General features: G+C 40.5%; 9 protein-coding genes and 4 long non-coding RNA genes across 20 annotated transcripts; 6 read left to right on the top strand and 7 right to left on the bottom strand.

Moving 5' to 3' along the window:
• Nucleotides 1–687: 687 nt before the first annotated feature.
• Nucleotides 688–4,055, bottom strand: LOC145459060 (solute carrier family 35 member G1-like). 2 transcript variants are annotated; one of them, XM_080337650.1, is made up of 4 exons: nt 3,886–4,055; nt 3,767–3,823; nt 2,847–3,691; nt 688–2,461 (listed from the first exon to the last, which is right to left on the bottom strand). In XM_080337650.1, the coding sequence occupies exons 3-4, from the start codon at nt 3,675–3,677 to the stop codon at nt 2,303–2,305; spliced, it is 990 nt and encodes a 329-aa protein (XP_080193776.1). In that variant the 5' UTR covers nt 3,678–3,691; nt 3,767–3,823; nt 3,886–4,055; the 3' UTR covers nt 688–2,302. The 2 variants fall into 2 exon arrangements, with proteins under 2 accessions (XP_080193776.1, XP_080193775.1); XM_080337649.1 differs by having other exon boundaries at nt 2,847–4,033.
• A 34,283-nt stretch (nt 4,056–38,338) lies between these two features.
• LOC145458646 (uncharacterized) lies at nt 38,339–59,038 on the top strand. Its single transcript, XM_080337082.1, has 6 exons — nt 38,339–38,472; nt 53,561–53,789; nt 55,113–55,232; nt 55,300–55,390; nt 58,489–58,656; nt 58,982–59,038. The coding sequence occupies exons 1-6, from the start codon at nt 38,349–38,351 to the stop codon at nt 59,036–59,038; spliced, it is 789 nt and encodes a 262-aa protein (XP_080193208.1). The 5' UTR covers nt 38,339–38,348.
• Nucleotides 59,039–59,410: 372 nt separating this feature from the next.
• Nucleotides 59,411–62,653, top strand: LOC145458224 (uncharacterized). The gene is made up of 2 exons (XR_013921090.1): nt 59,411–59,852; nt 62,159–62,653. It is a non-coding gene; the product is annotated as an uncharacterized LOC145458224 (long non-coding RNA).
• An 11,778-nt stretch (nt 62,654–74,431) lies between these two features.
• Nucleotides 74,432–89,059, bottom strand: LOC145458815 (uncharacterized). 2 transcript variants are annotated; one of them, XM_080337309.1, is made up of 7 exons: nt 85,546–87,564; nt 82,997–85,123; nt 82,373–82,706; nt 79,842–80,848; nt 78,284–78,600; nt 76,762–77,109; nt 74,432–74,950 (listed from the first exon to the last, which is right to left on the bottom strand). In XM_080337309.1, exons 2-7 carry the CDS (start codon nt 83,038–83,040, stop codon nt 74,934–74,936), a joined length of 2,067 nt encoding a protein of 688 aa, XP_080193435.1. In that variant the 5' UTR covers nt 83,041–85,123; nt 85,546–87,564; the 3' UTR covers nt 74,432–74,933. The 2 variants fall into 2 exon arrangements, with proteins under 2 accessions (XP_080193435.1, XP_080193438.1); XM_080337312.1 differs by lacking the exons at nt 82,997–85,123; nt 85,546–87,564 and adding an exon at nt 88,907–89,059.
• A 507-nt stretch (nt 89,060–89,566) lies between these two features.
• Nucleotides 89,567–95,222, top strand: LOC145458817 (tRNA-specific adenosine deaminase 1-like). Of its 2 annotated transcripts, none has more exons than XM_080337314.1 (3): nt 89,567–89,741; nt 92,547–92,680; nt 94,133–95,222. In XM_080337314.1, the coding sequence occupies exons 2-3, from the start codon at nt 92,547–92,549 to the stop codon at nt 95,148–95,150; spliced, it is 1,152 nt and encodes a 383-aa protein (XP_080193440.1). In that variant the 5' UTR covers nt 89,567–89,741; the 3' UTR covers nt 95,151–95,222. The 2 variants fall into 2 exon arrangements, with proteins under 2 accessions (XP_080193440.1, XP_080193439.1); XM_080337313.1 differs by having other exon boundaries at nt 89,568–89,797.
• A 2,294-nt stretch (nt 95,223–97,516) lies between these two features.
• Nucleotides 97,517–98,487, bottom strand: LOC145458822 (uncharacterized). 3 transcript variants are annotated; one of them, XR_013921196.1, is made up of 3 exons: nt 98,264–98,487; nt 97,845–97,923; nt 97,517–97,800 (listed from the first exon to the last, which is right to left on the bottom strand). It is a non-coding gene; the product is annotated as an uncharacterized LOC145458822 (long non-coding RNA). The 3 variants fall into 3 exon arrangements; XR_013921197.1 differs by having other exon boundaries at nt 97,517–97,923; nt 98,122–98,487; XR_013921195.1 differs by having other exon boundaries at nt 97,517–97,923.
• A 269-nt stretch (nt 98,488–98,756) lies between these two features.
• LOC145458821 (RIIa domain-containing protein 1-like) lies at nt 98,757–99,779 on the top strand. Its single transcript, XM_080337318.1, has 3 exons — nt 98,757–98,941; nt 99,402–99,478; nt 99,550–99,779. Exons 1-3 carry the CDS (start codon nt 98,846–98,848, stop codon nt 99,689–99,691), a joined length of 315 nt encoding a protein of 104 aa, XP_080193444.1. The 5' UTR covers nt 98,757–98,845; the 3' UTR covers nt 99,692–99,779.
• A 256-nt stretch (nt 99,780–100,035) lies between these two features.
• LOC145458814 (poly(ADP-ribose) glycohydrolase-like) lies at nt 100,036–114,002 on the bottom strand. The gene is made up of 13 exons (XM_080337308.1): nt 113,704–114,002; nt 111,576–111,734; nt 111,413–111,509; nt 107,304–107,429; nt 106,598–106,789; nt 105,706–105,867; nt 104,572–104,732; nt 104,418–104,512; nt 103,023–103,307; nt 101,769–101,907; nt 101,553–101,704; nt 100,881–101,009; nt 100,036–100,275 (listed from the first exon to the last, which is right to left on the bottom strand). Exons 1-13 carry the CDS (start codon nt 114,000–114,002, stop codon nt 100,127–100,129), a joined length of 2,145 nt encoding a protein of 714 aa, XP_080193434.1. The 3' UTR covers nt 100,036–100,126.
• LOC145458826 (uncharacterized) lies at nt 107,425–111,766 on the top strand. The gene is made up of 2 exons (XR_013921201.1): nt 107,425–107,686; nt 111,307–111,766. It is a non-coding gene; the product is annotated as an uncharacterized LOC145458826 (long non-coding RNA).
• A 46-nt stretch (nt 114,003–114,048) lies between the features above and the next one.
• LOC145458820 (oligoribonuclease, mitochondrial-like) lies at nt 114,049–115,915 on the bottom strand. Its single transcript, XM_080337317.1, has one exon. The coding sequence runs from the start codon at nt 115,779–115,781 to the stop codon at nt 114,897–114,899; it is 885 nt and encodes a 294-aa protein (XP_080193443.1). The 5' UTR covers nt 115,782–115,915; the 3' UTR covers nt 114,049–114,896.
• Nucleotides 115,916–116,310: 395 nt separating this feature from the next.
• On the top strand, nt 116,311–124,013 carry LOC145458818 (T-cell activation inhibitor, mitochondrial-like). The gene is made up of 10 exons (XM_080337315.1): nt 116,311–118,852; nt 118,912–119,041; nt 120,382–120,508; nt 120,566–120,803; nt 121,646–121,802; nt 121,858–122,013; nt 122,342–122,434; nt 122,628–122,812; nt 123,222–123,350; nt 123,626–124,013. The coding sequence occupies exons 1-10, from the start codon at nt 118,818–118,820 to the stop codon at nt 123,858–123,860; spliced, it is 1,485 nt and encodes a 494-aa protein (XP_080193441.1). The 5' UTR covers nt 116,311–118,817; the 3' UTR covers nt 123,861–124,013.
• Nucleotides 124,014–124,706: 693 nt separating this feature from the next.
• Nucleotides 124,707–143,573, bottom strand: LOC145458578 (uncharacterized). Of its 3 annotated transcripts, XR_013921163.1 has the most exons (26): nt 143,413–143,573; nt 143,178–143,331; nt 143,023–143,112; nt 142,033–142,125; nt 141,759–141,966; nt 141,180–141,252; nt 140,735–140,898; nt 140,251–140,338; nt 139,369–139,512; nt 137,394–137,470; nt 135,809–135,963; nt 133,289–133,500; nt 132,416–132,597; nt 131,206–131,293; nt 130,514–130,661; nt 130,122–130,289; nt 129,581–129,707; nt 129,468–129,516; nt 128,716–128,790; nt 128,270–128,404; nt 127,429–127,593; nt 127,280–127,366; nt 126,873–126,980; nt 126,388–126,560; nt 125,109–125,743; nt 124,707–125,077 (listed from the first exon to the last, which is right to left on the bottom strand). XR_013921163.1 is itself a non-coding variant. In XM_080336988.1 (25 exons), the coding sequence occupies exons 1-25, from the start codon at nt 143,431–143,433 to the stop codon at nt 125,629–125,631; spliced, it is 3,099 nt and encodes a 1,032-aa protein (XP_080193114.1). In that variant the 5' UTR covers nt 143,434–143,573; the 3' UTR covers nt 124,707–125,628. The 3 variants fall into 3 exon arrangements, 2 of the variants coding, with proteins under 2 accessions (XP_080193114.1, XP_080193115.1); XM_080336988.1 differs by having other exon boundaries at nt 124,707–125,743; XM_080336989.1 differs by lacking the exon at nt 128,270–128,404 and having other exon boundaries at nt 124,707–125,743.
• Nucleotides 136,668–137,330, bottom strand: LOC145458579 (uncharacterized). Its single transcript, XR_013921164.1, has 2 exons — nt 137,280–137,330; nt 136,668–137,241 (listed from the first exon to the last, which is right to left on the bottom strand). It is a non-coding gene; the product is annotated as an uncharacterized LOC145458579 (long non-coding RNA).
• Nucleotides 143,574–144,179: the final 606 nt, after the last annotated feature.

Below are 144,179 nucleotides of genomic sequence, written 5' to 3'. Positions count from 1 at the left end.
TGTGTGATTTATCACCGTTTGGAACATCAAACCTTGTTCTGGGGCGTTTTCTGAGGGGGTTTGTTAATTGTGGTCACGCTTCGGTGATTTTCAAGAACATAGCCAAGTTCAAGACGGAAAATGAGTCATAAACTGGTTTACTATGCCTGCAAATAGTGGCATATGACAAGAGAAAGTATACCACGTTGTTTCATGCCATTAACTGGGTGGTAGGGGTCCGATTCGGTATTGATCTTGAACTTGACCATTATGACCACTCACTGACCACCCCCATATGTAAATTCTTCGTGTAATATTGATTTTTCGATATCTGGCGAGCCGCGCGGTTTACGGTCATGGTTGACGGCTTGTTTGAAACCAGGCAACGGTGGCTACGCACTGAGGCATCATTTTCGGCTCTCTGACGCTATCTTGGGGGTCAGTCGGGGAGAAATGAGGGAGAGAAAGAGATTTTTCAGAGAAAATATTTGTATATTTAGTCGTATAAAGAACCCTAGACATGGCATGGGGTGTCGATCGAGGATGGAAACGGTAGGCGGCTATACTCCGGCCACTTTTAAGCTGGAGCAGCTCAGATTAAGGTCTTGGTGAGGTCACGGTATGAATTTGAAAAGTGATGGTCAGTCCTGCAAAATCTGACCCCCCATTAAAAGGGTTAATACTTCACGTGTAATCGAATCAGCCAGGTTCTCGATTTTGCCAATACTTTATGACATCTTCTCATATTACTTATTGGTTGGAATCAAAAGCGCACGACTACAACACACGCGCGTCCTCGAAGAACAGCTACCATAATACGAGCAGTACAAAATACAAGAAAATGCATCGCTCAATCAAGTATATGCCGGACCTGTAGTGCGGAACAGCATCTCGCCGGCTATTCGAGAGTAGTCGAGAATGTCCACATTCAAATCGAAATACAAGCAAATTTTACTGAATCGATACTAGTCAGTCCTCAAGATTACCGGACCATAATCTGACATACAGACCTCGCCTATACCGACATATGCAGCATTCATTTTCGTCGCTTCCTTTTATGTTATCGAGTGTGCATTAGGGCTCTTCAAAAATGACTTTTTTTCTCAAATCTTACCGGCTACTTGATAAAATTGTTAGGTTACCTAATTTAAGCCTACACACAAAATTTGGTTCAATTCCAGCCAGTAACTTTGAAACAGGAGAAGAAAGTTTCTATATATCATATAAAAAATAAATTATGAAAAATTTGAAAATTTTCTGTTCACCCTATGAAAGTGTTAGGCTGTCTATAGAAACGATGCTCACCAAATTTGGTTCAATTCCAACCAGTGGAAGCGGAGTTATTGCCGTCGAAAAATTCGGATTTGAATAAAATAGTATTTACGGTGACTGATTCTTTGTTTATTTATTATAGTTGTGCTCACCGTAAATACTATTTTATTCAAATCCAAATTTTTCGACGGCAATAACTCCGCTTCCACTGGTTGGAATTGAACCAAATTTGGTGAGGATCGTTTCTATAGACAGCCTAACACTTTCATGGGGTGAACAGAAAATTTTCAAATTTTTTATTATTTATTTTTATTTAATAAATATAAACTATCTTCTCCTGTAGCAAAGCGGTTACTGGCTGGAATTGAACCAAATTTTGTGTGTAGGCTTAAATTAGGTAACCTAACAATTTTATCAAGTAGCCAGTACGATTTGAGAAAAAAAAGTCATTTTTGAAGAGCCCTAGTGTGCATGCCTTTTACTTACATGCTGTTGAAGGCCAAGGTGGGTTTCTGATTAAAATTAAAATTCATCATTCCAAAGCGCCTCAGCCTGTCGCACTATATTTACGAGGAAATTTCTATCGGACGGGCAATATCAACTGAAGTATGTGGCATCTGTGACATCGATAATAAGTCGAAATCTTCCCGTACATCATTTATGTTTGGCGTAGAGGTCGTCTCAGCTACAGCATTAGCATGATTGAGCAATGAGCATTGGGCATGATTCTTGAATGAGCGCGTTGTGTGCTAATGCAATTGAAGTGATTTTATGCATTATCGTACCAAGTCGAAAAGGTTCTCTGTGCGCGAGATTGCCGCGTACAAGCCAGTTATACATACCAGTTAGAACGGTTATCAGAAGCTATCATTCAAAACCGCATTTGCCAGCAATAATGCTATCACTCATGTTGATTTGATTAGACATAGCCGATTTCACTCAATTCGACTTCGAATCAGTGATTCGTTTTGCATATCCATACTCGTCATTGTGACTAAATATAATGTATCACAGATGAACGCGCAAATTCGTGTCATTGTAAATCCGTAGGTCAAAGTACAGGCGCCTTCACACTGTCTGTGGGCGTATTCTGGGCTCGCGATCTTCTCTCATTCACAATCTTCCGGATACCGAGACAGATGCTGGTGGAGAATATGAGGCATGATCCGACTATGCTCAGTTTTGGTGGCATGTCGTGAAGAAATAAGATCTGAAAACATAAAATCATGGGATAATAAGACTGCAGCAGTGCTTAGTTGATAAGAAGTATAGTAACTGCAACAGTCAAAGGCGTCTATCTGGAGAAGCACGCTTGTCATTGAAATACAATTATAACCCCACAACAAGCGTCAAAGTTATCTGTTGTGTGGTATACCTGCCTTATAATGGGATGGAAATGCACATACTGCATATATAATGTACAACTTACGCGACGCAGTTATGTAATAACGCAACTATTCCAAATGGGAGGGATCACATTACTATGCTAAACGACAGATGCGATAAATGCGACACATAGGAACTGATTTACTTCTGGAATGTTTTCTAAGGCAATAAATCTCAAAATTGGTACAGGGCGCGTGTTTTTGACTCACCTGCACTAATAACACGATAACAATTTGTAGTGTGTTGATCACAGATATTGTGGATGGTCTTTCGGTGTGCAATGCTATCGTCAGGAAGATCATTCCGAAAAAACCGCACAAGGCAATCAAACATAAATAACCGACTTGCGTCAAACATGGAAATTCGAATTCTCCAGTAACCACGATGATTGCAGAATACAATACAAGAGAGACTGACGTGAAATAAAATGTTGGCACCAACGGGTTCACACAATTTCCTATTTTCCGAAGCAAAAGATATGAGAACGATCCCAGGACCGCACTGGCTATTGCGTACAAAATTCCCGTCAAGTTTTCGGTATCACCTTCCGCCGATGGAAATAAAAATGGGGGCCTTGCAATAAGCACAACACCAGAAAAAGTTACTCCCGCGAATACGATATCGAGCGGAGTTAAAGCTTCTTTCAGTATGATACGCCCAAAGATAGGCACAAGTACGACATCCAAAAACGCAATACTTGTGGCGAGACCAGGAGATGCATGTTTTACTGCGAGATAAAACGTCAGACCTGACAAAGAGCCGGAGAAGCCTCTCAATATTAAAATCTTCCTAATATGTGTTGGACCTAACACATCGTCAACACCATGCACGCCATGCCTTAGTAAAACGGGTATCACAAACAGATACATAACACAAACGCGGAATAAACCTATTTGGGCAGCTCCAACCACAATCACTTTAGCTAATATCGAATTTGCTGAGTAGCACACACAAGTCAATAGCATAAAAAATATTCCTATGTGCTGATATTTCGACGGCTTCTGCGACTTAGTCGACTTGGAAACTTTTTCAGACAACATCTTCCTTCTTTCAGCTGTAGCAAAGTACAATGATTATATAGTTAGTGTTATATATAATATTTCGATTGCCTGTCGTAATTTATAGTTACCTTCCGCAAGCTCTCACAAAATCTTCAACTTCGTGAACTTGGTATGGACACGGTTTCCTGGGATATCAGAATTATAGCAACATTGAAAAATGCTATAGATACTAAGTGGTGATACTCACCATAATGCATTCGCGAAGCATTGCGAATTTGCACTAAAATTTACCAAAGCCGAGGTGCAATTTAGTCTACAAAACGTGTGCCTGTTATATAACATGTAAAGGCCTCTATCCTCATCGGGGTGATAGCGCGTTATAACATGCGAAATATATGGTTTTTACACACTTTGTCTGTGCATTTTGAAGTTTTTTGCTTCTAAATCAGTGATTCTCAACCTGGGGGCGCGCCCATTTTGGGGGGGGGGGTGCGTGAAAGCATCTGAAGGGGGGCGCGAAGAAGCGGTCAACTGAATTTTTTTCGCGCTCTGCGCGATTTACCTCCAATTCACGCGTGTTTCTCAATATATAGACCGCATTTTTGAATTCTCTCATCAACAGTCATAACCTTCCATTCCATCAAACAATCTGTTGGGGTTGCTATCATCCCGGCTGGATTTTGTGATATGACGATAAGGGGGGCGCGAAATTTTTCAGTGTCATAAAGGGGGGCATTTCTAAAAAAAGGTCGAGAACCACTGTTCTAAATAGTGTTAACCAGCGAGTGAATAACTTGAGTGTTTCCGGGGCAGACAAAACATAGCCACTGTTGCCTTCACGAGAAACGATAGTATTTTGCAAACGGATTCTTACAATACGTCTAGATGAGGCGCATTTTCTCGTGCCACGATGTGGAATATATTTGCTCTTTTCTGGCGACAATTCCTATCAACTTTCACCAATCATTGTTACGATTCAAAGAAATTGAATTCAATAGAAAAGTGAATAGAATATATACCGTCCGACATGATGCGAAAGTCACCGAGCTGGCCTTCGCGTTAAATCAACCGCCCTTGATCATATTAACAAATACGCTCACACCTCAGCAAACAAACGATAGCGTAAGTAAAATTGGCTGGGAGCATAGGCTGTTGTAGTTGCAATTAGGCGATATAGAGCTATTTCGACTGTGATAATTGAAGGAAAACTACCAGCTGAAACAACCATTACCCTCTCTATTCATTTATCATGCCATATTTACGTCATAACTACTCCCAAATTGCCGAGTCTTGCTTGCCTATAAAGTCTTTTTCATAGTAATCGACTGGTGCTTATCACAGCAGTAAGCAATCTTAATATTATATTTAGGGAGAAAAGTGACGAAAATGGTAAAGAAAAAGCATTGTGACGCATACAGTGCGTATGTCGTCCAACAAATAACAATGATACAAGACTCCCATGTTCACTATCATGCTCGCCGTGTAACATAATTACTGAAGACGGGGTCTATATTGAATTCTGTAACTGGCCATACCAAAATCCAATCGACAGTAAACTAAGATACCTAAACATATTAGTCCTGCTGTAAGATTGGTAATTTTGATACCACCCCATAGGTTCGAAGTAAAGAGCTGCCCAAATAATGACGAGATTCAACTCCTGGCTGTAATTCTGTCCGGAATGCTACTCTTGATTAGTCCTGCCGACTGACCAAGACTGTTATTATTATGGGACCACAATTCTGTAGCACTATTCTAAGAATTTATTGGGGCAAGACAGTTTTTCATCCATTGTACTTTACAATCACTCGAGTCACAACTAAAAATCAATCAACGTCTATCTAAAGCGACGAAAGAGAACTGACCCTCGCATCTGCTGGATAGTACATCAGGAATCACCTATACATTACTATCGACGATGACGCAATGATACGGAGACAAAGAAATAGGGAAAGCAGCAAATGCAGATCAATGGGAAGTCAATATTCCATTCCAACGAATAGGAGCAACACTAGCAAACAGTATGACGATTAAAATACCGGCCTTTCCGAAATCGTGCCCTAACGCCTATGACACAGACGCTAGTCTGACACGTCTGAATACAAATCCCAAATCGACCGAGTGATTACATAGCCTTTCCGATGGTCAGTGTCAGCATCAGGTCAAGTAATAGGTTTCAGTTGATCCGAATTATTGAACGTCAAACGTGCAATGGTTGAAAGATAATACATGTTGTCGACCGGCAAAGCAAACTTCGCAATGTCCGCAATCCGCATGTTTCTGAACTTTGGACCCAGCTCAAATCTAGTACGATGACATGAGTAGGCCTATTCCTTCGCTGGAGACAACGGGAGGATACACACGAGGTTAATAAATGGCTTCTTGCTCGGTGAATACAAGTGGGACAACAGCATAACGTGTTGATTGCTATATAGATAGAAATTCATGGATATCGACCACGATACAGCGTGCACAGTGCACACTGAATGCATAATCTTCCAATCTCCTACTGAAGTTGAGGAAACGAGACAATAGTCGCAGTATCCACCGCGTGATGTGAAAATAAGGATTAAAGTTCGATTTATACGAGGATCATTATGCTCTGTAGAATTCTGTGAAATATGGCAATTCAAATTTTGTTGTGAAGTTTGATATTAACTAATAAATAATAGAACATGACTGACTTCCCGAATATTTTGTAGAAATAGGAATTTCTCAAACTATGGTTCTAGACCGCGCCGAACGCGGCAGCAAAATATTTATGATGCCAATATTCGTCAATACCAACAAGTCTATATCAGGAATTTGCATTATTCGGTAACTTTAGCCTACATTTTCTTTCGATTGACTCCATCGAGTAAACGGCTGTATCAGCCTTGGTTTTGTATTTGTATAAATAACACGTATACACTATGCGCAGTGCGCACCCCACATGAATAGGCAGGGACCTCAATTTTTTGATAAATCATAGACAGTTTCTTGAGTTATGATGACTTGGTCGAACCAGTAAACAGAAAGGAAAACAAACGAATGTGACAAACATCATTCACTGTTGCAATACTAGTCAACCCTTAAGTTTACCTGACCACGACTTGACATGTCGATCTCGCCTTCCGTCCTCTTTACATCGCCTATATAGGCCAAGGTGTGTGTCTGATTTCAATGACTACTCCAAGTCGTTTCGACACCTGCCTGTCTTTTCATTGTGTCGCAGTCTTGTGGTCTTTCGAAATGATGAAATTGGTAATAAATTAATACTGGTGATATATGTGTAGTATGTCGCTACGATCATAACAATCTTCGGGCGACGCCTGTTTGATATATGAGCCCAAATCAAAACACTGGGTTAGATTTGCTGGTGAAGAAAGATTAGAGTCCCGATAGATGCGGTTAGTCCTATATATTAAGAGGGTTTGAAGCAAGTTTGAAAATATCCATGCTAATCCCCATAAATATCCATCGCATTAACGAGGATGATTCTTTAACCAATCCACGACAATTTCAGCCATGAAATCTCGATATTTTCACGCAGTGGTGGCCCTGCGATAGGGGGGGTGCGCGAGACTTCCGGGGGATATAAGTATGTAATCGCAGCTTCTGGGGGGCTCCGCCCCCCAGATCCCCTTCCGCATCTGTTGTTACCAACATAATATTAGTGCGCCTTATGAAACGGGATTACGTGATGTGTATATGACTTCGTAATACGACTTTGAAGCAAGCCGGAATGGCGAATTTCTCTAGCTCCTGAGCCTTCTTTTATCAAATTGTCAAATTATAAAACAAGTCAACCAGTTAACTATAGCTCAATATAATAGAATAGCGATACAACTGCTACAGGCTAAATAGACCCACACTAACCTAGAAAACTATCGGCTAGCATTAGTTATGAGCCAGAACACCACGTCAAGGTTTGAGCCAGTCGTCAGATTAGGTCACATCTATTATTGCATGGTTGCAAGGATAGACTACATCAAAACTAAGTACCTCTACCACAACCAGAGACTTGGTGATTATCGGGATATGGGACTTTTCCATCAAATGCAGAGATTTGATGATTGACGAAAGAGGGGGGCCCTTCGACCAGGGGTGGACAGGCGACCGCCCACCTCCCCCACCCCAAAAGCCACCACTGTATTCACCGGTAATAACAATTTCGCGCTGTGTCTTCCTGCAATAATGCAAGGAATATAGTGCGACATTTTAGATTTAAAGCTTCGAAATTCTGTCTTACTCGTACAAGTAACCCTGAGTACAACTTGATCGTAATTTCATTCGAATTGCGGGGATCGTTCCGCGTTGACTCGATTCAAATTTTCCGCAATGGAAGCGATCGAAATATTATTTAAGCTGGCTCAAACAAAGGTATATTATCTAAACTGGCTCAAACAAAGGTCTGACTATTCATATAACACTTAATTGGAATCTATATTTTCTATTTTAAACCAATCCAACACTATCATCGCAACGTATCGTCACATGGTTTCCTGATCTGTGTATATCAACTCGTTTGAATAGAGGCTGAGCTCTGAGCTGTCATTGAGGTATTAGTTGCAGCATCAATAGTTTTACGTGTACCACTGTATGTACGTACACTTGTATAGTATATTGGGTGAAAATTTCAAATCCAACGGAGAACTTTGAGAAATGAGTGAGAACTAAATTACACCTATAACCAATGACCATGAACTTTCATAAAACGATAGCAGTACTCTGCTCAGAGCGATAGTAATCGCATAAATCCATGTACTTCATCCCTGCTGAGAGTAATGATAACAGCGAAACGTAGCCATTGGTATCACCTACTGTAATGGCTGGCAATAGGAGATCAATTTCCTTGATCTCGTACACAGCTGTGCCATCAATTACCTTCTAATACTTTGTAAAATTGATTGTTATCCGATGAGCTGCATTTTGGTGCAATCTATGCTTCATTTATTGTGAGCCAGGAAATGCTATTTCCAAATGCATGTATTTTAAAATCACTAACGGATAGAAATACATGAGGATGTGCAATTTGCATATGTGATTGGTTACGTTGCGATTTGATGGCTCGTTTATGCCAAGTTAGTTGTTGTTTGTGGTATCATAGTGCCCTATATGGTGTGGACCAGAGTTGGATCAATTGTAAATTGTAATTGAGCTGAATGTAATTAATTACCTTTTTTCATGTAATTGTAATTGTAATTATAATTGAAGCATTTCTATTTTGTGTAATTGTTATTGTAATTTGATCAAAATTTTGCTCAATTACAATCTCAATTACATTTTCATGGAAACCTGACAATCACAACATAAAATAATCAATTAATCAATCATTTATTCGTCACACCAGTGAAAATCCGGTACGAACCAGGATGACGACGAGGGACCTTAAAGGCCTCAGTAGACCAGTGTTGGGATCAAGTCACTACCTTCGAGTCAATTCGAGTCATTGCACATTTTGACTCGAGTCAAGTCAATCGATTTTCGAAGCTGGCTCGAGTCAAGTCAAGTCAGTCGATTTTCGGAGTTGACTCGAGTCAAGTCGAGTCAAGTCAAGTCAAGTCACGGGTCAAGTCACAATTCAAGTCAAATTGCCTTTTCGAGGTATGAGGCATGATTACGTCATTGTATTTTTCTAGCTGTCTGAAATACAGATTGAGTGGTCATTGATTTTGAACCGATGAACGAATATAGAGTTAAATATACACGCAAGTAAGGCGCTGTTTCGCTCACGTATAAGTAGAACTAATAAACTACGTAGGTAATTTCACAGCCTCAGTTTATAGTTACCAGCCAAAATAGAGAAAGAGAAACGAATTGATAAGATGCAATACATTACCCTTTTGTGCAAATTCATATGATACAATTCGAGCCTGCGCCAATGGTTCAGGACTATATAAACTATTTGCGAATTCAATTTCAATAAAACATCATTGAATGATTGGTCGCTCTCACGGGTTACACCAGCGTTGCGCGAACAATCCGAACATATGTAAGATACAGTGATTTTTATCGACACCGATTACTTGATGACTTGAAATTGACTCGTGAATTTTGCTCCGAGTCACGAGTCAATCCACATTTCTGATACGCAGAGTCAAGTCAAGTCATTTTAGCAAAGTGACTCGAATCAAGTCAAGTCACACGAAAAAATGACTTGAGTGTGACTCGAATCAAGTCATGACTCGAGTCATCCCAACACTATAGTAAACAGTTGCCACATGTAATAATTCGCCTATTTACATCGGTGTTCTATGCGTGCTGCGTTATAACTAAATAATTCAGTCACGCTCAACTGTTTCCCATACTTCAGTAGCAACAGAAAACTTTGTGAATTACAATATAGGCTTAACCAGTGATTCTCAAACTGGGGGCGTGCCCCCTTGGGCGGCGTGAAAGCATCTGAACGGGGCGCGACGCTCCAGTGAACTGAAATATTTTCCGCGCTTGGCCCGATTCACCTCCGTTTTATGGTTATTGCTCGGTGTGTAGTCTGAATTTCGTATTGGAGAATTCTCTCATCAACAGTCATTCATAACCTTCCATACCATCAAACTATATGTAAGGATTGCTAACTTTCTGGTTTCATTGTGTGATATGACGATAAGGAGGACACGAAATATTCACTGTCATAAAGGGGGGCGTGTCTAAAAAAGTTAGAGGACTAGTGGGCTAAACTAAATCTTAATATTTCAAAAATGGTTGAACAGCAAATAAACTCTTCTGAAACCTGTGCTGAACCATTTCCCACACCACGGTCAAAGTTTTTTTAATCTCTGACCAGTACCGAGGCTTGTTGCAACAATAGCAAAAAAAATTTTCAAGTTTCCAACCAATTAAGGCTTCATCAAACTTGATCACGCATTTGTAGAGATGTTATCCCAATCTTACCTCCAAACTTGGCCAAATTTACTGGGGCCAGAAACTTTTCGCACACTAATGTTCATCAAATGCAATATAACAGTTTCCGAGCAAGTGAAAATGTAAATGCGAACCAAAATATTGTAATTCTTAGTTATCAGGAGGTTCTTTCCTTTTGCATTTATTTTAATTTTACGCATCTTATCGGTATCATCCTTATCGCTGACGCCTTACCAATTACATTTCATTATCCTGTCTCAGCTCTGAGTAGCCTAATCGTTTGATTGCATTTCATTGACTGTCCTGTAGCCTATTCGCTGTTAGTCGCTCAAACCTTTGGTTCTTAACAGTCGCTTAAAACATTTTTCTGTGCTTGTAGTTTTTAGTACTCATGATTAGGAATAGCTCGAATACGTTCGAGTTTTTTTTAATTAAAGGGTATTCTACATATCAGGAATGAAACATGAATAGCTTGAGATTGCTGCCAATTACGTCGCTACGGTTGTCAAAGAACACCTCTTTACTGAATCAATTACCTGTTTAAAAGTATTTGTAATTGTAATTGTAATTTGATATTTTTAGCATTGAGTAATTATAATTGTAATGTAATTTAAACATGCAAGGAAGTAATTGTAATTGTAATTGTAATTATATTAAAATATTGTAATTGATCCAACTCTGGTGTGGACCCAAGCAAATCTCACGGCTCAGTGAAATTGATTCAAGTCACACTTTCCATTTGGTCAAAGGCAACGTTACGGCCATTTTTGACCGGGTTGTCGAGCGCTAAATTCGATAAAACGGGTATCAATGAAAAGCTACTGCTGTACTGATTACGGAAATATAAATTTTATTTTGCTCATGGTCCTGGAACCCCCAAAATCTGCTTCGAATTTTGCATCGTGATCGAGTTTTGACATTGCGAGGCAACAATTCTGTCTGGCGAAACGAGAGTGAAGCTAAGAAGAAAGAGCCAGACATCATTGTTGCGTCACAATTCAAAACTCGATCACAATCCAAAATGCGAGGTTGGTTTTAGGGGGTTCGCTATTTTCAGTTTGTCAAGTAGAAGTAGTTCAATCCCCCAATACTAAAGACAGCCTGAGGAATTTCGGGGCTGTTTTCACGGAGTACCAACATTTAATATTCATAAAGCCCAGAAATTTCGTTGCGCTTTGCGCACAGTAGTTATGGAGTGACAAGTATGTTTTCACGAAAGTATCAGTGAATATAATTTGGGTACCGGATTGCTTGGTTCCGCTCACACCGCATTGTCGCCCATATAAAATATTTCATCACAGTAAATATGGTCCACCATAACGTTTGAAACTACCGTTTTGCGATCTAGCATTTACCTATCATATCGTAATCTAGCAGCCCATTACGTATCTTGCTAATCTGGAAAATCCAGCCTTTTTGAACGTTACACCTGTTTTAACAGATCACCTTTGAAGCTTTACGGACAAAAGACATGAAATATATTTTCCGCTTTTTGGAAGTGGTATTTGTATTTCACTTTCAATTGCGAGTATCATACTTTGAGTTCTTATTACTTTCAGTTCATTTGTCTGCAGAACATACTTTTTGAAGCATAAAAGCAAGTGTAGTAATGCCTCTATTTTCCGAAAATAAAGCTACACTAAATATAACTTTTACGATCCACAATATTTGTTATTAACGTATACTAATCGCGCAAAGTGATGACACCGTATCCGATACAACTTCTACATATTGCTCTTCGCCTAAACTTGATGCCTTATAATATGGGGTAGGGCGCCATGCCATGATATTCTCTAAAACGGGGTCTTCTAGTAAGCAAAAGGTTAGTATCGCATTTTCATATCAATACTATAATTTGCATCCCATGAGGCGAAAAAATGCTTATTCTGTCGAAAATTGATACCTTCTGGGATGCATCAATACGAATCAAGCTTTCTGCACCTTCTGCATTGCTCAGTTCGCAGCTTTTGACAGTCCACGCGAATGAATTAAGACTGTTTTCAAAACTACTTACTTACTTGAGTAGATTTAAAGTCAGTCAATTCTACTTCTCCTTCAAGTAGTTTTAGGTGGCTTGTTGAAGAAGTACTTCTACTCGTACTTGAGTAGATTTTTTCGTCGCTACTTCTACTTCTACTTGAGTAGTTTTCCTGACTACTTTGACCACCTCTGGCGACCACAGATATTCGAATGATATTTTTGTGTAACTTCGCCATTTAAACTGCATATAACAGTTATGCATTGGCGTTTTCGCTTCTGTGAATAACTATATTATTCCATTTTCCCAGAAAACTCAGAATTCAATGTGTTCTTTATGTCTTCTCGAATTAAGTGTCAATGTGTCCGACTTGTTCCTAGTGGTAATTAGAAATAGACTGAAACCACAACACCAAAGTCGGGTGGATATAATGTGGCCTATGAACATACTTAACATTTCCTTTCTTAAGGGGTTATTCAATGGAACTGTTTCCTTCAAAACATCCCAACATTTGTTACAAATGTGCTGGATATGATAAGCATTTTTCAATCTACTCAGAATTGCTTCGCGGGCCGTATGCGGCCCGTGGGCCGTATGTTTGACACTCCTGGTTTAGTAGTAGAAAGTAGAGTTGGGATGAATTTGTATCTCTTTTATTAGTGATATTGTCAAAAACACGCGGGTAATAAAAGCCTTGCATCGTGTAATGATAATATAACCCCCGCAATTGCATTTGTCATCCTGGCATTCCGCACCAATCGCGTATATGCGTATGAGCGCATCGTGCGATTTTGAATACTAACGGCGTCGACTAGCAAGCACGCGTAGGCTAAGCTAAGATGTGTGAGTAATTTTCACCCTTCCTATCACTGGCGTAGCAGCATGTGCTGCCGCCCCTGGCTCTCGCTTAAAATGCTGCCCCCCCTATAAGTAGACCGCAGCAAATTTCGACAAATATTCATGTTCAAGCAGTCTTTTCAATTAAAATTATTACAAATAATATGCCGAGCCTCAGTCTCACCGTCTCAACGGTAATAAGGCCAAAAATAATAGAGACAAGAAATCAGTGTTGGGATGACTCGAGTCAACTTTTTCGAATGACTTGACTTGACTCGAGTCACTTTGCAAAAATGACTTGACTTGACTTGACTCGGCGCTTCAAAAATGTGGATTGACTCGTGACTCGGAGCAAAGTTTACGAGTCAATTTCAAGTCATCAAGTAAACGGTGTCGACTAAATCAATGTTTTTTGTACATGTTCGCATTATTCACGATACGCCGTTGTAACTTGTGAGAGCGACCAGTCATTTACTCGTTGTACGTTTCACTGATCCTACATTGTTACATCACAAATACACTGACCTCAAACGAAATGATCACACTCTGCGTTGTCGTAGTAGCAGTAATTTAATAGCAACGTATCGCTGTTTATTTGGACGGCTCTGTCCTTACATTACACCAGAGGTCTCAAACACGCGGCCCGCCAGAGCATTTTGTGCGGCCCGCGACGACATTTTAGATTTTTAATAATTTGACAATATATAAGTGTCACATATATCTTTTCAGGTTATAAAGTCAAAATTATTTCTTAAATTCCTCCGAAAACCTGAAACTATTCATCAAACTTCACTATCACATCTATTGCAAACGCTACCATGCAGGGGAAGATTCACTATTTCGCCAAATTTCCAATTCATGATGACAAAACCTGACCCTTAGACGATTCGTGACGGAAATGTGTGAGTTGGACTTGGACGCGACCTTTCTGAGAATTACTCAGACTCGGGCTAACTCGATGGCAAAATGAAAATGACTCGAGTGGACTCGGAGTGACTCGGAATGCCGTGGATTTGTTAGAACCAATGGACACAACAAACTAATCGTGTATCAGGGGAATAGTTATAGATCGACCTAAGCAAGTAGTTATGGCAACCATTGGAAATCTGTTAGTTACATCCAAGAGCGTAGCCAGAAAAAATATTTGGGGGGGGCGAAAAATTCGATGACGTAAATGAGCCCCTCGCACCTTAAGATAAGGAAAAATGGGCTAAAACGATGGTCTTGGGCCCTTATTGGATGACTAACACAACATCTGAGGCGATCTTTATGCATATATTCCGCTCATATAAAGTGATGTGTGATTGTAGAAAACTCTGACGTCAACACTTTCGCGCGAAGCGCGAAAATTTTTTGGTTAGAGAATGAAAATTGTTCATTATATTCTTACTTGCATATTGCAAATACGTTTTCATTATCAGATTTACCGGCAAAGCTGATAGAAGTGGTGTCATCGAACATTCAGGGCTGGTACACTTGAACTATGTACTATGTTCATAACACACGGCAAGACTATTTAGAGCAGTGGTTCTCAACCGGTGGTCCGCAAAGCCTTTTCAAGAGATCCACGAAACTCCAAATTTGCAAAATGGTTGATAACCTAATAATAATAAACTATTTTTGGTTTGTTTTAAATTAGAGAGATGATGAAGCACTTTCGCTTCATAACTGCTGAAAGTTCAGGACTCACATAAACGGAGAATGGCCGTCTGAGATGAAATATTCCACCGTGCAAAGTCATTTTAATTGCCAATAGCCTGCTGGGGTTTTGGAAATAATTGTATGCAGAGATCCATTTTCTCCTATGAAATACACCGACCGCTATTCCAGAATAACTTCACGATAAGCAGCTAGATAGAAATGACTAATAGGCTGGAGGATATATTGATCCATGTGTGTTGCCATCATAGCCAAATGTGTCGTCGGACGCGTTACGTGTTATTATTACATTCGCCAACACCTATCTCTGTGGAAATGGATTCTCGGCACTCGTTCATATCAAATCGACGACGTGGATTTTCAAGAAATGCAGCTACAGAATTCGCTTTAAAATAATAAAAAGTCGATGTTATTTTCAAGAAAGGTCATTTCGCTGTTGTTTATCACTAGCCTACAGATAATAATTGCACAAGGCAGATGAAGGTTGCATGATAATAGAGGCAAATTTGAAATAAGAACTGGAGGTCCGCCGGGGTACGTGAAGGTGCAAAGAGGGTCCGCGACGACAAAAAGGTTGATAACCACTGATTTAGAGATATTATAGGGTGGACGCTGGACGGGACAGTTGTCATTTATTGCTGTTACTTCATGACTTGTGAAGAAAGCTGTCACCTCTCAAGAGATCGCTCACACACAAGGTCGTAGCCAGAATTACATTTTTTTGCGGGGGGGGGGGATTTTTATGAGTTTAGGGAAGCTCTCCCGTGGGAACACCTCGCAGAGCCGTACATCCTGCCATGGGCAATTTCATCACTACCCTTTATTCAGACGCTTCTTAGACGCACGCACACACATACCCTATGGAAGCTTCCAGTTGAAAAGCAGTGTGCATTTCGGACCTAGTCGCGCGGAGCGTACATATTTTTGAATAAATGAAAGTATTTGATTAATAATATTGGTGCGTGTATATGAGCAAGTGGATTCCATTCCAAATAATTACTTCGTTGAAGCACGGTTATTTAGTGACCTCTGGTAAAGATTGATTCTAGTTTAGAGATTGGAATTGCTGATATATATACCAGACCAAATTTTAAAAAAAACTCTTTTGATCAGACTCGTGCGATTTCAAATTAGCACTTTTTAAAGGGAGATGGCGATATTTTCCTGTGCCAGTCGCATTCATGTCGGAGAAGTCTGATTGCAGGGACAGGATCATTAGGCGCCAGCCATTTAAGTACCCGAAAATCTATATCGAATACATGCGTCGGTTTTATGGCCGTCAATCAATTTGGGAGCGCACTTTGCGGAGTCGCATGTAACCTACTTTATATGTCTTCGTGTGTCCCGTAACGGGAATTGTCGGAGCTAACAGTCCCCAATCCCCATACTGAACTGACAGCCCTAAACTCAATCAACCCAACGACCTTGAGTTACTCTCGTCTATCTACCGGTACTGTTGTATTCTCATAACTAAGAATGCAGCTAAAATCAATTGTGGGTATTTGCGGAAGATTTTTTTCGGGACACCGATAATAAAATCAAGACAGTTATGATCATGGACACTAAATCGCGCGAAGCGCGAAGAGATTTTTTAGGTTGCATTCATCTGCCCTAAAATAATGTCATATTTATTGATTTTACGAAAAATTTTCCAAAAATTTGGGGGGGGGGCGATCGCCCCTTTCGCCCCTCGCTGGCTACGCCAGTGGTTACATCTTTGGTCGCTAAACCATGTTATTAAGGCAACTTCAAGGTACCGAGTACCGTATTGGTACTCTCCAACGATGTAACAACAGTGGGCCGTTCGGCGTTCCGACATTTCAATCACTAAGACACGTTCCATATTTTTTCTGCTCCTGTATTTGAAGATATTTGGCCAGGCTATGAGATTAATAGCCTACATGTCAGAAGTACACCCGAATCCTGGATTTGAATTACAATGCTCAACCTAAAAATGTTTTGATATTAGATCAGTCTCTATTAGCCTAATAATCTGCTAAATTCAAAATATTCATAGTAGCTGCAAAATTATAACCCGATAGCTTTTATGATGGCATCATACATTTGTCCGCCCATATGATGTATACATCTTATAATTAATATATATCAAGCACAACAACAATTATATTCAAATAGTTATAAATGTGACGATTCTTTTCGTGCCAGGCCTAAATTGATACAAGAGTAAATCACATTTTGACGATATGTGTTTAGGCTACTGTCAGTCTGCTGGATCGGCTCACTTTCAATAGGACAATTCATTCCCGCCAAATAAGGCCAACTTGGAAAGATATAGAATACCCCTATAAGTGCTGCGGCCCGTGGCGTCGTCAAAACGGGGAAACTGACCCGCGAGCACATTTGAGTTTGAGACCTCTGCATTACACGGTACTCACCTTTACAAACCCTCTTGTATGATTTAAATCGAACAAATATATTTTATGCATTTATATCCTCGCGGATGTGTATAGATGGCTAGTGTATTTTACGATATCAATTTCTTTCATCTTCTCGAGGCTTCGTATTCGATCCTCTATTTCGGCTGATAATAAGTGAATGTAGCATGTAGCTCAGAGTTGTCAAACTCAATTGACGTCGATGGTCAAATTCAAATATTCAGATCACTCGCGGGCCGCACCAGTCAAATGATTCCAAAATATTACTAACTCTTAACTCAATATATGCGCTTTTTCGCATTCTCGGAATTGGGTGTCAATGTCAGCGATTTTCTCCTGACGATGACTACAATCACAACTCCGCTGTCGGGTGGTTATAATGTGGCCTATGAACATGAACTGAACATACTCGAAATTTGCTATCTTGAAGGAATATTTAAATGTGTTGGATAAAATTACGCAATTTTCAACATATACTCATAATTTCTTCGCAGGCCGAATGAAATCATTTGGCGGGTCGTATGTTTGACACCCCTGATGTAGCTATACAGTTACTTATATATTTTATTAGCAGTTCTACGCGTGCGTGAGCGATACAACGCATTTTTGCATGTATATTTAACTTTTTATTCGTTATTTGATTCAAGATAAATGACCAATTGATCTCTTTAACAAAGCTATAATAAAATATAATGAATTTGAATGATCACTCATACTTCGATTTGAGTGACTTGACTTGACTCGAGTCACCTCCAAAAAACGAGTGATTTGACTTGAATCGAGTCACCTTTGAAAATCGATTGACTTGACTTGACTCGAGTCCAAATGTCCAATGACTCGAGATGACTCGTGACTCGAAAGTAGTGACTTAATCCCAACACTGCAAGAAATAGCGAACGAATTTATTTCATTTTCGAGTCTTAATTAACACTTATATAAATTTACGCACAATGTGTCAATCTGACAATTATTACCAACTCAAACAGTTCCTATAGGACCGGTTTACCTTCACAGCTGTCTCAGTCTGCTGTACCAAATCGTAACCCAGAGTATAGATCACTAACCTACAGATAGATGGGCAACTTACAGTTGTCACACTTGAATACCCAGACAAGCCTACTGCTGAGACAGCGAAAAGCAGCATAATTGGTCATGTTCATCCTATTGTTGGCCAGGCACTTCAAGCGGTCAAATTTAACAATGCTGCTCTTAATCGAAAGCTATCGTTGCCCTGATTCCGGAAATACAATTAAAATGCTGGTCTGAGAATCGGCATTTTTCCGAATAATCGCTCGATATAATTTACATTATCATGGTCAATTGGTCATTGTGTTGTGGCGCTCCCATTGTTAGGAACAAGCGGCCTTGACGGCTATTTAGGAGTGATTCCATTGTCATGCCACTATGCAGCCTCATTTTGCCGCCCCCTTGGAGCCTGCCGCCCCTGGCGCAGAGCCAGAACCGCCAAGTGGCTGCTACGCCACTGCTTCCTATACGCTTGCTACTGCATTTCATTACCTAAGTCTGAACACTAGTCAGGACAATTACTGGTTTGAATACCAACAGCTTCTACTGGATGAATACTAGCGTGCCGGATCGATTGTTGCACACCGTCCACGCCTGTAGCCCGTGCTGAGACACGCCTCTTCAGTCTTCATTGCATACCCATTTTATGATAAGTCTTGTAACTATTTCTCATTAAGTGTACGATGTACAAATGTACATGTGCATTGTGCAATTGTACATGCCTCTTTTTAACATGTAATTATTATTGTTACTAGCGGCAAAGTGGGGAGTTTGATTGATTGATATTACCAAGTGGTTTTGGCGACTTTCATTCTTTTCAATATATTGCAATTTTAGTAGATTCTTGAATTGAAGAAATATTATAAAAAGCATGTTGATGATGATAAAGATCATGATTTCGATGTCACTTGACACTTCCAACGGAATCATTGAGTTGCACGTGGATCTCGAGGATATTGGTATGTACTGTACAGGACATGTCATGTACTTGCACGTACATGAACGGCGAACTTGCAATTGCAGTAAATTGCAGTAAAACTGGTAAACACACACATAATCCGAAGAGCAACCTGACCCCAAAGGAAAATGGCGAGATTGGAGTAAATATTTAAAATTTCAGTAATACATTCAAATTGTTATTCCTATGCAATGCATGGAGAAGTCAGATTACAGAATTGCAGCAGATGAAGAATTGGCAAGGGTTACAGAGCAGAGGTTGACATGATTGAAGATGAAGAATCGAAATTACAGAAATTATGCTGTGATTCACAAGTGTAATTTTAGTCCGGTGGTGCATTCAAGGCCTTCCGAAGAATGTGCACAATGCCCAATAATGTGATCTGTTGGATCATGTCGAATCGAACGTTACCTGGAATTTGTTGGATATGTCTCATGAGTTTTTTGCTTGACCCCTGTAGCGCCAATGACTATCGGTGCAATGTTTATTTTGCATCGTCACGTTTTCTCACAATCCATCTTGAGGTCTGCGTATTTGGAGTGTTTTTGCAGTATGTTGTGATCAGCTGGGACAGCCAGTTCAATGAATAAGCATTCTCTTTTCTTTTTTAGTTTGACGATTTTATCCGGGCGGTTGCTCCTGATTTCGCGGTCAGTTCTAACTGGTACATCCCCCAGAATTTTTACTTGTTCGTTTTCTGTCACTGATGCTGGGCTGCAATCGTACCAATTTTTTGTCGAAGTGGCGATGTTAAAATGTTTGCATGATTCAAGATTAATGTAGTGACCAATCCTATTGTGTCTCCATGTGTATTCGGTAGCTGCAAGTGTAACACAGCCGGACATGAGATGTGCTACAGTTTCATTTTGGTTGCGGCACATTCTGCATTTGCCGTCCGTGGTTTGCTTCAGAATTCTTTTGCGATAGTATTTTGTAGGAAGCGATTGGTCTTGTGCTGCGAAAATGAATCCTTCGCTTGCCGGTTTCAGGTCAGAGCTGGATAGTGGATAGCCAGGTCCACGAAAGCTCGTCTAGATGGGGCTGTGAAGTTAACTTCTTGTGCTGTCCATGAAGAGGCATCGACCCCCATATCGTTTCTCTCATTTTGAGCGTTGCATTTTTGTATTGAACTCGTGCTGCTTTCGCTATTGTTGTGGGTTTGGCAACAGCTTTTGGACCCGTTTACAACGGGAAAGGACGAGATATTACTGGATATACTTGATATTGGATATACTGGATAGCTGGATATACGACGTAGCAATTCAATGAATTCAGGAACTATCCGATTAACAATGGCGACGGCCATGAAGACGTACAGAGTTGACGATACCGATGCACAAAGAAATGTTACACAGGTATCTTATGCAACAGTAACGGAAAAAGCAGAGAATACAACAGTACATAGAAAAATCAATCAGGAAACACCGATGCTGAACCATACCAGGCCAAATACCTTATATATAAAGGGAAATGAAGACGTTCAGGTCGTTACAATAATTGAAGAATTACAACGCACAGCATCACAACACAAGTAAATACTACAAATACATTGCAGGCTTATATGAGCTGAGGAAAGGAATATGGATTATGAATTTGATCACAGAAACCAATGGAAAGAACTTGAGAGATTAATTGTACCACCAGATGAGACAAAACCGTTAAGAAGCAAAATTCCGCAGTATAACTTTCGAACTCCCAAGACGTCCAACGACACACCTTATTGTTAAAGGAATACCATATTACGAATCAAAAGAGGAAGATATATAGCCGAACAATTGAGTGAATATGGTTTCGGGACGGTTATTAACCAGACCAGAGTCTTCAGAAGAAACACCAACTGGTACAATGGTTTCACTAACATCTGGGTGGAAGAATTCAGAGAAGAAAACATGCCCTACCATATAAAAGTTGATAGTTATGGGTGCCTTATCAGAACAGCTGAAGACGCTTAGGCTATCAGAAGCGATGTTGCAACTGTAATCTGACGGGACATATTGCAAAGGAATGCCCGAATGAAAAATTGGAATGCAAGATGTGCAAACGACTGGGTCATCGTGCAGACGAATGCAGGTCCAAACTTCATCATCATTCATCATTGGTTTATTAGCAATTTTATCAGTTCAATACACCACAAAATGCGATACAATGAAAAGACAGAAAGATGTCGAAGCGACAAGGAGTAGTCTATGGAATCTGACACCCACCTTGGCCTAGGCGATGTAAAGAGGAGGCATGCACACTGAATGAAAATAAAGAAGATAGTATAGAAAAAGAATGCGACAAGAAATAGGGCGGCATGTCATGGGAAGCGAGATCGATAGGTCAGTCGTGGTCCGGTAATCTTGAGGATGGACTGTATTTATTTAGTAGTAATTGCTTGTATTTCGACTTGAATGTGGACATGCTCGTCGACTGTCGGATGGCCGGCGGGATACTGTTCCACACATCAGGTCCGGCATATTTGATGGAGCGATGATCTTTTCGGTCGATCATATGATATTTGGACGACGTGGACGCGCGTGTGTTGTACTTGTGCGCTTTTGATTCAGAGGTAAAGAAGTCATTGAAATATTCGGGGCAACGACCGCAGTGAAACTGATACATAAACTTGGCGATTTCTAGTTTCCGCATATCTTCTATGTTTAGGACGCCGAATCTCTTCAGCAGCGACTTATTGGATGGGCAGCCAGGACCCTTTGGGGCCCTAGCTATGACTCGGAGTACTTTATGCTGTAGTTTCTGCAGTGGCTTGAGTGCAGTTTTACTGGCAGCCCCCCAACAGAGGATGCCATAATGTAACTTCGATTGGATTAAGGATTTAAAGAGTATCAGAAGAACCCATGCTGGCATGAAGCGCCCAAGGCTGTAGAACAGGCCGCACTTCGGTGATAATTTAGTTTCTAGGGACTGAATACGACTCTTCCAGGACATGTTCGAGTCCAGTAAAACTCCGAGATATTTGGCATTATCTGTGTTGGAAACGGGCTGACCAGCGATATTAACGGTTAGGTTATTTTTTGAATTTACTGTCAGCAATTGCGATTTCGAGGCGTTTATGCAAAGGTTGTTCTGGGCCGTCCACTCATGGACTTTGGGCATTTGGTCACCAGTCAGGGCATCCAGCTCCAGTAGGGGTCTCAGCTTTCCCGTGGCCACTTACTGGCCACAGATTTTTCCGTGGCCGGCCACGAATATCTCGTGGCCGGCCATGAAAAAGCGTTGTCTCGTGGCCGGCCACAGGGAATTTCATGGCCGGCCATACAAAATCATCGTGGCCGGCCACGAGTTTATGGCCAGTTCGTGATTTTGGCATATCTAGTTGGATGAAAATCCTCCCTTTGCCTCTACTTTGACTATACTCGCGTAGATCTTCCTCATTTGCTCTATGAATTTGCTGGCGTCTAGGTTTCTAGACGGCTTCCACCAGGGTTGTAATGACTCGAGTCATGACTCGACTCAAGTCCGACTCGAGTCACGATTTTCTGATGACTCGACTTGACTCGAGTCATTGCGAATGACTCGAACCAAGTCATTGACTCAAGACCCAGACGGCCAAGACCGACATTTCATTGTAATTCCGAAGCCAACACACTATTGGGATTTCGTCTGTTGGTACTGGTACTTGAAAAGGCGACCAGAAACTGCTAAGAGTGGGGAAAATTGGTATATTTTAAATGCGAACCATTCGATATCACCAAACAGAGTTATAAAAAGTGGGTTTACCAAGACTTTAACTGGAAACTGAGCAGTGAACACAATGACTTGGACTCGGACTCGAGTCATAATTCCATGACTCGGACTCGACCCTCTGCTCGCTGACTTGGACTCGGACTTGACTCGGTGGTGAATTGAAATGACTCGACTTGACTCGAGTCAAAACTAAAAATGTGAGATTGACTTGTGACTCGGAGCCTTGTGACTTGGTTACAACCCTGGCTTCCACTAATATCGCATGTACTCAAGTTAGATTACCACTTTATTGAGCAGTTCAGGGATTGGTTCGAAATTACCATGGTTTTACACATGTTCATCTTCTGTGTTCGCTGTAGAAATGAATCTAATTCCCTCTGACTATGAAACATTACTCTGAGGCGGTGCGTTGTAAACTATAGCACCGAAACATGTGTTTCTTGAATTTCCTAGATAGTTGATAGAGTAATGTTAGAGACTTATTGCTCAGTCAGACAAACGACTTTACAATAAAACTGTTGTCCACAGCTTCCACGCCAGGCGCTCAACGCACTGGGATTGTGTGGAGAGATAAAAGCGTGGTGCAGACTCGATAGCCTTGCAGTCTCTTCGCTTCTCCATCGTCCAAGCCCATTAGTGATGCAAACGTAGATAATCCGACTCCCTGCCCTCCTTCCTTTTCTACTTAAAAAAACATCAAATATTTCTCTTCAAAAAGTTTATTCCGTTATTACCAATTTCACAAAATCGCAAGCAATTGAAGATATTATTACAATCATTCACATACAAGTAGTTCAATACAATGTGTCGAATGCATGCTTTTCATAGAAGACACCCAGGGGCACGAGAGATCAGATGCACTTTACAACGGTACAACCATTTGCACTGCCTTCAGATGCTAAACCATAATGAACGATTCGAACTTTTCTGTTTCATCAAAATTGTTTCCTGTACGTTGTTTGGGGAAACATTCCATTGTTCCTTGAATTAACCACAAATATATCATGAGTATTGGTCAATACGCAGGCATAGGCATAGGCATTTTTTCGTCGGACGATGGTAGCCTACTGCATTTGATGACGCAAAGTATCTGGAGTGATCTATAGAGCCTATTATAACAGTAATTTGATTATAAAGCAGACGCATTTACGTCCTATGCCCACCACATCGGTTAGCAGCTTGATTTTACAACGACATGTGATACAAAACGATCCTTGCACCCAAGTAATCATATATCCTCTGGCATGCACGCCATCGATAGTGACTGCGACATCCATTTCATTTGTACATGATTTGTTTCAACCTGCAAGAACGGCTACTAGATGCATATATATACACAAATTATATGGGATCGGAAACGCGACCAAAATCGAATTTCTGGGAACAAAGCCCCACATTTTATCATTAGTACCGGAGGTAGGTTTTAGGCTACATCGTTGACTTTTATTTTCACATATGCAGCAAATCTGCAGTGCGTCAAGTTCAAGTGCTGCTACAGCATGGAAATATTCATAGATTCCTCGACACAATTATCATCGTCCAACAATATGAGTGCAGCAAGCTCCATTGATGTTGAGGATAGCGAACGTTGTATCTCATATGTATAGCAGTAGGCTACTATGATCAAATATGTATATAACCGTATATCGTGGACTTATCATAGACCTGATACAAAAAGGAAAGATTGTATCAGCCCGGCATTATCCAATTAACTGCTATTCAGATATACGAAAGATAACAAACTATAGAATTGTTTGCAACTACATATCCTATCTATACCGCTGGAAAGAGATATCAGATCGGGGGAAGCACCGGCCACAGCGAGCTGCTCTGTGGCCGGCCACAGAATGTCAAGTGGATTTCACAGCTTTTCTGCAACTTAAAGAGTATTTTTCACATATTCTTGGTTCTTTGATTCCCTATTTGTTTCTTTCCGGCACTTCGATTACTATATTTAGTACTGAGAACGAGAAAACAGGTAAAATGACCGCATACTGACCGATTAAGTATCGCGATCGAACATACATCTGTATTCAAGGAGATATAGTCGAGTCAACTTAAACGTAAATCGAACAAATCTGCAGTGAATTAAGACTGATTTCCAGTACAGTATTGTACTATTCATAAATTCATCAGGGCAATTCACGAAAGATTTTAAACTGCCCCTACATCCTTACACTACGTATGATCATATATATATGTATAATTTCGCATCGCAGACTTATCCTAAACGATAAACATGGTTGAAAAATGAAGGACATAATGCGCCTCATATTATTTAATCGCAGCTATACATATTTACTAAATATATCGAACTATATAATCGATTGCAACTGTACAGTACACTCTACACAGCTCACCTTTCCGTAGAAAATCAATATCAGAATGGGGGAAGCACCGGCCACAGCGAGCTCCAATCTATTCTGTGGCCGGCCATAGAATGTCATGTGAATTTCACAGCTTTGGGGGAACTTATAGAGATTTTCTGTCATATATTTGGCGTACATTGTTCTTTCCAATTCTATAAAGGTTCTTACGATTAGCCGTGACGAGTGTCAGCCGAATATTCGGGTCTATTTTTACAAAAAAAATCAACACTTACCGGTTACCAGTTTTGATACTGTCTTCATTGCTGCTAGCGTTCTATACCATCATTTCCTATTCCATTTATCGGATATCTCCCTTTTTAATGCATTCTTTACATCATTTTATGTGTTTTTAATTGATATTTTAGAGACTCTGCCTGATCGTTTCGACTTCTTCCTATCGTTTCCTTGTATCGCTATTCTTCTGGTATTTCGGGTGAAATGCTTATAAACTGAGCTAAACTCTCGCTCTCACCTAGTTTTATTGACTGTACGCACATAATAGAACATAATTTATCATACATTTGACCACGATTGGGGCACGGACAGTACTGATATTGAGTGGTATATTACAGCCGGCCATGAAAATTCGTTGTGGCCGGCCATGAAATCGAGTTTTCCGTGGCCGGCCAAGGAAGTTTCGTGGCCGGCCACAGCGAAATTTCATGGCCGGCCATAAAATTCACTGTGGCCGGCCATGGAATAGCACTTTTCATGGCCGGCCACGGAATATTTGTGGCCGGCCACAAAAAAATCCGTGGCCAGTGAGTGGCCACGGGAATGCTGAGAGTCCGTCTCTCCAGCTCTGCCGTCGAAGATGCGGAAGAGAGGAGGTGAATATCATCAGCGAACAGTGTGGTGTTCAATGAGGAGGTTTCAAAAATGTCGTTGACATATAAGGTGAAAAGGACCGGTCCAAGTACTGAGCCCTGGGGCACACCACAGGTCACCGGGTGAGGAGAGGACAAGGTGTCTGAGATCGCAACCATTTGTTGGCGTCCAGTGAGGTAACTTTTTATGAGCTCAAGTTGTGGGCCCCGAAGTCCGTAACGCGCCAATTTCGAGATGAGAATTTTATGATCTACGCAGTCAAACGCTTTTTTTAGGTCGAGAAAAATGCTACATCCCACATTTCGCTTCTCTGAGATATCATAGTACTGTTCGGCCACTGTTAGGAGGGCATGAGCGGTTTGGTGTTTGTTTCGGAAGCCAAATTGTTGAGGGGAAATGACAGACATTTGGCGAGGAATGAGGACAGGCGGGAGAGGAGCAACTTTTCGAATACTATCCCGATGCATGGGAGAACAGATATCGGACGGTAGTTGGTGACATTAGTTCTATCCCCAGCTTTGTGTACAGGGACTACTCTGGCTTTTTTTAGATAGCCTGGGTACACTCCATTTTCTATCATGAAGTTGAAAAAATGGGCCATATATTGACCGATATGCAGTCTTATCATTTTTAAAAACCATGATGGGATTTGTTCATAGCCGTCGGCCTTGTGCGATTTCAGTTTGTGGATGGCTACTTCTACTTCGTATTTGGTCGTAGGTTCAAGCATAATTGACTGGGATATCGATCTCACTTCTGACCTGGCCGACACAGGTTTTGTAATAGAAGAAGCAATATTTGGGCCTACGTTACAAAACTTCGACGAGACAAACCCGGGCATATAACCGAGCCTGAAATTGCTGAAATAGCCAACAATGAAACAGTAGATACGATTGAGCCGAAAACAACCCGAAATGACGACATGAAGAGGAATGAAACGAGGCAGACGAGTCAGGCAATTATCACAACATACTCCTCAACCGACGCCGCATTCGAAAATGCAGACACAACACAGGAAGAAACCGAGCCAGCGCAAGCCGTGATGGTAAACTACAATACAATTGAATAGTATATTCATATTGAAATGAACCCGAATATTTTCTAGTAGAGAAATGGAAAGAACATTGTATATCAACAATCGTATCACAAAATATGACGTCAACAGAAGAAATTTCGTGAATGAGAGAGCGTTCAATACTGACTACGATACTGACTACAATACTGACTACAACTACAATACTAACAAACAAAGAGAAATACAGACGGCCCAAAGGCCAGCCATCAAAAAGCCGTCGGATACGAAACCTCAAAAACCTCATAAACAGACAGACAGCTGTGAGACGGTGAAATATGGACCGAGCGATAGAGTGACTACCAGAGGAACTGCAAGCAGTCAAGCAAAACAGTCGAATAATAGGAAGAAGAACAAACTCAACAATTCTCCTAACAGAATCGATGACGAATCTATTGAAACTAACGTCGAATAACGTAAATGAATTATCATTTGAATGCAAGATCTGGAACAATATATACAGACCTTTAAATGGCTATCGACGATAAACCCGATCAAATCATGCGCAACGTATACGATGGGCCACAAGCTACGACAATAATGAAAGCTATCCGATAGTGCGAGATAAATTGTATTTATCGACCCACAAAACCCAACCATTTCACCCACAACCTATCCCAAGCAGTGTAACCTCCCATCCCATCCCATAATCCCAACCCTTCCCCAACCCATATCACTACCCCACCAATACCCACCCAAATTATCCACCAACCATCACAAACATTAAAATTACGACTACAAAGACTTAATATGGACAATACCCGACACACGCATACGAACGCCAATTATAGCGGCGGCTTCTGATACGGCAACAGTGTTTTCAGCAATGTACAGGTTAGCTGTTTCCATGTTGACTTCTCTGACGCACTTATCGTGACGATAGCTCAGAGATTTTGTTTTGCGCTGTTTGTCTTCCTGTGCAATGAGTTTGCAGTAAATGTTATCGCTGTTGTTGATGTACCGCGACAAGCCGATGATTTCTGTTTTGAAAGTTTGTTCAATTTCTTGTAGTCCCCGACCACATTTTTTTCTGGGGATGTACAGTCTTTGTGTATCAGATTTTGGGTGATCCATGTGGTGCATTTACATCAATTTTCTCGTCTTTGTGTCCAATTTTTTAATTTCATCTTTGCGCCAGTTCACCACACCAAAGTTATATCTCAAGACAGGCACTGCAAGACTGTTTATGGCATCGATTTTGTTTTTGGAGTTGAGTTCAGTTTTGAGAATTGACTTGAGCCTGCTAATGTATTCTTTTCTTAACTTGATTTCATTGCAGCATGTTTAATGTTGTCGCTTTCGCAGATCCCTAGATATTTATAGTGATCTTCGGCATTCAATTCTGTTATGGTTTCGCCCATTTTGAAGTTCATGTCGCCAGTGCTGGTGGCTCTTCAACGTCGTATAGTAAGTTATGAGCATTTATCCAAGCCAAATTTCATTTTTATATCTTCCGAAAACTCATGAACAAGTTTCATTTGGTTGTTCAGGTCCGCATCGGATTTCGCATACAGTTTCAGATCATCCATGAACAAAAGTTGATGAATCTTTTGACCTTCCGAGTTTGCTGCTTTTTTCATCACGTATCCTGTTTCATTTTTTCTCAGCAACTCACTGAGCGGAGCTAAGCTGAGGCAGAATAAAAGAGGTGAGAATGAGTCGGCTTGAAAGATACCGTTCCGTATCTGAATTGTACAGGTTTCTGTTTCACCTTGGTCACGTTTGATCAACAGTTTGGTATGCCAATTTCTCATTGAATCTTTAATAAATCTGATGATGATCGGATTTATTTTGTACATGCGCATTGTTTTCAGTATCCATGTATGAGGGACTGAATCGAAAGTTTTTTTGTAGTTCATCCATGCCATGCTGAGGTTAGCGTGTCTCCTCTTGCAGTTTTCAAGAATGGTTTTGTCAAGGAGCAGGTGGTGGTCCTTACAGCCAAGGGCGCCTTCCTTGCATCCTTTCTGCTCAGGCGGTAGAAGGTTTTCTAGGTGTTTGTAGCTTTGTTTTGCCAGGATTTTGGTCAGTGTTTTGTACATGGTTGTCAGGCATGTTATCGGCCTGTAGTTCTTGGGGTCCCTGGCAATGTTCCCTCTAATTTTTCAGGAGTCTGCGCAAACACGCCAACTCACTGCGCAGGCCCTTGGACAACAGTGCGCAAATAGGCCGCCATGTGGTGATAAATCAATCTTCTGGGGGGCTTCGCCCCCCAGACCCCCCTTGGTCCGTGCGGTGTTTTAGGCTGCTTATCATCTATATAAGAAATTCGTTCAGTGGATGTGACGTCTGATCGCGCGAGGCGCGAAAAAATTCTATCATTTATGATTAAGTAGGTATATTGCTATCAATTTTTATGCTCTCTCTGCTCACGTAATCAGATTTACCGGTAGAGCTGATCGAGTCAGGTGTGTTGGAAAAGGTAGGACCCCAAAATAATAGTTAAACTTCTTCGGGCGTACCTAGTTTTGTCTTCCGTTTTCACATGCTCCGACAACCATCCCATGTTAAACGGATCGCAATTCTTTGTTAATTTGATTTGGTGAAGGGATGAGCATGAGAAACTACCCATTCGTTTTGCCATCATTAAACGCGATCATGATAAATAGTGACAAGCAGAATTAGCAAGTATTCACTCAATGTTGGCCACACAGGCAAGCAGCTAGCCAAACACTTGTAGTGACACAAATGGACGCTTGTAACTCGCAAGTACTATAGACGGCGATTCGTAATTTTGTGCGACCATCTGTGACGTCACAATAAAGCCGTGCAATGGTGACATATAGATTACTAGTAGACATATACACACACGAGAACGCACTTCAAATCAATACTTTACACGCGATCGATGTAGGCCTACCGCAATAAAACACTGATGTGACGTCTTAATACCGGCAATGCACTCATATCAAGAGTCATGTGTTGTTATCAAGTTACGACCTTCGAGTCGCGAGTCATGTAGGGTCATTGCAGATTTTGACTCGAGTCAAGTCAAGTCAATCGATTTTCGAAGGTGACTCGAGTCAAGTCAAGTCACTCGATTTTCGGAGGTGACTCGAGTCAAGTCGAGTCAAGTCAAGTCAAGTCACAATTCAAGTCAAATTGAATTTTCGAAGTAAGAGTGACGATTCTAAGTCACAACATTTTGCCAGCTGTGTGAAAGACAGATTAATTAGCCATTTATCTTGAATCAAATAAAGAATATGATGTGTAGTATACACTCGCTTAAAAACGGCAAATCCTCTGGCGTTGATACGATCCCGGCAAAACTGCTCAAATTCATTGCACCTGCTATTGCCAGACATCTATGCACATTTTTCAACTTTTCAATCAATCATGGAATATTTCCAGACCATCTCAAACAAGCCAAGGTTGTACCAGTTTACAAAAAGAATGACAGGCTAGAAATTGGAAACTACAGACCAATTTCAGTTTTGAACTCAATTGCCATTACATTTGAAAGACTACTCTACCGTAAAATCATTGACTTTGTTATGAAAAATTCACTATTATCCGATGAGCAATTCGGTTTTTTAGCCAATAGAAGCACTACGCAGTAGGGCTGTTCAAAAATAACTTTTTTTCCCTGATTCCAGCCATTCACTGATTAAATTGTCAGGTTGCCACAACAAAGGCTGCACACCAAATTTGGTTCAATTCGAACATGTCTAAGCGTCCGCAGAGCCAATTAAAATTTTTAATTTACTACGTAAAATTTAAAAAAAAAATTTCAAATTTTTCTCTCAACCCCATGAAAATGTTGAGATGTCTTCAAAGACCATGCAAATGAAATTTGAGTCAATTCCAACCTGTAGAAACGGAGTTATTTGAGTTTTTCGTTGATAATTCTCGGATTATCCACCAATCAAGGATAATTGGTCAATTATCAACGAAAAACTCCAATAACTCCACTTGTACTAGTCCGAATAGAGTCAAATTTTTTTTGCATCGTCTCTGAAGACAGCTCAACAATTTCATGGGGTTGACAGAAAAATTTGAAAAATTTTTTTTTTCAATTTTTCTGTATAAATTTAAAATTTTAATTGGATCCGCGGAGCCCTATACTTGTTAGAATTGAACCAAATTTGGTGTGCAGCGTTTTTTAAGGTGGTAACCTGACAATTCAATCACTGAATGGCTGGAATCCGGAAAAAAAAGTTATTTTTGAACAGCCCTACTACGCAGGCCCTAGCTGACATGACATCCAGACACTTCAAGTCACTTGATAACAAAAAACCATCATGCTGTGTTTTTTTAGACATTAGCAAAGCATTTGATTCTGTTAACCACCAGATACTGATTAGAAAACTTGTTCAGTTTGGCATACGTGGTATTGCCTCGAAACTTATATCTGACTACTTGAAAAACCGACGACAATGTGTGTATGTCAATAGTACTATCTCCGCTCCACAAACTATAACTTGTGGCGTCCCTCAGGGGTCTGTATTGGGGCCTTTATTATTTCTTATATATATCAATGATGTTAGCAAGGTCTCCTCTCTGAAAACCGTACTATTCGCTGATGATGCCTGTTTCTCGGCATCCTCAACATCCTTGCAGACCTTGCAAGAATTGACATCTAATGAAATGACAAAGATCTGTAATTGGATGAGAAGTAATCAACTTTCCATCAACCCCAGTAAAACCCAACTTCTCTTATTTAACAATTCCAATTCACAAAAAAACAATCTATTTTCTGTAAGAATCAATCAAACTATCATTGACCCAGCTGATCACGTTCGCTATCTTGGAATTCTTGTCGATTCGAAATTGTCATGGAAACCTCAGATCGACTCAGTCACCTCGAAATTGTCAAGGGCAACGGGCATGCTACAACGATTGAAATATCTAATGCCACAAAAAGTACTGTGCGCAGTGTATTTTGCTATTTTTCAATCTCAGCTTCAATATGCAATAAATATATGGGGACATACAAATGTAACAAACCTTACAAAAATCAAAACTCTCCAGAACCAGGCTCTTCGTATATGTGTGTGATTTAATATATATATATGTTTCACGTAATTATTTATATATGCATCAAACACTCCAAACGGGTGGCGACTGACTCTGAAGGCCTAACGGCCCCTCGTCGTCTCCCAGTCTATTCCGCAATATTTGTTTCGTATACTTCTTTATTTATTGATGTGACGAATAAAAGACTATCTATCTATCTATATAAAGTTAAATATACCTGCAAAATTGCATTGTATCGCACAGGCACACACCCACCTAGAACTACTAATAAAATACGTGAGTAGCTGTATAGTTACATGCTAATACAGTCTGTTATTAATGTTATTATCAGCCAGAATAGAGATTCGAATACGAAGCCTCGATAAGTTCAAAAAAATTGATATGGTACAATGCATTAACTATATTCATTCTATTTGATTTTAAATCATACAAGCTGGTTGGTAATGGTGAGCACTGCGCAATGTACGCACTGAGCCGTCTAAGAAACAACAGAAATACGTTGCTATTAAATTAATCTACTTACTACTACGGTAACGTAAGCTGTGATCATTTCGTTTGCGGCCAATATATTTGAGATGTAACAATGGAGGAACGTTGAAACGTACAATATGTGAATTACTGGTTGCTCTCACAAGTGTCACCGGCGTATCGCTAATAATCCGAATACACACATGATACATGGATTTGGTCGACACAGTTTACTTATTGATGACTTTGAAATTGACTCATAAATTTTGCTCCGAGTCACGAGTCAATCCGCAATTCTGAAGCGCCGAATCAAGTCAAGTCAATTTTGCAAAGTGACTCGAGTCAAGTCAAGTCATACGAAAAAGTTGACTCGAGTCATCCCAACATTGTGATACGAATATTCAAGTCTGACTGAAACAAGAACAATATTTCGTATGACCTTATCGACAGAAGATTCCCGTTCAAACGAATCGAATAAAATCAAAATTTGTGCTGCTGAGAAGCTGATGTAATTCAACGCCCTACAGTGCGCAGTTCAAGCATTTCCCGATCAACGTTTGCAAGGGGATGGATTTTTTCAACAATATTGGTGCTTCTACTTGCATATTCTGCGTATTATCCTATGTCACCATGCGTGATCAGATTTGCCTGATGTAAGTGATGACTTCGAAAATTCACGGCATGTAATTGTACAGTAAATATTGTGCAATGTTTAAGCCACGCGGAGAATACTATTCGCTATAGTTTCTCGATGATTAACTTTGAGCTAGCCCATTGTTATTTGTAACTTTGTTAAACCATGTTATTTCGCCATTCCCAGAAAAGATTGCGCTATAGAAATGATATCAGTATCGCTCACGCGTACGAGACCATATACTAAAAGAAAAATCTATTTCCTGAGGCGCACGTCATTGCAAATTATCATTTCTTCATAGAGCGCAATATTTACCTTTACGGGCCGCACTTGTACCTCGGTTTCAGACTTCAGCGATAACACTATTTGCCCCTGACAATGTTCCCTCTAATTTTCCACGAGTCTGCGCGCTTGCGCGGTCCCTTAGAGAACAGTGCGCAACGACTCAAAAAAGTCATCACTTCAGATTTTCTGTGCGCAGCTTAGATTTTCTGTGCGCAGAGACCGTCTCAGCACTGCGCATTTGCGCACGTGCGCAGCTTAGAGGGAACATTGGTCCCTGGTGTTTTCATTTTTTGGAATAAGATAGGTGATCCCTTGTGTGAACCAGGCTGGGATCTCGTGCGAGTTGGTTGAGGATAAAAGCTCATTGTAGGTCGCCGCTAGGTAATTATGTGTTGCAGTTAGTTATTATTATATTCTTTATTCACAGTAGAACTGGTAAATACACACATCATCCGGGGAGCAACCTGCCCCCAAAGGAAAATGGCGAGATTGGAGTGAATTTTTGAAATTTCAGTAATACATTCAAATTGTTATTCCTATGCATTACATGGAGAAGTCAATTACAGAATTGCAGTAGATGAAGAATTGGCAAGGGTTACAGAGCAGAGGTAGAGATGATTGAAAATGAAGAATCGAAACTACAGAAATGATGCTGTGATTCACTAGTATAATTTTAGTCCAGGGGTGCACTCAAGGCCTTATGAAGAGTATGCACAGTGCCCAATAACGTGATCTTTAGGGTCATGTCGAATCGAACGTTACCCGGAATCTGTTGGATATGTCTCATGAGTTTTTTGCTTACAACCCCTATAGCGCCAATGACGATCGGTACAATGTTTATTTTGCATCGCCACATTTTCTCACATTCCATTTTGAGGTCTGCGTATTTGGACTGCTTTTCTGGTTCTTTTTGTTGTATATTGTGATCAGCTGGGACAGCCAGTTCAATGAATAAGCATTCTCTTTTCTTTTTTAGTTTGATGATCATATCCGGGCGGTTGCTTCTTCTTATTATTATTATTGACAGTTTTACATTGGTGCTTCCCGCCTTTTCCAGGCTATGTACACCGCGACACTAATTTTTGTAATGTTCATATATCTTTATCTTTGGTAATCTTGGGGACGACCTCTTCAATCTTTCTCTCTGTCAATCATTATGCTCTCTCGAACCCATGCGACCCCCTCGTGGTCTTTGCTGCCGACTTGTAGCACGGCTCACTTTCGGTCTGGGCTTTTCATTAAACTGCAACCGCAGTGAGGTCGGCCACAGCGAACATTAGATAAATGTTTGGGTTCACAGGAACCAGAACATTTGAGGAATTCGCACCATTCCCAGAAGAACTATAACTTAACGTTGATATCGATATATATATTCCGTATATATGACCAAAAACCTCGCATTCGATTTCGCATTCCGAAGGTTAATAACGCCTCTGCGTTTGCCTGGAGGATATAGTGTAAAATAAACATTCAGGCCGGTCTTACGAGATGCTTACTTACAGTTTTGTGGATGATTTTATATGAATGAATGAATGATTGAATAATCAATGAAGGAGATACGAATTAGTGTAGTTGACATTGCATCTACATTTGCTTAAGAACGCAGAATGGATATAGAATGCAGATGATTGATGTTATTGATAAGGAGTTCAGTTTCTGAACAGTGAACAACTGAACAGCCTACTTCAGGATGGGAAATTCAACAATACTCTTGCTGCTATAGATAAACGCTTTTCTGTGATAGAAATCACCAAGAAATGAAGGCAGTACATTGCTGAAAACGGATAGAAGTGGTGTTGTAAAATTGTATCTAACAATGGTCGCGTGACAACTTTCAAATGTAGCCTACAGAAATATATCACAGGCATACTTCATGTGTGAAAAAATTATTTAGAGACTTCAGAAGTACGGCAGACTTGCGACGATTATTGCTCAAGTGTAATCGTTTGCGATAACGATTACGTCGGAAACACGCTGTTAGGGTTAGCAAGATATCGCAGAAGTCGATTACAATCGCGATAACATGCCGAAGTATAATCACGATTTTTCGCGATTAACTTTGTTTTATTTTTCTACTTGAATTTGAGCTTTTTTATACGTTTTCGAAAATAATATAACGATTGAGATGGGAAAATCATTAGAGAATAAATTTTTGAAAATTGTGATGTCATTCGATCGCTTTCACGTCATAATTTCGTTACGCAAATTCATCCCTGACGATTGGTCGCCCACCGATTTTCAATGAGTACTAACCCTCGTACACCTCGCTATGATCAATGCGAACAGCAGGTTCAAATTCTGAGTAACAAATGGTGAAACCACGATTGGTTCCGGATACAAGTATATGACCATAGGGGTACAAGATTACATGAACACGAAATTCCGCCATACGAACAATTCTTTTCGTACCGTAAGACACATCTAAGTACAATCCACATATTACGGATGTTACGAGCCGACGTTGGCGGTTCGGTTATCGGCCTGTATACGATTAACATCAGCAACCACCGCCGAGTTCTAATGGCCTGGTATTTTAATCGTCACACGTTTTGTTGACATGAATAGCATTTTCAAATTTTTAATCGGTGGAGTATTTTTCCGCTTTACGGGCTACTCATTTCGTAGAAGCGACATTCACAATGCGTTTACCTGGAAAGCATAACCATACACTAGGGTTGCCATACGTCCGGAATTTCCCGGACATGTCCGGGATTTCACTGAAAAATCTGCGTCCGGGAGGAATTTTTAAAATATGCCTAAATGTCCGGAATTTTGAAGGCTTGAAGCATGCTCAAAAGTTTTTCGTCAATCAATTTAAAAAATATTATTTTAAAGTAGATTTATGCAATTCAAAATTGTTCTTCGCGCCGCGCGCGAGTTAATGTAACGTATAATGATATTAGTATGCGCACCAGGCACCACCCTCGCCAAAAAATACGGTCAAAATAAATATAAATACCCATCATTTACTAAAATAAGTCTGATTGTAATCGCAATTATAAGCTATAACGATATATTCCTAGAGTTGGTTAAGGCCGATTGGATGCTTCAGTCACAGACAGTGGTTCCAAATCTTGGGGTCGTTTGCCTTTATCTGGGGATCGCGATGATGCTGGACGTAATCTGCTTCCTTAGGCCGTGTGTAAGTTTGGGCAAGCTGAATTTTTTTAGTAATCAGCTTATCAAGTTTTGAGCTTTTTGCCACGGAACATTTTTAAGTCAGAAATGAGGTTGCGATCACAAAAGGTTGGACATCACCGGATGTTCAAACTGCTGGTGCATTTTATAGTAGCCTAATATATGGAAGAATCAATATTATTGACAGAATTCATACAAAAAATTGAACAGCCAATAAATGCATATAATAAGTGCCCAACAAGTTACATCGACTACCCTATGGTGGGCCAAAGATCTGCGCCTTTTTGGGCGGAAGGGGGCAGAAAAAATATTGTTTCGGACCTGATTAAAACACAAACAGATAGCCGCACCGACCTAACAGTATAGCAGGGCTGTCAAACACAATCCTGACAGGCCAGACACGGCCCGCCAGATGATTTCATCCGGCCCGTGGAGGAATGTATTACAGACCCTAGCAAGTAGCAATCACCAGAGCTCACATTACAGACGGCCCAATTCATGACCTATGTTCCACTCCATTCCTGTATAGTGTATACAGTCGATTAGCAATGCTTTGCTAGTTTGACGTCATATTGACGGTCAATGTTTTACACCTAATTTTAAAATCCGCTAGTGGGCGCTAAAGAATGTCCGGAATTTGCTTCATAAAAATATGGTAAGCCTACCATACACCAAATCGACGATTTGTACGAACAGTGTCGACAGCCGACATCCATGATTCTAAAATAGTTTTGAAGCTAAGCGGGGATTATTTGTCATGCTCCTTCGACCAGCTAGCAGTACATGCTGATGACCAGAAATACGGCAGAGCGGTGATTTTCTCAGCCGTACTGTAGTGCAGTGGTTCTCAACTCAACCCGCGTCCGCGGAAGGTGTTATAGGTGAGCTCGTGCGAGCTTATCAATTCATTTATGGAATTTGGAATTTCTTCTGATTATCATGAAATCCAGTGTTTTTCAAGCCCTAGTTTGAGTATCAAAATTAATCTTCTGATACATCATATCATCTGTATTATTATAATTTTGATTTAATATAATTTTAGTTTGACTAATATTCTAATTCCAGCAGACGTATAGCCTTCTTCGATTCTCATAACACCAAACACTATAGCAACACCCCAGTTTACTGGTCGCGAGTTGAGGTTCAGCCGATCGCCGAGTCTGTTTAATCACCATACGATACGTACCAATTATTTATATCTACTTGCTATAACAGTCGAACCAACGACGATTTTGAAGGTTCCAGCCACTCCATATGGAAAACGTCGACTGTATTGAGTGCAAATTGTGCAAAAATTTGGCACAATTATGGCATAGCCTAATTATACAACGTTTTGGAAAACACAATTTTGTTTTTATAAAAAAGTCATTTGCTTAAAACATGTTCTGAAAAAAAGTTTTTTAAAACACCGTTTGTTTGAAATGCAACCCCAGCTACAACCCTGCGTTTTTGCATATACAATGGTATAGTATGTTTGCTACACCATGGTATGAAACGAGATGTCGGTTCTTGGATACAGTTATCATCATATTTCGTGCTTCGAAAACATTTCATGTGTTTGTGGTTGCTTTTCAGTTGCGATTTCCAGATGAATATGAAACTTTTCGTCGCAGTCGTAACTGCTTGTTTATTCGATATATGTCTCACGAAGACCACACTGTACTGTATGCGAAAAGGTAAGATGCTTATTAGTAGTCTTTATGCTGGCACTATAGTCAAACCACATTCTTGCCCAACCGGCAGAATTTTATATTATTATCATTATCAACTATAAGCAGTATTCCTCGCCACCTCATCTGCGTCAGCGGTGTCTTACAAAAGCCTAGAGGTGGGCCGTGCTATAAGTCGGCAGTTACGGAAAATAAGAAGAATATCGGCCTGGTGCAAATGACCATAGTAGTCGACAAACACCATGAATACCCCAAAACAAACAAACAAGCTAAGCAGTATAAGTAGTTCAGCGAAAACATACTCGAGCAGTTATGACAAGGAAACGTTGGTCGTTTATTATTATTATTATTATTAATTGTGAAAATGGGACATTGTGGCGCTTGTCACCTTATCGGTCTGGTGCGCCACGACAGAAATGTCGAAATACATGTCGCAAATTGTGTGCCTAAAAAACAATTTGCTCAAATCAACACATTGCTGACTAGGACGAACTCAACGAGAGGCGACAGAAGTTCTGGCCGTACACTGTAAACTTCAAGGCGAGCATTTATGCACAAAAAAACACAATAATCGGATTTTTTTAGATGCCGCATTGCGTGGTAGCGATGTATGTCAGAATATTGTGTGGTCTGAGGTGATATGTCCGTACCTATCGCTGCAGAGCTCGAAACTATATGCCTGAAATCTAAAATACCTTTACAGGCTCTTCTCGAAGCAATATTTCATATTAAAAGAATCGGTTGTAAGGATTGTACATTTAACAAAACAGTGTATGCAAATTATCGTTATAAAAATAACAATACAAATTAAAACCATAAAAATTGTAACCCACAACACAGAAGCCTACGATAAGGATTTCATAGAAAAATAATAACAGTAAAAGAACTGGATGCAAAAAGAAAGCGAGGTATGTACAGTTCAATACATATTGACTGGTTACATGATCAAATGGTTGAATTGCACACTTATTCTGTCTCAATTCTAACCGGTATTCAATTTTTGAACAGCCCTATGCACAGTGCCACTAAAAACGAAAAGTTAACAAATTGAAGGCATAGCAAAGTCTAGCTACATAGAAACGAATTCTTGTGCAATTTCACACAATCCAATATGTACATGTACATTGTACACTTCATAACAAGAGAAAGCAGCACTCACAGTACCAGTACTTGGAGCTAGGGCAGGGGTGGGCAAACTACGGCCCGCGGGCCGCATGCGGCCCGCAACACCGTTCTGTGCGGCCCGCGTAAGTCTAAAGAAACTATTTTTAAATATTAATAAAATGCTTACTTAAAATCGAAATAATGCAGGGACTTGATTAAACTATTTCTTAGTATATTTCACCATGATAATTCTAAGACGGTGGTTCTCAAACTGGGGAGCGTGAAAGCTTCAGAAGTGGGGCACGAAGCTGAGCTCAACTGAAAAAAATTTTCGTGCTCTGCGCTATTTACCAACAATTTCATTATTCTTGCTCTGTATTTAGTCTGAATTTCACATTTAAAAATCTTTCATCCATAGTCGTAACCTTCCATGCCATCAAACTATCCCTTAGGTTTGCTAGCAACCTGGTTGCGATTTTTGATATGACGGTAAGGGGTCGCGAAATCTTTCATCATCGTAAGGGGGGGGGGGCGTATCTTAAAAAGTTTGAGAACCACTGTTCACCACTGTTCTAAGGTAAATACTTCCTATATTATTTTTTTATGTTTAATTTCTGGTGCGACAGCTTGATATCTTGATCCATATGATACCAGAGCACGGCAAATATCTACTGCGACATTGTGTTTGCTTCCAAATGATACATCAGCACGGACTCTCAATACCACTTGCAACATATGTATTTGTATAATTACCATACCGGCTTGATTGTACGCTACAGGTACTGTGCTGTGCTATGCCAGTGTCTTATGATCTGACACTGGTCAAGATTGAACAATGAACATTCTCAAAGACATATTCAAATTCACTATAAATATTAGAACCAGCTGGCCGCTTACAGGGACTTATCCAAATGAAGTCACAGCCACCGATTACGTTCTTGGCCAATGGATATTGTCGCAGTACTTCACAATATACACTACAACAATGCTATCATTCCGCATCAATAATAATGAAGCATAATCGGCATCACTTTCGTTATATCATTTTTGGGAATTGTGCATTCGTTAATATACAAATTATACATCTATATTAATTCCCTATTCAATCAGACGGCATTTACACAACAGGATACCGGTAGTGAACAACGGAGCCTCCACAGTATGGTGAATATGCATATATTGCAAGTGGGATTGAAAGCCCGTGCTGATGTATCATTTGGAATCAAACAGTGTCGTAGCAGATATTTGCCATATACTACATCAAAAATTAAGCTACGATATGGGGGTCGCGTCGAGTAAGTGCGACTGTGAAAATATCGTAAGTAATTTGATCATGGGCCTGGTCCGTGGACATATGAGCATGCGACATCACAGCGTGCGAGACTTCGGCATGCGACAATCTGGCATGCGACACATGAGCATGTGGGTTAAATTACGGGTTAGGGGTAGGTTAGGGTTGGATTTATGGTAGGGTTAGGGTTAGGCTTTAGGTTAGGTTTCGGGTTAGGGTAAGTTTTTGGGTTATGTGTTCCATGCTGAACTGTCGTTTTCCATTGTGTCGCATGCTCATATGTCGGGCAACCCATGAGCCTATTGAAGGATTCTATTACATAGCATTTCTCTAATGTATTTATACCGATGCAGATCCATGCAAGGCATCGGTGTACTGTAGCACTGTTACAGGGGCACTGCGCTCTAAAATAGATGTGGTCTCAAATTGAGGGGGAAAACGAAAAATATTTTGGCCGCAGCCATTTCCTTCAGAACGCCGCCGTAATGGAACTGCAATTTATTGAATTACCACAGGACCTTCACGCTCCAGTTGTCACGTCTGCTTAACCCGTTACGTGACACGATGTCTTCAACGTCGCACTTGCTCGACACGATAAGGCAGTCACGCAAAGAACGAAACTTACATTTCCTTCATAACATTGGCTGACAACTATCTAAAATGTGTGGAGAGGCGGTTCGTTACATGCGGCTTGCAAAGCACATATGGGTGTACTCCGCATTGCTCCTCAACATAACGTAAAGCTTGGTTCTGTATTAGCCTTAATTTGTGAGTGTTTAACAACATAACATAACATAACATGGTTGGGCTATATTTTTATCTGAACAAGTCACACACAATGTACAATGCGATAAGACACAATGCGATGTCATGAACAGAGATAGGAGGATGTAGAACGACACGCATCAGTAGCGATCCTTTACTCGAACATCCACCTCGGCCTAGAGTGCCCGATGTCACAGTTCTTTTTCGATGTTGATTTCTTTGAAGCCGCGGCCCTTTCTACTAGTTCTTTCCATTCATTGTGAGTGCTTTCTTTCGTCGGGTCTTTTTCTGGTTTTTTTTTGTCGTCGTAAGAACGGCAACGGCAGGGGAAGAGGGGCCCAGATAAACCTCCGACGGGAATCGAACGCGTTTCGCCTACAGGGCGCTTATCGTGACCACTACACTATCTCCAGGCCGTGTTATTTTTGGCATATGCCAAAACTGCCAAAAATAACTTATTTTTGGCATTTTTCGATTTTTATTTTTGGCAGTTTTGGCATCGTCCTCTAAATAGATAGTTTCAGCCTCGAATTAGTCACAAAAACGCTTTATTTGGGCTAGTTTGTCAAAAGACACCACATAATGTGCAGCATCCACGTATAATCAGTGCCAACAAACAATAAGAAGATGAAAAATCCTAACGATTTCATAGGTTAGTAATATCAAACGAAACCACAAAATGTGCAGTATCCATCGTAATCGGTGCCACTAAGCAAAAAAAAGAGAAAAGCCTAACAAACACGCTCAACAACTGATTGTTACATCTGTTGAATAGACTTAAATCGTTTGCACTGTAGCAGTGCTTCCAAACTCAGGTCAGCTAAGTTTCTCCTAAATTCATTTCTCGCCCTGCGAACATGGGAAATATCGGCTTCAACAGCAGCCGTTGAGGGAAAGAATGTTGCCAGTCATCCACAAAAGGTTTTCAGAGCTTCAAAATCTTTGGAGGGCCGAACTGGCATCCATGCATCATGAAAAGAGATCACTCCGCCAGTGCCATCGATCTCGTCGCGGAAAAAATTTTCTTCCCGATCCTTTTCCAGGAGTTTCCTGTGTTGTCTATCTCAACACATTCTATTTAGTAGCCCGACTTTCATTTCTCCTTCAGTCTACCGATATATTTTCGGAGGACTTTTGTCACTTAAGGTGGCTTTAATATTACCAACTCCCATGGAAGAGTCCTGGGAAGGTTAGCTTGTTTAAGAACATTGACGCAACAAGACTGTCTGGCAAAACGAGACTATGCAGCTCAGAAATAGCCAGACAGTTTGTTGCGTCACAATGTTAAGCTCCATCTCAATGCAAAAACCGTGATTGATTTTGGGGGTTCCAGTTCCATGAGCAGAATATAATTTATGTTTTAATAATCAGTACTGCGGAAGCTTCTCATTGATACCCGTTTTATCAAATTTAGCGCTCGACAAGCCGATCAAAAATGGTCGTAAAATTGCCTTTGGACAAATGGAAAGTATGACGTAAACCAAATGCAGTCAGCCGTTCAATCTCGCTGTGCCCACACCATTTAGGACACCATGCTTTCACCCCTAATGGGTGGGCTGGACGCAGATTAAGAAACCTGCCTTTCACAAACGCTCTTCTCGGTTGTAACGCGGCCCTGTTAACACAACACCATGAACGAAATACACTATTTGGCAGGCCGTGTTATTTTTGGCATATGCCAAAAATTGCTTATTTTTGGCATTTTTAAATTTTTATTTTTGGCAGTTTTGGCATCTGGCTCCTGAAATGCCAAAAATAACACGGCCTGACTATCTCCCCTGCCTTATACTTCGAAGTGAAAAAGTATGCGCGCATACCATACAGTCGATGACGGATCTGATAAGAGATCTGTATAACTGCAGGAGTGCGTGCTTATTAGCACCCCATGCGGTGTTTGTGACGACACCAAGTACTGTAAGCCCATTCTTCTGGAGCATCTTTTCGCGACGTTGTCAATGTGCGTTTTATACGTCAACAACTTGACAAAAGTAATACCAAGATACTTGAAGTTGTCAACGAGGGTAATTCGATTTCCATCAATGTGCAAGTACACATCGGGAATCTTTCTTTTCACCGAGTCCAGAGAACTCTAAAGTGACGAAATGATCGTCGGTATACCAAGCCTGCTCTCCCATATGGCACAGTCATCCGCGTAAATGCCAACGCTGCTTCGAACAACTAGTGACATATCGTTCAACATCACAGTGAAAAGCAATGGACTCAAAACGCTTCCTTCCTTGGGGGATTCCGTTATCGAGGCTGTTTACATCGGACAGCGTATTCCCGACACGCACTTGGTAGGTTCGATTTTTTAGGAGATTCTGGATCCAGCAGAGCGCTTTATCACCAATACCAAGACGGGAGAGCTTCAATAGTAAACCTTTTCGCCCAACTATGTCGTAAGCTCATTCAATATCGAGAAATGCGGCTGTCGGTGAGCGTTGGTTATTGGCGTTGGTTATTGATAGACTTGTATATCGAGTCATGGAGTCGTATGGCGTGGTCCAGAGTACATCTCCCCTTTCGGAATCATGACTGAGAGGGTTGTAGCAAATTGTTGGCCTCCAAGTACCAGCGTATTCTATTTGCGACCATACAAGTACCAGCGTATTCTATTTGCGACCATAACCTCCATCACTTTGCAGAGACTCGTTAGATAAATTGGGCGATATGACTTGGGATCGGTGCCATCTTGGCCTTGCTTGAGAATCGGGATTAGGCTACAATAGAGTGCTTCCAGCAAAAGGGAATTTCTCCGCTGTCCCAGGATGCATTGAAGAGGCGTAGTAGATGCCGCAGCGAGTTGTCTTTACATTGCATAACAGATTGAATCACCCCCTGGAGACGTGTCTTTCCGGGAGCGCATTGCGCATTCCAACTCTGGCATACTGAAGGGTATGTTCAATTCACCTCCAATACGATTTGACCTTGCGATGTACATTTGATTTCTTTCGATTTCATTTCTCAACTGCATGAAGGTCACTGGGTAATTCGCGTTACTACTAACTTTACGGAAAGCCTTCGAGGGGGCCTCGGCTTTGGATCGATCGGCCTTCAATGTAGTGTTGTCGACATCGAGTATCGGTATTGTGCGAGGTGCGGAGGCCCCGGACATCGACGCCACAATTTTCCACACCTTGCGGAAGTCCGTTTTTCCGTTAATAGAATCGCAAAACTCTTCCCAGCACGACCTCTTTGCAGTCAGAATGATTTTGCGGCATTTCGACCGCAGTCGCTTTTAAAGCAGATCACATCACGTGAATTGAAATATCTTTTCATTTTCAAGAATGCAGCTTTCTTGCGTCGAACGGGCCTTTCACAGTCCTTATTGCACCAAGGCACAGGGATCTTGTTGGTGTTTCACGTCTGGGGAATGGTGATTTTGACTGAATTGACTGTCGTATTTGTGAGAGTAATATTGTAGTATCGAGTTTCCGGCATATGACTGCAGAGGGCACGATCCACGTTGTGCGAGAAGTCCAGCCAGTTGGCTTTCTAAAGCACAATCTTGGTATTTTTGACGAATGTGCCACATTGCAGTGAAATGTCGTGGAAACTAAAAAGTAATCGCTGCCAATGAGGTGACCTGATACGCTGGTGTGACAACAAGCCGCAATGTCTGGTGACGCGAGAGTTAAATCAAGCTGGGATGATCGATGTAGGGATGAGCGATGTATGGCATGGCATTATTTCGTCACCTCGACATCGAAATATTCCAAAGTCTGTAAACATGTACTGTGCTATATCCGCTATTACGAATAGCGTTTCTCACTTGTAATGTTCATGAGCACATATTGATTTGAAACACGTAAATTCATGAACTCCTACAACTTTATTAGCTATCCACTTATTTTTGTCGTAGCTGGAAATGTAATCGCTAGTACATCTTACCACGCTCAAGAGAGTTATTCACAGCAACATTCACAAGTGTTAAATCCGATTTTCACTTACTTGATTATATCACTACAACTTGCAAACTTGAATAATTCATCCTGGTTGATTCATATGACCGGTCTTATTTTTATTCAACTCTAAAAGTCGTTACTATTCTGAAAGTAATTACTAATCGGTGCATATACGACTTGACATAAACATATTGTTTCGAGTACAAAGGATTTGATTACCTGGTCAATCGCAGAGGAGAATTAATTTATTGCAGGTGAATCGGTATATTACAGTGTAAAAGATATCGGAATGTCCGCAACTCTTACGGGTATAGTTATTACAGCATTAACTAATTTATCCGGCTAACTCGTCATGATCATTCTTGGGATCAACGCAAACATGGTCACTGAATTGAGTTAACCACAAAACAGCAATAATTTTTCAATTCTGCTTGTAGCTGTTGGATAACGTCTTATCGTAAGACTTGAATCAAATCACACATTTGTTTGATGATAACACACATACAACGAAAACATTATCGTGATTTTGTAAACTGGTCATACTAATCAACGCATTTGTCAATATTAAAATACAAGTCGTCAGACCTTTTGTTTAAAGCAGGGGTGTCAAACATACGGCCCGCCAGACGATTTCATCCGGCCCGCGAAGCCATTCTGAAAAATTTCTGTATTATATCCAGCACATTTCTGACAAATGTTGAGATTACTTCAACTAAATAATCCTCCCCCCAAGACAGAATATATGTTACGTATGTTCATAGGCCACATTATAACCATCCGACAGTGGTTTTGAGGTTTCAATGTAATGACCATCAGCAACAAGTCTGTGCCGTTACCATAACATCGATGGGTTATGTTTGTCATCTGAACTATAGTCACACACAATGTACAATGCGATAAGACACAATGCGATGTCATGAACAGATAGGAGGATGTCGAACGACACGCATCAGTAGCGATCATTAACCCTAACATCCACCTCGGCCTAGAGTGTCCGATATCACAGGTCTTTTCGATGTTGATTTTTTGTAATTGATTTGCGATGATCAAAGTGTTTGTGAAATGGTGCGAACGGATTAAGCAATATAACCAATCGGCGGTAAGTCAATTCACATAGTGTGATATCTTGAAACCGGGAAATGCGCGTAAGTTTTTCAATTCTCACCACACACCACACACTCTATAATAAAGTATTGAACCGATTGTTGAATATATTAATACCGACTTGCCAACGAAAATTATTAAAATATGTTTCGTGTTGGTCTGTAAATTCAACATTACCGATATTGTTGCTTTACATTTGACCTTGGTAATTACAACTGACCGATTTGTAAAATCTTAGCAAGCGCATCATAGCATTCTGTAATACATACAGAGGTGAGTAATGGATTAATTCCCAATCAAGAATATTTCATTACGAAATTCGAGCACATGCGCAATTGTACATTGACAACTCTAGCGAGTTTAATACACTGTGGTGTACTTCCGACTCACAAATGGAGATGCTAAGAACACTGTTTCAAAAATTTTGTAGCAAACTTTTTCGTAACTTCGTTACAAGCCATTCGTGATGAATTGTCGAATATGATTCAAGACCACAAGTCGAAGATGAATGATTTGTTCCATTCAAAAAAAAAAAATTACTTCGGTGTCGCAGAAATGTAATTTGTATGAATGACAAAGACAGCAACGAATCTATTTCTACAATTTGAAATGACACTTTAAACAAAAGGTCTGACAACTTGTATTTTAATATTGAAAATGCGTTGATTAGTATGACCAGTTTATAAAATCACGATAATATTTTTGTTGTATGTGTGTTATCATCAAACAAATGTGTGATTTGATTCAAGTCTTACGATTAGACGTTATCTTTCGCGTTTGGAAAAAACGAAAGTTCGTTGAAATAGCATACTTGCAACTTCAATAATATTCTCTATCGACGAATGCGAATAATCCAAAAGCTACAAGCAGAATTGAAAAATTGATGCTGTTTTGTGGTTAACTCAATTCAGTGACCATGTTTGCGTTGATTTCAAGAATGATCATGACGAGTTAGCCGGATAAATTAGTTAATGCGGTAATAACTATACCCGTAAGAGTTGCTGACGTTCCGATATCTTTTACACTGTAATATACCGATTCACTTGCGATAAATTAATTCTCCTCTGCGATTGACCGGGTAATCAAATCTTGTATACTCGAAACAATATGTTTATGTCAAGTCGTATATGCACCGATTAGTCATTACTTTGACTTCGGAATAGTAACGACTTTTAGAGTTGAATAAAAAAAAGACCGGCCATATGAATCAACCAGGATGAATTATTCAAGTTTGCAAGTTGTAGTGATATAATCAAGTAAGTGAAAATTGGATTCAACACTTGTGAATGTTGTTGTGAATAACTCTCTTGAGCGTGGTAAGATGTACTAGCGATTACATTTCCAGCTACGACAAAAATAAGTGGATAGCTAATAAAGTTTTAGGAGTTCATGAATTTACGTGTTTCAAATCAATATGTGCTCATGATAGGAGTTCATGAATTTACGTGTTTCAAATCAATATGTGCTCATGAACATTACAAGTGAGAAACGCTATTCGTAATAGCGGATATAGCACAGTACATGTTTACAGACTTTGGATTATTTCGAAGTCGAGGTGACGGATTAACGCATTCGACTACAATTCAGCTTCAGTTGTGTAGTGAGTTTGGTCACGCAAAGAACATAAAGCACCAAAGTTGTTGGTTTTCGAATCTTGATGTCAAAGTGACAAATTTACGCGTTTTGATACGATTCCACTTCGGTTGTGCAGCGAGTGAGAGATCGCTATGTCTGAAGCATTATCCTGTGAGCGACCGTAGTATTTTACAATTATTTCACACGTTTTTTGAATAAGCGTAAACTTCGCAAAGGATTAGTGTTGGAGCAGAAATAAGTGAGAATTTGTCGGTATTCGAACCGTCTGGCGTAAAAAACCACGACGGAAGATTGAAGATTGACCAGTTAACTCGAATTCTAGAATTGCAAGAATGATGTATATCTGTCTACTGTTTTACAATAATTGATGCATATTTTCGTGTCGCTGCTTAATACTGAATACTGCTGAATGTAATACGACTGACCGGACTAATGTAATACACGATACCATATAACAAGGGTCGGCAACCTACGGCCCGCGGGCCGGATCCGGCCCGCCAAGCGAAATCGTCCGGCCCGCGACATGATAATTAGTTATCACAAGAATACGGCCCGCCGCTTCATAATGAGTTTCAATCTGCAGTGCAGCGCTGCATGGAAAAAATGTGGCATTGCTACGATATAATAGTAGCCTACATCTTATTAGTCTATTGTTACGCCATGAAACGAAGGTGGTTGAAGTAGGAGATGGAGATAGACTAGACTGGATCAGTGCTTATCAATCGGGTGTATCTCGCAACCGAAGGTGTTCCATGCTTTTTAAAGGGCTGATCACTCTAACGGGGTGTGACAATAAAGGTGTTCTTCCTTAGCTTCAAAAGCGCTTGGAGCATCTCAGACGCAATGATGGAATCTCAAACTATTCAATTATAGATAACTAGCCTCAGTATGTTAGTTAGCCTGTCTATAGTTTGATTTTCAGAAGGCATTGTGTGCCAAGACAAAAAACCTGAATAGTGTTTTGGCCACAATGGTGAAAACTGTTAATATGATTTTTGTCTCATCAACTGTATCAGTTACGCCATATATCACTAGATGCAGAGAATCAATATGGCGATGTCATGTAGGCCTATATTTGTAATGTTCGCTCATTGAGTCGAGCAGCTATGCTTACACGAGTGTATGATCTGCGAAATGAAATAGCAACTTTCCTCGAAAATACAAATATCGCCGACTCATAATCTTGTAATCGAAAATGGGTATCTCATCTTGCTTTCCTGGTACATTTAACGTCACATCTGAACAAATTGAACTTGCAACTTCAAGGGGAAAACAACTACATACATGAGATGTTGAGGCGCATTCAAAACAAATCTGTGACTCTGGAAATGTCAACAGTACAACGGAAATTATGCTCACGTTCCTATACTGGAGGAGAGAAAACCTAGTACCAACACTACATTTGTAACTGTGATACGAAATTTAACTACTGAATATTCACCCGCTTTTCCGACATTCCTTGTCTACAAAATGAATTCTGACTATTCAGTACTCTGTTTAATATGGACGCCAATACCATTGCCTGAAAATTTCGAATGGGCCTTTCTGAAATGCGATGCAGTTGAATTGAATGACAAATTTCATACAAAGAGCATATCGCTGCATGACTTTGACAAAAAGTACGTTCTTGAAATTGGTCTTTATCCCAGCTTGACCAACAATGCAAAAAAATTGCATCGATTTTTGAAAGCACGTACGCATGTGAACAATAGTTTGGAACAATGAAATTTACTAAGAGCAAGCTAAGATCACGTATTTCGGACATCCATTTTGAGTAGGGTCTGATTCTTGTTTCATCTGACTTGTTACCAGAAGTTGAAAACCTTTCACAAAGCAAGCTGTGTCAATTGTCACAATTATTCTGTGTCGTTGAAGTGTAAATACATGTGTCTTCGGATTGGTATGATTGAGATTGCAGCAATGTAGGATAATATACCGAAGTGAGCGTAAAATATAGTACTAAGAAAAAATCCGGCCCGCCGAAAGGTTGTACACCCGAAATTTGGCCCGCGACTAGCAAAAGGTTGCCGACCCCTGCCATATAACGATAGGTTCAGTATACTGTAACGACACAAAACATACAATAAGCTGTTTCACGGGAAGCAATTCACGATACAGCCACTATAGTGATTGAGTGGACAGGATGCCAGAGTCATTTGTCGCACAGAATATGTAGGTCGCTACGCGCTCGAACATCTAATTTCAAAATCCGCTTTTGACGAAATACAGAACTCGCAACCACGAAGCGCCACAGCACGCTTTTCCGAATTTCCTGTGTTTAGTTTATTTATTATATTTCACGAAACGATACAGGCCGCTTTTAGACCACCAAGCATATCAAAATGCGGCGTTTCTGATTTCCGGTGTCTTTGTTTATTACATATATTACATTTTGCGCGTCACCAGCGGGCACATATACTACTCTCGACTTGGCTCAAAGTGCGATCGGGAGGTATATAGACGTTGCATATAGTTATGTTAGCAAGTCTCAGGCACATCAACTCGAAGCAATTCGATGCAACGGAAACGTCCAAGCGACAACTCAAGAGATTCGGCAACAAAAGCTGCCAGACCACCCTTGTGAACCGTTTAGTCGCGTCGGAAAAGCCTATAACCCCGTAATTTCGGAGTATATTTGTCGATTAGGTGAGTCTCTTGCAAAAGAATAACATCTGGTTTGTGATCTAGGGTCGATAGAAAATGCTTGAACTCCGGCAATTCTTTATATCTACTACGGCAATTCCATTGCAATATGGTTAGCGGTTTATTGCCCATCGCGATTTTGTGGGACTGTGGCTTCATTTCGTACTTCCGAATTTTGATTGTTTGCGTTTTTCGACATTTTCTACAACAAGGTCTTGTCGATATGCTGTTCAAAGTACTTGCCAAACGCTTCTGCGACGATGTTAAATATGTTTCCGTTGCCAGTTTGGCAAGCTGAAATCGTAACCTGGACGATTTCTGCTACCATCACCAGCAGTTGTATCGGTTCTAATTGATTAAAGTGAACTGTCGTGTTACCAGCGGTATCATCAGTCTGTGTTGCGGAGGGGTTTCGTAAAGCATATTGTTCTGATTGATTGCCCTGTAGATGTCTCAAGTCCCCGTTATTGGGTGATGGCGCGGTTGGTGTATTGCTGTTCGGGGGATTTCTAACTTTCAATGATTTGCTTTCGGCGGTGACTTTATGGGCGTGGGACTCTTTCAACATTGTCGACGAAGCAGAAATGAAATCCTACGGCGCTGTCGAAGAGTCCGATACGAAATCCTGTGTGCGTAGGCTACTTAACGCCTCGCCTCAGGGGAGGATAGGTTTGCCCTCTCTTTGACAATTTGAATTTTTGCCTCTTCTTTATAGACGGGGCACCCGCCATAAGCGGCACTATGATTTCCATTACAGTTGATGCATTTTCTGTTATTTTGGCATTCATTGTATACATGGTTCAGGGCGTCAAATTTTGTACAGCTCGGTTTTCCGCGGCAAGATTTAGAGGTGTGGCCGGATTAGTTACATTTGAAGCAGCAAGTTGGCGGTGGATTATAAGTGTTCATACGGAAGCGTAGGTAACCGAACGTGACGTAGTTGGGTACCGCTGTTGAACCAAAGTATAGCAAGACGGACAGGCTTGGCTCAAACCCTTTCTCTGCCCTCCCTTTCAGGCGTTCGAGGTTCGACACACTACTGGCATTCAGATCTTCTAATAATTCACTCTCCGGTATTTCTAAGGGAACCCCTTTGATGACTGCGCGACTCGCACATGGCTTCTGTGCGGTGTGAGGTATAACTGAGATGGCGATTTTGGTATTTGTGGTCGTGTCACTCAACGAAACGCATTCTAACATTTTAGTCACTTGCTTGTGATTATGACACGTAAGGAGAAGATCTCCCGAAGGGAGTGGCTTGATACCAGCGTAGCAGTCGATGATAGCGTAAAGAACTCTGTTAACTTTCCCAGGGTGATATCGTGTCATCACCCTTGTTAACTTTCCCAGGGTGATATCGTGTCATCACCCTATCTTTGCTCGAAATCATAACGGCCATACTATTGATGGGGCCTGTCACGAATGCGGATTCCCCTCTTGACATCGGTGTTGCCAATGATGCACTCGGGATACTGCTCGGTTCCGAAGAGCTACCAAAGTTTTGACTAGACTAGAGAATGGCTGAGAAGTCGTCGTAGCGTTGGGATTATCTACGATCGCGAATTTCCTGGCAGAAATTTTGGTATTCCCGCAAAATCCAACAGCTCCCTCATCGCTATCTGGATCTTCCTTTCTACGTTTGAGATTAGAGGATATACCCTCCATCACCTGTCCATTTTAAGGCGGTGAGGGTATACACTCTACTAATTACCTGACAAAGATCCCAAGAGACACGTCTACATGCACTACGTAAAGACCTAACCTCGCGTAGTATCGATACCTAATGAGGCAAACGAAGACTAGCGATAATTACTCTTTCACGAGAGACCTCCGTACTCGACGACGGTCAGACGGGAATGCGTTGACCGTTTCGTTACTGGTCAAACAGACAGAGAGATATTGTATTGACGGGCGATAACAGAACAGAAGTTGACTCTGATGCACTGATAAGGGCATGCGGTAAATTCCTATGAAGAATAAGCAACTGAACTGGCAATGTCATACTACATTTAAAAAGGCGCCGAACCATTGACGTTACCGACCTGATATTTATCGAAATTTCTAACCAAACCGAGGCTATAGCTCTTGACCACTTCATCTTCGTGACCCACATTCGGTATTGAAATATTCCGCGGTTCCTAACGAAACATTCAAGGAATTTGATGCCTGAATTTTGTATATTCGTCCAATACAGAGTTTAATTTTTTGTCTTTATGTCCCTGATGAGAAGTGGATCATACAAGAAACCTTAAATATTGCAATAATCAAATGGATAGAAGTGTCGCACAACATCTTCGATGCACTCTAAGCTCCACTATCACGTTTCTTACACATACAAACAATAAAAATTACAAGTGAACACTAAACAGACTCGTGACCTCGAAATATTTCATTAGTGTTGTGTTGGGTTTTGGATGTCTAATAACTGATGCTGCTTAATTTGGGTTGTCACTTATTTACATTATGTATATAGGGCGTAGACTACTGGCGCGTAGGGCTTCGAAAACTGCTTAGATATTTCTGCGCTGGTTTTTACAATCAAAGTAAAGTTCGGTTCATTTCAAGTTATCAATGATTTATGGTCGCAAAGGGACTTTCGGTAATCGCTCACGCGGAAATTCAAAGCCTTCAAATTGAATTTAACGTTTACCCTGCTTATAGCTGTGCCTTTCTTTACACGTGATAGCTAAACCGGGTTTCCCGCCGGGCTCAAAAGAAGGACACTCCACGAAATCTCCGCTCGTCACTCGACCACCTACAACAGCAGACCGGCGTAATCCCAATGATCACTGCTGCTCGGAGAGGCCAATGCCTTCGCAAACGTACACTTGTTGTGTAGGAAAAAGGCTGTACAAAGAGACACATCGTTGTTGCCCCTGGGATTCGAAGCCGGGGAAACTGAAGCGAAATGACTGGTACGTGGGCCTCTTCCTCGAACCCAGTGTGACGGTGTGATCTAAAAGTAGCAATATCAGAAATGTCATGCGTCAAATTGCCGCTAGCGGCGTAAATTTAACAGAATATTGTGACGTTTCAAACAGCAATTTTTTTGTTATAACTATAGGGCAAGTTTTTCTTCTACTAAAATCGTGAGAAAGGGTATGAGATACTCGAAAGGTTCTGTAGTATAAACCAGCAGTTATTATTTGTCTGCTTGTTCCCTTCCTTTCTTGGCTATAAAATCGATCATGCATACACTTTTATGTTTAGGTTTGAAACCTACAACATCATTTAGCTGCCAAATTTGATACTTTAATTTCAGACGATCTGCCGGGATGGTCAAAAATTACATTTTTTACCTGTAGGCTACGCAATGCGGAAATAATTTTCCGCAAAAAAAAAAAAAAAAAACAGCAAAGCGATAATCTAACCCTGCCCTCCCCCATCACGAGTCGAATACCTCACCCCAAATCCCTTGGGTATGTGAATTATTGCCGCAAAATTCAGTGTTGGCGACTCAAAATCAATAGCCTGGAGAAGCTGACCTGGTCAAAATATTATGTTCAGCGGTTGAGCGTCCGTGAAATGGGAAGCTACATTTAAATTGAAATACAGGGAATTCATCAAGTGATCTATTTACAGATAGCTCGTGTTTGACTGGGGTTGTTGAACATCTAACTTGTGTAAGTCATTGCACCATACATAACATTAAGATCCAGCTGATTCCTCACATAGCTCTTTGTTATGCAAATCAAAGAGAATAGAGACATACTGGAAATAATATTTTAGCATGCTTTTTAAATCAATCCTTCACATTTCGCGCAATACTTGATAAAGGTTGCAGTAAAAAAGTGGCATGAAAAATAGAATAAAGTGGCAAAAAGTTGCAATACAAAATTCATACAAACAGCTTAAAACATTATACTACATAAATTGTGAGAATTTAGGAAGCTGCCGGAAGCTGTGAAAAAGAGTTGCAAACGTTGAAAAAACTAGCCCCAGTTATAACTAACGTTTACGTACACGTCTTAGATTTCACAGGGCGAATAATATTGTTATGAATTGTTAAATTCATAACCGCAGTCAGCACAAATTCCAAACGGCAATATAGAACATTCTCGAAACCTAAGATCGCACACCACAAAAGTACCACTCTAGGGTGCTGGTAAGATTTCACACAAAGAAAAACGTGCTTACTGAATGAAAATAAACAGTCAGCTATACCATTTGGAAGATTTATTACTACAATTTAAGTGATATATTTGGTGAATATTCCCAACGATGATTTTTTTCTGTAGCACTTGCGCTCTGTCGTTTGCTGAACTACAAAGGCACTTTGAAAACGTCAATTCCACACTAGCAAAATCGAAGCAGCTGCTAAAAGATCTTGCCGAAAAGGAGAGCAATGTAGCAGCTGGGTAGATATGTGACAAGGGATTCCTCTAATTTATCACTGATCTTCTGATCTTTCCCATTCTTTTGCAGATATGTAAAGTATTATGGCGATATATCTAAAGCACTGGAAAAGTTATTAGGGAAACTAGCAATGAGTACATTAGAAAAGGCTTTCAAAGTTGTAAGTTACAGCTCAAGTTTAAAGGGCATTGCGCTCTAAATATGATGCCGTGTCAAAGCGTCAAAACTATTATCGGCAGCAGTGATTTTCCTCGGATACCCACCGTATTCGAACTGCAGTTGATAATTTTCACTACCGGTTCCTTCTATATCTCTGTGGCATCTAGATCACTGGCAATCACGCGTTATTGCTTCTTACTCCTTTACGAAATTCCGTGCAACGATTACTTCACTGTTGCACATTGTGCAGTAGAGAGTGAGACACCTATAGTATCTTTCATGGGGATATCTGAACAAATAATTTTGCTACCATAGGACACCGTTGCATCGCTAAAACAATATACTTTTCTGACTGTATTACTTGATTCAAATTGAGTGAAACAGCTTCCATTTGTTTTAAAATAGAATTGATAAAGTTGTTGTATCAAGAAAATAAACTTTTTTAAGTTTTTTTAAATTTAAATTGAAGTTTCGCTTCTGGTTACAACACACAATTATATATTCCAGCTCTTGAACACGATCGTGACTACCTCTGGGCGATAGGTAAAGCATTGCTAGTGTGACGTCATATTGATAGACATTGAATCCTTCCTCATTTTTCAATCCGCTAGTGGCCGCTAAAGAGTGTCCGGAATTTAAGCAACCTAAATATCGTAACCCTGTCATAGATGATCTTCCAAATATTTGCATGCAGTCCTGAGTTGAAGCCGAAAGACCAGTTAAGATCTAGTGCTGGTTTATGTACTTTATAGATATGAGCTGGCAATCTGAAAAGTCATCTCAATACTGCACTCACTTGCAAACTTGCGTTTCCTTCGATGCTGTCATTTCGAGAGTGTGATAGTGATTTCAGACTCGGAAATTAATGAGATCGCTGCCTTCAATGCCAAATCGCGCATAGATAGGCTTACCATATTTTGGAAATCTATAAAGAGGACACTTTTTCAGAAATTTGAGACTTGCAAAACCGGAGAAGAATTCTCAAAATTCGGTGAACTTTTCCCACTTTGTGATCGGTTGACTAAAAAAAAAAAAGGTCAACTTTCCCGCTCAGAGCCCAAAATACCGTTTCTCAGTCCACATTGCCGGGTGGTTGACTAAAAATAAAACGGTCATATCAAAATACCGTTTGAGCGTCACTGCTGTGCTAATTTACGGCATATCACTCGCATTTTGCTCTAAATATGACCTAAATTTTCAAAAAAGAGGACAAAATCTCAAAAAATAGGACAAAAGGGCGTCCTCCGAGGACACTTTCAAAAAAGTTAAAAAAGAGGACGAATCCTCTTAAAATAGGACGTATGGTAACCCTACGCATAGACGCAATTTGATGATTTCTGTTGTGTCTCAGAAGACATATCTGGTTGCGATTCGTTTTATTGGTATTTTTATCAATTCAAAACACCACAAGATTGCGATAAGATGAAAAGATAAGAAGGTGTGGAGACGACTTGGAATAGTCTTTTAGTCCGACACACACTTGGCCAAAGAATAGGGGCGGCCAACCTTTTGGCTAAAGGGCTATACATGCAGTTAGCTATTAATTAGAAAAAGGTCATCAATTTTGCCAATTTCAGAAAGAGGTCAACAAAACCCTAGGGCCTAGGTGTTGGAAGATATTGACCCGGTGCCGCGAGAAAATGCATTCATTGCAATTCATTGATCATTTGCTACCGTCGTTTACTTTTTCTTTTTTCTTTTACTATTTAAACTAACATTTCTTACAGACAGACTGTATAGAGTCAAGTGTACAAACTGTACATGTTTGATGCGGGTGTGATCAGACTAGATGACCTTCAAGGTCGTATCGATCATTCCTATCTGATACCGAATACTGTGCATCCATATTTTCTGTACCACCATCACTGCCGTCTGTTTTTTATGTATTTTGGTTGGATGAAAATAAAGACTCTATCTTTCTATCTATCTCTCTATCTTTCTCTCAACAGCACAAATATTTGGAGTCATGGACCTTTTTTAGTAATCAAATCAGCTTCCCCAATGTTCACTCGGGGTACTCGTAGTGTCATGAACTAGCCTATATGTTTCCCTTTCTGAGCCTGTCGCGAGGTCAAATAGATTGAAAACCGCTGATATATGGGATAGGCCTTGTAGCTACGTTTGTCGGCAGTACTATTGCAAAAAAACTGTTACACTTTTCATAATCGCAAATTTTCCAAATAAAGCATATCCATTTTCGTTGAACCATGCCTACTTTTTCTGCGTATGCAAGAGGAGGTAAAACTTCGAAGCTTCAAATCCTGTCAGGAAAGGCTGCAATGCGGATATCATATATAAATTAAGTTTAAGGGAGTCTGTCATTTCACACTTAAGATATTATTTTAAATAATTTGTTGAATTCGTGATCGAATCACGGCATCATGGGGTAGGCGTATACGAGATGCACAGTGGAATTATGCCTATACGCTATCTAGAGCCGAAAATTATTTTGCAAACCAACAAAAAGTGGAATATTTTCTGGGTCAATTTATTCGACTCAAAAATTTTCTTCGCACTGTGCACGATTTCATGTAAATGGTATTTTGATGGTTATATAGGTACCATCAGAAGCTATGTTGAAAATGGACAAGGGTAGGAGACATTTTATTGAAAGCTCAAGGCTAAAAAGGTCAAGAATGACTGGTAAAGACTAGAGTGACAACTTGTCGCGGCGAGGAAAATTTCTTTCGACTCCACCCAAGCAGCCATGGGTTATGAAGGCAATGCAATCGGAAAATTACCCGGGACATCGAAATCTACCATTGTATTTTCCATGATCAAAAAAATGGCAATCGCATTAGCCTACTTTTCATTCAGTGTGCATGCCTCTTCTTTACTTCGCCTAGGCCACGGTGGTTGTTTGATCTTATAAAGACTACTCCAAGTTGTTTCGACAACCTCCTATCTTTTCATTGTATAGCAGTTTTGTGGTGTTTTGAAACGAGGAAAATATCAATAAAACTGATTGACTGATTGAATCGTACTCCCGATTCCAACCCAGCAGTCGTCCTTCATGTCATCGATACTCTCCATTTAACGAATCTCCACTAACTTCGTATCCATCCGTGATTCACAAATTGCGTTTTTTTTGCCATTCAGATCAAGTGTTCTGAAAATGACGAAATGTTGACGCAAAATCTGGTTGACGTGATTTTGACTACTTCGCATCGCGATAAAATATTAAAGGGAATGAAAACTGCCTCTCTCGAATGTTGGAACAAGATCGAAGATGATAGTCCTGCTGATGGTAATCTTTTTATCAAGCTAGTGAGTATTAATATTATTTTTTTGATCAACGAAATTTTTTTTAATTAAAATCGTTGAGTTAGATTTTTCATCTGAACAAGTTACACACAATGTACAATGCGATAAGACCCAATGCGATGTCATGAACAGATAGGAGGATGTCGAACGACACGCATCAGTAGCGATCATTTTAATCTAACATCCACCTCGACCTACAGTGCCCGATGTCACAATTCTTGTCGTTGTTGATCTTATTGAAGCCGCGGCCCTTTCTACTAGTTCTTTCCATTCCCTGTGAGTGCTTTCTTTCGTCGGGTCTTTTTCTGGGCTTTTTTGTCGCCGTAAGAACATCGACACGGGGTACGAGAAACCCAGCAGAGTAACCTCCGATGGCGGGACTTGAACCCGGGCCGCCTGAGTACGGGGCGCCGATGTTCACCACCACGCTATCATAACTATGCAGTTGCAGTTTACGTATAGTGTGCCTCTGAAGAGTGATCGTGTGATAACCAAGTCGCCAACTGAATCAGCCAACCTTTCGGATCTGTATATTTGTACCCCTGACTCTGAAGGGGTCATTGCCTATCACCCGCCGTGATCCTCACCGCACGTCACTGTCAAGTTCAATGAATAAGCTTCACCAGATGAATATGTATGACTGCTACATGTTGACGTTTACTACAGCGAAAATCTTATATAGTTCCATCCTACGTCTACCAACCAATTTGCCCTCCAGGAATTTCAATTTTGGGCCCCTGAAATGCAGCCTACACCCTGTGGGATTAAGCGAGCTTTCGCCTTCAACTAATGCTGTTGGCATCTATTTTTTCCGTTTAGACTGGGAGCAACGATGACTCACTCGTACGGCGAGAAGTCAAAGAATACATTACTGAAGTTCAGAACAGACAAAAACCGCATTTGACAGAGCGATACGAAATTACTTGCATCATAGCCCCTTTCGGCAATCAAATCAGGTCACTTGAGTGGCTGCTGAGCACAATCGAAGAACTTACTCAAGAATTAGAAGAGAGAGCGCTGCAAGACGAAACAGAGCAATTCAATTTTCGGAGTACCAATAGTCTATCGACCAAAAGTGCGGGATGTATCGAAGATAACGTGAACAAGGCCGTGAACGATACGCAAATGTATTACGACCACGGAAGCGACGTGTTGAGCGACAGAAATAGAACAGACACCTGCGCCAAGTATTGGGCAACGTAAGTCTATCAAAACCTATAAGTACTAGTTCCAGCGTTAGATTAAGACCATAACTAGATTAAGATATCAAGCCTGTCCTGTATTGATTTGAGAGTATATGAAACAGCGTTTGAACACTGCGCGAGGAGGACAATTTCAGTACATTTTCGCCTGCATCGAGTCAATTTTCGCATCGTTTTAGTAAACAAAGAATCAATTTCATGGGGTGTAGCCAGTGAAATTTGCTTTTTTTAAATATTTCATTATAAATCCAAAATTTAAAACTGTAATAGCTTCGCGATTACCGGTTACATGGATGCAATTTTGGCGTGCATCGATTTGTTAGGAAACCTGACGATTTAATCGCCTAGAAAGCAAGATTTGTAAAAAAAATTAGTGTGCAAGTTTGTTCCCGCACATACAATCATGGTTATGACAATTGGCCGTTGAAATTTGGTTCAATATTATTAAATCACTATTAGGATTTTAGCTTGCATACAACTTTTTCGCATTGGCGTTTTCGCTTCTGCGAATAACTATATATCCTGTCCCTTATTTCCCCAGAAAACTTTGAGTTGAATTGAATAAAAATTTGCACGTGGGATAGGATGAGAATTTGCAGAAAATTGTTTGGGGTTATTTTTTAAACTTTGACTGGATGCTGTGGATATATTATGACGTAGTGAATACAGATAGCACCTCATTGGGTAATGAACTAATGATACATAACAGAGATATATGCTTGTGACGTATTCACGGCGGCATCCCACTTGCCGGCGTGTCCCTGCTATACCTCGAAAAGTCGGGAGCGACATGAAGATATATATTTATTGAATACAATACCTCAGCGGTATGCCATCACGCAACCTGAAGTTTTAACAGATATATGCGTATCAGAAGGTTCATGGTATGGTAAACCGTAAACTCGAATCTGACTCGAGTATTTACTGTAATGATGCAAGTTGAGCAGTGAGAGATGAATTTTTCAGGAACTGAAATTGTCCACTACCTGGCACTATAGGAGTTGATTTATCAACGAAAATTATAGTTTCTATACCAAATAACCTTTATGTTAATGGTTCTCAACCGGGGGTCCGCGAAACCTACAAATTTTAAATTAGAGAAATCACGAGACAGTTTCGCTACATAACTGCTAAAATATCATAACTCAAATAAACAGAATGTCCGTCTGCTGCGATGAAATATTCTACAGTGCAAACTCATTTTAATTTCCAAATTGCCAATAGCCTGCTAATACAAACATATTGCTGTTTAGAGATGTTTTGTGTGGGTTTTATCCTGGGATATGTGTACCCGCTAATCCAGAATAAAAATAAGAAGACCTGCTGGATAGAAATGACTATGTTGGACCTGATATGTTCACCAAAATCTGTTTCTCAATTTTGATGTCATATATCTTGCAATCATACCCGAAGTCGTAGTCTGAAACGTTGTGCGATATTATTACATTCGCCATCTTTGTGGAAATGGATTTTCGGCAACTCGTTCACATCCAATAGACGGCGCGTATTTTCCAGACACGACCGCGTATTTCAAAAAATTTAGCTGCAGAATTTGCTTTGAAATAATATAAGCCTTCCTAAATTTCTACATAAATAGTAGACTATGATGTTTTTTTCAAGAATGGTCATTTTGTTGCTGTTTATCACTAGCCTACAGCTGATATTTGCGCAGTACAGATGACGGTTGCACGATAATAGATATAAATTTCAACTAAATCTTTGGGGGTCCGCGGGGGTCCGTGACGCTCCTAAAGACGTTCGCGAAGACAAAAAGGTTGATATAATCACTGCTTTATGTGATGCAGAAGTGACTTTATATGATTGTGGCGCATAAAGTGTACACAATTTAACTTTCCGCGTCATCCGCAATGGTGTGACGTCATAAGGACTGATAATCGAACTCGAAGCGTAATATTCGATTCAGAATAGAATCACTCAGGCATAGTCGACTTTGCCCAGCCCGCACTGTAGCGTGCGAACTGCTCAGCTGATGAGAAACGACAGATAGGTTCTCAGCGCGTATAGCCCAGGCAATAGATGTGGGCATGGGCTGGGCATGTAATGACGTGCAATTAAGGCGCAATGGAAATATAATGACTTGGCTGGTGGACTATTCGATGGAACATAGAACATACATTACACACTGATATAGTCAGTAGATTGTAGGCATCCTCTATTTTTACATGCTACCGTAGGGAATATAATTGCGGCCGCGTCCCAAGTTCTACAGAATCAATTGCAGGTAGTATTGACATCATTTTCTGAGTATAATTGAACGGTCTTTCGCATTTCATATTTTACAGAGATCCACGACCTGCGAGCATTCGGCCAACTGGTTCTTCCGGCTAATCGAGCTTTCCTGGCCCACAGGACGAAACCAATCAGCATATAACAGACTGCTCTAAGCGGCTTATTGTGCATATATTAGCCTGGCAACAACCATTTATTCTGTTCGAAGTATATAAAGCAATGTGCCATTTCGTCAACGACAAGAATGAAGCAAAACACTGTTGCTGGTTCGGTACTGTGGAGTCTGCATTTGCTTAGTGACCAGTGAGGCTTAACGGCGAATTCGGAAACTCATCGAAATAATCTGCAGTCAATATTGACCATATGATTGATGGTTCATTTCTGGAAGCTACAGGGATATTTCAACCTGTGTTTGAGCTCAATTCTATAAAGCATACGACGTCTGAGTAGAAACTGTGACCACTGACCATACTTTGATTTCGTTCGCATATCTGAAGATGAATGGTATCATAATTTGTACAGATCACCGCAACACGACCTTCAATCGACTTGGGACTATTTTAAGTAATCAGCAGGGCATATAGTATGCTGGCACAGGGCCGTAACAGCACTTCGTCAGGCCCCCAAAAAAACTTTGGTCTTGGGCCCCCCATAGGGTTATAGACCGAACTTCTGGGGGGGCTTCGCCCCCAGACCCCCTTCCGGCGATACACTGTTTACCGCTATTCATCATATTCATTGGGAGTTTGTTTATTGACGAATCAGCTTTTGTCGCCTAAGCGCGCGAAGCGCGGAAAATTTCTAGAATTCATGATTTCGTCGTCAGTATGATCGGGAATTGCATATTGATTTACCGGTAGAGCTGAGTGAGGTGTGCTTGAAAAGGTAGGACCAATCAATAATAATTAAAAACATCTTCGGGCGTATACCCGTTGGCAGGAACGAAACAGCACCTCTTCAGGCCCTCATCCCATTGTTCGCGTTTGTCACGGAATTAACTGTACTGTATTGTGAGCCAGCGCGAGGCGCGAAAATTCTCGATAATTTATGATAAAATCGGTCAATCAGATCGGTGATTGCATATATATTATGCTATCAGTTTATTGTCCTCTCTACTCACGTAATTAGATTTACCGGTAGAGCTGAGTGAAGTGTCTTGAAAACGGGAGGGCCCGTAAATAATGATTAAACATCTTCGGGCGGGCGGACCCGTTGATATGACTTCGTTACATGATGTTATTTCGTGACTTCCAGTCTGCTATATCAAAAAATATAGAATCGCCCAAACGTATAGGCTTCTAAACTAAGAGACGCACACGATTTCAAATTGGTATTTCTTCACTGACATAAAATTTTTCCCAGCGGGATGGCATTTGTCTTGTGAGGTTCAGATTGCAAAAACAGGAACATTCGGCGCCGGTCATTTAGGCGCCTATGGACAATTAAACTTATATGTATTTTGTATAGCCTATATAACGAAGTCTTCGGTCTGCATAAGGGCATAGACCTATTCGGCCAAGCTTTTCTCGCTGCCGATCGTTCTGGCACACTTCTTGGGGTCGCATGTTATATGGCCTAAAACTTGATTGTATGTCTTGGTGGGTCGTGGCGCGGTAATGGTCCAATATCCAATAATATAGAAAAATGGCTACCTGAATTCGCGCGCAGCGCGAAAAATTTTTGAAAAAATTGCATACATTTCCAAAAAATACTCTATGATTTATGCTAATTCACGTAATCATTTTGGGCCCTCTTCGAGCTCGGGTTCTCCCCAATTGGGGGGTTTGGGGTGCGGCAGTTACGGTGCTGTGCTGGTAGCAAGATAGACTCATGACATGTAAAACTGGTGTGCAACTTCGCTACTAGCAGGAATATGCAGAGATGGTCAGAATCGAAGTACTTCCACTTTTTAAAACGACTCGAGTAGTTTTCCTCCACTTGCAGTGCTTACTGAAGTAAATCTAATTTCCCGCTACTTCTACAATCTACTTAATCTACTACGTATTTCAAAGCCGTATCCGGTTGTCTGGAAGCGCTGTCACGTGTTCCACAACTATATCCGCAGGTTATTTACCAAATGCGATGTAATGAAAAGATGGGAATATGTCGAATCGACTATGGGATCTATCAACCTATAGGTTGCTGTAGATCGCATCTGGGCCAATCGGTCGTAAGTAGGACTGAGTGCAATGATTCGAGTACAGGAATCTGAATCTATAGTATCAAAAAATTCTAATGAATCGAGTCTGGTAGTGACAGATGATTTTTTTCGAGTATACTCAAATTATATGCTCCATTTCGATAGTAGTAACGATAGCGCAGTGGTGACTGGTGACGATAATCCCCGGCCGCCCGGGCGGCCCGGAGGTTCCGTGTTGGGCGTCACTTCCGTCGCGTCGCTGCTCTTACGGCGAAAAATAGGCCCAGAAAAATACGCGATGAAAGAGCGCACTTACAAGGAATAGAAAGAGCAACAAAGAGCCGCATATCAGAGACAAATATCGAAGACAGAACTGCGACAACGGACAGACCCACACCACACACATAAACGTTACATAACAATGGTTCTTAAACGTTTTAGACCGCGACCCAAATATGAGTTTTATTGGTATTTCGCGACCCGAGCCCCACATTTCTAAAATATTACTACCAGTATGCTACATTTTTACGGACATAGAGAACGCGCAGACAGCAGCTGTGTGAAACATGTTTGGGTCGCGATCTATATATTTCAAGGACCCCTGTTTTATAATATGGATTGCTTTGTTCGGAATACATTCATGTTAAAGTTATGAGCTCGGTGCTGTGCTAAATTTAATGTGAGCAAAGATCTCTACCACATTCTCAGTTAATTTAGCAGTCAAAAGGGAATATGTACTTACCCCCACCCAATAGCAACCTAACTAAGAGATCTATCGACTACTCGGGACCTATCATCTGGAATGCATTACCACCACATATCCGTGAATTGCCTTATAATAGATTCAAAAAAGCCCTACTTGATCACCTCTTGTCGTTACACTAACACTGTTGCTCTACCTCGCCCGGACATTGCTTCATTGATCATTTGCTACCATCGTTTATTTTTTTCTATTTTCCTTTCTTAACCCAACATTTTTTTACAGACAGGCTGTTCAGAGTCAAGTGTAGTTGTTTGATGCTGGTGTGATCAGACTAGATGACCTTCGCGGTCTTATCGATCATTCCTATATAATACCGAATACTGTGCACGCATATTTTCTGTACCACCATCACTGCCGTTTGTTATGTATTTTGGTTGGATGAAAATAAAGACTCTCTCTCTCTCTCTCTCTCTCTCTCTCTCTCTCTCTCTCTCTCTCTCTCTCTCACACACACACACACAAAGCAATAAATCCAAGACCTAGGCAATTTTTGAAAGGGGGCGCTGGAGGAAAAAAGGTTAAGAACCATTGATTTAAATAGAACGGATATCGTTTATATTACCCATCAACAATTGGAGCAGGCTTAAGTTGTATATCATGGATGTTGGTTGGCTGGTATATGAGTTTTTAATGGTGCTCGGAAAGTTTCGAAAAAATGTACTGTTTTCAGATTTCCAAAATATGGTAACCCCAGTATTATATTTTGTATTCGGGCCGATAGTTAGAGACTCCGGTTATACCGTTACTGGCGCAGATTAGCAGTTCTACGAGTCAGCGATACAACACCATTTCGCATGCATATTTATTCATTCCTCGATTCAGAATAAATGGGGATTCCATCTATCTACAGTAAAAAACTACAATAGCTCTGTATCATATCTCCTATTTTGAAAATTCAACTTGACTTACCTCCAAAAATCGAGTGACTTGCGTCAAAATCAGGGCTTTGGAGCAGCCGTAAATTTAAACTGCTCCAGCTCCGGTTCCGGAGCTCTCTTCTATCATACATTAGCTCCGGCTCCAGCTCCGGAGCCGCATTATCACCACTGCTCCGGCTCCAGCTGCGGCTCTGAAATTATCGAATGGTCCTGTCTATATCGGAGGTAGGCCGCAAATGTGGCCCGCGAGAGGGTTTTGCGTGGCCCACGAGGTAATTTCCTATTATATTATCGAAAATGAATTGCTCAGATTGTGAACTTGCAATGCCAACCAAAAATTACAATTCTGGCTGCGACACTTGGGATGTTGATGACTAAAATACCAGTTCCGACGCATTGACAGGTCCAGGGTCCAGTCACATTTTCAGTAAATCGTCGTACATTATTACAATAAACTAAAATAGTAGCGAAATTTTTCTTCACGCTTCGCGTGTTTAATTGTCACACGATTTCTTGCTTGGTAGCCTACCCCCTACTGAAAATGAAAAAAAAAAACGCCTAATAACTTACCCGATTGAGTCTAACTGTATTCGCAATTACGGGAGAAAGTCTTTTCGCGTATGCGCTCGCATAAAAATCGTCACGGTGAAATGTAGGCACAAAATGATTGTCGCATATTATCGGAGACCTTCGATATCGATGTGTCCAGACGCCGAATAGTCGTGTCCTTGCAAACTGAGCCTAGCGAGGGTCTACAATAGACCCGCAATACTCACCTAGTTTATTTATAAACTTAGCAAATTTCACCCGCTTGGCGTGGCTAGTGGACCGCGCACTCGTTCGTCAATTGCATGTGACCCTTTAGCCGAAAAGGTTGGCCATTCCTGGTCCATATAGATTACTAATCTACCCATAGGTTAGTTATATATAGTAATCTAGCTATAGAGTCAGTCAGCCGACAATAACATCCGACGATAGAGCAACGAAGACATATAGGTGCCGCCGTGCCGGCTTGTGACCAGACATGGGGTAATCGCGATTAGTAATCGTAATCAATTACGACGATTACAGCATTTTCAAGTAATCCTAATCGCAATCGATTACATTCGAGAAAATTACGAAGTAATCGTAATCGTAATCGACTACTTCCCATATTTAATCGATTTCTTTGTGAAAGAACGATTACTTTTTATTTGTACAAGACTATGACATAAACTGAACATTGGTGAACTAGGAAGAGGGATTATACCAGTTAGTGATAGCGCAAACGTCAGATTTTCAAATGCCACTGCTCATTATTACGTCAGAAGTGGCCAATTAGCTGGGCTCGAAAGTCACGTGACTTCTGGTTCGCTGGGGCCAAACAACTATCTTAGATAGCCGCTGCCTGTGTTAATTTGCGATATTGGTCTGTTTTTAAATCGTATTTTCTGTCTCAGTGAGGTTGTTTGAAGTACAGTTCTGGGTTTTATGTTATCTTCTATGACTTATTAGCTAGTTTCAGGACTTTTAGATACAAACTAGGTAGGATTATGTTGTTTTGCAGCCGCGCAAAATGGCAGGGTATAACGTGCCAATTTGTTATAATGGATGAGAAAACAATTCGGAGTAGTCTTTCCATCGACTTCTGAATTGCCAGAAAACGACAGGAAAGTGACTGAAATTAATAAAGCTAGTGAGAATGATAAATATAATTAACATTTGAACTATGTTGACTTGTTTGTTTGGTGGTATCAAATGTCATACCGGTATCTCGTGTGCCCCAAGACAGCGTAATCGAGTCAGCTTCAATAGCAAATGATTTAAGATAAGCCACAATTATTAGATTTTTCAAAAGTGTTTATGTAGTGAAAGTGGCCTAAGAATAGATGCATCAACTGCAGGCATCGGTTAGCTTTTAAGATATCTGTGCCATTTATCGAAAAAGATAATCAAGAATTTCGGTCAGCCAAATTTATATTCAACCATGCCAATCAGAAGGAAGTTATTGATTGTTTCAAGGATAGTGCTGAGAAGACTGCTATTGCCGGACAAGGATAAGAGTACCGTACTTTCGACTTGGTTTTTTTGATGATGCAGCGATTTACAATTTGGTATCATTCTAACTGGAATGTAAATATTCTTTTAATGGGAGACCAGGTCTTGATGTTACTCATGACACTACTTCCTATAATTTAGTACTGGCACTGTTGCCAATGTTTTTCTAAATTTTGGTCAAGTTTCTATACATCAGTGTTGTTCAAAAATAACTTTTTTTCCAAATTTCACTGGCTCATGAACAAAATTGTTAGGTGGCTTGAAAAAAGGTTGCACACTAGATTTGGCTCAATTCCAACATGCAGAAGTGAAGCTATCAGATTTAAAAAAAATTGAATTTATTGAAAAAATAAAATAGTTTTATTAAATTTTACTGGCTATGCCATGAAATTGTTGAGTTTTCAAAAAATGTTTAGCAAATTTGGCTAGTTGAGCCAAATTAAAAATTTTCTACTTTCAGTAGCTTTTGCATTGCTCTATACAAAATTTACACAAATTTCTTGAACAAAAATCAGAGGGTAATTCATAGGCTTACCATACGTCCTCTTTTAAGAGGATTTGTCCTCTTTTTTGACATTTTTGAAAGTGTCCTCGGATGACGCCCTTTTGTCCTCTTTTTTGAGATTTTGTTCTCTTTTGTGAAAATTTAGGTCAGATATAGAGCAAATTGTTAGCCATATGCCGCAAATTAGCACAGAAGTGACGCTCCGGCGGGTATTTCGGAGTGAAAAACGGTGATTTTAGCTCTGAGCGAAAAGAGGACTTTTTTTTTTAGTCTTCCACCTAGCAATGTGGGAAAAATTCACCGGTTTTTGAGAATTCTTCTCCGGTTTTGCAAGTCTGAAGTTTCTGAAAAAGTGTCCTCTTTTTAGATTTCCAAAATATGGTAAGCCTAGTAATTCATAACTATTTTATTCTCTTTATAGATACTTTTAGATGTTTAACAAATCAATGCAAACATTGATGCTAGCCTCACTAATCTGTACCTGATTGCTGTGCTAGTGAAGTTGCACTGTGCGCTATATGTAAACCATATCCGGGGCATCTCTGATCCCGGCATCTTGTATGATGCAATTGGTATCTCTGCCAAAAACTGCTCTCCAGAAGACACCATCTCCATCATCGCAAGAACGAGAAGCACACGCACGCTATTTACCCCTTGAACTGTGAGAAAATGCAGCTCAACTGTCTATGGAATGACGTCACCGTAGGGAGGTGGAGCGACACACTTCAAGACGCTACCGGCCTTAAAAGTCGGGACCACATATACTTCCGGAACTTGTAGAAATCCACCCAAAACGCTGGGAAGGAACTGACATTGTTGTCGACATATGATACATCAATGCCACCAGTAGGTTATTTGTGAGACCAGCCTCGTAACCATACGGACCCAACAACACTGGTATCCCTTACCGTCGTTCTCAGGGCCAGAGCACCGTGAATTTACACAAACGCCGTTCAGGATCTTGGCTTGTCAATGGAAGATACTTACGTTGACGCGATGCAGAAAAGCAATAACTACAGATTGCCATGGAGTGCTCACAGTTACACTGCTTGCTGTTATTCTCGTCAATTTCGATATACCAACACAGTCCTATCAATTGTATTGCTTATGACTGCCCATTATCAAGCCAACTCTGTGTGTTTAAGTGAGTCGTCAGTTTAAGACTACCTCCACAGTAGCAGTGTATAGCTTAAGTCAAAACTGCATCCGTTTATGGCAAGTTGGCAACATTAATAAGGAATACCTAATCTGTGACCAATACCTACATTCTATCTGTTTCATTCTCGGTACAAAGGAAATACATTCTCAAGTTGTGAATTTGTCGAATTTATTGGCCAGTTATTGATTTCGTCAGCACTCTTAGAATTTTGTAAAATCAAGCGAGAGTATGCAACTATGCAAGATTAAGAAAGTATTGTTGTGGAAATATAGTTATATCAGAATTAGGTAGTTCTTCTATTCAGAATCTCGAGGGAATCGTCGGGTCCAAAACGAAGAAATGGCATAAGTTTTGAGTATGCAATGCACAAGCTGCCCTGCACTTGTCAAAGTACTTGTGATGCTGGGCAAGTACTATAGTATCACCGACTCATTTCAAAATGAAGACTTTCTTCTATACGCTCAAGTCTATTAATGATCTTGATTTGGTAGAATAGGGACACTTGATATCTGTCAATACACACATTACAAAAGTGCCGCAAACATGTCCTAAAACTACTTTAAAAAATATAACACTCCTGCAAGTATGCAATATTACATAGTGTACTATCTTCTTTACTTTCATTCAGTGTGCATGCCTCCTCTTTACATCACCTAGGTCAAGATGGGTGTCTGATTCCATAGACTACTCCAAGTCGCTTCGACATCTTCCTGTCTTTTCATTGTATCGCATTTTGTGGTGTATTGAACTGATAAAATTGCTAATAAACCAATGATGATGATGATGATCGTCTGTTTGCACCACAACATAAATGCTTTAAAGTTCAAGGGTCTCTTTGCTTTTTGATAAGCTTTTTCTTTCTTTCTTCTCTTGCTTGCTTCCATACGTCCTCGTCAGTGGTGCCAATTTTCGAGCCTCATCGGCAGGCCGTGTTATTTTTGGCATTTCAGGAGCCAGATGCCAAAACTGCCAAAAATAAAAATTTGAAAATGCCAAAAATAAGCAATTTTTGGCATATGCCAAAAATAACACGGCTTGCCTAATAGTGTATTTCGTTCATGGTGTTGTGTTAACAGGACCGCGTTACAAGCGAGAAGAGCGTTTGTGAAAGACGGGTTTCTTAATCTGGGTCCAGCCCACTCATTAGGGGTGAATGCATGATGTCCTAAATGGTGTGGGCACAGCGAGATTAAACGGTTGGCTGCATTTGGTTTGCGTCATACTTTCCAATTGTCCAAAGGCAATTTTACGACCATTTTTGACCGGCTTGTCGAGCGCTAAATTTGATAAAACGAGTATCAATGAGAAGCTGCCGCAGTACTGATTATTAAAATATAAATTATATTCTGCTCATGGAACTGGAACCCCCAAAATCAACCACGATTTTTGCATTGTGATCGAGTTGAACATTGTGACGCAACAAACTGTCTGGCTATTGATGAGCTGCATATTCTCGTTTTGCCAGACAGTCTTGTTGCGTCAATGTTCTTAAACAAGCTAATTTTCCCAGGACTCTTCCATGCGAGTTGGTAATATTAAAGCCACCTGAAGTGACAAAAGTCCTCTCAAAATATATCGCTAGACTGAAGGAGAAATGATAGTCGGGCTACTAAATAGAATGTGTTGAGAGACAACACAGGAAACTCCTGGAAAAGGATCGGGAAGAAAATTCTTTCCGCGATGAGATCGATGGCACTGGCGAAGTGATCTCTTTTCATGATGCATGGAAGCCGGTTCGGCCCTCCAAAGATTTTGAAGCTATGAAAACCTTTTGTGGATGACTGGCAACATTCTTTCCCTCAGCGACTACTGTTGAAGCCGATATTTCCCAGATTCGCTGGGCGAGAAATGAATTTAGGAGAAACTTAGCTGACCTGAGTCTGGAAGCACTGTTACAGTGCAAACGATTTAAGTCTATTCAACAGCTGTAACAATCAGCTGTTGAGCGTGTTTGTTTGGCTTTTCTTTCCTTTTTTTTGCTTATTGGCACCGATTCCGATGGATAGGCCTACTGCACATTTTGTGGTTTCGTTTGATATTATTAACCTATGAAATCGTTAGGTTTTTTCTTCTTCCTATTGTTTGTTGGCACTGATTATACGTGAATGCTGCACATGTTGTGGTTTCTTTTGACAAACTAGCCCAAATAAAGCGTTTTTGTGACTAATTCGAGGCTGAAACTATCTGTTTAGAGGACGATGCCAAAACTGCCAAAAATAAAAATCGAAAAATGCCAAAAATAAGTTATTTTTGGCAGTTTTGGCATATGCCAAAAATAACACGGCCTGCTCATCGGCTTTACTTAGCCATCTGGGCTTGATTACATGACGCTGCTCATGTAGTTAGGTAAGCAGTGGGGAGTCCAGATAAGCCTCCGACCCACTTGCGTCAAGTGGGATTCGAACTCAATTCCAACGCTTCCCCAATCTTTCAGGTAATTTTGCAGTTACCAACCTCTACGTCATAAACTTTCATTATACTCATGGCTGAACTGAATATTTCCCAATTCTTTGCCATCACCACCATACATTGCTGATATTGGATGGTCGTTGTCTAAATCATTTTGACTTCTTTTGACCAGATTCGGATTATTTTTGAAGAACTCGCAAATCGTAAAAGTAGCTTAACCAAATCCATCTGAAATTAAATTTAACACGGTACGGTAATGTTACAATATTAATAATCTCCGATGTTGACTGATCACTGTCTCCGTGTCGATAAGTATACACTTGAAGCATAATAATGCTGCAGCCATACGATGAATAGTTAGTAGGTCCAGATTAAAGTACTAAACCTTGGAATTACTTGTTTGAAATAGGCTATCTTGAACTGCTCTATACTCCATCATGTTAATTGAATACTATACATTGTCATCTATCTGCACGAAAAAAATCAATCCTGTAACACAAACACATAATGTGGCAGCAAAGACCAGCGCAGTAGCAGAAATTGCGACATACAAATGCATTACTGTCGCAGAGAAGATGATACCAGAAACGCGCTTGGCCCCAGACGGTGGTTGCTATGCTGAAAAGTCACGTGACTTTCGAGCCCAAATTGGTAAGAAGTATCCAGCTATCCACACATAGTGAATAGAGATATTCGATGTACATTGTACATTAGTGTGAGCGTAAAAACACTCACCGTGCTGTATATATAAGATTATCAATACATTCCAGGCGCCACAACCTCTCAGCAGGATCACCACTCTGCCTAGTAACTTTCGTATTGATGTTTTGTTATGCTTAGTTAAACGCAGTTTGACAGTTGCTGCTAGGCGAGCAATAGGCCTATGTAGTACGAACATACACCAGACAAAGGTTTGAAATTTTGTGGCCTACTCGTCAACTAAAATATTGCGGTTTCCACGACGAAGCATTAAAAATCAACAGCTGCTGATATATATCATAACCGAGCCGTTTCTCGTAATGGCCGCTTGCATTACATTATCTGTACTAAGTTGAAGGCTATTTTTTGTTCACTTTCTCTTATTCTCATATGATTCTGCTTGAAACGGGCGCCAATCGTATTTCACAATTCTTCACCCAACATTTGGACCTGCCGTCATAGCCATCGGCTCATATACGATGTTATCGTGGCTTGTAGCTAGAATCAGGACTACAACATCAAATCGTCCCCCACTACATACGTTGATCTTGGGCCCCCATAGGGTAGTTAAATTTCAAGTTGAAGATTTAATTCCGTCAATAATATTGGTAATTGCATTATATTACTATATTCATTTTTAATCCTATCTCAGCCCCCGATGGTCAGATTTACCTGAAGAGCTGGGAGCACGTAATTCACATTTATAACATCTGGTATGTTAATAATTATGTCGTTAATTCGTGACCGCCGGTCTTTTATATAATCAAAAGATATTGTTGTGGCAAAAACGTAGCAGACTAAAAGAAATACTTGCGTGAGACGCACCTGAACGCCTGCTACTATAAATTATGCATCATTTTTTTTCTTAAGGAGGAGACGTAGGCTGTGTATTTCAAAATCAAGCTATCTAGAGACATTTAAATCGCGATGCTCGTAGACTATTTTCAAGTTCATGAAATCTCTCGAAAATTGTCTATAATTGTGTTCTTGTACGAAATACTGTTGATTCCCTTTCGAGCTCGCTCCCCACTCTATTAGGAAATTTGGGGTATGGCAGTTGTGGGCCTGGCAGGAATGCAAATCGTTGGGTGCGATAAATCGTCCGATATAAAATGTGTAATGGATACTTTATGACGTAACAAGTAAATGTCGCATCATTTTTAAAGAAAATTGTTATCTCATTAGGCTTTTTCTGCGCAATCCATATATTGTCATCCAATATAACCTCTTAAGATGCAAAATAAATGTAATCGTGATTACTTTTCCAATGCAATCGTAATCGACTACTCCCTGATTTTGCTGTTATCGTAATCGCGTCATTCAGAAGTAATCGTAATCGCAATCGATTACATTCACGAAGTAATCACCCCATGTCTGCTTGTGACTGCATACTGAATACTTGTCAATTGTCGACAACATCATAGTTGCACTAGAACGCACTTTACTCTATGCCATTGCTGTGCACAGCATTAAAATTCAGGCCTGCTGTTCAATTATGACAAATCAGCAGATGTGGTTGTTGCATATATAATAGCATCTTATGAAATAGGTCGGAGCCGGAGCTACTCCTCAAATAACGGGCTCCAGCTCCGCTGAATTTTATATAGAGCTCCGGCGAAAATGCACGGCTTCGGCTCCAAAGCCCTGGTCAAAATGTTCAATGACTTGCGACTCTAATGCAGCGACTTGACCCCAACACAGCGACTAACACATACATCAGAGAATACACGACGACAGAGTGTTCGAGAATGTAATGTAAGATCAAAAATTCATCACATATCCTTTTCATCAAATCGTGATCACCAATAACAGTTAAAAGTGACCGTGAACATTATGCAGTAAATAGGGCGCGAATTCCAAGTCTTCATGATATTAGCATAAGAACGCAGAGAATCCCACTTGCAATAGCCAGTCGAGTGGACGAACAGTAGAGCAAGCAGAAAGAGAATTTATCACATATTCTTCCATCAAATCGTGATCACCAATAACTGGTAAAGTGGCAATGACAAATACGCAGTAAATAGTGTACAACTTCCAAGTCTTCATGATATTAGCACGGGTGTGCGGAGTGTCCTCGGATTCCGCCGCAACATATCATGGTGTAATACAAGTTCAACGAATGTCTGTGGCAGCCTTGAAAGCGGCTGGACACAGCCCCGCACTCCCGCGGTCGCCTTCCCTTCATCCTCCCATCCGCTCGAGGCATACATTCAACGAGTAACGAGACTTCATCGACTTTTACATGGATCCTCGACCTGAAGAAATTCAACCTAATTCACTTCGATGCCGCGTATTTCCAGATTCAGGCACATGGAAACGTTATCGTCAACCATCTCATAAAGCCTAAATCAGAACAGGCAACTGCCATTTAATGGATGATGAATTCAGAACAAGGGCGCTGGTGGAAATGTTTACCTTTTTCAAGCCAACATCTGGTGATTTATTTCTCGTCAGCAGCTACCAGACCGGTAAAAAAAGCCCACACACAGCGCAATGTTGCAACGACAGAAAGTGACGACCTAATTTCTTTTGATTAAGTTATCTTTTAAATAACAGTTCACCTAGTGTTAAATAAAATTGATACGAAAGTCGCCCGCGGTACTTTACCAAAGTGGTATGCGGTCTGCATTCGACGTAGTTTGGTCAGATATTACCCAGTCGGCGGTAGAGAAAATGAACAACTTCAAAAGATTAAACATCGGTTACTGTGGCATAGGCGTGGCCAGAGGGAGGCGCATTCACCCTGCAAAATCCGAAACCCTAGATTTTCATCCAGGCTATCTTCACTGGGTGAACACGGATGATATCGTGCTACCAGAGGAAATGGTTTCAAGTTTCCCAGCGTGATATCGGATGCCTGCACATGCACACCAAATTTGGCTCAACTCCAACGAGCAGAAGCCGCGGCAGAACCAATTGAAATTTTACAATTTATCAAGAAAAATAAAATAAAATAAAAGATTTCAAAATTTACCGTGGACTCCGTGAAATTTTCAAGTTGTCTACAAAAATTTTGCAAAATAAGTTTGACGCAATTCCAACCCTTAGAGGCGAAGTTATTCCACTTTTTCATCAATAATTCCGGGATTACCCACCATTCAATGCTCTTTTTGTAAATCCAAAACTTTCAACTGCAATAACTTCGCTTCTACTGGTCGAAAGTCAGCAAAAATTCTTTTAATAATTTCATAGGGTTTCAATAAAATTTGAAATTTTAATTTTGTTGATAATTTTCAAAAATTCAATTGGTCTGCAGCATTTATTTAGGCCACACGACAATTTAATCAGTGAATCCCGAACAACCCTAAGCTACGCACGTCAGTGCAAATGTCATATCCGTGAAGTAGCGATCTATCCACACCCCACAGTATTTGAAGTGAATTGAAATAGGAATGGTCCACAATTACGATTATAATATTTAATGTGACGCAGAGCTGACATTGTCTTCGTTGGTGGCCGCATAAAATGTACATATTTGAATTTCCAATTCATTCGTACTATCGCGATATCATGATGAGCGAAGCTGGAATCAGGGTTGTAATGACTCGAGTCATGACTCGACTCGAGTCAATTTTTGTATTGGCTAGACTTGTACTCGAGTCATTGAGCATGACTCGAAATTAGGACGGCCAAGACAGACATTCCATTGTAATTTCGAAGAACAGTAAAGTCACCATATTATTAGTGTTTCGTCTATCGGTACTGGTACTTGAAAACAGGGTCAGAAACTGTTAGAACTGAGGAAAATTGCGATATCATGAATGCGAGACATCTAACACTCGAGCAGAGTGAACACAATGACTTGGACTCAGACTAGAGTCACAACACTACGACTCAGACCTCTACATACCGACTTGGACTCGGTGATGAATTGAAAATGATTCGACTTGACTAGAGTCAAAACTATAAATGTGAGATTGACTTGAAACTAGGAATCTTATGACTTGGTTACAACCCTGATTGGAACACTCTACTAAAAGACGATCACTCGATACAAAATCAAAGTAATAAGGCACACTTGAATTAGCCTAGCTCTACCCGGCGCACGCCAGCCGATCAAACTCACCGTTCAACTTGAGTAGCACCTGGTTCTCGAAATGCTTCGAGTCGATGGCGGCGTAACTGGGTATGAAAATCGACTCCGCCGTGTCGAAAAGTCCCTCGCACGCCGCCGACGCGGGCAGCGGCGTGTTGAGCCTGATGAAGAGCTTCTTCAGATTCGGAAACGACTGCAGCACTTCGAGATCGTGCGACGAGGTGGACAGGTAGCTGTTCAGCTCCAGTACCTCGGCGAAGACGGCGCTACGACGATTCTTGAGCGAGGAGAAGAAGTCGTCGTCCTCCTCTTGCTCTTGCGACAGGTCGACGGGGACCTCGCGCATTTCGGTCAGCTTCTCTCGCAGAAAATTTAATCCTAAACGCAACGCACACTGTCAACGTCGGGAACAATAATGAATAAAGAGGCAATGCGCTTCAAGTAGCAAATCATATTGTCTTGAAGTAGCCTACAGATTAGAGCCCGAGAAGCATTTTGGCAGCAGCCACATCACTCGGAAAGCTATCGCATTCGAATTGGCGCCAATCCAGCCTCTATCTCCAGGGTATCAAGATTACACATCGCTTCTTAACCCCCCCCCCCCCCGAGACTCCAGTCACAATTTTCTTTCGGTGACTCGACTTGACTCGAGTCATTTTTTCAAACGAGTAAAATGACTCGACTCAGTCAATTTGTGTATGGACTCGACTTGTACTCGAATGACTCGAACCAAGTCGTATGACTCGAGACCAGGACGGCCAAGACAGGCATTTCATTGCAACTTCGAAAAATAGAGAAGTTACCACATTATTGGGATTTTGTCTGTCAGTCTTTGCCCTTGGCAAATAGGCCAGAAACTATTAAGACCGAGGAAAATTATTATATTATGAATACGAGCCATTACATATCCCTCGAGTAGAGTTGCAAAAAGTGCGTTAGACCAGATTGAGCACAAAACAGAACAGTGAACATAATGTCTTGGACTCGGACACTCACTGACTTGACTCTGTGGTGAATTGTAAATGACTCGCGACTCGGAACCCTGTGACTTGGTTACAACCCTGTGCGCATCGCATTACTTCGCTGTTGCCAGTTCTCGGCACGATTAAGCAGTCGCGCAGTTAGTAGACTGCTTGATCACATCAATAAAGTGCAACAGAGAAGAAATGCATAACAGAGGTACCGCAACGGGTTAAGAAACAATGTTGCATAAGTTAATTCCACATTGGCAGACAAATTTCAACGGCAAATTCTGAAAAAATCTTTTTAGCCGCAGTTCGAATACAGTGGCTTTCTGAGAACAGCAGCTGGCAAAATGTTTTTCCCGATAAGGCCGGTAACGCGTGGAAGATAAGAAGAGTTATAAGTTTAAAATTGACGAAATTCAACAGCACGATATACCGACACTTGACAGTATAATAGAATCTAGCAAACAGCGCCATTTGCAGTCCAAATAGAGTCGGTCAATTGGTCAATTTCTTTTGAAATTTTACCGGCCTCCAAGCTGAAAAGGTCGCAAGCCGGTACACTAGCCGACAAAGTAGAGCTTCACCTTTCTCTATGGTGCCGCTGTCCGACGTCCATTCCGTCCTGAACTTGGGCAGTAGAATCGCGGCGCTGATCAGCTGCGGCTCGTCCATCATGGCGGAGAATCGCGTCTGGATGCCTTTGATAATGGCGGTCACCAGCGGCTTGCAGACGCGCGAAGACCCTTCTGCGATCTCCAGCTTGACCAGCAGCTCGCGCAGCGTGGGCAGCAGCCAGCCCATGTACGCCGTCTTTTCCGATTTCAGTATGTCGATCGCTTTCATGACCGGCTTCAACACGGCGCAGTACTCGATTAGAAAGTCAAGCTCTGCTTCGGTCAGCCTGGAAATCAAGCAACAGATAACGGTCCTGTGGTGACACATTTCACAAGGTTACCAGTGAATTCGGCAGTTGATGTGTGTGGGATTGTAAGGAAGACATGTTGACATTGTATATTAATGCGTTCAGGTTACGGTAGGTTGGTAATAGTAGCCACCAAGTGCCTATCAAACTGCTCAAGTGCCGGATCCATTAGTGGCATGCAATCATAATGTGGGAAACCTTAGACGCGAGATTGAATCTTACATTCACGGCAAAAACCGACTGAATCAAATGATAACAAATTGAATAGCGAGATAGCTGGATCAAGTGAACGATGGAGAAGTAGATCGACAAAAATTACATCATTCCGATCGCCAATCTCGCCTATTCAATGGGATAACAGCGTGTAATACTCAGGCAGAACACAGCTTTGAAGTTACAAGACCGTATTTCGTGGTACATAATTGCAGCAAGATGCACCGTTACTATACACCAGTATCAGATAAGACTCCGTCCGTTGTCAGTAACAAAGCACCTGTACTTCTATTATTTCGTAGTAATCAAGCAGGCTTTCCCTACTTACAGTAAACTCAGGTAGTTATGCTTTCAAACTAAACTTGCACTTCGGCTAAACAGTTTCTAGGCAAACTACTCTATTATTTTTATCACCTCCGTGAGTAAAATTGTGATAGAAACTGCGCGAAATGGCCCCTGGCTGTATCATGGCCAATGAATATATTTTTAAAAACACGCTATTCACAGCATCAAGTCATTGTGCATTAGTCAATAAGATACACCCGGGAATCTGGCAGTAACTAACGATTAACATTGAAAATCATGCGGCCCCTTGAAAAAACATACCGTACTTCTTGAAGCTTCTATCTTGAGCAGGTCACCTCCTGTTTTTGCTTGAAGCAATTAAAGCGAAATCTTGGAAATCACTTCTACTTGTAGTCAAGTACTACTTCTACTGGAATACAACAATCTAACATACGGCACATCTAATATATCGCCATACAATGCTGGCGCACAAAATGAGCTGTGAGCTATTACCAACAGTGTTAAAAGAACATCACCACTACGTGACGATTTTAACACGAACCAAAGAGAATTCCGCTGTACGAGTTGGTGTGTCTTGACCTAGAGTGAAACGCTGAGGCCGTCTCGGCAAACCCCGGTAAACAACCACTGGCCTAAAAGCTCAGAATTCTTCAGTATTCACTTGAATTTTTGAACATTATAAAAAAGACATAGCTACTCACGTCGGAACCTCAAAGCAGCTGAATATATTCTGCAACGCACCATCCCCTTGACTGCGCAAGATAGCCACTATCCTTTCCGCGCCATGAAACAGCGACGTCCACCTGGTCTCGTGCGGCCGAATCAGCTGCATCACGCTCTTCTGACTGGACCGCCCCTCCATGTTCCAGAGCAACGACAGTTTCGAAAACGTCGTATTGTTCAAATCCTTGTACTCCTCGTCGACGGAGGCGTGCGCCGAATCCTCGGTGGCCACCAAATGCAAGATATGGCAAGCGCATCGCTGCAGCGTGGGCAGCTTGTACTGACACTCGGGTTTAGACGCTAGAATCTCGAAAGCATCCAGAAATTCGACATCTGTGTCGGTGTCTTCCTCCTTCTGTTCGGCGGTGGCGCCGCCTTCATCATCGTTGAAATTCAACGCCGAAAACTTTTTCAAGTAATTCGTTCCGTTGTCTGTCGTCGTGTAAATCACTCTCTGCTCGATACCATAGATAGAATGCGTGTCGTTAATTGCAAAAGTCAGCACATCGTGCGTGGGCTGGCCTGTTAATCTGCGGCAGGCTAGAGCAGCACGGCATCGTTCTAACGTCCCAGCGTCAATCCAATGCGCAGTTATGCCGATAAAATCATGCTGCCTAACAGACCAACAGTCGACCGTCGTCGCAATGAAATCTACAGTGCTTAAAGCGGCGATAATGTGTACTTTCATATCGCTCGCGATAGAATCGATTCTTTCTTCCATAGCGGCTACGTTCATGATCTCCACGCTCGGCTGTAAAGACCGGACGAGCTGCCTGAACGAGGGCAGCGCCACGAACTGCAATGGTAGTAAGCCTTGGGCCACGAGCGATATGAGGTTTTGATCGAACCTGCCCTGCACCGTGTGGGGGCCGTTCAAGTTGGATTTTTTGCGCTTGCTAGAGCCTGGACCGCCGTTGATCTTGCGCTTCCGGGCCATCGAGGTCAGGTCCTGGTAGTATTCGTAGTGTTGAAGCCCGTGTTTGGCCTGGAAGAAGATCGGCGGTTTAACCATGACCGTGAAATAATCGCACTTGACTCGAGAATTTTTGGTGACTCGACTTGACTCGAGTCATTCTCTTGAATACGGCATGGAAAATAATTCGATTCGGCACAATTTGCATATCGACTCAAGACTAGGACGGCCAAGACAAGCGTTTTATTGATATTTCGTGTATCAGCACTGGTATTTAAAAAATTAGGGCCAGAATATCACCTAAACCAGTGGTACCCAACCTGGGGGCCGCGCCTCCCTTGGTGGGGCGTGAAAGCTCGTAAGGGGGGCCACGACGAAGCTGTCAACTGGAAAAAAATTTCGCGCTTCGCTCGATTTACCTCCAATTCATGCGTACTTCTCTATATATACACCCAATTTCACATTTTTTAATTCTCTCATCAAGTTATAACCTTCCATGCCATCAAAAAATCTGTTGGAGTTGCGATAAGGGTGGCGCGAAATTTTTCAATATCATAAAGAGTGGTAAAAAAGTGAGTTGAACTACACTTGAAGTCAAAACATAACAGTGGACACGATGGGTTGAATTTTATTGATAACTTAACCTCACCATAACCGTATCAGGAAGCCTTGCTATCGGCAATTTATTACATATAAGCAGAATTTACCCACCGGTATTACTACTATGATTTTAGATTATTGCTACTTCGACTCAACAGTATTCTTTTTTTTTCAGGCAAAAGTAGATGCAGAATACGTTCATACGTTACTTACATTTTTACGTACCTAGAAATCTCGAATTTTACTTGTTTAGTAGACATTGCAGACAGTTACGTTAATTTTACTTTCTACTCGCCGACAAGATACCGTAGCGATGTAGCGTAATGGTGGAGCGTCCAGCTCCCTGGTCGGTAGGTCCGACCAAAGACCTAATCAGTAAAACTCAGCATTTCCAGGATAGCATGGAGCGGTGGCGCAAGACTCACAAATACGGATTTTCAAAAGACCATACATTCGTAGACGGAGAGAACCAGTCGGTCGGATTTCGTCATAAGTTTAGGAGCGCACGTTGAATAAGCAATCCGATTTGCGGCGTGCTATCACGTGAATTATGAGGAGATTTTCGTAGAGTTTGAGGTACTTCTCGGGCAATTACATCATCATCGGCAAACATATGATAAAACTAAAGCTAAGTAGTACACGGCAAAACTGGCTACTCATAAAGCAAAATGAAGTAGTTTGGCGCAGGGATTCTGTGGTACGCGGATAGACAAGAGTAATTTTGTGATGAACGAGGACTGCTAATATTGTATCAGGTCAAATTCATATTAGCCTACTAAACCTGATAAAGGATCTGGGATCGTTAGGCTATTTTGAACAAATCGAACTACATTCCCAAGACAAACGAAGACAACGATCAAACGAAGTTCCAAACTATCGGCACGGCATGCGATCGTGATAGCACGACGAAAATCGAATTGCGTATTCAACACCCGCTCCTACCCTTGAAAAAGGCCGGAAAGATTTAATCGGCGACATTCGACGAGACACACTCACCTTGATGTGCTTTCCCAAATTCGACGGTGACGTGACATACGCCGAAATCTCTCTGACCTTCGGCCGACACAGCACGCAAATAAACTTCAGCGAGTTCCCCGTTTTACACTTGAACTCGAAAAACGATTTCAAGTACGGCCAAGGATTGGCGATTGGACCACTGACGGTGCCGTTATCCTCCCCCGTGGCGATATTATTCTCCATGGCGGTCGGTGTGCTATTCTCCCCCGTGGCGCTGATATTATCGATTAAGACGCTATCAGCCTCCAGTTTGACGCTATTTTTCTCCACGGTGGCACTATTATCCGCCATGATAGGTTTAGAATACGATATCCTGACAAATAAGATAGTAGGTAGGTAAGTTGAAGTTGTGCCATCATATTCCTGAACTCGCAGTCCATTATCTTTCACAAATATTCAAGTAATTGCAATTGATAATAAATTGGCCGTCTAACATTCATGCACAGAGCTTATAACACAACATACTCACAAATTGCAATTTAATTCACATTGTAATAGATTTTCTTGCAACAATTATGATTTATCATAAATTTAGATTTGAAAGCACAACTACCATTCTGCAATATGAAATTACCATTAGCCACTAGTAATATATAAACAAACCATTCGGGGTAGAGAACTTCAGTCCATATTATTAATATATTCATGAAAAGCTCTACAGCTGACTCTGATCTGTAGTATTACGATGAATTAAATTCAAAATGTAAGAAATATTTTGTCTACGAGACAGAATTAAAACGAAAACTATCAACGAGTAGAGAGAGTAGAATGGTACAAAACAAACATTAATAAGCACACTTGCGATTATAAATCACCGAAAACAACAGCGCAGAACCTTAGCGAAATACTCCAATTGTTTATATTAATACCATATCTAGTAATATCATGAAGTACCTATAGGCTACACTTCCCGAATTCGACATTCTCTCTCCTACACCAGATAATATGATTCATATCAAACTCATTACTTTTCAGTACTTTCAAAGACTGAATCCAACTATTCTACATTGAAACCACATTCTGCAAACTGCCTCTGGTCTCAGCAAGCACGCTATGAAACTACTTATGGTGCCTCATCTCTTCACAATAGAATTCCACCTACTTAGTAAGCCATCGAAGTAGAAGTAAGCCAGTCACACACTAAAAGCTACTGAGTCAAGTGGGTCGCCATAAGGAGAAGGAGACAACCAGAGTACTCTGTTTACTTACTTTATACATACCGCTCAAGTGGGTATGAGTCATAGAATATTTAAAGTAGAGTACTTCAGTCATGTACTTCATGCGTCATGCCTACTTCAGAGAACTCACAGGAAACCATGTTATTAGGTGGATAATAATGGTACACTCTAATGCAGAAGACTAATACAGAGGCCGTTCTGAATAATATTCATGGCAACTGCAGCTACCAGCAAGTTATATTAAGCTTAGTCTGCTACATATATTTAGACTGTTATAAAAACAACTCCTATCATTACTTACTGTATTACTGTACTGGTACTTGATACAGATACAGAAATTCTAATCTGGCAGTACCAACTCACCATTGTATAATGCACAATAGATAGGTGACAAAATCAACTTATCAACATCCACAAAATGCATAGGATTCAATTTAATAATGTGTGTTAGCTGAACATTGTTTCATCGTTTGAATCGCAAGATTAAAAACAACATCATATTTCTTGTGGTGGCGTGAGGGAAACTGGAGAAAACAGTGACTTTGTTCTCCAGTAATTATGTCAAAGTGAATTTAACACAAAAAATACACGACAGGACCATTAGCGTTAATGCATTATGGAAAGGAGTGTATTTTAGTGGCTGGGAGACAATTGTTAAATTGTTTAAAAAAATCAATGTATGATGTAGGCCTATGTATTGTCTCTTAAATTTCTACCCTGTAGTCATCTCCTGTAGTCTCGGAAATGCCATGATCGTATGAACTTGGAACTTCAATCATACATTTAGACAATAAATAAGCCCGATTTTTGTAAGTTTGCTGGTTTCGATAGTGAAATAAAGAGATGCTAAAAACACTTGAAGTGAATATATATAAACCGTTGAGAGCTCAGAATTGCATTTACCGTAGTTTCATGTTGCCATTTCTAATGCATAAATTAAATGCGAGTACTATACCTACTTCGATTATTGAAGCCTACGGCAACACTTTCCAAACCTCACGGAGCCAGCTACAAGAAGTATTAATTATATTCGAGTAACGTTGATAGCTGCTGTGATTGATCATTCTGCCCAAAGCAAAATACTTTTAACGATAACATTAGAAGCCAATTGCCACGAGTGGAGTCTATGTATCTGTATGCAATGTCAGTTAATGACAGAAAACAGATTACGCTTTCGACCAACCGAATATCTTTAAACTCCGCAAAAATAGGCTACTGGTTTAGTAGTCTACTTGAACCATTTTTTAAATCTATCTACTTGGTTATTAGTTGTTATGATCGATTGATCTCATTAGTGGTGTGGGATGATACTGATATTTCAGAATTCCTCTTTGGATAGCCCCTTGGACATCGCAACAATACAGATACAGTAATGTAACAACTTTTGAATGAGTTTATGTCAGGAAAATATAAAATGGAATGTAGTTGATACTGGAAAATTCTGCATAAACTCGAGTAGTATACTTTTTAAAAGACCAAACGGTTGTCAGCCGCACCATTGGAGCCTACTCAACCAGTTTTGCTCACACAATATTTTTTCAATTACGGCCTACTCGTATGTGAAGTAGAGGTCGACCGATTATCGGCTTGGCCGATTATCGGCGCCGATATTTGGAACTTTCTCGAATATCGGTATCGGCCAATCTAGGCCGATATCGCGACCGATATTTTATATCTAACTACAATCTACCTTTTCTGAACTGATCTGCAATTCTGTTTCATGTTTTGATTTTCGGGTTATCCCAAATTTCAACGAATGTTCACAATTAAGCAATAAGTCTTTTCGATTTCAGTTTTCTCGTTTGTTGTTCACCTTTCTGTGGCATGAACAAGTGCCATCTTGCCTAATATATAATATTTTTGGCGAAATAGTTCTCTGCTCCTTCCATATTAATATCGGCCTATGATATCGGTTATCGGCCTTGTGAGCGTCGAAATATCGGTATCGGCCTGTAAAAATCAATATCGGTCGACCTCTAATGTGAAGTTCTTTACAGTTCACTTTGAACAATATATTTACACACGTGAGTGATCAGTAGTCTCAGATCTACGTTATCCAGATTTCTACATCTGCTTGGCACTTGCACCGTTGATTAAGAAGTTTCATCTCTACTGTAAAAACTATCACTTTTTTGGAATGGCAATACGAATTCATCATGTCAAGGTATTCTAGTTACGGAACAGATTTTCATCATTCTGGTGGTCACAAATAACTGTGAAGTAGCCTACACTGTCTGAATCATAGCAACGCAAATTAGCTTTGACATCGATACTTTTTACAGCGATACAAATTTTTCAGCATTAGAATTTTGTAATTTAAAAGTAATAATGGTCCATTGGCATGAAGTTCATTAAACCACCAAATAACATCATAAATTTATTCTCATTCAGAAGTTGAAGTAGCATTCAAGTGAAACTAGAGAACGAAAGGTCTGAAAATTAATCTGAAACTATTTTTATTAAGTAGATTTGGTTGGTCGCATCCTTTTAGAAGTTGATCGGAGGTGGCTACTTTTGAATTTTTGACGAACACAACACAGCTGATGGGACTGCACATAGGAACACTCTTCGAATGGTTTAGTTACCGTAGGTGCTATTTCACGCTGTTTTAATGACAACGCGTCCCACACTACTTCCTACTTCTGAACATCCAAACTGAGAAAAGTAAGTAATTCTGTCTAAAAAACTGCTCAAAGTGGGAGTAGTCTAGAAATATGACCACTAGAGTGTGAAAGTAGGCAAAACTTACTTGAGAACTCGTAAAACTGGAACTACTTCATTAGTGACCACCAGCAGTATGAAGTTAAATATTATAATGCAGCAGTGACGAGATGACTCAAGTCATACCTTGACTCGAGTTAAACTGAAGTCAAGTTTTTGAATGATATGACTTGACCAATTGTACTTGATTAGAAATTCACGTGACTTCTTCTAGAGTACCAACAATGACTAAATTTGATCCCTCTTTGTTTCTCATGAGGTTGGCACTAACTGTAGCCTTCAGTCAATGAATGTCACTTACATCGGATGATACTGCCATCGTATTTAGCATGGCATATACTCTGTATGGACTATATACAAACATAAATAAACTGCGACTCGTATTGTCTTTGTAGTTTTGAAATGTCATGGTATAAAATTTGACGCAGACTAGCGTTAGTAAATATGGATGACCATCTGCATGCGCACATTAACTATAATCACTACGGCTATTCTTTTTTGACATGTCAAAAACAGTCAAAATTGTAGCGTTAGGTCAAAAAATGTCAACAAAGTTGAAACTTTTTTGCAACCTGCATTTCGTCAGTATCGTAGATTTTGCACTGTCGGTGAACTTATCATGTGACATTTTACAGCTTTCAGCCTACTTTATAGGGCTACAGTTGTAGGCGGCCCAATGGCCCATTGCCTGCGCATTGTGAATCATAAACATTCAAATGAAACTAATAGGTTGACATGGTGTTATGCTCAACGTACCGCAATATCCCGACTGAAGCAAGACTGTGTGGGCATTGCATGGTTCTAATATCAAGAAGCGCATGATGAAAAATTGTGATGTAGACACCATTGCCAGAATGAAGCAACAAGGTTTGTCACCAGCAGTGTACGCACAAATTCAGTGTTGTCAACCAACAACTGCTGCTGCTGTTGAACATTCTTTCTCCATTCTTGGCAAACTACTTAGTAAGGACAGACACATTTTATCCGTGAATGTAGGAAAGTATATTTCGTTGTGCTACAACAAATATTAATTATGTCTGCCATAATGCGTGATGTAACTACTGGAATTCTTCATAGGGCCAGATTTCGTTAAAATGAAGTTTTTTCATGTTTAAATCTGTCAGTCTTTGAGCCAAAAACGTTTTTTTTTCAGGCCTAACTAATTCGTACGGACAGACACTTCCAACCAGAAATGAAGACAAGTAGTACAATTCTAACATTATGTGGGAAAACACCTAATTTGCATACGTTCTGTCAAATTTGGTCAAAATTAAGAATTTCGAGGTAAAAAATGTCAAAATCCCGTTTTTTAGGTAAAAAAATCGCCCTTATAATCACCAAAACTAGAAATATTTGATGACTTGCAACTGACTCAAATTGGAAAATTTGAGATGTCTCGAGTCAATATGGACTCAAAGTGACTTTCAACTTCAAGTAGTGACTTGATCCCAACACTGTAGTGCAGTATTGTTTAATACAGATCAACTGATCATAAGTTCTACTCTTCACATAAGAGTTACTGCATAACCACTTGTTACTTGTGCAAGGCAGCAACTAGCAAATTTTTTTACTTGACTAAATAGTACTTATCAAAAATTCACCCAAATCCACGTATATCTAGTCAGTAGGCGAACAATGCATTTATCGAACCAAGTAGCCTACTTGAGTAGGCTGTCTTTACATGTGGACGATGGGAGCCAAGTCTGCCGAGGATGAGTCACCATGACATCTGGGATGAAACAAAAAGTAATGGAGACTTCTTTATTTTTGACTTTCTACCGTTTGAAGTTTTTGCATTAAAAATACTTGTCAAAATTTGTAAGTACATAGTAACTTCCATAGCTACGTCGAGCCCTGTTTGATCACCTGTTGAGGGAGCCGAGCTCAGAAAGCTCAACAGTGATAAACAGAATACGGTAATCATTTCTTCCAATCAGCTGGACAGCCTTTCATCGTTCAAATACAGACAAAGCAGAAAAGTTTTCTGGTATCTCATTTTCTGTTTTGAGAAAAAAAGGAAAAAAAAACACCAAGGACAAAAAAAACAGTGTCCTATTCCTATACTTTCAAGTTATTATAGTTTGGTACTGGTCAGAGTGGAATTAGTGACATTTAATTACTTATTGATTTCATGCAAGAAACCCTTCTGTCATGCGCAACTTATTGCCGAAGGGGGCGGCGAAAACAACCACTGTTTTCAGTCTGTGGTTAAGATATTTGCACCAAAACACTCACAAATTGCACGGGGGGAATTTGAAAAATATAATCTTTAATTAGCGATACCGGTAATGAATATAAATAGAAGCCAACGTGCTGCTAATTTTTGATTGATGTTCACAAAAATTCTACATCAACTTCTATTCATAATAGGTAGCTGCTAGCTAGCATAACATAACATACGGTAAGTTACCATACTAAGGTTCTCAGTCCAGACAATTTTATTATTATTTTACTATTTAATGCAGTTCCATACCTACGGTAGCTGTGCCTGTGGTGAATAACTGAAGCAGCCATGGCTGATATAACACTAACCACTACTTGTACTTTACTGACTAACGTCGGCCAACCATTCTAGTTTGCCTGCATTGGTAAAAGTAACAAAAATACAACTTACTTGTCGCTGTTACACGCCGTATCTACCACCTTACCGTCGCTGAGCTTCAAGTGCCAAGCTGACAAAGCCGCGAAAAAGCTACTTGCACGAAAGCGCCATTAGCGTGGAGTAGCTAATCACATAAAGAAAAAATACTTGATGACGCGTAAGTAGTCTAGTGCGATAAGTACTTCGATCACTGAAGCATCTCCTCGATAATCAGTAGAATCGATGGGAATTGTAATTATAAAAAATCGCTAAGTACCGTCAATGATCATTTGTGTAATCCAAGGTACTTACAAGAAAACATCAAAGATACGAATACACCTAGATTTCCATGTGTGTTCGAATATAACCCGCATACAACAATGTGCGAATTTCAATGATATTGTCATATGGTATGGAGGATGGTCTATAATGAATCGAGAATTGCTACATGGTATAATAGGCATTCAAAAAATTTCCCATTCGCCTCCAACTGCACACGACATTAGTACTTGTTTCGAGTAACTATTTTGCAGTCATGCGTGTGGCTCCGGTTGCGCAATCTAGTGTTTACGAATGCAAATTTCACATTTTCACACTCTCTCGCTCGCTCCCTTCCCCAGCCAACCACCCACTGCCACAGGCCACAAATTTCTCATAGATGGCTCTATGGGAATATTTATCGTAGCTACTCATGCCGAATATCGAATTGATATACCAGGCTTTACACTGTTTACAGCATACCATAGCATAGAAACAAGCACCACGCTGAGGTTTGTAGACTTCAAAAACATGGATCAAGATACGAGACCACTTTCAGATATTGTGACGTCCTCGTGCTTGGAAACTTTGTCGGGTTTACCGAAAAAAGGTAAGCCGTTACAAGGAAAAGAATGGACTGTGCTGGCAGGAGTGGTTGAAGAGAACGTAAGATATGTCATGCCATCATCTAGTGAATTTAGTATTCTTCGTGGCTCCATTTTCTTTAGCCGCTAGAGATGATGAAAACAGGTAATGATGCTACTTGAATAAAACTAAATATTTTATTCAAGTATTTTATTAATTATCAGTGTTGGGATCAAGTCACTACCTTCGAATCACAAGTCATTTTGAGTCATTGCACATTTTGACTCGAGTCAAGTCAAGTCAATCGATTTTCGAAGGTGACTCGAGTCAAGTCAAGTCACAATTCAAGTCAAGTTGGCTTTTCGAAATATGAGGCAGGATTATGTCATTGCATTATGCTGGCTGTCTGAAATACAGATTGAGTGGTCATTGATTCTGAACCAATGAACGAATATAGTTAAATATACACTCAAGAAGGCGCTGTATCGCTCACATATACGTAGAACTGCTTATAAACTACGTAAGTAATATCATAGCCTCAGTTTATAGTTACCAGCCAAAAGAGAGAATAGAGAAACGAATTGATAAGATGCAATATACATTCGAGCCTGCGTCAATGGTTGATGACTATATAAACTATATTTGAATTTCAATAAACCAAGAGGTTTGGTTAAGGTAAAAACAGAAATATACATTTTACTATTGAATTACTTTACTATACTAGTTTACGACATCGTAAGCTAAAAGCTTCGATCACTTCGTTTGCGGTCAATTTATTTGGGAAAGAACAATGAAGGCACAGTGAAACGCACAATCATTGAATGATTAGTCGCTCTCAAAGGTTACACAAGTGTTTTGCGAGCAATCCGACCATATGCAAGATACAATGATTTTTATCGACACCGATTAGCCTACTTGATGACTTGAAATTGACTCGTGAATTTTGCTCCAAGTCACGAGTCAATCCACATTTTTGATACGCCGAGTCAAGTCGGCACTTCTTCGATGGCAGTCAGAGATCGAAAAGTGTTCACCATGATCACGAATGAATGTTTTCCATGCACACGAATAAACATTTATAAACGTCAAAATTATTGTTTTTGCGTTTGGAGAGGGTTAGGGGGGATATTAGGGTTGCGGGAGCGGGTTATTAGGGTTGTGGGAGGGGGGATGTTAGGGTAGGGGGTATTAGTGTTAGGGAAGGGGGATATTACGGTTGGGGAGGGGGATATTAGGGTTGGGGGAAATTAGGGTTGCGGGAGGGGATATTAGGGTTGTGGGAGGGGGATATTAGGGTTAGGGTAGGGGGTATTAGTGTTAGGGAAGGGGGATATTACGGTTGGGGAGGGGGATATTAGGGTTGGGGGAAATTAGGGTTGCGGGAGGGGGATATTAGGGTTGTGGGAGGGGGATATTAGGGTTGAGGTTAGGGGGATATTAGGGTTCGGGTAAGGGGGATATTAGGGTTGTGGGAGGGGGATATTAGGGTTGCGGGAAAGGGATATTAGGGTTGCGGGAGGGGGGTTATTAGGGTTGGGGTTAGGGGGGATGTTAAAGGTTGCGGGAGGGAGGATATTAGGGTTAGGGTTAGGGAAGGGGGATATTAGGGTTGGGGGAAAGGGGGGTTGGAGGTGGATTAGGTTCAAAGTTGGGGTTAGATTACTCCTAACCGGGGTCTAACCCATCTCCCTTTCCCCCAACCCTAATATTGGGATACCCTAACCCACCTGCAATCCTCCTTACCCCAACCCTAATATCCCCTTTCCCCCAACCCTAATATCCCCCTTCCCCAACCCTAATCTTGGGATACCCTAACCCCAACTTTGTCCCTAACCCATCTCCCTCCCCCATCCCTAATATCCCCCGTCCCACAACCCTAATACCCCCCTCCCGCAACCCTAATATCCCCCTAACCCCAACCCTAATATCCCCCCTCCCGCAACCCTAATATCCCCCCTCCTGCAACCCTAATATCCCCCCAACCCCACCCTAATCTTGGGATACCCTAACCCCAACCTTGTCCCTAACATACCTCCAATCTCCCTTTCCCCCACCCTAATACCCCCCACTCCAACCCTAATATCCGTCTCTCCAAAGGCACACAAAAACAATTTATTTTGACGTTTATAAATTTTTGTTCGTGTTCATGGAAAACATTCATTGGTGATCATGGTGAACACTTTCCGATCTCTGACTGCCATCGAAGAAGTGCCGTCAAGTCAATTCATTTTAGCAAAGTGACTGAGTCATCCCAACACTGTTAATTATAAGCCGTTTCAGCGGTATTCATCTTATCTAAATTTAGTAATGTAGGCTAATTTTGTGTTGCAGATGAAATGGCTCGTATTGTAATTATATGTTGCAAATTTTAAGGAATAACGCAGCAATAATTGCTTCATTATAGGTGAAAATTTCAAACTTAACTACAACTCAAAGGCCTAAACTACTTTATTCTTTGCTAAATAGGACAAGCACTAAGCAAGTAGCCTACGAAGTACTCGATTTCAAAAGTAGCAAGCTCGGCAACCTCATCCAGTATTTGAGAAAGTGGAAAATGCTTCATTAATCTGGCCCATTGTTTATGTCTGGTGCTTGTTATCTTTAGTTAATTCAATGTTTTTCAACATACTTGACTTGATGGAATTTTAGCATACGACGTTGAGTTGAAAAACTTCCTCTCAACGAGTAAACCAAGAATTTTGATTGTTAAGACGAGTTACTTTCATTGCATTGAAAGTGTGCAGCTATATAATTTGATCGAATGTTGAGCTCGTTCAGTGAACCCAGTCGCATCTATCAATATGCAATAAACAAGTTTCGTGAATTTCAGATGGCGACAGGTACGTTTACTGCCGTTTCGCTTGGAACGGGGACGAAATGTATTGGGCCGAGCAAAATGCGGGATGACGGGAAAATATTGAATGACTCTCATGCAGAGGTGATAGCAAGACGGGCTTTCAGAAGGTAGATCCGATTGTTATTATATCAATTAGTCGTTAGCAGTACCACTACAGAGATTTTGGTGTGCATCTACATAGCAGGCTGCAGGCTAAAAATGTCATCATTCCTTCATTTGAAATGTCTTCCTTGAAAATTGGCTCTTCTCTTACAACATGGTTGTAGCCAGAGACCGTTTTTCTTTACCTGTACTATTTATTCATGATGCTATGTTATTAGACTCCTACTTTAACCAATTTCTGCAGCCTAGCCCAATATTTTGCCAAATAGAAATTGGTTTTTGATCTTTACGAGAAATATAGTCAAAAAATTGTCATAACAGTAGCGTGTGATTATCTCTTACTAATATCTCTCTAATAGTTTCCCTAAACGCATGAGCGATCTCGTATTCTTGTTGTTGTGATTGTGCGACGTACGTGCATGTATGTATTAGCACCCACGTCTTGTGAGTTGTTGGAGCAATAGGGATTAGGCTAGTCGATGCAACTGTTCTTTTGTATTTCAGTTTGATCATTTATTACGGTATTTAACCTATGAATAAATGCAAAGTTGCACAAGTAGAATATATATTAAGAATTGCACATAATTCTTGTGCCATTGATGAGTCCCCATTAATCGTAAAGTGTCGTCTAAAGTAGTCTGCTAAAGCATCATCCCAACTACTTAAATCGAACTAATTGAGAAATTTTCAAACCTCTCAATTTCTACTTCTACATAATGTCTTGAAATTCATAACTTCTGCGTGAAATTGATTAGGAACATCATGAATCTCAGCATCACTCGATTTGAAAATACATACAGCACGTACACTAGAAGGGTTAAAGGTGAACAAACGGATTATTACAGGATCCCGATGTCTCACGGCATCCTCGCGCATCGCAAATAATACTGTTATCAGGAACCACTTCTCAGTTATTATTAGAGGTTTACGGAGTACAGAGGTGGTCAGTAACGAAGCACTTCTTCTTTTAGTAGTACTTGAATGAAGTAGCTTTTGCCTACTCGCACTACTTAGGCTATTAAGTAGTTTTGATTTTAGACTGCTACTACTTCTAATTGACAGTTTTCAGTTTTTTAGGCAAAAATAGGCATGGAATACCTACTTACTTGTGAACTCCTACTTCTACTTGAGTAGCGACGGTGACTACTTTGACCACCTCCGTTGGAGTATGGCTGTGGTTTGGGGCAATATTGCAACTGCGGTCTTGCCCTGGCATCAACTCGACTTGTATGCTGTAAAATGGCTCTGATAGGCCCAAATTGAAACGAATTGAGTGAAAATATAAACTCAGCTACTACTCGGCCCTGCCAAGTGGTTTACGAATACACTTTCCACAAACTGAAGTAGTAGCTATTCTCCAGTGGCTGATCTGGTATTTGATTCAGGACAAACAGTGGATGCCATATGTCTATCGTAGTGTGATATAGTTTGATCATTATTTATGTCTTCTTTATAAGGTACATTTACTACCATTTGGAAAAAGTGTACATGGGGAAAGGCAGTCACATTTTCTCGAATCCGGATCCAAAAACTGGAACGTGCCGGATTCGACACGACATTCAATATCATTTCTACATCAGTCACACACCCTGCGGCGATGCATCTATTATTCCTGTTGAAGATTGCACTGGTATGACAGCAGACGAGAAGTCAGAGATCACCCGAGACATTCAACGCAAAAGAAAGCTTGATTCTGAGACTGAGAGTGATATGAAGAAACCAAAATTGGATACAGACGGAACAACTGCATACACAGACATATTAAGAACGGGAGGGAAACCAGTTACTGGGGAAAAACAAGACCCAAAACAATGTTCCAGTAATGGAGATTACCATATCCCAGGACTGCTCCGTAATAAGCCAGGTCGTGGTGAGGCGACAATCTCTATGTCTTGCAGCGATAAATTAGCGAAATGGAATGCAGTTGGGTATCTTGGTGCATTGCTATCGCTCCTCATACAAGAGCCACTTTACATGTCTTCCATAGTCATCAGTAGGTGTCCGTATTCAGAACGGTGCATGCGTCGAGCATTGTGGGATAGAATATCCCATGTCAATTTAAAAGAGCCGTATCGCATTCGCAAGCCTCGACTCCTTTTCAGTGGTTTGAAGTTTCCTTACGCAAATGTGGGAAATATGAAGCCTTGTGCGAGGGCTATTTCATGGTGTAAAGTTCCAGACGACTCTTTAGAGGTGTTGGTCAATGGATTCAAATTGGGAGCAACAAAGAAGCAAATTGAATCAGCTGCGGCACAGAGCAAGATCTCGAGAATGTCACTTTTTCAATGCTTCATGAAAGTACATGGTTTCTCGAAGAAGTTATCCAATCGTAATACTGCGATGGATTCTTTGAGCTACAGAGCATATAAAAGCTCTGCCGAGTTATACCAAGCGGCATGGAAGGAGCTCAGACGTTCTGCTTTTACAAATTGGATCGTACATCATCACAAACTTGATAACTTTTGCCTCATATAATATGATATACTTTGCCTCTCTTTCGCGTGATATCAGCTGCGTTTTGCAGAATAAAACACAATTTCATATGAAGTAGAATTTCGGTAAGACATGTTATTAGGGGTGTTGAGTGAAGAAAAATCGTGTATCTGCTAAAGCGACCTGGTGATGATAGGTTGATGATAGATCGATAGACCTAGGAATAATCGTCCAAGGCTGGTGCCTGAGACTACCCTAAGTTCCTTGAATCCTCCAAGTTTATTCATAAAATTTCATCATTTCAATTACAAGACTGCTCTCTATAGTAAATTAAGTGCGTTATTCATTCGCAATCAATATATAAATGTGCTGTACATCGTCGAAAGCTGCCGAAGGCACCACAGTCGTAAAAGCTTAAAAACCTAGCGGGCGCACACTTTGGGGTTTCCGCGAACGCGAATGGATCAACCAGATTCCTTGTTAGGGCATAGCAATTTACAGCGTAGCTGGCATGGAGAGTCCCATCTGAATAGTATCGATGTTGTGGTTTACAGCGACACCTGGTGCTAGGTGGACACTTTCAGTATCGAATATAAACATTCGATAATTTCAGCATAGCAACTAGCAGGTTGTAGCTGTAAATTGCTATGATTTCAGTGTTGAGCTGCCGAAGGTGATTCTAGTGCTGGATTCCGAGTGAAAATTATTCAAACGAGTGAAACCTGCCTGTTATTTTTACATCTGTGTACTTATTCCCGGTTATGGTCGGACGTTGGTACGGCAACATACGGCAGTGTGCACTAATGGCTGCCGACTATGAGCCTACTTCGGAAGGTTGTGAAAGCAGAAGCGGAAAGTACTGCTGCATTCCCGAATGCACGAGCACAAGTACGAAAGGCAGGCCCAACATCTCCAAAATACCTACCATTACTGGAAAGCAGTTTGGAGTGGCATTTGTGAAACCAATCAGATTCAAATTTATAATCTTATGAGCAAGCTGTCAACCAACTTGTTTCACTGAGCAGTGACAATCAATGAACGATTGACTGCATCAGAAATATGTGCAATTTCCGATTGACCTATCGCCGAACACTATCGGTTTGTAGGTTCTGCATTGAGTGAGACATCACCTGCATTGTCGAAGTACCTGCTCACCATGGACAAGTGGTTCGATTCAATGAATGCGGGATTTCAAGGTTCCAATTTCAAACCACAGCACCGGCCATATTATTCGGTTAATGATGACTGATTGATTTGGCTTAAACAATAATTCCTGGCTTATCTAAATTATTGGCGAGTTCAGGCTGAAACAAGATGAAACAAGGGTGATGTGAATCCATCACTTATGATGCTGAGCACTGCGACCGAACAAGGTTTACAAACTGCCACTAAATCCATAATTGCCATTGTAAAAGAGTGTTTGAGGATGGGGCTGACTATGTACTGCCCCGTAGAGTCGGCCAAGACCCACTCGATCTTATTTCGGTCATCAGAGACAGCAATGTGCACGTACAGACGCACCTTCTGTGGCATTATGCAGTGCCAATGCCCGATCAGCTGAGGTGTTGCGTGGAGCTTATTGATTTGAGTTCAAGTTTACAATAAATTCAACAGAAAATAAATTGTTACTTTATTGCAACGATAGTTACGAGACGTCGAAACAGGCACTTGAAAAGCATTCATGATATTCATTCTTTGAGCTTCTTTCGTATCGCTGCAGATCGCCTTTTGTTTAATGTGGTCTGTTTGTGTGTAGCTAATAAATACTTGAAGTTCATGTGTGTGAGTTCACACACACACAAATCTTGTGATGAGTAATATCAGCATTGATGACTGCTTGCTCGTCCATGGATTTAATATTAATTTGTTTACGGACTTCTACTTTTGCCGCAATCACAATTGTCATGAATCCGTGACTAGGCACGATAAAAATCGACGGTTCATTTTTTCATATTCGGGGCAAAGGGAACCGGGCTGCGATATCTGCGAAGATACCCACTTCACATCTTCACCGGAGAACTTGTGAAGTCCCCACTTTAGCAGCGCTCCGGATATTGTATTGTATTGTATTGATAGGCACAACACAGTGGGGGCTTATCGCCTTTCTAGGCCTTGTGCCCCACGACATGAATTTCATAAAGTTCATGGGTCTTTGCTTTTATTGTCTTGTTGGGAACGTCTTTATCATTCTCTCTCGCAGCCATCTTCATTGTCTCTCACTCCCATGCGTCCCCATCGTGGTCTCTGCTGTCGACTTATAGCACGGCTCACTTTCAGTCTGGACTTTTCAATGCACTACCGTAGTAGTGAGGTCGGCGATGAGGAGCCCAGAGAAATATCCGACACGTAGACGTTGGTCAGAACCGTGATTCGAACCAGCGACCATTGGTGTCGTGACTACAGCTCCGGATATGTACTGCAACACCTTTCTATCGTCGCCCGTAAGGGTCGAGTCGTTTGAGGCAGATCTCTGCTCCATTGGTGTTCGCAAACGTATTACTTGGGGAATGACTGCAGTCACGTCCTCTTGATCTCAACTTCCGTAGGGTCATGGTAGTGCACAGAATAAGTTTTGCGTAGCAACTCAATAAATTACGAGCTTATTCTGTTTCGTCCCGTGGATCTTAACAATGTCACTAGTCAGAGTTTCCCGGCGACCACTCGATATTTCCAGTTTTAACTCCGTTATGGCCTGTTCTATGATGTCTTTTACTGGTGGAAGAAGTTCATCGGTACCGGAGCCAAATAATATTTCCAAGAGTAACGGTACCGGACTTTCAATTAATTCAGCCGGAACAGAAATTTCATCATCCATCTGATAAATAAAATCTCAAGGTCAATTAAATTTCAATTGATAAAGCCTGTAAATTTATACGCCACTCGCTCATATCTATTCCTACTTATTTCTATACAGAATGTGACCAACGCGATTCGAACCGAAACAGCCCAGTTAACTTCTTTCCATTGTATATGTTTGATTTCACAGACAACTCCAAGTCGTTACGACACCCACCTATCTTTAAATTGCATCACAGTCGCGCGGTGTTTTGAAATGGAAGTTATCAACAATGAACTGAACAGGATTTCAAAATGTTCACAAAAAGGCTAATTGTCGCACTGTTAAAAGATAATATAAAATGATCTAGGATACTCACATCATCAAAAATCTCCAGTAATTGAACTTCACTCAACTCCATCTTGAGCAGATCACTCTGAGTTTATGGATACTTAGCAAAGTGTCGGCTGCAGCAAATGCTGAAACGGAGTAACACACTGAATCTGGTAGAAGCAGCGGAATCTGTCAACCCAACACCAGGTGGCAGTGCAAAACACAACTTCGCTTATGGAGTTTCCATGCCAGCTACGCTGTAAATTGCTATGGTTAGGGTATGTATTATATATGTCGCACGGCAATTTAGTAAACAAGACATTCTGGTGTTTTACGATAGGATTTTCCTCGATAAGATGTAATAGGCGGGCTTGACCCTACCGACAAGACCGTTTTTGGTTCGTTTCAACATCCCGTCTGTTCATTTCACGGAATGATGTATTTTGTATCGCATTATGTACCGCTACTCATCAGTCAGGCTCCTGGACCATATTCAGTGAAGCGGTAAACGATTCTGGGTCGCCATAGCAACCCATCAGAGTGGCTCGTTTTTGAGTTGACTGGAACCCGTGCGCGATCTTTAGGTCTGCAACAAAACCACCCGTATTGACGACGCATTGAATTGACAATGGCCAGACCAGAAAAGAATCAGCCGCAGGGTATGGAAGAGTACGATCTTGGCGCGCTATCGGATGAACAGCAAATTTCATTGAGCGAATACAAGGTGCGTACCACGCTGCCTTGCATCTATTGAAAATGCTTCGGTTATTCGGTATCAGTTCATTAGTAATTTCATCAATTCAAAACACTGCAAGATTGCGATACAATGAAAAGTTAGGAATATGTCAGAACGACTTGGAGCAGTGTTTTAAACAGACACATAGACCTAGGCTTAGAAGATGTAAATGATTCAACTTCAAAGGAAATTTTCCAGTGCAGCATATCAGATTTTGAATGGATCTATAGTCAGAGAAACACTGCACAAACTTTATCTCAAAGAATTTTGTATTAACTTCCTGCAAATCCACACAGCTGTAACGATAAGATACAGTATGCTTGCCAGATTAGGTAGGTATAGATTACCGTAATGGTATGCCAGTACATGAATAGCCACTTTCTGTGTACCACACACTTGACAGACTACCGTCATCTATTTCAACTGTATTGTATTTATCTAATTCCAGATTAAAACCCGTATGGGTAACGAAGACTACTTGCGACAACACCCAGAAATCAACGTTCTAACATCAAGCTTTTTAAGGCATGTATTGCACTTGAACACACGGCACAGCCCAGTGTAGTAATCAGAAACCTTCTTTCGCGTTAATTCAGGGAACTGCTACTGAGACGGCCGAATAACGTCCGCGAATTTGCCGCCGCCTATTTCACGAATCCAGAACTGCCATCAACAGAAAAACTGCACATGCTACATTCGGACGAGAGCCACGCTGCGAAACTTTCGGGCGAACTGTGATTTACAACGAGCGCTGGGATCATCACGGATCAACAATACACGCCAATACCTATGCATGTCTCTTCTTTTGAGTAAATCCGATTGCGCGCAAAGGATACATATTTGGCTGTGGATGAGAATATTTGACAGACTGCTATGAAATGGATATGTCTCATGTGTGGGACCATTTCTTTTACAATTCTGATTCACCTTAAAGACTGACTGGACTAGGTGCCTCTTACTCTTGGAAATCAGATGACAATATTAACCCGCATTTGCAGTTCTATATACCTCTGGTTTGGTACAAATTTCAAAATCATTGCATTACTCTGATTGCTTCTGACAATTCACATACAGCCACAGAATTACAATTAGAATTGCCGGTAATTATTACTCGTAACATCATGTAAACAGTCGGAATGCATAGAAAAATATATAAAAAGGAGCTTTCATAAGTTAATATTCTTCGTTGTCCGTGGAATCATCGTAGCAGCAAACGATCTCTTTGATGAATTCGAAAATATCGTCGTCTTCAGGTAACATCTTCTGTCCGAGCGGTAATACTCTTCGTTCGTTGTATTGACATAGCAACTTCCAAAGATCGTCTGCCATGATGATTAATATTAGTTATTGTGGGAGTAAAACTGGTTGTGCTGTGATTGCAGCACTGTTCAAAGATGAGAGTGCATTGTAGAGATGAATGTAGTCAGTCTCCACACCTTCTGCGCCATGAATGGCTTGGGCTAAACAATTATAGTGTCAATAACAAACATTTATGTCTAGTATAGTGACTCGAAGTTGTTGATTGGTTGTACCGCGGCTTCCAAAACATGCCACATCAGGCTATGCATGTACTGTGCACGGAAACGAAATTTCCGTGACTTGTGATCAGGGGCGGTCAGCAACAACGTACTTCTTTCTTGGAGTACTCAAGTATGTCTACTGCTCAAATCAGTTATGATTTTAGAACCATTATTCCCACTTGTCGTTGATTAGAAATTTATGTGTCAACGGTCAAACTACTTTGACGGCATCTGGTAGTGATCAAACAGCAGCATTTTCATAAAGTGCTGAGGAGTAGGTTAATTTGCCTGCTGCGTTACCGACATTGTTTTCTTCACGAATCCTCATTCTTTCATACTGTTAGTACATCGATTCATTTATCAGGTACTCGATATTTTCCGGCCCCTAACCATCGGCGATTACTCACCGACGCCGAGATCTTGCGAAGTAATGAAGCGGTGCATATCGTATATCGTTTCCATCAGCGCCGTATCGCCAAAAGTGAAATAGCAAATGTCCCGACAGACCGCGGCGGCTGCCATCATTTGAAGTAGGGCTGCGGGAGAGGAGAAAAAGTAGTGATGGATAAGATTTGACAAAGGTAAAAGCAATCAATCAGAATTGTTGGTATGGTGTGTGGTGTTGACTAAAAAAGGTCACCACTCGACTCCCGGATGACCCGCTCGAACGTCCGCATCACCTATTTCGCGACATTTAAGGATTTTCAGTAGACCCTGTCCATTCATTAGCCTAGCTGCAAAAGCTGTATAGGAGGACGAATTGCCAAAAAGGAGATTTTCAATTTCCTGAAAAGGACAAATCCTTCGAAACGAGTACGTATGGTAACCCTATGATACATTGATACAGTGGCTATTTCGTCCAGTTGCTAAGACAATTTCATTCACACTGTGACGCAATGATACCCCAAACCTACTTTCTACAAATACTGTAAGAAGTAAATAGTTTGCCCTAAAAATTCAAGTAAACGTCGAAGCAGCCTAAAAACAGTACCACTTGAATAAGTCTGTACCACAAAATTATTATGCTCATATTTTAACAGCTTCACGCTGAACCGTCGCAATTATGTGAAGGTAGCCACCTTTAAACACTGGATTACCACGAAACGCACCGCACCCCCAATTCCCAGTAGCGATTGCCGGTGCGTAGTCGGGGTTCACCGCGTCCTGGAACCCACAATATAATTTATTCAACTCCCGTCTCACGCTGCCGGCTTTGTATTGGTTTCGAGGTCTGAGAAACACAGTTGACATCGCAACACAACCCGTTTAACGCTCGACGAAATACTCAGACTCACTGAGAAAAATAGGTCGCGTCCAACGCCGCGAAATATGAAATTTTTCGACGCCAAGTGTCTCTCGTGTTCGAATCGACATGGTCGCCGTCGTACTTGAACTGATTCGAGTAACCCGTGTAGTTCGAGAACCTTTCAGCTCCTGCAAAACCAATGCGGTGAAATAAGATCCGTACGTGTTAATGATGCTCAAATGCAGCCATAGCTGGCTTTACCACAGCCTTTTGATCACAATACCTCAATTTAGAGCAAAAGAAATACAGAAATGGAATTTATAGATTTGGAAAAGTGTGCCTGTGCACCTTTGACAAAGGGATGGTGTCAAGGGGCTGTCGGATAAGTCTTTGATGCCACCCGAGCGCAGTTAGTAGCTACCAGGGCAAAATATCACTGAAACAGCTATTAAGAGAGAAGCAGACCAGCTTCAAAGTAATTTTGGCAGGGTTGTAATGACTCGAGTCACGATTTTCTGATGACTAGACTTGACTCGAGTCATTTTCTCAAAATACGGAAATGACTCGACTCGAGTCAATCTGTGTATTGACTCGACTTGGACTCGAGTCATTGCCCATGACTCGAACAAAGTCATATCATTCGAGACTCGGACGGTCAAGACCGACATTTCATTGTCATTTCGAAGAACAGTAAAGTAACCAGCCTATTGGGATTTCATATATTGGTACTTGTACTTGAAAATGCGACCAGAAACTGTTAAAAGTGAGGAAAATATATATATTATAAATGCGAACCATTCGATATCATCAAACAGAGTTATATAAGTGGGTTTAACAGGACTTTAACTGGAAACTGAGCAGTCAACACAATGACTTGGACTCGGACTCGAAGTCATAATAGCATGACTCGGACTCGAACCCCTGTTCGATGACTTGGACTCGGACTTGACTCGGTGGTGAATTGAACATGACTCGACTTGACTCAAGTGAAAACCATAAAAGTGAGATTGACTTGTGACTCGGAGCTTTGTGACTTGGTTACAACCCATGAATTTTGGGTGTGTTTCTTACCAATGTGTTACGAAAAATATTGACAATGAGCCTACGTTACTGATGTGGAACGGCTAAATATGTGGCAGTAAAAGTGAGAGCAGTCTAAAACATAACTACCCTAGTATACAGCACAAGACAGCCAACGATTTTATCAAGTGGCCAGTAAAATTGAAAAAATATATCATCTTTGCACAGCCCCACCCTAAATGCGCGCATGAAAAAGGATGGTTTCCTAATCCACAAATCTCACCCGTGACGAAAACACATTCGTTATCGTCCATAACTTCGGAAAACAGCCTCGAAACGATCAGTTCCGGAAATAACACAAAAAGAATTTCTTCCTGAACCATTCCCGAGCTCAAAACCCCGCCGCCGATAAACTTATTCGCAAAGTCCACTCGTAGCATCCCCGCGCCGTCGTCTTCGATGAAACCTTCCGACGTCACGTGCACGTCGCACAACTTAGAGGGACTCTTGCTCCAGACCGGGAAGTCTTTCAGAGCGCGTCTCTCGAAAGTGACGGCTCCGGAGGGCACTGAAAGGCGAAGTTGTCACTGGTTAGCAGAGGTGGTCAGTAACGAAGCACTTCAAGTAGATTTTGCAAGAGTTGTCACCAAGTCGCAAGTCAATTTGGCTTTTATAGTTTTGACTCGAGTCAAGTCGAGTCGTTTTCATTTCCCTGCCGAGTCAAGTCCGAGTCCGAGACCAAGGGGTAGAGTTCCAGTCAGTGTTTATTGTTCAGTTCACTGGTTGAGGAACTACAGCGGTAACCGAATAAGGTCTTGAGAATTGCAGCTATTGGTAGTGTATCAAGTCATTTTGGATAAGTAAAGAGAGAGTGAGAGAGAGAGATTTTATTACTTCGCCAACCGAAACAAAAGTAAACAGATTGAGCATGTAAAAAAATACCCAAAAGCAAAAACACAATAATATTAGTGTGTAACTGACTGAATAATGGCAGCGTGGAAACCAAGTCACAAGTCAATCTCACTTTTATAGTTTTGACTCGAGTCAAGTCGAGATATTTTCAATTCACCACAGAGTCAAGTCCAAGTCCGAGTCATGGTATTATGACTCGAGTCCGTCATTGTGTTGACTGCTCAGTTTCCGGTTCCAGTCTTGTCAAACCCGCTTTCTACAACTCCGTTTGGTGATATCGAATGGCTTGCATTTATTTTATGCTAATTTTTCTCACTTTTATCAGTTTCTGGTCGCATTTTCAAGTACCAGTACCGATAGACGAAATCCCAATAGTGTTGTTACTTTACTATTTTCTGAAATTACAATGAAATATCGGTCTTGGCCTTCTGAGCCTCAAGTCAATATACAGATTGACTCGAGTCGAGTCATTTCCGTAGTTCGAGAAAATGACTCGAGTCAAGTCGAGTCATCAGAAAAGCACGACTCGAGTCATTACAACCCTGTATAACGGTACAGATGGGTGCCAGCGATATGATGCTTAAGATCTTCATGTCAAGCCGGAACCCTGGAGATTTTAGCAGTAGCAATAGTAGCATAGTAGGGAGGAGGCATGTTGTCATTTCGATTAACAGCTAAAAGTGTGTGAGCTTTTGACAAAATGCCTGCGTTAGACTACTCCGACTACCCTGAAATTTCAAACATCACCGCCAAGTCTAATACTCACTTTCATTAACCACTCTTTCGAAATAGTGCAGTAGCGTCTTCAATTTCTCAACATGATGCCCGATCGGTCGGCAGGAGCCCTTCCCGATTAATAATCTTGAAACAAACGTCAAACAGTCATCCCTACAGCAAAACAAATCGACAATGAACCAAACCTGTTGAAGTTGATAGTCGGATAGTTTGCGTATTCCGAGTCGGGATTGCTCGAATTCCTCCGAGGGAACGTGCAGAAAAATGCGTTGGCCAGCAAACAGGCGCACTGCTGTTGACTGAGGGTGAGGCAGCGCGTCCGCTGAGCGGTGAGTAACGGAATGGGCTGTAACAAAAATTCAAATGAGTGACTGACCGTAAGCAATGTTAAAACGTGGTCAAGTGGACAGTGCTGCTACTGTACTGATTTTCAAGTACCAGTAGTGATTTCCAAGACATGTCAAAACTGCTTCAATTGGATGCAGAAAATGCAAGTTTTGAAGAGCTTCTTGGAGGTGAAGTACTTCAACAGACAATTGAATCGTATATTCATATTGAAATGAGCCCGTATATTTTCGGCTGACACTCGTCAGGGGTAATGGTCAGCAACTAGTAGAGAATTCCAAAGAACATCTGATATCAACAATCGTAGCACAAAATATGACGCCACCAGCATGAAATGTCGAATACGAGAGTGTTCAATGTATTATTTTTAGAAAAGTAAATTCGAGAAGCTTCTTTTAGGTACAGAACTTCAATGTACAATAGAATCGTATATTCACGTTTAAATGAACCCAAATATTTTTGGCTGGCACTCGTCAGTGATAATCGTCAGCAACTAGTAGAGAATAGCAGAAAATATTCGGGTTCATATCAATATGAATAACTTATACTATACCAAAGTAGATTTGGCCGAGGGGAAGTATACATTTAGCAGTTAATCGGTAACTACTGTGTATGTTTTTTACTCGAAATGACTGATGATAACACTATAGATAGGTACAGCGTTGATGTGCAGGGGATATTTCACGCGATTTTCACGACGACTTCATTCTTAAAAGTGATGCAAACACATGTTAAAAACACTTTATACTTTTCCAAATCGAAAGTGTGAAAATTCAGTGGTTTTTCCTAAAAAATGTAGAAGTGGAAGAGCAAGAACTAGCAGCACAAAACACAAGTATAGAGAAGATAATGTATCACTGACAAGCCACTTGAAATCCATTACACATTCCTGCGACTTTTTAGTCTTGATCATAGAGCTAATTACACTCGAAGATCGCTACAGCTACAAACAAACCGCTCAAATCAAATCATACTTGCGTAATCAAGCTGGGCAACGAGAGAGCCAGCTTTATCATGCCCGGCAATGTCTTCTTGAAAAACGCATTCCTTTCGCTCTCCGTAAACACATCGTTCACAAGGGCGTCCAGGGCGTTGAACGGTTGGTTGAGCCTCACGTTGTAAGACTTGATTGCCGTCTGAAAATAGTTAGATGTTGGCGCGATGTGTTGTATAGATACCTTCATTCAAATAGTGAAAGATATGTCTAAATTGACGCGTTTTAAGATTGCAAATGTAATTTAAATTCGTCTGAAATCAGATCGGCAAGAGCAAGCAACTGGAAATAGTTCTAATGCCTCGCAAATACTTTTCAAAAACAGAAGAAATTGAGTGGCTTACAATAAAAGACACAGCAAAGGTAACAGAAATGTGACTGTATCGCTGTTTTATTATCACAATTGCTACAATAAAACAGTCTTCTTTATGGCTTGATATGTTAGCAGCAACCAGCAACTATTTCTACTATGTGTTCGAGTTTGGTTCTAAAATCATTAAGTAAGTGTTGGACGTTTGGCTAAATTTTTCATTGGCAGCTAAGCTGTGCAGACGGTGTCTTACAAGAGCTTAATGTCAAAGTGGCAGCACTCTAAGGAAGCAGTATAGTTAAGCTACAATTGTATGGGCCAGATGTAGATGATTACAGTAGCGGAAAAGCCATAAAAAGTGACAAGGCAATTTACTTCTATAAAACAATGAAGCTATTGATAATATCATTTTGTGAAATTACTTTGTAAGAATGTAATGTCGTTAAGGTGCATATGCACAAGCAGAACCATGAATAATAACCAGAAATTCAGCATTTATTCATGGTGTAGAAATACGTAATGCTGAATGCATATTAAACCATGTAATATAATGCAGACATACCTCCAACTTCTTTACAGTAGAGAAATCATCAAACAATGCGTTTTCAATCAGTTCCCATCTGTTCGTGAGACCTTTACCACTCTTAGGGAACAAATTCTTCGGCGAACACGGCAATTTAACATGAACCGAGTCCCACGCGTCTATGTATGTGCCGTGACTTGGCGGAGGTGGACCAATATCGAAGTAATCTGTCTGTAAGAAATGCATTTGATGACCCCAGGTATTGCACAGAGAGGTGTTAAAGTACTTAAACATGAGGACAAGCATTGCAGAAAATTTCTCCGAAAAAACAGTACTTGAAGTAGGGAATATCAAGACATACTAAAACTATCAAGTAGAAATATAAGACAAAGGGTCTAAAAAGTACCAAAGTAAGTAGTCTAAAGATCGGGATACAGCATTGCATCGTCAATCACTGTTCTAAAAGCGTCTTCATTACAAGGGTTGAGACTAATGTGTATTTCGCCTTACAGTGACAGAAATTTTTGAAACTATGATATCACACCGGCCAGCGTTATATCGACAAGCTGTCGAACAATATTTCACCGAGAACAGGACGACGTGTGTTTTTGTCCTTGATGTTTTTGCGGCATATACACCGACTCATTACATACGTACACACAATCTGTAGCATATAACGAAACAGGCTATATTATGCACCAGAAAAACTACACGTCAAGCTCCTTCATAAATACCTTCCTCTTACATCAAATAGAACCTTGTGATATTTTGTCTGTTCCAATTTAGGCAAGGGAGCAAGACAGTCTGGTGCGGTTTTCAAGTCTTGTTTATTCATCCCCTTCCATTTCACCGAATTGTCCTCGTCAGGCGGCTATAAAACACAATAACATATGTAAACCGATGTGGAGCTGGTACAGTAGCAGCAGTGAAATAGACAAGATATTATAAAAGAATGGCACATAATAATCACTATTTCAGATACACATTCCAGATATGTGCGTTCAACAAGGTTAGTGATCTCTTTGCAAATTACTGTACGATGGACCTTGTGATAGTAAAACTCATTAACTAAGACTATGATTTTCAGTAGCATGATACCCACACAATTTTATTTGGTCTATCACAGAGGTCACCAACACGAGGCCCGCGGGCCGCATGCGGCCCTCGAGGTTCTATTTTGCGGCCCGCGACCTGATTTCGTAATTTCGGAAGAACGATTAGTAAAACATTTTGAAATGCTGAAATTTAGTTTTGTTGAAACATATTGTTGTTGTTGTTCGAAATAAGCTATTCGTAAGCTATTCGTAAGCTATTTGTAACCGTGTTCTCCTCATCACGAAAGAAATTTGTTTCTGGTAGGCCTACGTGTGGGTGAATCCAATATCTTTCCACCATACTGACAATCCTGATGGGATGTCAAGAAATAATAGCATGCAAGAAAGGGAACTAATAACAGTTGGCCCACCCAAAGATGCAGCAGCAGCACAGCATTCATAATAACTTCCCTAAATTTTCGAAGACACCCCATTAGGGTGGAGTGAAAAATGGAAAATTTTGAATTTCAAAACGGACACTTGATATGTGGTGCCAAATTGAAAAAAAATAATTTCTATAATAATTTTGGGTTCGTGCACCCTCTAGTGGTCGTGCAATTGCACCGAATGAGCCAAAAATAGCTAATTTCGCTATATATTTATGACCGCTTCCGCTAGAAAGCTGATTTTGGGCTCAAAAGATGCGGAAGCAACAAGTTTCTATCTCACTTCCACAGAACTTTGTCTTGAAAATGAACAGAAAAAAAGTTACGAGCAAATTATTGATTTTTTGACCATTTTTTCGGTAAAATTAGGCACTGAAGCAGGGTACGAGGCCAAAAGCATGTAGTGATCGATCTTATGACTGACAACTCCATATTGGAAACACATAAATTGCTAATTCATATTGAAAACACAAAACCATCAATTCCATATTGAAAAAAGATATATTTCGAAGATGATTTCACTACCAGAGTATTAGTCTGCACAAACTTTGAAATCTTGTTTTGTATTAAAGGATTTCATCTGTTTTTGAGACTTCAGTTTCTCTCTGATTAAGTCATCTCTACGTTTAAATCCCGACACATGGGCAGATGCTTTGGTCACCACTTATACGTATCTTTCCACTGCCTGGTTGTGCCAAGGATGTTTGAGAAGATGACCTTAGATTTTCCATCTCGAGATATGGTGAGTTTTTGATTGCTGGTGGCTGTTCCATATCTTTTAGATTCAAGTTGACAATTTATTGCTAGGATTTGGCCTTGATGTTTATAATTGGGATTTTAAACAATCTGATTCTAGTGTCAACGTTGTTTTTATGTTTCATTTCATTAACATACCCTCCTTCAAAGCCGCCAATTGGAATCTGGTATTCTGCTTGATCTGCTCATAGTTGTAATCTTGCAAGTCTTCCGAGGGCTTCATCATCATCACCGAGCATTCCCAAAAGACATTATCCGGATGTGCAGAATATGCTTTTTCTTGTAGCAAAGGTAGTGCAAGGTTGCGAATTCGTGTATCAGAAAGCTTTGTAATATGGGAAACTATGTTGCACAAGTTTTTAGCACCATCAACAATGGAATTGTGCCGTTTTATTTCAAACCATGACGGAAAATAAAACTCCATGCAGAATTAAGCAAGATAGTACAGATTGCTTGATGGATGACTCTGTCGCACATGTATGCTATGTATAGAACCTCAAAAAATCTGGAAATCTGAACTATCTTACTCAATTCTGCATGGAGGTTTATTTTCCGTCATGGTTTGAAATAAAAAGGCACAATTATGGATGACTCAGTCCCACATAGAACATGCCGAATTTTGAGTTTCTATGTGCGACAAAGTCATCCATCAAGCAATCTGAACTATCCTGCTCAATTCTGCATTGAGGGTTATTTTCCGTCATGGTTTGAAATAAAAAGGCACAATTCCATTGTTGATGGTGCTAAAAACTTCTGCAACATAGTTTCCCATGTTACAAAAGCTTTCTAATACACAATTCGTAACCTTGCACTATCTTTGCTACAACAAAAGGCATGTTTTGCACATCTGGGAATGCTCGGTGATGATGATGAAGGCCTCAGAAGACTTGCAAGTCTATAACTATGAGCAGATCAAACAGAATATCAGATTCCAATTGCCGACTTAGAAGGAGGATATGTTAATGAACCGAAACCTAAAAACAGTGTTAACACTAGAATGAGATTGTTCAAAATCCCAGTTATAAACCTCAAGGCCAAGTCATACCACCGAATTGTCAACTTGCATCTAAAGATGCGGAACATCCACCAGCAATCAAAAGCTTTACATATCTTGAGCTGGAAAATCTAAGGTCATCACCATTAAGGATCAATCATCCTTGGCACAACCAGGCAGTGGAAAGAGACGTTAAAGTGGTGACCGAAGCATATGCCCATTGCCCATGTGTCGGGATCTGAACGTAGAGATGGCCTCATCACACAAAGACTGAAATCTGGAAAGCAGATGAAATCCTTTATTACGAAACAAGATTTTAAAGTTTGTGCATACTAATACTCTGGTAGTGAATTCATATTCGAAATATATCTTTTTTCAATATAGAATTTATGTTTTTGTGTTTTCAATATGGATTTGCAATTTATGTGCTTTTAATATGGAGTTGTCAGTCATAAGATCAATCACTACAAGCTTTTGGCATCATAGCCACTGCTTCAGTGCCTAATTTTACCTAAAAACAGCCTAAAAATCAATAATTTGCTTGTAACTTTTTTTCTGTTCATTTTCAAGACAAAAGTTCTATGGAAGTGAGATAGAAACTTGTTGCTTCCGCATCTTTTAAGCACAAAACCAGCTTTCTAGCATAAGCGGTAATCAATATATAGCGAAATTAGCTATTTTTGGCTCGTTCGGTGCAATTGCACGACCACTAGAGGGTGCACGAGCCCAAAATTATTATAGAAATAATTTTTTTTTAATTTGGCACCACATATCAAGTGTCCGTTTTGAAATTCAAAATTTTCCATTTTTCACTCCACCCTAACACCCCATGCATCAACTATACCGCTGAATTGGATCACATGGGCTGACAGAGGATAAATATTTGATAGTAATATGTGAAACTTGTATTAACGACGAAATTCACTCAAGAATATGAAAAAAAATCCGCGCCTTGCGCGACTAGCCAACGAATACCTGCTTGTTCATAACATGATTACTCAGGATTTTAGTGCGCAAAGTAAGTCGATATTAGTGAATAGATTAGTCCGGAGTTCACCGGCAATGGAAAATGGACATTGACAGTTTAACGTGGGTATTTGGCCTACAGTTAGTTCATTACGACTATGCACTAGAATGCGGCCGTAGCCAACATAAGTAATCGAAATACGGCCGTGAATAGAAAGAAAGTTGGCCACATCTGCTTTAGTTGCTGAAAATTGTTGTCAGGTATTGTGCGCAGCTCACAGTTCACAATAGAATGAAAGTGATGATCGTGATTTTTGTTGTAGGCTATTTGCATTCTTCAATAAAATAATATTTCTTTTGCGGTAACTATGCCCGTCGCCCATATTAGAGAGAACAGCGTTGTACTGACGTAGAGTTATCAAAACGTGGCTGTTAAACTATGTGTTTCCTATTTCATCTCGATATTGAAGTAATGCGGCCCGCGGCCTCTACAAATTTTGAAAAGTGGCCCGCGACCCGTTTTGAGTTGGCGACCCCTGGTCTATCAAATAGGCCTACATAACATTATCGAAATGAGTTTATTTATTGACTTGATACACTACAGAAGCAAGAAATTCTACACAGAAAAATTCAATATTGTTGAACCTTGAACCAATACCTGCGAATCTATGCCGAGATCAAAATCTGGCGTCGGAAATGTATCAGCAAACATGTCCGGACTGTCATATATTAAAAGAGTGTCGTCTTCCTTTATCCTGGAACATAGTTTTGAAATGAGAACTTTTCTTAATAACGTACGGTTGCTTTGTACTGGTACACACTTGTTTGCAGGCGTCGTCACAGGTTTCAACGACATTTCTATAGATGAGTTTGATACGGCATCGTCTTCTTCCACAATGTTTTGGTTCAAAAATTTCCGACAGCGTTCACTTTTTTCTGCTATTATAGCCTCCACTAAATCCTGACTTCCTTGAGATAGTCTGAAACAAAGTTACATACAATTTAGTACTAACTGAACTAAAAATGACCGATATAAGATAATAGCACAGAAACTATACCTACCCAATTAGGCAGTGAAACACCAATTTTATAGGTACTAAGCAGAGCTTGGTGGTACTGAAACATATTTCGAAAAAAAAAATTTGAAACTGACATGGCAAGTTATATTAGGCTATGCGGTAGCTGCAGACGTGCAGCTGATGAGGAGTGTCATCAGGAACTGACTGAAATTGAGCTTGTGCATTTTTTTCTTCATCAAAGTTCATTATTGATTTATTGATGTTGGACATTTTTCCTTGTTTCGAGAAGATGCAAGAACCCAGTTAATCCTTTAGTTCTTTTAAGATTGCAGAGGACCTTGAATGACTTTGATCAATGTATTTTCATTTGCCACACCACATGAAACGTGGGGCAATTGCTCAATGCTCAAGGCAAATATGATGTCACCTTGGCTAAATCTCAAAACTTTTAGTGTGATCAATAAGTTGCAATAAGACCCTTCACGAAGCAATGATATGCTGTTAGGATAGCATGGTCAAAATGGTTTGTCACCGCTTGCCTAGCGGACTTGAACTACTAGAAAATTTCCCGCTTTTCCACATAAGATTAATATTAGAATTATAGCTACACAGTATTCCAAATAAGAGTAGAGCTAGAATTATGGCTATACAGTATTTTTCAAATCACATTCAAATTAGAATTATAGCTGCACAGTTTTTTTTTCAAAATTAGACGTTGATTCCCGTGAGCATGAGATTCAGCAAATGTCTGTACAGCAAGCTTGGCTCGTTTCGCACTATGCAGTTTCCTGTAGCCTTCAGAGCAGCGGCTCCCAAGCGGGCGCCAGCTACAAATTGGGCGATTCGGGGCACGATTCGGGGCGCCGCAGAGAGTAAAAGTGGGCGCTATGGACTATAGAAAATTGTCTGTGCAAGTGTGCACTCAAGTCACATTTATGAATATGCTACTGTAGCCGACTTCGACTTCAATCAGAAAGCGTCACCAACACTCTCAGCCAAGCAATCAATCAAGTAAGAAAGACTAATTATCCAACATAGTGACATTTACTGAGTGCAAATTATGAACACACATTCAAACACATGAACGAGGACGATGAAGGTTTGGGCGAATATTGCAACCAAACAAAGATGAAAGTTGTGACTGACAAAACACACATAATGTGTATCGCGCAGCCAATGAATTAGAACAACGGTTCCTAATCTGGGCTGAAGTCCTCCTCAGGGGGGTGCGAGAGAGTTTTCGGGTTCACTCGAGGAACTTCATTTTTCTGGCACAGTGACAATTTTCTGCAATGGCGATTCCTCCGAAACTCTTCCAAGAAAACATTTACTCGAGAAGTAGAATCAAAATCATTCATCGTGGTGAAACGACGTTTGAAAGTGTAAATACATAGTTCGCTGCGTTTTGCCTTTCAATTGCGTACGTACTTGATGCCACATTATTTCAAAAGGGTATGCGGTGAAGCTTACGATACAGGTGCGCAAGTCTAAAGGGTGCGCAGTTAAAAAAGTTCAAGAACTCCCGAATAAGATAAACATAGAAATCTGTGCGCCAAGCAGTGACTGTGCAATGTAAAAAAAATTGTCGGAGGTAGGAGGGGGTTAGGGGGCGTTTGATACCTAGTTTGCAGCTTGAAGGTCATGTAAAAAGTGTTTGGGGAACACTGATTCAAAGGAAAACCAGTAATGAGATTGCGAATTAAAATTACAGCATAGAAACACTTCACAAATTAGATTATAGTTAGAGCAAAGAAACATTTTAGAAATTAGATTACAATTAGATTACCACCATCTCATTCTTATTAGTTGAATTAGATAACTAGGATTATCTAGTTGACCAAGTCTGCTAGTGTCAGGCTTATGTCTCGAAGAGCAGCAGTGACAATTATTGATGTACAAAACTATAGATAGGTGAAAAAGATATACGAACTTGTCACTGGTATCTCCGTCAGCTTTATCCTGCGGCCGTTCGATGTGATCATTGCATTGTTTATTTGTTTCTTCGAAAGACAATTCCTGTGTAATATTGTTAGTTTCACTGGATTTCTGTTCCACTGAAACCTTTTGGGGACCATCACCAACTTTATTTTCCATTTCGATACCGTCAGATGAGGTCCGTTCTGATTTATTTGAAGTACATCTTTTCTTCTGCGCAGGTTGAAATAAGTCAGTTATGGACAGTTGCCGCAATTTCTTCTTGGATCCAAAAGAATTTTCATAAAAACTCATGGTGTTTATATAAATTTCTAATCATGACTCCAGTGCATAGTTATAGTCTAAAAAATTTCAACATAAAGAACAAAACTTGGTTCAAAGAAAATGTAACTGATAAAATGATGCATTATTGCCACTTTAATAATGACAGCAAAAGGTACGTTTGTTATCTTCAAGTGTTGGCAGTATTTTGAACATTGCAGTGATTGCTTTTCCATGCGGCAGTTTCGGTTATTGACAACCATTTCGAAAATTCGGGCCACATCCATGATATTATTGTAGTGCCCATGACTGATATTTTGGAAAGAATATCTTTTCAAGATATGAGGTAAAATAACGCAAGAAATCACGAGCCATAATGCATATCAATAAGGAGGAATATGATTGACAGTAGACCTCGTAGAGAGTGAGGAAATGGCACTGATTGTTCGATTCTATGAGATCGAATAATCTTTTGGCAAGCATTATTGAAATACATTGTCCCAAAGTCCCTTGAATAATTTCCAAAATGTTACTATGCAATAGTGGATGATATTTCAAACTCGGACAGGTGCCGATATTTTCTCAAAATCTCAGCAGCATAGGAGGGAAGTGTCGTGGATTAAGCTTACAGCGGCGATTCACCGAATTTTTCCAAATTTACCGTTGAAGACATAGAATTATTGAAAATTGTGAATGAAAATTCAGGAAATTTCCAAATTTCCAGTTAACATTCATTATATATAATTATAATTACGGCAAAAGTTGTTCCATCACAGGCCTCCAGCGGTGGCCTGTTTCTGCAAACATAACACATTGCAACTTGTAAGTGAAATTGTGGTATTGCATTTCACCATTTTGTGTGTGACAAATGGCAATACTCGATATTGCTTCTGATGATATTCTCAGTGTGCCAATCCCAAATGTTTGTCATCGCTGATTAAAAATTGTCTTCCTATAATATTGCATTTCCTTTATGCTTTCCTTTATGTCATCCAGAGCACGGTGAGATTCAGCTTTTTTAGGAGCTCTTTTATAAACTTCAGGATACCATCTGCGACATAATTCCTTCACGGTGCTCACATCGACAATGCGGTAATGAAGATGACTGGATAGACGTGGCATGTACTTGTCAATGAATCTTTTATCAACATGGATCGAGTTCCCAGCGATGGGACATTCTTTTGGCTGTGTGTGCTTCTGAACAAATTTGAGGACTGTGTGCTCCGCATCTTTAATCCTTATTTTACTTTCACGGACTGCTTTCGTCAGGCCTGAACTGCCATGGTGTTGTTTACACCAATCACCCATTCCGTCCAGCACTTCGTCTGGCACGTTTATAATCAGATTGGGTCCCTCCGCTATCACGTTCAAATCCTGGTCCGTGACAATACACGCGATCTCGATGATTTCATCGCGGTTTATGTCTAGACCTGTCATTTCCAAATCTACCCAAATCAAGCGCTGTCTCGGCGACGACATCTTTAATTCTAAACTATTTATTCTGATACTGTTGTCAATGCAGTCGAGGCGCGAACTGTTTGTGCCTCCCGTGCTCAGTGATCTATCGCGCGAATCGATTCGTTTGGTGTTCGCAACGATTCGAAGTTGTCCGATTGATCGGTAAAAGAATATACAAAACTGAGACAGCCGAACAGTAGAGTTTAGCATACCCCGTATTTGCACGCAAACAAACAGCTGGACTGCGGGAAAGTGCGGCGACATTGGATGGCGTTGTCGGTGATTATAAATCATCGGTGATATCACGTTTATTTCAAAGCTGTATTGCAGCACAAAATATGGACGCATTCTCATCACGGCACACGCAGTAACGCACCAACGCAGTTTTTCACGGAATCTACAGTGGCAGCAAATGATTGTCTTTGTCGTATATCCGTAGCCCCTTGGTTAAGAGTTACGTACGGTAGATATGGAAGTAGATAGAATGGTGATTTCTGCAACTTGTGACAACACTGAGGAGCATAAATTGCATCAACAAAGGCTACGGATAAACCTTAGATTAAGAAAAACGATGCGAGTGTGAACAAGTTAAAACACCCGCTGATTATATTATTAGGTGTGAAATCGACTATAGAGACTGTCTATCATGTAACGGAAAGCAGTATGAACTGATCGGAAACTGATCCATATTGCTCATCAAATTTTGTTCACGATCATGAATGCATTTGTTAGTCAATAACATACAATGGATACAGTCAACTCAGAGTCAGCAATGATTTATATATAATATGTATTATTGATTCTAGTAATGATTCTAATGAACTGATAAAATGACCGACGGGCAGAATGGTTCAATGAGCTTGCGGATGACACTAGAGGGCGAGTGTGTGTGGCCGTCCTGTTGTTCTGTTTATAACCTTGGGCTGGCGTAGGAAAGTATATCGGGTCTGTAGAAAACATCGCCTGTTATACAAAAATGTCTTTTGGAAGCGCAATTCGTCTTGTCAGAGGACAAATACAAAAGCATATCGATTTGTATCCTTTATTCGCGGCACTGGGAGTGGCAGGATCCATGTCAGTCGGGATAATGTACTACACATCCGCAAGAAAAGCTGATGTCTCATGGAATAGATGGATGAACCCCGACCCGTACAGCAAGATCAACTATGAAAAACACGAACAGAAATTAGTGATGGGCGTCCCGTCGGAAAGAGAGCTTTATAAAAGAGACGACCAAGTCATTACTCTGCGACAGAAGATCTACCAATCTGGTGAATATTACGGAAAACCGTCAAGCCATTAATGGGAAAATGTTGGCATACTATTTGTCTGTGAAAATTTCGCAATATGACATGTCATTATTCCTATTGTATTGGTCGAGTTTGAGCGAACCTCTGATTTGAACTATGTCAAATTGGTAGTCTTGCTAAATATTTTGAAGTAAATGATTGCTATGATAAAAAGAGTTGCCATTATTTTTGCGAAACTAGCTCACCTTATTTTGTGAGTAACAGGTTGCATAGTTTGGAGTTATGAAGTCCCCAGTTATGCACATTTACTGATCTTGAGGATATGCTGAATAATGCCACACAATAGGCAGCGATTGGCCAGTTGTTGATTGCTGCTATTTCTAAGATACAAAAGTCGTATTGAAATTTTCTTTTTACCAGTAGGCTTAGTGACTGATGTTGTTTCCTTGATCATCAATTGTATTACCAGAAACTACCATAATCACATTTAGTGACCAGGTTCTTATCTCTTGGCAACCAACTTCGATGCCAATATGTGTCATTGATTCTCTGAACTGAAGATTCAAAACACTACAGTATTGAAAGTATATTTCGAGTAATTATTCAGCCTAAATGTTGTTAATAACGCGGGCCTGGTCTGGAATTATGATGTGAAATCGCACAGGTTGCAGTGTAGGATATTTTACTACTCACCACCTAAAAAAGTCCGCAAGACAAAAAAATTGTGTTGTATTGCTACTCTTTGTGTGGTAGTAATGGCACTAGATGTATCAATAACGGGATGCCACACAATAATAGGTGGAACCTGACATGCTATCACTTGTGTCTGCGCCGAAGATGTTCCAACATGTAATAGTTTCCTACACTTGAGACTTGATGCTCTTGATGTAGAATGGGGAAATATCATTTCCAGAAATAGCAGCATGAGTTGTAAGAATGTAAACTGGGCGAATGTGGAGTGTAATTGTAAATATGTAGTTCAAAATCTCATGCTGAAATTGATGTCGAGCTCTGTTGAGCGGATCTTTTAACGTCTATTGCTTGTTTATAAGCTACTCACGAATATTATTCTGAACAAATGTGGCTGAATAGTATTTTGGTGTAAGAACATCAAGTAAATTATCAATAATAACAAAATTGCATGATATATCCTACAGTAATGTGTATTATTTACTGAAATACAAGGAATGGCAAGTAGCCTACTATACTACTTGCTGCAAGAGCTGAAATCAGTACATCATTAAAACTTGTGATAATGAGATGTCAGTCACGCACACAGCCATGTAAAGTGATGCTGACCTGCTGACGGTCATGCCTACACCACCTCGACTGGCATGCTAAGAATGAGTTTCCCCAAATTAATGGGTATAATATAAAGGCAGTCATCGGACAAATGCACACACAACACGTACCAAAGAAATTATTATAATGCGTTCTCGCTCAACGGTACTGTGTAATGACATGGATCCATACAACCAGCAGTAAACCGGCATATGAATTAGCAATAATGTTTGACAACAATCACATATATAAATAATACAGTTGCTCAAAGCAATTTGCTTCTCTCCTACAGTGTCACGAATTTATACAAACAAAATTGGAGAGAATAGTAATATTCTGGTGATAGCAAAGAGGTCAATTCAGGTCATGGAATATTAGATACCTATCTTCCTAGGAAGACTTGAAGAGCAGGTTGAGACGATCATATAGATTCTGTATTGTGACTTGATCAAGTGAGGACGTGATGAGGTTGTCAAGTTGATTGGCTGTATGCTTCATTCAATGGAGCCCTGATGAGGTAAAATACGTCACTGTTTCTTGGAAACCAGTTGGTCTTTGAAACTGGAAAAGCTTCAAGACCAAAGACAATGTGTGGTCAAATATTGGTGTGTTTGCTTCAGCACACTCACTGATTGATGGTCAAACATAAGCCTTCAATAATTCTCGATCAAGTTTCTACTTTTCTACGCCCTTAATTTTCCTTGAAGTCACTAAATGGACAATGATTATCACTCACATGACATCATGATTATAATGTGTATTTGCGGTGATTTTGTGTGTCTCATGTTGATATTTATATTTCAGCCGTAGGCTTTTAATTGCTAATCAAAATGTAGATTTTAATCAATAGATTAAATTGATGGCGAATCTTTTATGGGCGCGAACCAAACTAAGGTCAGTGAGCTGAGTAATGTTCTTATTGCCATTGGCAAACGATTTGTTTCATCATCAAGGTCCTCACCGGTAATTGGCGTATTGTGTTGGCAATATAAGCAAGCCTCATCCAGTATATCTATTGGTGCTTTGAGAGCATTCTACCTATCTGTCCACCCTGATTTCTTTGCTCAACATCCAAATATACAGGTTGGTGGAGTACAATTATTTTTTATCTTCTATACTAACTGCCATATGGCATCCTATGCTGGGAGGAGTAAATTTATACTCAATTACAAGTAGAAGTAACGATTTCCAACTACATAAAAGAGTAAGTGTTCTAAACTTAGTCTTGCCTAGAAAACTGTTGAGTAGTTCTAAGTCTAAAATCCTAACAACTTGAGTAAGTAGTGTAAATGGGCTAATCTTACTTGGATTACTTTGAAAAGTAGAAATATTTCGTTACTGGACAGTGAACACGCAACGTACAATGTACAATGCGTTTTACAAAACAATTGCTTTGCAGGCACTCGAGCGTAAAATGACTCGATGCAATACAGAAAATGACTCGAACCAAGTGATATGATTCGAGAATGGGACGGCCAAGACAGACATTTCATTGTAACTTCGAAGAATAGTAAAGTTACCACATTATTGGCATTTTGTCTATCAGTCCTAATACCTGAAAATGAGGGCCAGAAACTGTTGACACTGAGGATAATTACTATATTATGAATGCGAACCAGGCCATATCACTCAAGCAGAGTTGAAAAAATGGGTTGAACTGAAACTGAGCATAATGACTTGGACTCGAGTCAAAACACTATGACTCGGACTTGATCCTCTACTAGCTGACTTGACTCGGTGGTGAATTGAAAATGACTTGAGTCAAAACTATAAAACTGAGATTGAATCGTGGCTTGCTTACAACCCTGTTGCAACATAAAAGATGTTGAAACGACCCGGTATGGTCTATCAATCTAGCAACCACCTCAAGCTATTGAAATTAGTGTTCAGGCCCGACTTGAGGAGCTGAAAAGTAACTTGTTGCTGACCAGTGTCCACCTATGCATGAATGTTGCTTTGGTACTCACCTATTTTTTGATTGTTATATAATAATTAGAACGCAATCCATGGGAACTGGTCCTTTGATAACTACTCGAAATACACCAATGCGTTATGCCGATATCTACGAGTCAATCATACTATGCTGTGTGCAACAGTTGGGTAAAATTAATACTTGTTGCTGACTTATTACACACATATACATCTAGAATAATATATGTGCAAACGTCATTTCAAATAGAAGTAAAAATTGATACGATCAAGTAATTTTGTAGAAGCATGGAAGATAAATATCTCCTTAACGAGCTCCATTTCAACAAAAGTTGGTAATTTGAAGTCTAGAAAGCCTGCTTTTTTCAATTGGTAAACTGATTGCGACTAAAATGGAAGCACTCCAAAACCAATGTCACCTTTTCCGCCTAAGTCAGTAAATTGCAAGTGCAAGATCCAATGTTCTTGTATGATCAGTCGAATCCTATCTCTAGAAAGTCAACGAGTCTTCTTTGAAGCGGTTGAACAGCTACTTGGGAGCGATTCAATGTTCAAAACAAACTGTAAACTTACAGCCCACAAAGGTTACTTTTTACTTTCGAAAGGACAAGAATGTCAACGGTATGACTGAAAATTTTGCAGGCAATGTAACATATGATTAGTGAAATCTATGTTCAGATTTCAAAAAGGTGAATTTCACCCTGCGATCTCATGACTTGCTAACCAACATCGAGCATATATTGACGTCCTGCGACTTGTCTGTTTCACACTTGAGTGATATGAGCAAAGGGCCATCGAGGGAAAGGCCGTTGGAGCAACGATACCGAAAATCGCACGGAGGTCAAGCTTGGTGGGGGAGAACTGAATCGAAAGATGATTTGAGGACTGAAAAGTCAGCTTTAGAAGTAGGTTTGAGGTAAGGAAGACCTGGAGCATGATTCATTCATTGTATGGCTTGAAATTCTGAAAAAATGCAGTCCGTTGGTGATAACTACCGATCAAGCTTATGGGAATGAACTTGTGTTGCCTTTCAATTTTTGACGATGAATAACAGTATGTTGCAATGCAATGGAGATGATAATTGTTTTGCCCAGGCATTTACTACAGGTTTCAATTAAACGTATAAAGTTTAAAGCAAGCCTGCAAACTCTATAAATCTGTGAAGAGAATCTGCATGTGAATCTCACTTTTCTGGAATCTATCAGAGTAAACACCTTTTTCCCTATAAAATCACCTTTCATCGTCATGTGTTCAATGCGGCGCTATTCAAAGTAGTGCCTGATGATACTTGACTTCAAGCAGAGCTATTGCCTTAAAATGATTTCCAAGACATGACAAAATTACTTTAATCACAATTATAAATCAATGGGTTTGAAAATGACCCAAGTAAATACTCTGAAGAAGTAGATTGGGACTGGCGTCGCAGACTTTTGTACCGTAATTATATTTCCTGTGGTAACTCTCAAAATTGCAAACGACACATCTTCACAATGCCTAATGGATTCGCAAATTGGATTGATATTCAATTTTCTACGACACTGCGGTTATTTCGTCCGGTGGTCATGGCAATATCAGTCTGAACACCATTTGAAAATTATTCTGAAATGTGAAGGTAAGTAGTTTGACTTCAAAACAAGGTGGGATAGAAAATAATCATAACCTCCAGAGTAGATAAAGTCTACTAGGCACCTACAAAGTAGAAGTGATTCGGTATTGGCCGCCTCTGTTTGAAGATTACTTCACTATTTTATCAACCAGGCAATGGCTACGGAAGAATATCAGTACAATCAACCAACGTCAATTGGACAGCCGTTCAGTTACTGAAAGCAATACGACAATCAAAAACGCAATCTGTCTGAATACAGACATCGCAGAAATCATATGGTGCAGTCCTTGGCAGCATAGCAGCGAACAGGTAGTAATCTAGTAACTCATTTGAATAAGGATAAATAGAAATCTTGTGATTTCAGGGGGTTTTGCGCAATTTTGTCCGCATGTGCAACCAACACCGTGAGAATGTGCAATATTTAAGTGGGAAAAGGCTAGTGTTTACAGATGAAACGCTGGCCACGGCAGACAGAAGCGTCTGCCTCAATGTCGGAGACGTTCCTCAGCAATGGATGCAGGTGATGATGAAAAATGTGCAGAGGTGGTTACTAACAAAGTACTCCTACTTTTACCTACTGGCACTGCTTACTCAAGTGGTTATGATTTCATAATACTTCCTCTTCTGCTCAGCTAAGCCTAGAATACTTACATTTTACTTAGCAATTAGAACTACCATACTTAAATCATTTTGGAAAAAGTGAAAAGTGCTTCAAGAAGTACTCGGTAGCAATTTCCAAGTAAGTAGTATAAAATCATAGCTGCTTGATTAAGTGGTGCTCCGAAAAAGTATAAGTGCATCGTTAATGACCGCATCTGGAATTACTTGATATTCACTTTTATTTTTAGTTTTTGTCCAACTGCCACAGTACATATACAGTGCAATATCAAGACGCCAATACGTTGGATATTGAGATTAGCAAACGCTTCGGTAACATAAAGGTTAGTATGTTGCATTCGGGTAAGTGATCGAGATGAAATCTTGTTTCATTTTATGATTGATAGCCAATGCTTTTTAAGGATTTGTTGAAAATTTTGAAAGTGGAAAATGCATGTATAGAATTGTTACATAGGCCTACTCATGGATGTTCTTGTTTTTTAACGAAATGATGCGAGATATGCCTATTATTTATAGGTGATACGTCCGAAAGTCCGAATGTCACGTTTCCGCGAACATAATCTCATATCGATAAATGAATACTTGTCAATCGTCAGTTTGATATGGTCGAAGGTGAAATCATGCGCACCCGAGACAGGTTTCTTTAAACCAGAGTCTTTATCGGATCTTGAGATTACTTTTTCCAGGACTCAAAATTTAAGGTAAGTAACTCTACTTGGCATGGCCGTTTGGTGCGGTCTCATAGAAATGCACTGAAGGAATATTAAAGCGATTTTGGCAACATATTTGTGGCTAAAACTTGAAGAATGAGATCACTTTTTTATGTTTAGGGTAGAACATGAACTTTATTCACAATACGGTGAAAAAGTTGAAGGTGCATAGCAGTCAATTCAATGAATATACCAAACTTGCCCTAAAATCCCTCTCACCTGGATGCTACGACCTAGCAGATGTTAAAAAAAGATGTCTCTACCCAACAGAAACTCACAATAATTTAGTAGTATAGGTATATGTTTGGGTGAAAGGAGAGAGTTTAAATGAATGCATCTGGAATAAAATATTGTGGAACTCTGTTATTGGTTTCAAGTGACTGACTTGTTATTCTTTCAGCGATGAAAATATCGGTGTTTTACCAAACGGAAGACTCCGTGTTATGCATACATGTGATCCTGTTGATTTGATGAATTTTATATCTCAAAACAAAGCAGAATTACAAGAAAGGAACAATTTGAACGCCAGGTAATAAAATTGAAAATTACCTCATCGAATATGTTTGTTTATACATGCACATTCTGCTTGCCACTTTAAGACGTTATTTCATTCATCTTTGATGCCAAGATCTCTTGGATTGATACTGATAAAATAAATCTTAAGAGATCTTGGCATCAGAAAAGCAGTGTGTGCAGGCAATATTTCTTTCAATATTCTGAAAAAGTTTACTCTTTGGCTACTAAGGTTACCTTGGAGCCGAAGGATATTTCCTGCGTTAGAGTATATCGTATCTTGCATTTTAGTGCAAAGAATCGATCTCAACAGCTCATGGAGATTTGTCGAGAGAAACTGCATTTGCTGAGCATTACTAAAGATTTTGACGTCGACCACGAAAAGATGACAATGTGCTGTGAAAGGCTGTTGCGAAATGCCACCGAATTTGCCTTATTGAATGGTTTGGAGTTGAGAATCACGTTGGATTATTTCTCTGTGTTTGATCAAGGACAGTTTTGTATTCCGTGGGATTGGAAGATATGATTATTGCAGCTCATGGAGTACACATATTTCTGCTACAGATCATTTTATTTCGATTTTGCACTGCTTGAAACTTTGTTGCCATGATACTATCTTACATGTATTTATTTGTGAAAAGTGTTGGTTGCAAGAATAGGCTGTTTTTGTGACAAAAATGCAATAGTATGACTTTAAGTTTTGGTTGGGTGGGGATAAAGATAGCTTATGGGTGTCGGTTGTAGCAACTAAGAGGTCTGGTATCTGAGCGAATAACTTGGACTGAGAAACGCACTATATATTTACAAATGTCACAAGGAGAAATTACTAGTAAGGAGGAACCATGACGATTGTATTCCACACCAATCTGTAGAGTACTATTACCAATACAGTTTATTCAGTCACTTTGCACTTTGTAAACTGTATATCCATGGTGAAAGGGACCGCAATAGTCATGGTGCCATATTACCTAGCCAATACTAATTTTTCATGGTACTATGACATTTAATATTCAGTTCATTACTTTGTCCAAGTTATCAGCTCAGATACCAGACCTCTAGCTTTGCTTCCTTGATATGAGGTAGTCGTTGGAAGTCCCGAATTGTTCTAATACAACTTAGTCAGAGACGTGGGATATCAAACTAGATTGGGTTGTATTATGAGTTGCTATCCCGAACGTGAAGAATGAGTCAAAAAACTAATGAAAGTAGCATATAGATTTATGCGAATCCCTGGCCCTGATGTGTAGTGACACTTATACTGTACACGACAACATCCCATTCGGCAGCTATGATAATAACAAATAGAGGTCAAGAGAGGCTTGGCTGCTTGATTATTTTACCAATCAGCACATACCCATCTTCACAAGAAACCCGAGATTTCAAACAAGCTTTATTACAATTTTTACAAGATAATCCTGTTAAGAGAAGGCCAGTGGGCAGATAGAGAGTTACAAGCCATATAGAATCATGTACACAAACGGCAGAGAAAGAGCGGAAATGAAATAACAGACAAATTCAGCGATCGGTTCACCCGCAACAACAAAAACGTTTTAACGCAGGCATAATAAAGAAACTGCTAAAAATACAAGTGACACGGGGAAAGGAATGGTATAAAGGTTATGGTTCTGCAGAAACGCATTTACAGCCAGTACAAATATGGACATAGCTGAATCGGGGAGCTATGGCACAATATTGACAAACATGAGAAGAATGTCTGGATGTATCCCAAGCATAGAATACTCACTGCCAAAATACATCACGAATCGTTGCGAACCTATTCGGACCATTTCACTTCTATCAATACACAAAAGTGTAGATGAGAACGTCTATAATACCATACAGCACATAAGAGGACGGCACAACGCTTAAATTGCAGCAAGCACAAACCTATCTACACCAAATCTAGAGAAAAACAGGCGCGAATAAAGTGCACAGACACGGCAGATAGGGTTATAGGCACTATGCATTAAATTACAAGAAAATACTTTGCTATTTACTATCTTTATATTAACGAGAGACAGACGTAATATACAGCTAGCTATCCCACCTACACTCATACACAAGTTAAAACGTTGATCAGGTATCCTTTACAGATGTATATCGTTTACACAGCCGTTGCATTATGGTTACATGGGCCGTTAAACACTCCATTATTGCCACATGAAATTAGTTCGATAAAAACACTGGCGTTAAGGTAATTACACTTATGTGCCCGGATAAATCACGGTTACAGCCCCGCTAGGCTGGCTTTCGTCCAGGGCAGAGTCTCGGCGCAATCGACTATCCCATGGGCTTCACTTGAAAGGTTTCAAGGCTTCCGTGTCCCATGCGCGGACGTCGGCGAGAGCTTGGTTGAGACTGGCGATCCACGCGAGACGTTCCTCTTTCGTATCCGCGGACAACCAATGCCTGAACGGCAAATTTGGAATTGACAGAGGAAATCCCAGCACAAGCTAAGCCATGGTTGCTATTCCTGGAATAGCAGTCCAGAAAGACGAGAGTGCAACATATTGATCTGACGTTTGGCTTTTAGCTTGCATTAACAGAATGCGATATTGCTACTGTCATTCAAGTGGAGGTGGTCTGTAACAGAGTACTTGAACTTTTTTTCGGTGACTTGAGTCATTTCGAATCCGTAAAATTACGTGACAGTCAATTTGTGCATTGACTCAACTTGCACATGGGTCATTGTGTATGACTCGTGATTGGGACTGCCAAGACATTTCATTGTAACTTCGAAGAGTAGTAAAGTCACTACGTCATTGATATGTCGTCTATCAGTCTTGACAATTGGAAAATAGGGCCAGACACTGTTAGGACTGAGGGAAATTGAGATATTATAAATGCAAGCCATTCTATATCACACGATGGTTGGATGAAAGTGGGCTGAACCGGATTGAACTCAAATTGAACAGTGCAGACGACTTGGAGACTCGAGACCAAATACGATGACTCGACCCTTGACTCGGTGGTGGATAAAAAATGACTCGACTTGAATCGAGTCAAGACTATAAAAGTGAGATTGACTTGTAACAACCCCGGTAAATACCCACCGCGTCGTAATCACAGATCCTGTGTCCTCGGAAATCAGATTCTGCTTGTCACCGTGCCGCCTTGGACGCATCGTCCGCAGTTCGAAAGTGTTTGGCCTCGCGCACAAGATCCTCTCCACCGTAGAGCAGTCGCGACTGATGCATTCCGCCATCGAGATCGCCATCAATGGTTTCTAAGACGAAAAAAAATTGGCAATCGCTGTCGAAAAAAGTGTTAAGTCCTACAGTAGGACAAAACATTGGAGTATTTGGTTGTAAAAAGTTCAGGAAAAATTTTTGTAACTGACAATTTTTTATGAAAAAAAGTCCCATCAAGATGAAATTGAAAGAAAGTTTTTGTATTTCCGTAAGCTATCCAACGCGGGGTCCGGATTGTTTCTAGCGTGAGTTGAACACAGGGTGTAAGGAAACCTTAGACTATATTCTTGACGAATGTTTGCTGCGATGGTGATTAGTTATGCTCCAAAAGCGATTGTCGCACTAACCTTGTGCTGCTCATCGTCAGGGTAAGTCCACGAGTACAGCCTGCCCTGTCGGAGTGCACACCAGCGTCTGTGCCAAGCGCCGAGTCCGCCCACATCGTCAAACATGGTCTGGGAAAAAATTGAAACTCAAAAATTTGTCAAAATCAAAAAGGTGTGACTGTTGTGAGAATAAAACAATCTGAAAAATTGTGTATATATGCTATCTAAAAATCGTGAAAATCAAAAATTTATAGAAGATGGACAATCAAGAATCTGAAAATCGAAAAGTTGATAATCAAAAATTTTCCAAAATAGCAAAATCGAAAATTTGTGAAAATTTACTATTCGGAAATTTGCGAACGTCAAAAATTGGCAAGAACCAAAAGCAAAACACCAAATATTCGAGAAAAATCACAAACAGAACTCACCAAGAACCCCCTCTGCTCGACACCGGAATGGAAGCTGGCCGAGAGTCTGCAGAAAATCTGTCCTGATATCGGCGACAGAAAAGGCACCTGCGCAGAGAAACAACGGTGAATCCCAGGGAATGGGACAACTTCGTTTCAAACTCCGTTACCTTTTGCAAAGCAAATTTACTTCCTGCAATGTCTTTCAGACCGATCGTGGCGCTGCCGATCAGGCAAAAGTTACTAATGCGTATCGCATTCGGTCCGCCTGGGCTCATCATAGATGGCAAGTGCGTCATTCGCTTGGCAGCACGCAGCTTTTTCGGGGTCAGCGACTGTCAATAAACAGGGACGATATCAGATGAAAAACGCGACCGCAACGGCAGAACGGGATCGTCAAATCTTCAAAGTTGTGCGAAGGGGCAAAAAGACCAACGGCACGGAAGATCGATCGAAAAAACGTCGGTCGGTCCGAGGTCTGTGAAAAACCTTCACGACATATTCTTCGGCAGATTAAAACCGCAGTCTCGAATTCTAGAGAGACTGCGGGGAACGTTGCCGGATTGCAATGTTACATCCTGATAACTGCTGCTCTCGATATAAAACGGAATACAACTCTACTACGTTCACGTTGGGTGCAATTCCGAGAAAAGTCCGGCACCTTGCAGTTTCCTTCCTCTCCTAGAAATCCTTCATAACATCGAACCATGACGATAGTATTTGATCTCCAAGACTGCACTTTCGGAAAGCTATTTTTGCAAGATGATGCTAGAACCTTTTTTCTCCACATGCCATTTTGAATTTGCTAAACTGAGTGAGATCAAGAGATGTCTTGACTTCATAGTCAATTCAGAAAAATATCATCATCCTACATTCCTACAAATTTCAATGCTCACATTTCTTCTCCTCAAGCTAATCAACACATTGTATGCTATCTGCAGTTCGCTATCATCTACTGTTTCTGAAAACTAACACAAGATCATGGCCTGTCTCTACTTCACTCGTTTCTACCTGAAAACTATCGTTAGCATCCTGCTGAGCGAAGATGTTACATCCAGTCGTATTTTTCACGGCAGACCTTTTCACTTTAGACTTTGTCTTCCCGATCGCCTCCGATATTGCCCTCTTTGCGTCTTCCGCTTTTTTCTGACACAAATACAATCACTACTGACTATGCACCGAAAAAAAAAAACGCCTCCAGATGAATCACACGGCCCTAGTCTCACACTATTCAATAGTTACGCCTAGCACAGACAGTCCGGTTACTTTGGTGGAATCAGTAAGACTCCGCACTTTGGTAGAATCAGTAAGGGAAACTCATGTATTGAAACTGGCACAGTCTCTTTGAGTATCTGCCCTGAACAAAATCTCGATCTGCATATTTCAAAATATTGACAGGGTCACCTCTCGGAATCTGAGTAACCAGCGTTTGACTACTACAATGGTGTATCGCATACCTTGTGAAGAATTCCTGACAGTTTTCCTTTGGACTTGTCTTGCATCGGGACTCCGTCCGCCCGTGTCCTGTGATTCTGCAAAACAAATCCCATGTTTAGGCACAAAAAAACAAACCTCCTCTGTTCAAGGAAGTGTTAGCCACATTCCCAATACTATACAGTTGACGGACCAGTTCAGAGCTGCCATTTGGCTACTTTCACAGCCAAAAAGTATGTATCTGGCCCCAAAAATGAATAGAATTCTAGCAACACCATGGTTAATTGAGCCAACCAATATCAGATTACAATTCCTCTTTACGAGAGAGGGAGAGTGAAAGAAATTTATTCATCCATTGCAAAAAAAAAAGATCTAACAAACACTTCAGATACTTCCGATACTGTAGAAATTGCTATCTTTGACAGTGAAGGGTCGGCGCAATCTGCCATCGAATGAGTTTATAGAACATTTTTGAAAATATCCCCTCTTCATAAGTAGATTTGGTTTGGGATTATATTAAAATGTGCCCGTATTGATGGTATCGATACGCATTGTTTCGACTTGCTAACTCCGCAAGTCGAAAAGATGTGTGCATGAAAAACGGCAACCTTACTACAGAATAGATGTGTGCATCAAGTCTTGACGTTAAAAATACATCTCAATGGCACTCCACAGCCTGGCAATAACCGAGGCAAAGCCTAAGTCATCGGAAAACAGACACAAAATAGCAAGCTGTTGCACATATCCGCTATTAAACCTTGGTTAAAGAACTCACCAGACTATAAACTTCCAGAGTGATTTTAAAGTCGCTCTTCAAGTCGTCACTGGTAACGAAAGATACAACGTAACAGGACTGGGGAATAATATATTCACAGGTACGTTTCTTACATCTTAAATTGGTCTTTGAAGACCAATGAGTCGCCGGACAGGTCGTCGAGAGTGGAGACTAGCTGCGTTGCAAACATCTGATGCCGGTGTCGAGCCAGCACGAAGTAGTAGTGATTTCGCAGGTCGCCTGGACAGAATAAGTATTCGGTGTAAGTAACCCTGTTACCACCAGAGTATCGCACAACGGTACCGTATTACAACCGGGGCGGGCAAATTACAGATTTCAAAGTAAGTAAAAAGCATGCATTCAACTTCTAGGTTTGCCTCATAAACCGAAAAGTGTGAAGAAGCAGTATAAATCATGAACGCTTGAGGAAGTGATGCAGACAGGGAAAACCTACTTGAGTACTGCGAAGAGAGTTGTACCTCATTACTGACCACATCTGATAACTTACATCAGAATTGCAGCTAGTTTTTTTCAAAATTAGACTGGGATTAAAATTATACCTATACCGTTTATCAAAATTAGACCAGGATTAGAATGCCGACTTAACTTTACATTACATATCACTAAAATGGTGTGAAAGTGCGTGTCACTCACCAGCTTCTCGTTTGTTCGCTAACGAAAATATATATTCGGTCCTGAGCGGCAATCTGACGTTGTTGATGATGATAGCACCGGTGCAAGGCTTGTACTGCGGTTCTGGCTTCGCCGCTTTGTTGTCCTTCAGAGATTTTATCTCGCTGAGAAGAGCCAGCCTTTTCTCACCTGGTGGATGAAAGGAAACGAATATACAAACTCAATCATCGTGGTGTCTAAATTTGAGATCAAGCCGAGAAAAAGGTTATGTCACAACGATGGCTGCCTGTCGGAAAAACGCAGCCAGGCTACCTGAAAGCATTTCCAATTCAGCTTAATCTCTTGCATGTGAGCTGAGCTCAGCTGGGCTAAGAACAGGGTCAAAACACCAAAGACTTATGGAGTTGCCTTACTTGAAATAAGTAGTAGCTTTTCTGCTTCCACTTCTGTTACGGTCCCTTTTCCGTGTTGAGCGTCGTAGCAGCAGTTCAACGCCGCGCTGGCTTGCTGTATTACGCGCTGTTGTCTGCTAACTTGTTCCATCATGTCGGCAATCATATCCTATGGCAAACATAATCCAAAATTTGTTAGCCCTCAATCGTCCCACATTACCCAGGTGTGGTACGAAATCATACTACGATCAGCTGTAGCCATTTGCCAACAAGGGTTCGGATTGATATGATATAAAATGTAGGATCTCGAGCAAAAAGAAATTGCGCAATGGAAAAAGTGAAAGCCTAGGAGACATATCCTATCCAATTCCACGGTAAAAATATATGGGGTGTCAGAACTGGAGAAAAGTTTTATATATGATAGCTGTTACAAGAAATCTCGGTATCGCATGAAATCTAAACAGGAATAACAGAAATTAAAAACATATTTGCTACAATAATTTATGACAAACAAATTGGCGAGGTCAAATACAAAACCTTTAATATCGCTTACACCTGTATGCAGAATAATTTAATCGACATCTCAATTAATTAGGCCCTACAATACCTTTATTTATCCAAATTACAGAAAGTATCAATGCCATCATCAGAATTGTTCCAACATCAAACAATCAAATCAGATTTCATGATGAAAAAAGAAAATCATAAAATACCTGCGTGGATATAGATTCCTCAGTATCCTTTTTCTGTAAAGTGGCCTTGGCAGCCTCGGCTTCATTTCGAACCACTCTTTTTTCGAATCTAAATTTCAGCATTACACATAACAACTCTAAAATGTTATAAAAAAAGGGTGAACTTAAACGAAAATTGCGCTTCTACACCTAAAAGAGTATAAATCCAAATCAACCTCCATGGATTCTACAGTGGCTAAGCTTTCAGAGGCATTCGCTAATATACCTAGTACCACAAACAAAACTATTACACAACCGCATACTTCGAAAAAGTTTTCTTAATGATACAGGTAATTGGTAAACCAGACTACAATGGTAGCGAGTTATTTCGGGCAACTGAGGTCATTCGCAATAGAAGCATTACATCATAAATGCACGACTGCATGACCCTAACAAATGTCAAACAAATATCACACGGACACAAATAAAACAAACAGCTATTCCGTAGTATTGGTAATGTCAATAAAGGCATTGTGAAGAACGCTAACATGCAGTGTTCCTCACATATTTGAATGGGCAGTTATTTAGAAAGACAGATACACGTGATATACTTTTTTGCCATGCCGTAACGCAAAAGTATAAAATGGAAATGATTGGTCAACATGAAATTTTTCGAAACTCACACTTGGGAAAATGGAGATACCACAAAAAATTACAACAGAGTCCAAGTTGACATACATGTTCCCAACGTTCTATTGCTAATATCATTTGCATGCATATCAATATCATGGGCGTTCATCTGTGAGGATGGGGCGTTAGAGGCAAATCAGTATGTAATGTCATCCGGTAGCCAGTATTGGTAAAGTATTTTTCGTATTTTCGACTAGTCACCGAATTTAAAACAGTCGTATTTCAGCGGACTTGGATAACTAGACAATTAGAGCGAAATGCCATTGATCTGATTTGCGAAATAGTTCTATGCTATAATTCAAATTAAATTTCTCGCAGGAGAACAGCATCGTGCGTAACGAGTCAAGCTTGCTGTACAGACATTTACCATGCTCATGCTGATGAGAGTGAGCTCTAATTTTGAAAGGAAGGAACTTGATTATTGTTTCTTTACTTCTGAATTGGGAATTTACGATTTCAGTAAATGTAATTCTAATTTGCAAAATTTGTTCCAGGCCCTACGTCAATATTCAAATATCTGGTTTGCCCAATTTTGCATTATAACTCTAACCGGTAAACTCACTTGGCGGACTGTCGCCTTCGGTCGGTACGATAAGCGCTAATGGTGTACATGGGGAAGTCGTTTTCTTGGCATAGCGACACGATGGACTCTGTGGAGTTGGACCTGGACAGGCAGGTGCGCTGAAATTTGCTCGGCTGCGTCAGCGCGTGAGTATCTTCCGCCTCGTTGCAGGTTTGATTCCTCTGAGAGAAAAATCGGGTCAGCTACCGTGCGGCAACTTGGGGTTGATGAAATGCTACAACTTGCAGAAGTTCAGTTCTTTGGTCACGAATGATATTGTGAAATACCAGATACCACCAACCAACATTATCAGATAAGAATTCGGAAGAAAATTATAGACTTGAAATGTTTTGATTGAGGATTTGCCACATTCATTCATGAAGTGATCCAACATTTGTGGCTCACAGCCGCAAAACCGACAACAGATAATACAGCGTACCGCCATACACATACATTCACTTTCTCTGCTGTCAGGCGATGTGATTTAATTGTCATTTCAAGAGCTTCTTGGAGGTACATAACTTCAATATAAAATTACATAGTATATTGATATTGAAATGAGCCTGAATATGTCATTTTATTAATATTTTGTAGCCTTTGATGAAGGAAAAGTACAGTGAAGTTTTGAATCTATTTTACACGAACACTTTTCGAAGACCAGATGTCCAATTCCAACTTTACGGAGGCTAAACCAGTTCTGTGGGCCTTACGCTTTCTAGTAAGCTCGTATGAACAGTACGCGGTTGCACCGCATTATCCCCCAATATGGCCCACTTATCGAAAGCCTGCACAAACGCACACCCTTCTATTAGTACATAAAGCATGAGAAACAACCCGGTAACATTGCGATCTCGCTCTCGTCGGAAAACTTACAGCAGTGAGTTCGCATTTCACTTCCAGACGACTCTTTTGCCTCGTGAGCGACACCACGGTCAGCGGAGATTCGGTGCGGGGCGAGGGGAAAAAACCTTCGTTGCCCGACAAGGCCCCCTCGAACAATTCGTCGACCATTTTGATATCGCGAGACTCGGCATCCTCGATTTTGTGTTTTGTCATGTCAGCTTCGCTCGTGCTTACTTCGGAAACTGAGAATGTGAAACGAGGTTGCTTCCATCATCTGTATCGCCGAATAGTAATCGGAACAAACGGAAAATATTTCGACAACAGAAAAGGAATGAATCTGTTACCCAACTCTTAAAATTTATCGAAAAAATTATTGTATTTTAAATTTACAGTTATGTTACCAAATAACTGGTCGACAACAAGGTTTCATTTTGTGCTATACACACCAATACTGCTCTAAAAGCAAAATTCAGATGCTATTTACAAATATGAAACAAAAAACATTAGCACAAGCATGGTGAAATTATCAAGAAATGCAGAGGTTCCAGTAAAACAGGACACTCGCAACACAACCACACGGGCGTAATATTACTCCCTTTATAAGGTTGTACAAGGCCATTTGCACAACTCATATTGCAAGTCATAACAATACGTATTCTAGCTCCCCTGTATGCGATCTAGCCATGGAACATTCCACAATTCATACTTTCTATAACGAAATTATCATATATATGCCATTACTCCCGTTGTCACAAATTGGAATATAGTATGAAGTTTACTAGAACTTCTAGATTCTGCCCATAGCTGCTATGCTGGATGATCTGAAATCCTGTTAACAAGATAGGCTACATGTACAAGTGAACCAACCAGCTACGCAAATTGATATTGCTGGAAAAACTATCGTAGATTTTCTCAGGTCTTACGTCCTGATCACATACCAGCATACAATAGTGCTCACATCCACCTCCCAATAACACAATCTCTTTCCAATACATACCTCAACATGAACAGAAATAAGTACGGTACAACAAACACCGTCCGGGGATTCGAAATTCTGAAAAAACTTGCCTGTCACTCCGGAGAGTTTTGCTTCGACGCCCTCGACTGTACTATGAAACTCGTCTGCCTGGATACTGCTATCCTCTTCATAGGATCTCCCGCAGAATGAAGTCGCACCTTCAAACCACAGGAACATAACTCGACTGAGAGCAGCTGCTACAAAATACTCCTATATATATATCAAACGCAATATGCTACTCGGCTATCTCGATCTCTTCTGCTCAATAGTAGCCTGGCTCTATATTCAAGGATGCTCAAATCAGAACACAGTATTAGTTGTAACGATTCGAGTCACATTATGAGAGGGTATTATTCCAAGCAACAAATTTAGTTACAAGCGGGAAATATACTTTCGATACCTTGTTTCCACCGTGGCAGCCTTGGAACCTTGATTGGTCATTAGGGCTGTTCAAAAAAAGAACTGTTTTTCCTAAATCTTGCTGGCTAGGTGATTAAATCGTAGGTTGCCTAAAAGAACGATGCACACCAAATTTAAATTCATTCCAACCAATATTCGCGGATTTCGTACAGTTTGAAAATTTGGAATTTGCCTAAAAATGCCAAAAAAATATTCTTTCAGATTTTTCTGCCAACCCCATGGAATTGTTGCGCTGTCTTCAAAAACGATGCAAAACAAATTTGACTCAATTCCAAGCCATAGAAGTGGAGTTATTTCAGTTTTTCATTGATAATTCTCGGATTATCCTTGATCGGTGGATCATCCCAGAATTATCATAAAAAAAACTTGCATAACTCCGCTTCTACAGCTTGGAATTGAGTCAAATCTGTTTTGTATCGTTTTTCCAGACAGGTCGACAATTTCATGAGGTTGACAGAGATATTTTGAAAAAATCTGTTTATGGCATTTTTCAGTAAATTCAAATTTTCAAACTGCGAGAACTCCGCGATTACCGTTTGGAATGACCGCAAATTTGGTGTGCATCGTCTTTTTAGACAACCTAACGATTTACTCACCTAGCCAGCAAGATTTAGGAAAAAAAGTTTTTTTTTTTGAACAGCCCTGTTCGTCATGTTGCAGGATCAAAGTAGGTAACAGAGATATGTGTGATGCGCATGCCTCGCATTGATAATATAGTTATTTTCCTCACATTACAGTTTCTGGCCCCATTTTACAAATACCAGTACTGATAGACGAAATACCAATAATGTGGCAGCTTACTATTCTTCGAAGTTACAACGAAATGCCTGTCTTGGCCATCAGAAGCTCGAGTCATATGACCAGCTCAGGTCAAGCGGAGTCAACACACAAAATAAGTCGAGTCGTTTTCCATATTTAAGAAAATGACTCGAGTCAAGTTGAGTCTCCAAAGAATCGCGACTCGATTGCCCAGCTCTACAAAATAGTAGTCTTGGCAATCACAACTCAAACTTGATCAGTATCAATCGCTGCTTCGGCCACATCCGACAGTTGAAAATACATCCAATTTCTCGACTAGCCTACACATCGAAATAGCGAACAACGTTGATTACCAGACGCTTTGCTCTCGTCGCAAGCGGCGCTCTCATCGTCGAACATGGAATCCGTGTAACTCAATTCCTGCCCGTCTTCCTCCTCATCATCCCCCTCCATCTCGGTATCATTCCAGGTAGAGGTGCCCACCTCGTCATCCGATTGAGAGCTAATTCTTAAAACAACCGTCGTATCTCAGTAAAAGCCAACTATGACAGAGTTCATTCTTTCCTTATGGCTACGCATTTCGTCTTTCATGCATATCGATAAACATTTTATACTTTAATAGCCCTGGTGTAGAGCCCTCTATCGTAGCGATGAAATGCTGCTATATTTGGCACTTTATAAATAATTACATTATTGTTACCATAATATTGACAATCAATGAAATTGAATGGTATTTGATATTTTTTACAATCCATATAATCAACAAATGACACCGGTGTCACCCAGTGTTTTTGTGGCCTATACACCGCGGAACATAAACAATTGCGTCTCTAATTGAGTAGTTACCGCTCCAACTCGCATAAATGACAAGAATTAGTAGGATAAATGGTATGCATAGGGGTCAGCAACCTTTTTAAATAGCGCACCGGAGTAAAGAAATCGTAGTTGGAAAAACACCTAATTAATAGTTCAGTTAAAATCTGTCAATATGATAGTGAGCAGGCAGGTGTGGTAACTTATCATGAAATTCATTTGAAATTGCCTTTTAGAAACTATGGAAAAAATATCAGACATAATTCTGGATGTGAACACTGATCGACCAGTTCCATGTGATAGGAGCTCACTTCAAATATTCAAGTCCACTTAATATAAACACTCGTTCAAAGTCAAAAATTTCTGGCCAAGGTCAACATCTTTTCTTATCAGCGGCTATTTTAACATTTCCTCTAATCTTCATACGACTAGCAATCTAAACATTGACCGTGCCACACAATTTCCTGTAAGCTCGCACATATTTACAAAGTCGTAAATTATATTCGCCTAAACGCAAACACATCAATTAAAATCATATCAGCTCTAAAGTCATTCGGTGAATACGATTTCAGAGCCTACGCAAGTCGTCAAACTCGGATAACATATGCCCGGCCGTCTTCGACGAACGGAAAGAAATTCCTAAATCATTACAGGATTCAACAAGCTCAAGACATGGTTTGTATCAGTGCGTAATGTGAAGTTTGTGTTTAATTATAGCTTTCGCCGATGTTGCACGGCAACTCCAGTAAAATCGAGTGAAACTAAATGTACTAATTGCGAGTGACGCATAACTCGTTTCAGGATTCCCACCGTGACATGCCGACAAAGTAACAAGATTTCCCGATCAATTAATCGTAAAATATTGATATCCGTCAAAGTGGCAAGGTATCCGATATCAGTAAGAAACACAGTTCTGTTGTTCTAACAGACAGGAAGTCATTGAGCAAGGCGCCAAAATCAAATTTTAGTAGGCCTAATTATAGATGTAGCGTGAAGCAAATCGCGCTGGACGCCGACAGCTTTATGAATAGAACAGAGCGGGGACGCCACGTAAATATACACTATTACACATACACGACTATGAGAAGCCTACATATAATATAAAGATATCACAGAGAAACATACCGGTCTTGGTCACAAGATAATTGAGAGCTTGCTTCAGAGTCCAGCTTACTCCGGGCAGAATCTTCTCCGTTTTTGGCCTGTTTCGAAAGGTTTAAATCCAAATAAAAAGCAGGATCCATAACCGTCGGCGTTTCAAGCCGTTTTGCTACATATCCGTACATTCGCGCACGCCACTCGTACCGTTAACGCTCTACAACGGGCATGCATAATTTAACGCATAGTTCAAGACCAGTATAGACAAAAGAGTCACCATTTTCTACATGTCAAATTGTATATCGCAACCGGCAATACGTTTGACAAGCACCAAAACACGAAACTCTTATTCCTACAGAAGTTTCGCTACAACAAACGGCGTTAGCCATTGCACGAAGCACGCGAAAGTGATTGCGGTCGTGTTCGATTGATTCTGTAACTAATGTGTTGTCGGTGACAGGTGAAGGTAATCAATGCAAATATAGGAATTCAGCGCAAATTACCTCGAGTGTACTTTGGTCAACGAGGTCCGTTGTCAATCACAATGTCGTTATTGTAACACGCGTATTGGCATCGCACCTGCCGAGTGGGCGTATACTAGGAAACGCTCGGCATTGCGAATGAGAATAAATATTTGCCAACATGCTGCAACCGATTTAAAATCCACTTATTGTTTTGGCGAGCGCACTTTGATAGAATTTCATATCATGGCGTTCGGCACTACACGACACCATCACTGTTTGTGGAATGTTGAGGTCACCTATGCGACAGTATGGTGGTGAACAAGGGCCGAAAGGGTTTCTTTTTGACACGCAGATAACACGCCGCTTTGCCAAAGTCAGTTTGCAGTAATTTTGTTTCCGCTTCGGAGGCGCAGAATTGAACTGGGAGGCACTACCATTTCTTCAATAGCAGTAACTACATACACAACTCAACCAAACTCAAATCCACTGGATTCTGGATATAAAATTTTGCCCGTCCATTGTCGAGAGCCATCATTATTAGAGGGGTTCAATGCAGTTAGCGTCGCCGCTTAAAACTTATTCACGTGGAAGTGAAGAATGATGGCTTTCACAACTACTGAAGCAAGTAGCAGGGCTGTAATTTAATAGCTGTAGTCATGACTCAACTCCAGTCACAATATTTTGGTGACTCGACTCGAGTCATTTTTTTAAATGCACAAAATGACTCGACTCGAACCAAGTCATGTGACTCGAGGCTTAAAGTCACCATGTGATTGGTGTTCTGTCTATCAAACCTGATACTTGGAAAATTGGGCCGGAGACTGAGGAAAGTTACGATAGTACGAGTGCGAGCCACTCTATGCCACTCGAGCAGGTCTGAAAAAAGTGGGTTGAACCGAATTGAGCTCAAAACTGAACACCACAATGACTTGGACTCGAGTCGCAACATTACGACTCGGACTCGACCCTCTACTCACTGACTTGGTCTTGGACTTCACTCAGTGGCGAATTGAAAATGACTAGACTTGACTCGCGTCAAAACTATAAAAGTGAGATGGACTTGTGACTAGGCACCTTGCGACTTGGTTACAAGTCTGGTAAGTAGTTTCCAAAGGTAGATTTGGTCGAGGGGTGGCATGCTTTTAACAGTTAATGACAGGCGGGTACTTTCTAAACTGTCATATATATCTTTGTGACTGGGAGCAAAACATCTAATGACAATAAAAAACAGGCACAATCTTCAAATATATATTCAGTTACCACGATATAGTTTCTACAACAATTTCACTCATAAAACTGATGAAGACCTCTCTTAAAACTACTTTCGACTCCCCAAAAGTGGTTTTGCCTACAAACTGTTCACTGTTCATGTTCTGTTCATGTTCATGTTCACGAAGAAGTGGAAGCAGACAAGATCTACTTGAACAGTTCATTGGTTACCGACCACTTCTGATCATAACTCTGCTTTAAAGACGCCACAGTATCGATATATCAGCAAGTATTAACGGCCGATTCGTTCCTACATGTATGTGTATTACCGTGTCAGCAGCCTTCATCCCTTGTACTTTCCTGCTGCGCAACTCCTCCAACTCTTTCTCGCGTTCCGCACGCGCTCTCTCCATTATCAAGCTCGCCGAACTCGTGTTCACGGCGCTGAAATCTGCCTCGGTGATGCCGTTGTTCTGATTTGAAAAAATTGAACTCAGGATTACCGCTTGTAGCTAATTGGAAGCTAAGCAATAGCTGGCAAATAGATTCCCATTCTTGGGCTCAATGTGCGTGCAACGTGGAAGGAAATATACTAAGGTGATGGCAATAAGAAAATTGTGGGCTATGTCACGGGGTCAGGCCGTCAGGTAGAAGTAAAATGTGAAGTCTGAAAAATATTGGAGTAGTTCCAGAAGCAGAATTTGGTCAGTGGGTCGCATACTTTGATCGGTTGAGTCCCGGTGGCTAGAAATTGTAGGTTGCGTCATCGCAAGAAACGCAAATGAAACTATTGTGCAATTTTCAAAAATACGTTCAGTAACTATGATGCAGATGTTATGACAATTTCAATCATAAAAGTTTTGCAAGCACAGTGAAAAAGGTAAGAATCTTTGCCTATTAACTGTTTAAGCAGAAGTGAATAGGTCTCAAAACATTACATAACCAATAGAGTAGAAAGAATCAGCGGGCAAAACAAACCCACTTCAGTAAATCTGAAAAAGTATAAAGTCGTTTATTACTGAACAACTCTGCCCGCCACCACTTGAACAAGCCCAGTTTCAATTCACATGGGAGATAGAGAAATTATATTGTAAATTAATGTTCAGTGGGTAGGAATTAGTAAAACAACTCGGGTAAAGAAGAATCACAGGACTACGATAAGCAGGCCGTTTCTAAATATAACATCGAGACTATCTCAACAAAGCACGCACCTGCAGATCCATCATTCTCTGCTGTAAAGTCTTGGAACCCTGAATGGCAGCTTCGTCATATTCAACCGTCTTTGCAGCGTTGCTCAACCTGGATGGAGTCAAATTATTTTAATCACTGGCAGTGGCAGGTACTGTAATAAATATAGATTATAAGCTCTCAAAGTCACTCTCGAGCTGCGATAGTCCACGCATAAGACAAAAATATTTCATGCCAACATAATTCTTTGTACAAAAATAAGGAGAAATTTTTTTCGATAATTCGCACGCACTTTGGTACGACATCTTGTCAGAGTAGCCATTATTGGTACGTAAGTAGAAATAATGTCGTAAAGTTCTACCCAAGTTCAAGCACAGGGACACCAGAGTCAAAAGCATTTCCCTTTATTCCACACCAGTAAGGGGTTACACGGTTGGATTCCATGCGGTCGATACGCGGAATAGCAACTTTACACGGACTATCAACAATTCAAAATTTCTTTCATACGTGTTTGAAGACTTCAGCTGTCGGGTAGGCTTTGCCGGGCTTTTCCTCTCGGCGGCTTTACCGGCCACCGCAAATTTCACCAGTCCCTCCACGCTGAGCTCGTTTTCCTGACGCGCTACTTTCGGTTCTGGGGATACGGCTTGTTGAACTGACGGTTTTTGCACCTGCGATACATTCAATAAGAAATTATGTTTCTCGTTGATACCTTAAATGCCCATTACGTCATTCGCGAGTCTTGTATACTACATTACATCCCAATTACAACTGCAAAATTCTCTTAATTAGGTTAATGGTAGTTAGACTACTGAGCTTCGCTCCTGGCGAGAGTCTGTCGAAAAGCTTCGATAAGAATAAATTTGGCGACATCAACATATTACTTGCTGCGATATTGAAGCGTTGTACATTCCAATGACTGCTTCTCATCTCTAAATCAGATCTATCTCACCGGTACACCAGATGCGACTTGTGTTTTTCCAGTGGGCGGCTTGCTTGAAATTGGGGCCTTACGTTGATCCGCACTGAAGAAGAATGATAGTAGAGGCATAAAAAACTTGGAACGATTTAGGCCAACAAAATTTAGATATCAAGCCCTACCAAAGTGTAGCTGCCTATCGAATTCGTACCAACACACAGCATTGAATCGAATAGCACCGACAAACGACCAAGTGTTTCAGCAAGCACATAATTTCTGCTGGCTATTAAGTCAATTTTTCATACAGAACATAAATCTTTAGATATGGTCATTGGTCATCAACTGGCCCGGAGATATCTATCGCAGGTGAATCCCACAAGTGATCCACAGCAGTAAGTATTTTATGTGCCGGTGCAATGGTCGCAGGACTCTCGTGAGGTCCCCCGGCATTGGGTGATCAACATTTCAAAGCCAATATGGCGATCTTCGGGACAATTAATGGTGAAAAAAACAGTTTCAAGTGGCGATAAAGTCATTCAGGAAACCGTTCAAGCTAGATCGCAAGACAAACTTGACTCCCATAATTATTTCAGTTCTACAAAAAGTTCTTACATTTTCGGAATTTCGTGATGACTAATATCATCTTCCCAGCCTTTGACCCTAGCGGCTAGAGCTGCGAGGCGACGTTTTCTGCCGTCTTGTTCCGAAGAGCTTGTTTTCCTGATAACACCCGACTCGGTCGCTGCGCTAACTGGCGGTGTATCGTGTCTCACAGGGGAAGGCAGACTCGCCTCGTCAAAACTGATATTCTCGCCCTTCTCTGGAATAGAGAGTAAGTGTTGTAAGACAAGAGCTTTTTCAGTACACATAACAAATGCGTACGCACCTTCTGCTTCCCAAATTTTTCTTTGCGTCAGAAGTTTTTGCATTCTCAAATTAACATGTCCAGATTGCTTGCTCTTCGAGCTTGCACTGAATTCTGGAAGAGAACTCACACTTTGTCATCGGTTTCCACCACTGTAATTAGGCACGACAAGGCCCAATAATTCAGATGATGATTGCAACAGTTTGAGACCAGTACGGGCATGGACTTATTCAGCACCAAGTAGCTCATATTCATGATGAACATGAAGTCACACAATTATGGTTTATAAATAAAATGTTTACACTACATCTAAAGCGATAACATTAAAATGAATATTCATCCCTGATGAGGCTGAATGGTGGAAATGCTGTGAAAAAGCAATCCTTTTTTTCAGTCAGTCAGTTACGCAAACACTGACTGAGCTTTGTTTATGGTTCGGATAGATCATGCTGATAATGACATGATCATACAACAGGTAGAAAACCACAGTACACGATCTCGTCGGTATAGGCCCTATCTGGAAACCTTATGGTGATGTAGCTTGTGAGCAGTACACGGAGGTGTGCCTAACCATTGAATCAGGCAGGTGCTCGACATAACCATAGTATCAGTACGGTAGCGATTGGTATAAAAAACGTTTCCTATATCCAGCACCAAAACTCGGACTCATTGTTTGACCATGACCACTGACCAGTGTCAGGGTGACCAGTACACAGTTCAGACGGTACTGGTATAGGTTATCACTCACTTTTTGATATAAACATACACAGATACACTGACATAGTGAGTAGCCTACCGAGTAGTGACATATGTGAATGTGACCAATGCCATGAATGACAGTGACAGTTAGTTATAGCGACAAATTCATTTCAGGATATCGATAAATTTATCAAGCTTACCCTATTAAACATCATGCAGTGCCGTACAATGTCAAGAAACATCTCTCTCGAGATCATATAGTTTGGTGATATATATTTTATTATATCATGAAATATGGTGAAATTAAAATACCTGTGTCAGAAGTAAAGCGTTCCTCATTTTCAAAGTTTTCAGCAGTATCAACTTTACTTCTTTTACTGGGTGATTCCGAAATACCGATCTCTGCGATAACTTGCCAGATCAAATATCATATGACAAAGACATATACAGCATATCAATCGCATTACCAGTTGATTCATTATCTTCCGGTGTTTTAGAGATTTCTTCCTCATTTTGAGGAGCTAGGGGACGACGCTTTCTTTGGATCGCGTCGATTCCCGCTAACTGTCGTTTCTGCTTATTGATAATCTCTTGGCGTTCTCTTGTGCGCTCCACTAGTCGCTGAAAACGAAATACGCGTAAAGACAACGGTGGAACATAAAAATATACCGGGTACCAGTGATACAATTCGAGATATATTACCTTGGTGATTTCATCCATCATAAAAGCACAACTCAAATACCCATACAAATAGCTATATCTTCAATGAAATTCCAGCAATGACCAAGCTTCGCGTTTAAAAAGTAGGAGGTCAACAACAGGAGACTCGCCCGAGATTAGAGATTTGAGCGTTTTCAAACTCGCGCCGTGTCACGCATCGATGCCTGTGTGGCTCAAGTGCCTTATCATGTGTTCTTCACTTCCACACAGCTGATCACAACAAGGGGACGAAGTATTCGAACAAGCAGCAGGACCGTGATTGCCACACCCGAAACTCCCCAATTAGGAGGCGAGCCCGAAGCGGGCCCAAAATTATTTCGTGAATAGTGTATTTCTTTGGAAATTTATGCAACCTTTTCGAAAAAATTTCGCCCTGCGCCCGATTTAATGTTGCCATATATCTTGATTATTGGATACCCTTTCCCAGGAAAATATACTCATGATTTATAGAAATGGGCATTTCGGCGTCGGTCATTACCGCGCCACCACTTACCAAGACATATGAAGGTTTAGAGTTAGACCATGTAACATGCGACTCCGAGAAGCTATAGCCTATATTATGTTTAGTTGTCCAAAAGCGTTGGACGACTGGCGCCGAATGTACCTGTCCTGGCAATCCGAACTCCACAAGACAAAATCCACCCCGCAGTGAATAAAGACCAATTTGAAATCGTGTGTGTCTTTTAGTTTAGTACGTCTGGGTGATTTCAATATCTCTTGACATAGTTCAGTTCCGTTCGGTTTATTAG

This window comes from Botryllus schlosseri, chromosome 16 (genome assembly GCF_051294905.1).
Source record: "Botryllus schlosseri isolate E-star chromosome 16, Bs_hap1, whole genome shotgun sequence".
In the NCBI taxonomy this organism is placed as follows: Eukaryota; Metazoa; Chordata; class Ascidiacea; order Stolidobranchia; family Styelidae; genus Botryllus; species Botryllus schlosseri.
The sequence above is the reverse complement of the archived record's forward strand: the minus strand, read 5'-3'. Positions and strand labels throughout refer to the sequence as shown.

Bases quoted from the DNA above. Each gene is read 5' to 3' on its own strand.
- LOC145459060 (XM_080337650.1), bottom strand. From the start codon at position 3,677: ATGTTGTCTGAAAAAGTTTCCAAGTCGACTAAGTCGCAGAAGCCGTCG. The intron at 2,462-2,846 runs GTGAGTCAAAAA...TTATGTTTTCAG, and splicing joins TTATCGTGTTATTAGTGCAG to ATCTTATTTCTTCACGACAT.
- LOC145458646 (XM_080337082.1), top strand. From the start codon at position 38,349: ATGTGTTTGTGGTTGCTTTTCAGTTGCGATTTCCAGATGAATATGAAA. The intron at 55,233-55,299 runs GTAGATATGTGA...ATTCTTTTGCAG, and splicing joins GAGAGCAATGTAGCAGCTGG to ATATGTAAAGTATTATGGCG. The intron at 58,657-58,981 runs GTGAGTATTAAT...TGTCGCCGTAAG, and splicing joins GTAATCTTTTTATCAAGCTA to AACATCGACACGGGGTACGA.
- LOC145458815 (XM_080337309.1), bottom strand. From the start codon at position 83,040: ATGAATATATTAATAATATGGACTGAAGTTCTCTACCCCGAATG. The intron at 82,707-82,996 runs GTTTGTTTATAT...CTTATTTGTCAG, and splicing joins GAAGTTCTCTACCCCGAATG to GATATCGTATTCTAAACCTA. The intron at 80,849-82,372 runs GTGAGTGTGTCT...ATCTTCTTCCAG, and splicing joins ATTTGGGAAAGCACATCAAG to GCCAAACACGGGCTTCAACA.
- LOC145458817 (XM_080337313.1), top strand. From the start codon at position 89,663: ATGGATCAAGATACGAGACCACTTTCAGATATTGTGACGTCCTCGTGC. The intron at 89,798-92,546 runs GTAAGATATGTC...CGTGAATTTCAG, and splicing joins CAGGAGTGGTTGAAGAGAAC to ATGGCGACAGGTACGTTTAC. The intron at 92,681-94,132 runs GTAGATCCGATT...CTTCTTTATAAG, and splicing joins GCAAGACGGGCTTTCAGAAG to GTACATTTACTACCATTTGG.
- LOC145458821 (XM_080337318.1), top strand. From the start codon at position 98,846: ATGGCCAGACCAGAAAAGAATCAGCCGCAGGGTATGGAAGAGTACGAT. The intron at 98,942-99,401 runs GTGCGTACCACG...ATCTAATTCCAG, and splicing joins TTTCATTGAGCGAATACAAG to ATTAAAACCCGTATGGGTAA. The intron at 99,479-99,549 runs GCATGTATTGCA...GCGTTAATTCAG, and splicing joins CTAACATCAAGCTTTTTAAG to GGAACTGCTACTGAGACGGC.
- LOC145458814 (XM_080337308.1), bottom strand. From the start codon at position 114,002: ATGAGTTTTTATGAAAATTCTTTTGGATCCAAGAAGAAATTGCGGCAA. The intron at 111,510-111,575 runs GTGTGTACCAGT...ACTATGTTCCAG, and splicing joins GTGACGACGCCTGCAAACAA to GATAAAGGAAGACGACACTC. The intron at 100,276-100,880 runs GTGAGTAATCGC...TCATCATGGCAG, and splicing joins TTCGCAAGATCTCGGCGTCG to ACGATCTTTGGAAGTTGCTA.
- LOC145458820 (XM_080337317.1), bottom strand. From the start codon at position 115,781: ATGAGAATGCGTCCATATTTTGTGCTGCAATACAGCTTTGAAATAAAC.
- LOC145458818 (XM_080337315.1), top strand. From the start codon at position 118,818: ATGGCGAATCTTTTATGGGCGCGAACCAAACTAAG. The intron at 119,042-120,381 runs GTTGGTGGAGTA...TCCTATCTCTAG, and splicing joins CTCAACATCCAAATATACAG to AAAGTCAACGAGTCTTCTTT. The intron at 123,351-123,625 runs GTAATAAAATTG...CTTGCATTTTAG, and splicing joins AGGAACAATTTGAACGCCAG to TGCAAAGAATCGATCTCAAC.
- LOC145458578 (XM_080336988.1), bottom strand. From the start codon at position 143,433: ATGATGGATGAAATCACCAAG. The intron at 141,253-141,758 runs GTAAGAACTTTT...ATTCTTCTTCAG, and splicing joins CATCACGAAATTCCGAAAAT to TGCGGATCAACGTAAGGCCC. The intron at 140,339-140,734 runs GTATGAAAGAAA...GACTCCATCCAG, and splicing joins CAGCTGAAGTCTTCAAACAC to GTTGAGCAACGCTGCAAAGA.